Source organism: Myotis nattereri (genome assembly GCF_964212035.1).
Source record: "Myotis nattereri genome assembly, chromosome: 9".
NCBI lineage: Eukaryota > Metazoa > Chordata > Mammalia > Chiroptera > Vespertilionidae > Myotis > Myotis nattereri.
In genome coordinates this window covers 5,271,412-5,405,199 of record NC_138084.1, presented here as the reverse complement: position 1 = coordinate 5,405,199, position 133,788 = coordinate 5,271,412, and the positions used below count along the sequence as shown (strand labels likewise).

The window sequence follows — 133,788 nt, the reverse complement described above, 5'->3', positions numbered from 1 at the left end:
CCACTGAGCCATGCCAGCTGGCTCATTCCTTTTTTTAAAAAAAAAATATATATTTTTATTGATTTCAGAAAGGAAGGGAGATAGAAACATCAATGATGAGAATTATTGATCAGCTGCCTCCTGCACACCCAACTGAGGATGGAGCCTGTAACCCTATTACTTGACCAGGATGTTGAACATTTTTTCATGCGCTTATTTATTGCCCCTTTTATATCTTTTTTGGAGAAATGTCTACTCAAGTCCATTGCCGATTGTTTGAATTGGGTTATTTGGTTTTTGTTGTTAAGTTTCAGGAATTATTTATATATTCTGATTATTGATCCTTATCAGGTATGTGATTGTAAACATTTTCTACCATTCTGTGGATTGCTTTCTGTTTAAAGCTTCCTTGATACAAAAAAGTTTTAAATTTTGATAAAGTCAAATTTATTTTTTTAATCCTCATCTGAGGATATTTTTCCCATTGCTTTTCACAGAGAGTGGAAAGGAGGAAGGGAGGGGGAGATAGAGGCGAGAGAGAAACATTGATGGGAGAGAGACATATCAATTGGTTGCTTCCTGCAAGTACCTGTCAGGGGCCAGGGATGGGGATCAGGAATGGAACCTACAACCCAGGTATGTGCTCTTGATGGAAATGGAACCCAGGGCCCTTTGATGTGATGTCCCAGACTCTAACCACTGAGCAACGCTGGCCAAAGCCACAGGAACTCTCTCTCTTTAAAAATTAATCCTCACTCGAGGGTATTTTTCCATTGATTTTTAGAGAGAGTGGAAGAGAGAGGGAAAGAAATATTGATGTGAGAGAAACACAATTGGTTGGCCTCCTGCAAGCACCCCTAACAGGGCGGGGGCCCAGGAGGAGCCTGCAGCTGAGGTACATGCCCGTGACCGGAATCTAACCTGGGACTCTTTGGTCCGCAGGCCGCCGCTTTATCCACTGAGCCGAACCAGCTAGGGCCCACAGGATGTCTCTTACTCACACTGCTTGTAACAGCTAAAAACTAGAAACTGAAATGGCCATTCTCAGGATGAACAAATAATCAGTGGCTTGTTTGCACAACGGCATCGTCAACAGCCATACAAAGTGTATGAACTATGAAACTTAGTAATATGTTGAGTGAAAAAAACAAGTAACAAAGACCAAAAATAATATGAGGCTCTCTACATAAAAGTTCTAAACTAAACAAAATCAAACCGCCTATTGTGTAGGCACGTGTAGTGAGCACGGAACAGCAAACACGGAGTTCTGGGTGGGGGCGCCCTGGACGGGGACAAGGAGACGGTGGGTGGTAAGTCCTGGCGATAGTCTGGCCAGCCCCTTGGGTTTGGCAGCGGGTACAGTGGAATAATATTTGTTGATTTAAATGATAAATAGATGACTTTTTTAAAAGAGGACCATGCAGGGGTCGCTGATGATGGCGGCCGTTAACCAAAGGTGACGTGAGCCTGTTCTGCTCCTCGGCGGCCTCCCCAGGAAAGGAAACTGGCGGGACCAGTGCCCGGCCAGCGCGGACCCAAGGGTGGGCGGGCGGCGACCGTTTTCACTTTTCTCTTCCTGTTTTTCCAGGACCGGGGAAGCAGCTCAGAATGTCCAGTCTTTTCCAATTCCCACATGCTTCCCTAATTTAGAGCGAATTCATAGAAAATAAAGTCTTTTTCCATCTGGGAAGACGCTGGAGATCCTCCCTCCGGGGTGAGGCCCCGGCCCGGCGTGGGGGCCCGCGGCCGCCCCCACCCCGATCCGGCCCCGCGGACAATCAATCCGCGGAAGCGCTCCGGCCAACTCGTCCCTAACGGGAGGCCCCGGGGGGCGGCGGGGCGGCGGCACATGGTGGGTCAAGCGGCCCTTGGGGGTCCCGGCCCTCAGATGCCGGCGTCGGGCTGCAGGAACGAGGCCCCGAGATACCCCTCCTGGGCGCCTCCTGCTCACCCAGCGCCCGGGGCCCAAACCCGCGCTCGAAGGGCCGGGCCACGACCCCGGGGCCGGCGACGGACAGACACCCTGCAGCGGTGGGTAACGTTCGGGGTCCCGCGCTCGGCTCTGCGGGCGGAGCAGGCCGGAGCCTCTCCCTGCGGGGCGGGCGGCCGCAGCCCAGCAGCCTGGCGGGGCTCCAGGCCCGGCCCGGTGACATCACCAGCTCCTCCGAGCGGCGGGAGGGGGCCCCGAAATCCCCTAAAAACATTGTGAGTAATCGGCCCGCCCTCCAGGCGGGGCCCAGACCGAGGAGCCGGCCGAACCCGGCCGCCCGCCAGCCGCCCGCGGACCAGAAGCCCCCGTCCCCGGCGCAGCGCACTCGCCCCGGCCCCGGCCCCGGCGGCGCGCAGCCTCTCGGTGCCGGGCGCGCCGGTGGCCCCCCGCGCGGAGCGGCGGCGGCGGCGGACGCAGCGCGCAGGCGCGGCCAGTTCCCGGCAGTGACGCGGCGGCGGGCGCGCGCGGCGCATTTCCGCCTCTGGCGAATGGCTCCGCAGTAGCGCGCGCCGCGGGCCCAGCTGCGACCCCGGCCCCGCCCCCGGGATCCCGGGACCCCGGCCATGGACGGTGAGGGCGCGCCCGGTCCCCGGGGGGTGGCCGTGCGGAGGCGCGGGGACCGCGGCGGGAACCTGCGCGCCGCCTTCCGCCCCTTCCTGCGCGGAGGGGCCGTGGGGCGGGGCCGGGGCAGGGGGCTGACTCACCTTCCCTCCCGGGGGGACGGGACCTGGATCAGTAGGTGGCGGAGGGGGGCCTTTGACTCAGTTTCCCCCCAGGCTCCGGGGGCGGTTCTGAGTTCGTGTCCCTGTTCGGGGAGGAGGTGCCCGACTCAGTTTCCCCTTCGGATCCCGGTGGGAGGTGCCGCCTGCCGGTGTCCTTAGGAAAGTAGAAAGGCCCTGACTCAGTTTCCCCGAGTAGAGGGCGACCGCCATCCCCGTGTTCCCCGGGAGCAGGTGTCCTGGCTCCTCTCCCGCCCTGAGTTCCGCCCCGGCCCCCGGGAGCGGGCCCTGCCTCAGTTTCCCTGGGGGAGCTGGGAAGCGGCTTGTGCTGACCCTTTTCTCCCTCCCCTTTCAGACCTGTTCCCCCTCATCTTCCCCTCCGGTAAGTGGACCTCCCTCCCTCCCTAGAGCTGCCAGGGGTGGGGGCGGCGGGGCGCCGCCTGATGGGCTGTGTGTCCGCAGAGCCCGCCCAGGCCCCGGGCCCCTACGTGGAGATCATCGAGCAGCCCAAGCAGCGGGGCATGCGCTTCCGCTACAAGTGCGAGGGCCGCTCGGCGGGCAGTATCCCCGGCGAGAGGAGCACCGATACCACCAAGACCCACCCCACCATTAAGGTCAGCGGGGCCCGCGGGCCTGGCTCGGTGGGGAAGGTTTGCCTCCGGCCGTGCAGTCCGTCTGGGACTTGGGTCCGGACTTCCTGAGCCTCCAGCGTGCGCCCTGTGCTTTGGACAGATCATTGGCTACACGGGGCCGGGGACGGTTCGCATCTCTCTGGTCACCAAGGACCCCCCGCACCGGCCTCACCCCCACGAGCTGGTCGGGAAGGACTGCCGGGATGGCTTCTATGAGGCCGAGCTCTGCCCGGACCGCTGCATCCACAGGTGAGCTCCCCCAGGCCGCGGGGCCTCAGGGTGCGGTGGGAGCACAAGGGGAGGGCGTGTCACGTTACAGAGTCACTTCTTTCCGGACACGGGGCAGAATTCCTTACTGCTGCTGCGTCCCCAGCTCTGCAGGCAGATGTCTCCTCTCTCGAGCAGATCCACTTCATTGCAGCGCAGTGGGAAGCCATGTCAGATGGGGCTGGGGCCAATTACCTCTGACCCCAACCCTGTGGCTGCACCATCTCTTTCTAACGAGAAAGGAAACCTCAGAACCAACAGTCTCCCCTGGAGCTTACAAACCAGTTGACAGAGACAGGCTGTAAAGAAAAATGTAAATAATAAGCAAAATACTGTCCGAGAGAAATAATCTCATGGTGAAGATGAAACAGGAACAAGTCGGGAGAATAGCCCGGGGTGGGGACGCGAGGGAGCTGGCCTCATTGCTTTGAACTGGGAGGCTCAAGAAGGCCTCTTCCAGGGAAGATGAATGTGAGCTGGGGCAGGGAGGCACGGAGAGGACGTTCCGCACAGAATGCACATGCAGAGGCCTTGAAGGGGGACTGGGTTTAGCATGTTTGGAGAACAGAAAAGAAGCCGCTGGGACAGGGTAGGGAGCTGCAGGGGCTGTGGCTAGGGCCAGATCACAGACAGAGGGTCTTGTCAGCCAGAGTGAGGAGTGGGCTTCATTGCAGCGCAGTGGGAAGCCATTCCAGAGGGTTGAGCCTGGAGTGGTCTGGTGAGGGGAGAGTGGAGGAAGGGACAGACTGGGTGAGGCAGGAGGCCCAGGCGCTGCTGGAGGCAGTGCGACTGATGCCTGGGGGACTCAGCTTCCAGAACCTGGGGATCCAGTGTGTGAAGAAGCGGGACCTGGAGCAGGCCATCAGTCAGCGCATCCAGACCAACAACAACCCCTTCCAAGGTGAGGGCTGAGGGCTGAAGGCCTGGGCCTGTCTGGAGCACCCCCACCCTCTGTCACCCTTCCGCGGCCACTCCCTGCATCTCCCTCATTGGCCAAGACTCACAGTACAGATGGAATCTTGCTGGCCATTCCGTACACTCCCATTTTACCACGGGGGAAACAGACCCAGAGAGGGGACGTGACAGCCAGGGTCACACAGGTCAGTGATGGGTCTAGAGCCTTCTCTTCCTCTTCTAGGACGCCTACTGTTTCACATACCCTCAAACAGCCCTTCCTAGCCCCCAGCTCCCTGCCCCAGCCCCTGCCCCGGCTCTCCTGACCACCGGTTTTCCTGGCAGTTCCCATGGAAGAGCAGCGCGGAGACTACGACTTGAATGCTGTGCGGCTCTGCTTCCAGGTGACAGTGCGGGACCCATCCGGCAGGCCCCTCCGCCTGCCACCTGTCCTCTCTCATCCCATCTTTGACAACCGTGAGTGGCCAGGGAGTGCAGGAAGGGAGAGGAATGGGCCTGTGAGGAGGAACTGGTGGTTATGGCCTGCGAGGGCACTTTGGCTTCGTTCGGTCATCTGGCCTTTTCATCATCTCTGTGTCCTGTTCTGGCCCGGGAGGCAGGGCAGAGAAGACTCAGCTGCCCTGTGGAGTAGCGCCCAGGCCGGCAGGGAGTTAGACGAAAGGATGGCGTGCCCAAACTGTAGTCATGACTCCAGGAAATGACTCCCAGAAGCAAGACAATGTTAGAAAGTAATAATTCAATGATGAAAGCCGACAGGAAGTTCACAGATCAATTGCGCTGACATTAACTGCAGTCTTTAATTAAATAACCAAAAGGATGAATGAAAATAAAGGGCTCTTGCCCTGGCCGGTGTCTCTCAGTGGTTGGGCATTGTCCCATGCACCAAAAGGTTACCAGTTTGATGGCTGGTCAGGGCACATGCCTGGGTTGCTGGCTTGATCCCCGGTGGGGGGAGTGCAGGAGACAGCCTATTCATGTTATGTTCTCACATTGATGTTTCGCTCCCTCTCCATTCCTCTCTAAAAATCAATAGGAGTATTCTAAAAAAAATAAAAGGGCTCTAGGCCCTAAGGACAGGAAACTAGAATGAACAGGGGGTCAGGAGAGAAGGGTTCATTGCCAAAGTGGATGTAATAAACTGGGCCTTGAAGTCAGGTGGAGAAAGGAGGTGTGGCCAGACTGGTTCCCACTGGACTGTAAGCTCCATGAGGGCAGAAATGCTTAGGTTTGAGTCGTTGCATTCATGCCTGGAAGAGTGCTGTACACATGGTAGGGGCTGGTAAATAGTTGCTGACTTGGTTGGGGTGAGGAGCCAATGGGAATGGTTGAACCTTTGGCCGCAAAGGTGTGGTCCGCAAGCTCTGGATAGTCTGACTTTGGGGTGGACCAGGATGTTGCCTCTCCTGTAGGCCAGGCCTGGAGACCTCTGGTGGTTCAGGGCTTTCTTCCTTGTTCCCACCCTCCAGGCGCCCCCAACACAGCAGAGCTCAAGATCTGCCGAGTGAACCGGAACTCCGGGAGCTGCCTCGGGGGGGACGAGATCTTCCTGCTGTGTGACAAGGTGCAGAAAGGTACGTCCAGGAGGCAGGCAGGACTGGAGTGGGGTGAGGGCAAGGCTGAGCGGAGGTGGAGAGTCGGGACTGGCTCCAAACGCTCCCCCACCTCCTTGGGGAAGCCTGAGTATCTCGGGGAACAGGCATCGGCGATGGGCGGGCAGCGGGCTGTGGTGAGGCGAGCACACCAGCCACACTGCCGCTCCATCTCCTGCAGAGGACATCGAAGTGTATTTCACGGGACCAGGCTGGGAGGCCCGAGGCTCCTTTTCACAAGCCGATGTACACCGACAAGTGGCCATTGTGTTCCGGACACCTCCCTACGCAGACCCCAGCCTGCAGGCCCCCGTGCGCGTCTCCATGCAGCTGCGGCGGCCTTCAGATCGGGAGCTCAGCGAGCCCATGGAATTCCAGTACTTGCCAGACACAGGTACACAGCCGGGGAGGGTGACTCAGCCGAGGAGAGCGAGGCCAGGGCTGGGTGTATGGGGCTGTAGTTGAGTCTAAAGCTAGAGCTGGGTGGGATTAACACAGTAATCACATTCTCTCTTGCCTTGCTGAATAATAACAATATCCAAGACTGTTGAGCTCTTATGACACTCTTGCCTCTATTCCAAGCATATCAGCGCATTACCTGGTTTTATTCTCTCATGAACTTTTTGAGGCAGGAGATAGCATCTAATTGGCCTGAGGCCACACAGATAGTGAACCAGAGTCAGCAAGGGAACCCAGGCTTCTGGCTCCTTTTGCCACGCTGTGTCTTGTCACTGTCACACAGCCATGGTTTCGTCAAGGCCTTTGTGCATCTCACCACAGTAGGAACAGCCAGACTGATCCTCTATCCAGTGCCCCTCATCTAGCCTGTTTTCTGCCCTAGGAGCTTGGAAAGCAACCCCCAAACCAGCCATCAATTCATTCCACAAATAATTATTGAGTGCCCACTTGATGCCAGGGCCTGTGCCAGGTATTGTGAACACAAAGATGACTAAGACGTGGTCCCTGAGGTTCAGTCACATGAGGAAGACATGCAAAACAGAGGGACTTGTGAAACGGGGAGGTATGTGCTGGAGGCAGCGACATGGAGGAGGTGGCATTGAAATTGGAGAAAGATAGAGCACACTCCCCAGGCAGGTGGACCAGTGCCTGGAAGGGCAGGGTGCTGGAGCACGCACAGCGTGTTTGGGGCAGTTTTGTGGTGGGAGGTGACACTGGGCAGTGAGCAGGCCCAGGCAGGAGAGCCTTGAATGTTAGGCTTAAGACATTCATCTAGGGTTTCGTCCTGAAGGCAGTGGGCAGCCACCGAAGGTTTATAAGCAGAGAAGTGACGTGAGCAGATCTGGAAGCTCACCCTGGCAACAGTGAGTAGAGGATCTGAGAGGGAGAGACTGGAGGATGGGAGGCCATGCTGGACGGTGTCACAGAGTCCAGGAGGAGAAGACTCTGCCTGAGCCTTGCGGAGGGAATGGCAGAGACGCTACCATACGCTGCTGTCCTCCTCTGTTACCCAGCAGCCCCACAACCCTTTCTGAGTTTCACACACACCAAGCTCGTCCCGTCTCAGGACCTGTGTTCTCGCTATTGCCTCTGGAGTGCTTGGCCCCGGATCTCCATGTGATGGTCTTGCGCCAGCCTTTCCTGGCCATCTCTAAGCCAGACTCCCTGACGTCACCTTGGTACTGTTAACGCCACCGGTGTCTTAGTGCTTTTGTCACTGTATAGGTTGTCTCCCTGCCCCTCTGTCGCTGGGATGTCAACTCTTGGGAGCAGGAACCTTGTCTGGTTACTCAGGGCTATAGCCTCAGTGGCTAGGATGGAGCCTGGCACATAGTAGGTGGTTGGGAATCATATGTCAAGTTAGTGAATGGTGTGAGTGAGAGGAATATGTTGAGGATGATGCCAAGATTTCTAGATTTGGTGACAGGGCAGACAGGTGGGAGGGAACATGGGAGGAGAAAGAACCCGGTTTCTGAGGAGAGATGATGAGGCTGGCTCTGGACTGATGGTGTTGAGTACCTTGGAGTTACCCAATTGCTGCTGTAGTTAGGAAGACAGTTCGGAAAGCTCTGGACTGAACTCTCACGCCATCAGAGAAGAACAGAGCCTCTGCCATGCCTCAGCTGTCCCAGAGCACAAAGAGATCACCGCCAGGCCTGGATCGAGGTGGAGAGGACCTAGGATGTGAGCAGTGCAAGTAAGAGGATAAGCTGAGATTGGGGCCTCATGAGGACCCCTGCTCTCCCAGACCAGGGCCCTTTACTTGGAGGCACTCGTGTGCCCTTCAGAGGAGACAGATTCAGACAGCGGCGTCTCAGGAAGCTGTGGGATTCTTAGAATCATTGAGTGTCATGCAGCTCTTCTCACTGACTAGGAAGGTTTGGACAAAGGGTTGCAGGGAAGCTTGGCTCATCACCTTCCTCCCGAGGGCCCTTTGAGAGCTTGGGGGTCTAGCTGAAAAGAATAAGACTCATTTCTCCCCGTTACTTTCCCAGATGATCGTCACCGGATTGAGGAGAAGCGCAAAAGGACATACGAGACCTTCAAGAGCATCATGAAGAAGAGTCCTTTCAATGGTGAGGTGGGGAGTGGGGAGAGTTAGAAGGCATGGGTGGGGAGTGGAGACCCCAGGGGCCAAGAACTGACCCAGACTTGCTCCACAGGACCCACCGACCCCCGGCCTCCTCCCCGGCGCATTGCCGTGCCTTCCCGCAGCTCAACTTCCGTCCCTAAGCCAGGTAACGATTTCCTATTATCCCACTGGAATTATAGGCTCAAGTCTGTTCAGCCTGTGGCTCACACATCCGCTGGGAGAGAACAGAGCAGTCAGTCTCATCCGCAGGTGTCTGACGACTGCTGTGTGTTGGGCTCATGTTTCTCAGGGCGTGCAGCCTAATTATCTCTGCCAGAGCCACCTGGGAGTGGTAATGATGCAGATTCCCGGGCCCATTGCACATCTGGAATCAAGCTTTGGAAGTGTGGTCAGGAACCAGCTACTTCCTGGGGACACTAACGCACAGTGAGGTCTGAGAACCACTGTGCCAGTTAGAAACTCCATATTGGATACCTAGGGATCCAGAGTTAAAAAGCCCACCGTCTCTGCCTTCAGCTCTCAGTTGAATTGGGGAAACAAAGAAACACGTCTAAAGTAGCAAAATGTACGTCCTGGTGTGTGGCTCAGAAAAGAGTGATGTAGTGCCCCGCTGCAGACAACACTGGCTGGATACTCCTTGGGCCCATGCCCTCCTGGGACTTGGCTTTTCAGCTCTGAGATGACATTTTACCAGCCGACCTCTGAAAGCATCCCTTCCTCTAAAAGGCTGAGAGAGCTTTCTGGGCTGGAGTGAATAGAGCTCCACGGAGGTGGGGCTGGACCTGGACCCCCAGCCTGGTCAGACTGGGTAAAGGGTGCTGGCAGGGACTCCACAGGGAGGGGTTGGTCCTGTGCATACTGATGGGCTGGGATACAGAAGACGGGGTGGGTCTCAGGCTTCCTCTGACCCTTGTCTCTCTGTCTCTCTTCCAGCTCCCCAGCCCTATCCCTTCACGCCATCCCTCAGCACCATCAACTTTGAGGAGTTTTCCCCCATGGTCTTTTCTTCTGGGCAGATCCCAAACCAGCCCTCAGCCTTGGCACCAGCCCTTGTCTCAGCCATGGCACCAGCTCTGGTTCAGGGCCCAGCCCCAGCCCCAGCCCCTGTCCCAGTCATAGCCTCAGCCTCCAGCCTTGCTCAGGCTGTGGCCCCGCCTGCCCCCAAGCCCACCCAGGCAGGGGAAGGGACACTGACGGAGGCCCTGCTACATCTGCAGTTTGATGCTGATGAAGACCTGGGGGCCCTGCTGGGCAGTAATACTGACCCAGCCGTGTTCACGGACCTGGCCTCCGTCGACAACTCTGAGTTTCAGCAGATGCTGAGCCAGGGTGTCTCTATGGCTCCCCACACAGCGGAGCCCATGCTGATGGAGTACCCTGAGGCTATAACACGCCTGGTGACAGGGTCCCAGAATCCCCCTGACCCAGCTCCTGCTCCCCTGGGGGCCGCTGGCCTCGCCAACGGCCTCCTCTCAGGGGATGAAGACTTTTCCTCCATCGCAGACATGGACTTCTCAGCCCTGCTGAGTCAAATCAGCTCCTAAGTGGGTGACCCCTGCCTTGCCCAGAGCACTGGGTTGCAGGAGATTGAAGCCCTCCCAAAGCAAGCACTTATGGATTCTGGGGGGAGGGGTGCTCCAACTGCCCCCAACTTCTTTGGGTGATGATGTCTTTGTGGTGGTGGGGGGTTGCATTTTATTCTTTCATTGGCCATATCTATCTCTCATTTCGGAGGTGCTTAAGCAGAAGCATTAACTTCTCTGGAAATGGAGTTGGGAGGACTCAGACCCTTCCCTTGTCCTGATGTTCAGCTCCTCTGTAGGGAATTCTGGAGGCTCCACCCCACCTTCCAGCTTCTAGTACCTCCCAGAGAGGGACAGGCTGGAGCTATGGCCTTGGAGGCCACAAAGCCTTATTATCAAGTGTCTTACTCAAACCATGGGTTCATTTACACTTGAGCCAAAATGATGCCCCTGTGACCAGCTCTTCGGTGGTGCTGGCATTTCCCTTGTGCCTAACACCAGCATTTGAGAGGCTGGACTTCCTGCCCTGCCAAGGTCTCTGCCGGCTCTGGCTTTGCTCAGCTGTGGCTGAGGAGACTGGTGGGACAGCTCTGGCCCTCTCCTCTCCATATCCAGGGAGGTTAGGTCTGAGACTTTTCTGTTCCCCTTTTTCAAGTGCCTTAATAGAAGGGCGAGTTGTTTGCAGAGTGGGGAGAGGGCAGGCTGGCAGCTCTCCAGTCAACAGGCTCAATTTTTACTGAAGAATCAAAGCAGTTGGACTCTTGCTCTTACTCTGAACTAATAAATTTGTTGCCAAGGCTAACAGATTTGCCTTCTTTAATCGCACTCCTTGGCTGGTCATGTCAGACGGGCCTTGGTGATACAGACTTGGATGAATATTTAGTCATTGGGGAGCTCGCAGTCTGAGGACGCCCTTGGAAACCCTAGTCGCTGTCCAGTGGATGAGAGTAGACCGCCAAGGGGTGGGGTTCTCAGGGTAGTGAAAGCCTACAGCGCCTATTGGCTGTGGAGCTTCAGCTCGTAGATAAACAGGGAGGTGGATGTCAGAGAGGGGCCAGCCAGCGTTTGTAGGTGATCAGGGAAGAACGGGGTGGGCAGGTTCACTGGGGCCAGGCTGTGAAAGATCAAGAATGCTGACTGAGGTTTGGACTTCATCTTTTGGGTGGACAAGGGAGAGAGTGTATCTGTGGGGGAAGTAAGTGCCAGGTAAGGTCTGTGGTCTTAGGACCAAGGACCTAAGAAATCTCAACTCGGCAGCCCCAGAGGCCTTAAAAGCCAGGCCACCACCCGAAGGGCTGGAACAGAGGCATTTCCGGTTCGGCCTGATGCATGCGCAGTAGAGCAGGATTCCGGTGCACTAGGCCCGGCCTTAATGAGTGCGCATGCGCACATGTAGTATTGTGTGCCCGGAAACCAGGTAACGCGCTCGGGGAAAACCCCTGCCCTGTAGCAGATGACGTCTGTGTTCCGGGTTTTGCACTGTTGCAGGCGGGTGAAGGCAGGGGCAAGCGATTTATCAGTGGGACTTGCTGCAACAGCTAGCGAGGCCCGTGGGAGCACGGTAGACTGGGTGCAGGGGCGGCGGAATGTTGTGAAACCGGAAAACGTCTGTAGCGTGGACCTCGCTGCAGCCTCTTGGTCAGGGGGCGGGGTCAGCGGCGGGGCCTGAAACAGGGTGAGCTCCTCGGGGTCGGCACCAGCGGCACTTCCGTGCGAGGGGCGGAGCCTGACCGTGGTGGCCGGGTCTTGACCTGCCGGGCAGCCCTGGGGAGGCGGGGCTTGAGGGAGCCACGTCCTGGGCCGCCGGGGGAGGGGCCTTGTCTGGTGAGAAGCCTAACCCTGACCCTGACCCTGACCCGAGGAAGCGGATGGCGGGGCAGGAGCTCCCCGAAACGTGGCCAACCTGGGGCATAGAGGGGCACTCCTGCCACGCCTCGCTTCGCTCTTGGCATTCCCAGCGTCCGCGTCCGCGTCCGGCAGTGTCCTCCCGTGACCCCGGAAGCCCTCTAACGGCCCTTCCCACACTTCCTGAGTGACCTCATCCTGCTCAGGGAGCACCGGCCCCAAATTCTTATCTCCAGCCTAGACCTCTCTCTCCTGCATGCCAGTCCACTGGCCATCTCACACCGGCGTCCCCCTCCAAAGAGCCATTTCAAATGACCAGAGCCCTCCCCAGCCTACTCTCCCCATCTCAGCTCTGCCCCTGTCCTCCTCCTGGGGCTACCACTGTGGACGCTGCATTTTCTCCCCAAGCCAGGTCCTGGCAAGTCTGCCTCCTTCTCCCATCTCCACCCCTAGCACGCCTCGTTAGGCTTCCACTACCTCCCAGCAGGGCTGCTGCTACAGCCTCCTCCCTGGCTTTACTTTTCCTGCAGCCAAATCTCACTTCCTTAGTCTCATTTCGAACATCTATCAACGACATGACCAGATCTATTTTCTGCAGACACACACCCAGAGAGCGACCAGAGCCTTCCACACTGGCCGGTGAGGGCTGCTCAGCATAGCCCAGAGCAGGTAGAAGCTGGACGTGTTGGGAACTTAGTCCGGGACCCCTAGTGCACCCTTCACAGCCCTTTCTGAGTCAGCTCCAGCCTCTTGCCCTGATGCCGGTCCAGCAGTCCCCAGACTGGTGCTGCCCAGAATGCCTTCAACCCAACCTTCAAAACCCAGCCCTCACTACCTTCCGCATGAAGCCTGACACCCTGACGCTGTGACTCAAAGCCTAGTGCAGCCAGCCAGAGCCTGAGTTAATGGTGAGCCCAGCCAGCCTGCAGGAGCGGGGCAGGCATGTGACGCTGGGCAAGTCCGTGCCCTGTTGGGGCCTCAGATCCAAAAACGGGTTTAGATGCAATTCAGGTTTGGATCTGCTCATGGGAAAGGGCCCAGCCTGGTGAGTGGTCATAGGCTGGTGAGGAGAAAAGTAGGTCAAGGACTGATTTCCTCCAGGCAACTGAGGCACAGACACCGCCACTCTGGAACTGGGACTGGGCCCTGTGCCATCTGGCCCTTCGGGAGGGGGAGTAGGGAGTGCCAGGCTTGGGAGCTCGGTGACTAGAGAGGAAAGGAGGGGCTGCGCGGGGGCGGGGAGGGCCTTGCAAGGTGAAAAGGGGGTGGTCAGGGTCCTTGACCCCTAAACTCCATCTCTTCCCTGTCCTGCTGACCCACCCTCTGCCCCAGATCTCAGCCCCTCAGGTTTGGTTCCAGGGCAGGGACCTGGCTGGGCCTAGTTTGGACAACCAAGCAGAACAGGTGTGGGGTGTGGCCACCTGCTTCCCCACAGACCAAAAGAATGTTTGTGGAAGAGAAGCCAAAGGGCGGCCGAGCATCAGAGACCCTCAGTGAGTGCCAGCCCAGCCCTGGGCCCATGTCCCCTGGGCCTGCCTTTCTGACAGGTCCTGGGAGCTTGGCTGGGGTCTCTGAGGGCAAAACCCCTTCCCCTGTCATGAACATCAAACACAAACAGACACAAATTGCAGTGGCTTCTTTAATCCCTGAAGTCCCCTTTTCTCACAGAATATTTACACACAGGATGGGGCAGGGGAAACTTCGCCACCAGTAATGGGCTGGGGAGTGGGGGCAGTGCCAAGACGCGCCTCTGCGCAGGGAGAGTTCCTGAGGGGGCCCGGGCCCTGAAGGACCTGGGCAGTTCTGAGCAGGTCCACAGCCGGGCTAAGGCTGGACCAAGCGGCTCAGGCCAAGTCCGTGGCAGGTGAACCCAGATGCTGCGAGGCCAGGAGCAGGCGGTTGTTGTTCCGCAGGTTGCGAACCTCCTCCTCCAGGGCTGCTCGGTCTGCCTTCTCCTGGGGGTTGCGGGGGAGAGGGGCGAGGGAGCAGGAGTCAGAATGGTGGGTCCCTTCCCTGACGCAGCCCTGCGACTCCCCCACAAACCCCAGCCACCCTGTCACCTTCTGCAGGTCCTCCTGCAGCTTCCTGAGCAGGGACTCCAGGTGAGAGACCTTCTCTGACAAGCTCCTGGGTTCTGGCCTGAGGACATGGGGGTCAAGACTCAGTTGAACTGAGGCAGCAGTCAGTACCACAGCTGGCCCCAGACCCACCGGAGAGGGCCCCCCAGTCTTCTCAGACATATGTACGTGCTTAAGGCCACTGAATGGGCACAGATGGTGGTCGCACAGACACAGTGAAGGGAATAGACTGGGGGGGGGAGCCTTACTCAGCATCAGATTTTGGGGCTCCCCTGGTATCTCCACTCTCTGGGATGGGCTGTCCTGCGGGGAAAGAGGAACAGCAGATTGGTAAAGGAAGTAAGAGCCGCCTCCTGGCTCCTCCCCCCAGCACTCACCCTCCCGGGACAGCGACTCCAGGATGGTGTTGCAAGTGGAGGCGATTTCCGAGATGGACTGCCACTCGTCTTCCAGAGTCTCCATGCCCGCCTCCGACATGACTGGGCACAAAGAGGTGGGCTCAGCGAGGGAAGCCCCGGCAGCCTGCCCACGGCCCACGGCCCACCTCCGACCCTGTGCTCCACCTTGCGCCAGACTCACTTTTGCTGATGGAGTTTCGAAGAGACAAGGTTCGTGGCAGGAAGGAGGCCCTCATCTCTGGGGCCGGGTCGCCTCTGTCCTCACCGCCACTGGGGCTGGCTGGGCCCTCCTGAGGCGGGAACGGGTATGGGTGCCGTGATGCCCACCATCACCGCTGTGCCCACCCCTGCTGGTAGGGCTCCAGAGCCTGGTTTCTGCTCACCTGGGTGGGGGGTGTCTCCCTGCCAGCACCAGGAGGTGACGGCTTGGCCGTGGTTGCCAGGAGGAGGTCTGGGGTGGTGTTGGGCAGGACTGGGGCCTCATCGGACAGGGAGCTGGGGAGAGCAAGGAGAGCTCAGCACTGGAAGCTGCACCATGGCCCTTGCTTGCAGAGGCCGCCTGCGCAGTCTCACTGGGCTGCAGGAGAGCGAGGGCGAGAGGGTGCACCTGCAGGGCGATGGCGAGTTCTGGCTGCACAGGAACTCAGTCCGCTCCTCGGCTAGGTCCCCAGGCCCCGGAGGACCGCTGCCCTCGCTCAGGCACACGTGCAGCAGCTGCTTCGTGGAGGGCATCAGGGCCTCCTCAGGGGCCTCTTCCTGCACCGGCTCTGGGGCCCCACGCCGGCTGGGCTCCTGCAGGGACAGCCTGTACAGCTCCGAGAAGCTCCTGGGGGAGGAGGGGAGCTTCAGGTAGGAAGGCCCCGTCCCCAGCTTCCTGCACACCCCGCCCCACCCCCAGCTGTCGAGGCTCACTTCCAGGAGGAGAGCTCTCCACACTCCCTAACACTGAAAAAACGTTAGCCTGGCTACTGGCCGCTTTTCCAGACTTTAATCCAAATCGCAGTGCTGCCCTGTGTGTCCTAGGCACATCACTGTCCATTTCTCCGCCTGTGAAATGAGGCAACAGTCCTGACCTCATACCTTCCTGTAAGGGTTTAAATGACACAGGTACATGCCCGGCTGGTGTTGCTCAGTGGGTGAGCGTCGACCAATGAACCAGGAGGTCACGGTTCGACTTCCGTCAGGGCACATCTCTGATTACCGGCTCTATCCCCAGTGCGGGGCGTGCAGGAGGCAGCCGACCCATGATTCTCTCTCATCACTGATGTTTCTATCTCTCCCTCCCTCTCTGAAATCAATAAAAATATATTTTAAAAAGATGACACAGGTGAATCATTTAGCATAGAGATCCAAAAGCTACTGTTTGGGAACCAAATCCAGCCTTTGCCTTTTCTGCCCGTTTCTTAACTAACGCAAGCTGAGAAAAGCTGAAAGAAATCAGAACATTTCATGACACGAGAAACTCATACAACTCAAAGGTCAGTGTTGGTAAGGCTCCAGCAGAACTGGGCACACGCATGGCTTCACCGGGCCCAGGAGGACAGGGCTGCCCAGAGACGGGGCCTGGAGTTTCTCCCGAGGGGCGGGCCCTCAGCAGCTGCTGGCGACGCAGGAGGAGCCGCCCGGCCCTCCCGCTGCCCGCACCCACGCGGGCGCCCTGACCTGCGGGGCCGGCCGCTCTCATCCGGGGGCAGGACGGTGATGCAGACCTTGGGCGCGGAGCGCAGCCGCTGAGCCGCGGCCTCGGGGCCCAGGCTGGGCAGCGTCTGGCCGCACACGCGCAGCAGGCGCGCCCCGGGCCGCAGCCCCGCCGTCTCCGCGAACGTGAAGCGCTCCACGTGCGTGACGAAGCCCTCGGCATCCACTTCGAAGCCCAGGCGGCCCTGGCCGTCGCGGGGCAGCGCCAGCTCGCGGGTCTCGCAGCCGCGGCTCACCAGCTGGGGCGGAGCGAGGCATGAGCGGGTCGGGCGGAGGAGGGGTCGCCCCAGCGCCAGCCCCGGGAACCTCGCCCACGGCCGCACAGACCTCCCCCCATTGAGCCTGCAACCGAGGTATGTGCCCTTGACCAGAGTCAAACCCGGGACCCTTCCGCCCACAGGCTGATGCTCTACCCACTGAGCCCGGCCGATGAGGGCTCGGGCTCGGAGACCAGGGTCACCCGCCCCAGGGCCCGCAGTCCCGGCTCTGCCCAACTCGGGCGGGGCTGCCCCACGACCGCCCACCGCAGGCTCCGCCCCGGCGCCCCGCCCTCCTCCCGGCCTCACCTGCAGGCGCGCCACCACCTCGCCCACCGCCTGCTCCGGGGGGCCGTCGAACCGTAGGGTGATCGCCTCCCCGCGGCCGTGGTACAGGTCGAGCTGCTGCTCCGAGAAGGTCCAGGCCAGCACGTCGCGACAGGCGCAGTTAAAGACGACCCGGCCGTCGCGTGGCACCACCAGCACCAGCGCCTCGGCCGAGATGCCCAGCAGGCAGGGCACCTCGGGGTGGTCGGGGCCGCCTGCCTGGGCCCCGGCCGCGCCCCGCGCCCCGGGCGCCGCACGCACTCCCCACACCAGCGCGCCCGCCGCCTGCAGCTCGGCTCCCGCGCCCCGAGGGGACGCCCGCCGCCGCACGCCCAGGGAGGGCAGGCCGAAGCGTGAAGCCGAGTCCAGCGACGTGGTGGTCACCTCGTTGGTGGCCAGGTCCTGCAGGTACTGCTGGCGCGTGCGCGTGGCCATGGTGTGGAACTGGCGTGCGTGGCCCGCCGCCTGCTCGCCATTGAGCGCCTTGGCCAGCAGGAAGGCCCGGAAGTCGGCATTGGCCGGGAAAGGGCCTCCACCTAGGGGCAGAACCGGACCAAAGGCTGGGGTGTCCTGGGTGCGGCTCACGGCCACCCTACAGGGAGGAAGACGGTAGTCAGGGGCCACAGGAAGGACCCAGGGAGGCCTGTCCAGGGCAGAGCTGGGGCCGCCCCGGCACCCACCTGTAGGAGGTGTGCGCAGTGCAGGGCGCCTGTGCCCGCACCACCAGGAACACGTGCTGAAAGTGTGAGCGGATGGTGCTGGGGCAGAAGGGCTTGCTGCCTGGCTCCTGGAACACGATGGTCACGATGTTGTTGCCGATGTGGCGCTTCCGCAGGAGCTGGGGGGAGGACGGCGGGGGTGTGAGTGGGACCTGTCTGCCCCAAGTCCCTCCGTGCTCGAGCAGGGCAGAGCCTGGGCACCGGTGGATCCGCCACCTTTGAGGAGCGTTAGCCCCGGGGAGGGTTGTTGCAGGTCATCAGAGCTCAAGCCAAGGCTCCAAGATTGCCATCCCCAGAGCACCCCCCCTGGCTCCCCTGAAGCCCCGGACACCCCCACCCCAGCCCCTCACACCTGCTGCTGATTATTGGGGGTGTAAGGCAGCATCGTGGACACGTGGAACATGATCTCGTGGTCCTGGTACACGGTGTACAGCGAGTGCGTGCCCGTGGAATCCGCTGGGACACAGGGAGAAAGGGCCGTCTGGGGGACTTGCCGGCCATCTCTGCCCGGAGTCAGGAGCCTCGGTGCCCCCGCCCCGCAGGTGGACAGCCCCTTCAGGCCACCAGCCCGTGTCCAGGCCACGAGGCTTCCAGCCTTGGCGGCTCCCTTTCCCCTTCCCCCACAGGTTCCAGCCTCCAGCCTGGGGTCAGGTTGGGGTGTTGACAGAATGAAGACAGAAATAAGAAATGGCCTGCTAAGAGGGAGGCAGGACAGATGTCCTAGGGGAGGACAGATATTGGCCCAGGCACCAGCACGTGCGGAGCAATGAGAGTGGAAGGCAGGCAGGAGGTGCTCCATAAAACCCCCTCCTAGGGCCTGGGCCCGTCTGGCTAGGAGGCAGGCGCTCTCCGGAGTGGAATGTGCGTTTGATGGAGGGGGTGGTACCTCCAGACCATCTTGGATCCAGCTCAGTCCCAGCCCCTCCTCCAGCCCATGGGTTTGCCTGTGCATCCCCTGACCCATGTCCCCAGCCACCCAAGGAACTCTCCACTCCTGGCCCCACCCCTAGGACAATATGAGACAGAAAAGTGACAAGACAGTTGGTTCTCACCAAGGCATCCTGCCCCTCAGCACAGGGCTGCCCACCCCCCTCCAACCCCAGCTTCCTGGGTCTCAGAGGATATTTTTCCATTGACTTATTTTTTTTTTTTTTTTAGAGAGAGAGAGTGGAAGGGAGAGGGAGAGAGAGAGAGAGAGAGAGAGAGAGAGAGAAACATCGATGTGAGTCCCAACATCAATTGGTTGCCTCCCACACGCGCCCCAAACAGGGCTGGGGATTGAGCCTGCAACCGAGGTATGTGCCCTTGACCAGAGTCAACCCCAGGACCCTTCAGCCCACAGGCTGATGCTCTACCCACTGAGCCAAACTGGCCAGGGCTGGGTCTCACTTTTGGTGTCCAGCTGGGCCCGGTAGCTCTCAAAGCCTTTGAGCCGCACCACGTCGCCCAGCAGCGTGAGGAACTGCATGAAGGCGGGTCCTGCCTCCTGGTTGTTGTACATCTCCTCTTCCGAGCCCTGGCCCGCCCGGCAGTACAGGATGCCCACCTTGCGCTGGAAGCTCAGCTGGGGGCAGGGAAGGCACAGGCGGAAGACACGGGCCTCAGTCCCTCCCAGTCCCCGGCACCGGGTCTTGGGGAATGGATGGGACGCTGGCCTGGAGGCCGGGCTGCCCTGATGCCCAGCCCTGAGCGCCGGCCTCTCTAAGCCATCTGTGTCCTCGCCCATCAAGTGGGTTTGTTTGTCCGCTCCCAGTGCTCAGGAGGGTAGAAGAGGCCCCAGGTGGGACGGCGCTGGGAGGGGTTGGCTCTCCTGTGTCCACAGAGGAGATGATTCATGGAAAGGATCCTAAATACCATGCACTCATCTCGATATACATTCACATCGTCATCCTCCTCATCTCAAAGCTAGCCTATCCCCTGCTCCCTCAACCCCAGCACCCCCACCCCAGCCTCTGGCGACCTTGCATCCCATACCACCTCTGCTCCCTGTGTGCTCCCGGCTCCTTTCCATCTGGGGTTAACTCAAGGAAACTGTGGCTCCACACAAACAAGAAACATCTCCCTCCAGCTCTGGCCTCCCTTCTTCCTGCTAATCCTGTCTAACCATAGTCCTCACTTTAATTTCACCCCCTGCCCCGACTCCTGCAGCCCCACTTCCACCCCAGCTCCTAAACCCCGACTCCCTTCCAAATCCATCGGATCTTAAAGTACCTGCTCTCATGCAATAGGTCTGGGGCTGGGCCCAGTACCTGCATTTCTAACAAGCTCCCAGGTGATGTGGATGCTGCTCGTCTAGATCTTATTTATAGAGGCCAGGCTCCAGATGACCTCTGCTACCCTCTCTGAAAAGCCAGCTTCGCTGGGGTTCTATTCCTGTCCAGGATCAAGGTCAGGGCTAGGTGTACGAGAGCTGGGCAGGCTGGGTTCAGACCGGGTCTAGGGATAGGGCTGGGGGTACCCCGGCCACTCACCACTTGCTCGTCTAGCGTGAGCAGTGTGCGTGGCACCTTCGGTGAGGCTGAGCCCAGGCGCAGGCAGGTGGGACTCAGCCTGGGCGCCACGTGCTCCAGAAGCTTCCTCGGGGACAGGCCCCTCGGGGGCCCTGGAGGCAGCACCTCCTCTGAGATGGTGCCACGGAGGGTCCGGAGCTGAGGAGGAAATGGAGGGGCGCTCAGAATACATACGGGTTGTTGAGGATGACATCCGCGGTCTGACCCCATGACCCTGGCCCACCTGCGTGGTCCGCACGATGATACGGTAGCTGTGCAGAGTGCCCCCTCCGCTGCCCTCCTTCTCCTCCCGCCGCAGGCTCACTGCCACCGGGCCCAGCACCTCATCCAGTCCGAAGAAGTTCTGGTGTTCTGAGGGGCCCCAGACAGTGGGTGACTAGTCCTGCCGGCCCAGCAGTCCACCCTCGCTGGACCACACCCATCCCCAGATCCCTCTCTTAGGTCCCAACTCATCACCTAGTGCAGCCCCTACCAGTGGTTCTCGACCTTCCTGATGCCGCGACCCTTTCATACAGGTCCTCATGTTGTGGGGACCCCCAACCATAAAATTATTTTCGTTGCTACTTCGTCACTGTCATGTTGCTACTGTTATGAATCGTCATGTAAATATCCGATATGCAGGATGTATTTTCACTGCTCTCGACCCACAGGTTGAGAACCGCTGCCCTAGACTAAGGCCCACCCCTCCGAAGCCCGCCCACATTCTACCAAGCCCAGCACCTGCCCTAGACCCCAGGCCCTAAGCCCCTCCCCCCGCATCCCCGACCTATCACACCTTGTCTCGGATCCAGGGGGCCAATGCCTGCCTTCTCCTCGCCTAGACCCTGACAGGACCCTGCCCACCAGCTCACAGTCTCCAGGATGTGTGGGGCCCTCCCTTCTGGACACAGACAAGAATCAGGTTCTGGTTCGCGGGGTTTTCGGGCCTCAGCGTTCGCCTCACCGAGAGGCAGATAGGAAATCTCTCCCAGCCCAGAGGGGTCTGAGGCGGAACCAGATGGAAGCGGAGGGGCGTGCCTGGCTGTGGGTGGAGGCGGGGGTTGGCGTAGGGAGGTGGTGAACGCTGGGCCCAGCAGAGCAGCCCTGGCCCAGCGGCCCGGCCTAACCCTTGTCTGGCCAGGGACTTGACAGGGAAAGGCCAGCTCACGAGTCTTACTGTGTGCACCGCAGTGACGGGGACCGCCGCCCTGCCCGGGGCCTGCCCTCACCTTTGTTGTAAAAGTACTTGCGGTAGTAGCCGGCGCCCAGGTCGGCGTGCTCCAGGCTGTAGGCTGAGGTTCGGTTCTGTGGCTCCTCCAGGACCGACATGGCCGCGTTGGGCAGCGCGGGAGGCACGGGCGGGGACACCGGTCCGCCCAGGCCCAGCTCACCCTCACCCCCGAGCTCACTCACAAAGCCAGGCGCCTCCAGCAGCAGGTCTGAGCTGGCAGTCCGGTCCTCGGCCGAGGCCAGGGTCCCAGAGCCGGGCTCAGCGTGGCCCCCCGCCCCCCGAGGCCTCGGGGCCCAGTCAAAGAGCAGGCTCTGCACGTCATAGTGGGCGAACCAGCGGGGCTCAGGCACTGGTGGGAAGGAGGGCTCTGGCTCCTCGGCCGGCAGCCCCAGCAGGGCCAGCGGGTCAGTGAAGAGCCGCGTGGGGGCCGCGGCAGGGCGGCTGGCCTCCTCGTGGCTGTGGGCGCGGGCGCGGGGGCTGGCGGGCGTGGGGGGCCGGGCCTCGCCCGCGTCACTGCCGCTGCGCAGGAGCGGGCCCCGGGCCGGCCTCGGCTCGAAGGTGTGTGGTGTCAGCGGGGGCCGGGCCGGCTGGCGCAGCTTCCGGGCAAAGAGGTCGTCGGTGGGTGCCGGGGCCGTGCCCCGCCGAGGGCTCCCCACGCCGCCGGCCCACATGGGCATGCAGCGGGCCTGGCTCTCCCGGGGCCCGGCCGCATTGGCGGGCGCGGCGATGCTGGATGCCGGGTTCCCCGCCGGCGGGCCGGTTCCTGCCCTGAGGGAGGAGGGGGCTGCTCAGAGGGGCCTGGGGAGAAAACAGGAACCCAGGTTTCCAGCCTGGTCCTCCACCAGCGGGCTGGCTTCCGGCCCCTCTGAGACCATCAAAGCCGCTTCCGCTTTCCTGGCCACTTCCTCTGCCTTGGGCTAAGGTTTCCAGCCCCCTCCTCCGGCTTGGTGCTGGGCAGGGCCAGGGCGAGGCTGTCGGGCCTCGGCCCTGAGGATCTGGAGCCTGGGCTGCTGGTGCGTCCCAGTTCCCACTCACCCACCTCGGCTTTGGCCCGGGCCCAGACCGAGGTCCCCACCAGGCCTGGCCCAACTGGACAGATGATTTGTCCCGGCTGGGACGGGAAACCCATGGGGCCACTGGTGTCTGGATCCTGCCCACTTGACAAAGGGAGGACGTCCTGTCCCCAGAGACTTTCCTCCCTGCCCTTCCCACTTCCTCTGGGGTCCCCGAGGAGGTGAGCACCCAGACGCCAGGTCTCAATGCCCTCCCTCGCGGCCTCAAGGATACAGGGGTCCCCAGGGGCACTGCCAGGGCAGCAGGAACGACAAGAGGACTTCCTTTGGCACAGGAAGTGGCCCCAACTCTGGGCCCAGCCCCCTGCCCAGCCCCACATCCTGAGGAAGGTGGTGGGGTCACACCAGCTCAGTCATGGGACCCAAGTCACACTGGCCTGAAGGACAGGCCTGGGGCTGTGGCCATGCCTGGGCAGGGGAGTGAGTCACAATGACTGGGCCCCTTTTCTGGAACTGAGACCCTTGGGGATCTCTGCCTATCTGGCCTCACTGATGCACACAGGGAGGGCTGAGCCCATGTGGCAGACAGTCCAACTGAAGTCCAGATAAGGGGATGCTCCTGCCTGAAGCAATTTCATGTCAGAGCTGGGATGTGAGCCTGGGTCTGTCCACTTCCAGGGCCTCAACAGTGCTGCACCCGCCCACTCCTGTCCCTGTGTGTAGAGTGTGGGGCAGGTGGGGGGTTGGGCCGAGGCTCAAGATCTCACAGGATGTAAGACTGAAGCACCCCAGGCCCCAGGGACCTGCTAGGTGCGGAAATGTGTTGGGGGCAGGGGCAGGTGCAAAGTGTGGTATGAGAACATAAGGGGGAGCACCCCGAGTGAACCCAGGATGGAGTTGGCCACTAGGGGTGCAGGCAAGGGTCTGTATGCATCATCCAATAACACTGTGTGGGACTGGGCTAGGGGAGGGTTGGGGCAGAGGCTCTGTGCACCCAGCTCAAGTTCCAGAGCCAAGCAAGGGGAGGTCTCCAAGGCCGAGTGTCTCCCTCCTCGTTTCTCCTAGGACAAGCTCGGATGCCGACCCTGGGCCTCTGTTCTCTAATCCCTAAAATGGGGTTAACCAATCCCATCCCTTCTCAACACTCCGGGGAGCCTGGAGGGTGCAGGAAGTAAAGCTGGCCATGTGTTAGGTGTGGAGGCCGATGCAGGCCCTGCTCCCCGAGCCAAGCTCTTGGGCCTGGACTGTGTTGTGTGGTGAGTGAGGGGACAGAGGGGGGGTGGTCTGTGCTGTGTGAGCTGAGCTCCGTGCAGACCAGCTAATGGGCTGCTCTTGCTCGGGCCCAGTGCCAGGCTCTGGCCGTGCCTTGGGGGTGTTCTTGGGCTCTGCCCCCCACCCAGCAGCTTCACACAGGGTCCATTGAGGCCGGGACATTCCTCCCCGCCTGTGTCACTGGGGAAGGGGGGCTGGCCCCGCCCCCACAGATCCGGAAGGCCCGGCTGCCCCAGGAGAAGGCGCTGGATGCTTCCCAGCACATCTGGAGGTCACGACCCTATTTCTGCTGCCAGGGGGTGCGACAGATGTTTCCTCCCAGGCCTGGCCCTGGACTGGGGGCGGTGTGCAAAGGCTAGGGAGGAGGCCACCCAGGGAGAAGGGGAGCCCCAGAACAGGGGGAGCCCTGCGGTCAGCCAGCCAACTGCAGGGGCAGTCGCAAGTGCCACCGAGAGAAGCCAGGGGCGGCCGCATCCACTCGTTCGCAGACTCGCACACTGGCCCGGCGGGGCGGCCAAGCAGAGGTCAGAGCGGGGACCTGGGAGCCACAGGCAAGGAACCAGACACGCCGACTCGGGACCGGAGCCCGAAGGGAGGCTGGGAAGCTACGGGCAGCAAAGGCGGCGAGGGCCCCGTCCCACACGCACAGCACCGAGCCCACGCCAGTCCACGTTCTCCCCTCCAGCCCGACCGCGGTGACTCCACTCCCCCGCGCCCGCTGGTACCTCTGGGGCTCCCGCCCTGCGGCCGCCTCCCGCGCTGGGGTCCCACTGCCGGCTCTCAGCTGCCGCTCCGGCGCCGGCTCCGCCTGGGGGCGGGGCCCTAGGGGGCGGGGCCACCGCGGGGGCGGGGCCGGCCCAGGAGCGGGCTGGGAGGGAAGCGCTGGCCAGAGCTAGGCCCGGCCCAGCCCAGCAAGCTGTCCGGTCCTCCAGCGCCAGGCTAAGCCGCACAAACAAGCGGACCTGCCCCTCTGACCAACGGGGAGGCCAGAGCGGATACCCGGTGTCCACTCTACCAGGTGCGCAGGAACAGAGACCACTGCGGCCTGAGCCCTTGCTAAGCACTGGTCCTGCTCTACGCACACTCGTTTGTCCTTACAGCACCGCACACAGGTGTCACCTTCCTTACGGCTGGAGAAATTGGGCTCAGAGGAAGGTCTTGGCCAAATAAGGCCAGTTATCAGGGCTGATCATTGGAGGAGCCAGCCACGGTGGCTGGAAGGCTCCAAATGTTACACAGGTGAGAAGAAATGAAACAAAGGGGATTTTAGATCAAGGCTTGAACAGGGAATAGGCTTGTAAGGAAGGGGACCCAGGCCTACCTGAACCCCACCTTGGTCTTCTGAACTTCTCCCCCCATCCTTTATACTCCTCTCCATGCTCACTCACTCTGACCTGGCAACTCTACCTTCCACCCAAACATTCCCAGAGAGAAGCAGAAACCACCAACCAAAATCAAAAATAGTGTTATTAATTCTGGTGTCTCCGAAGCACGGAAGAAAAAAAAAAAAAAGAAAAAGAAAAAGAAACCACCCTTCCCACGTTTCAGCCCCAGGTCCGGGCCACGGGGCTGCCCCTGCAGGCAGTGCAGGCCCAGAGGCCGTCAGTCCTGCCACAGGCGTGAAGCGGGACCAGCCCATGGGTTTGGCTCTTCGGGCCTGGCTGGGAGGCTGCCGCCTCAGTTCGGGGAGTCCAGGCCCTGGACTAGGGATGAGAGATCAGGGGTCAAGGTAAGAGTTCCGGGCCACTTAGTTCTGGTGCTCTGGCTAAGGCAACCAGAGGTCAGGGTTCAGATGTGGACGGACGCCAAAACCATTCGGTCCTGTGGTCCAGCAGAGAGGGCCAGAGGCCATGGTCCAAGTCGCTGAATCCGGGCTGGGATCCAGAGAAGAGTGGGGCACTCAGTACTGATGGTCCAGCAGGGGCTGGGCGGCTGGGCTCTCACGCTCTTCAGAAGGGGCAGGCCAGCCACCCGGGGCCCCCGGGGGTGTGCCACTCTCCGGAGCACTGCTGTCCAAGCAAGGGATGTCCTGGGCTGCTCGGGGGGGTGAGGCATCGGTGCTGACATCCAGGCTGAAGCTGAGGTCTACGGGCGCCTGGGGGAGGGGAGACAGGTTGGTAGAAGAAGACCTGAGCTGCCCAGAACCCACCCCTCCCACTGGATCCTTACCTGAGATTTGGGGGTGCCTCCTTTGGGGCTCCCTGAGGCTGGCTCCCCCTCGGATCCCCCTAGCCCCTTTCGACCCCCCAAGCTCCACTTCCCACTGGGACCTTCGGAAGAGAGGAGACCAGTGCCAGGGGGCCTTGAGGGCCGGGGACCCTCCGTGGGGGCAGGTGAAGCGGGGGGCTGTCCAGGGAGCCGAGGGGGTGGCCAGTGCAGCAGAGAAGGGGGGCGGCCATCACCAGAACTGCTAAGGGAGGGCCTCGGGCCCCAGCCAGCACCTGGTGGGAGGAGTTGGTCGCCACTGCCTGTGGAAGACAGATAAGAGGGCAGACACTCAGCTAGGCTGTCCCCTCACCTACTGGTTCAGCCTGGCCTCGCTGGCTCACCTGCTGTGTTCTCAGGTGTGGGGTGTGCCAAGGGGGGGTTATTGCTGAGGGAGGTCAAGCCACCGCCTCCACCACAGTCTGAGTCGTCTACGTTTCCGCCACTATTGCAGCCGGCACCACAGCCCTTATGAAGCCTGGAGGGGGGGAGGTGAAGAAGTTGGTGGAAAGGCCAGAGACCTCACAAACGGAAGTTCTCAGTTCAGGACAAGTCTCTTAACATTCCTGAGCCCTGGGGTGCTGTCTCTAAGAGATTTTGCCATCTGCTTTACAGGATCTTTTCAGGAAGGCATTACCAATGGCTCTTAAGGCTAAAGGCCACCTTCAGCTGTGGGGTGGGGTGGAGCCGAGTCAGCTCTGGGAAGGAGTCAGCTCTCGGCTCCATCCTGGCTCCAGCACTTCCTCCCCGAGACCCTGGAGGAAGTGGCTTCATCTCCTTGAGCCTCAGCTTCCTGCCCCATGAACCAGCCTCCCAGGTTGGGTGGCGGTGAGGGCTCACCGTTCCCAGCTGTGCAGAAGCCAGCGGGCAATGGCGCCCAGGCTGATGGGGCCGCCCCACAGCGCCCGCAGCTGGGGGTGGCTGCCAGCCAGCGAGGTGGTGAGGGGCGACACGTAGATGGGGTAGCCGAGTGGTTGGTCGCAGGAAGAATTGATCATGTTGCGGAGCGCCTGCTTGGCGTTCTGGATGCTGCCGCGCTCCGGGTTGCGGTTGCGCAGGAACACCAGCTCCTGCTGCTGCCCGGCCCACAGGCCGCGCACACACTCTCGGTTCACCTGCGGGAGACCACATGCAAGGGTCAGGGGCTGCAGCAGGACGGGGGCCGGGTCGGGGGGGGGGGGGCTGGCCCCACCTTGATGACTCGGAAGCTGAGGTGGCGCCGGTTGAGCATGATGATCTTGTACTCGTCAGAGGCGTCATCCAGGACATGGCGCAGCGCCAGCAGCGAGGGCGTGTTGCTGAGGATGGCGCTGCGCCAGGCCGGGTCGCCCTCATGCGAGATGACCAGCCGCTCCTCATTGGCCGCGATGGCATCATACAGGGCAGCTGGCTCCTCATACTCATCTGGGGACGTGAAGTGGTCCTGTGGGAGGACCGGAGGGCTGGGGTCAGGGGCCCCTGCCCCGAGGGGCTTCACCCCCACCTGCCCACTCTGCCTGGGCACGCCTCTCCCCACCTGGTGAAGCTTGAGGGCCATGCGAACCCCGGGTGCCACCACGCGGTGAAGCAGGTCCATGTCGGCAAAGACCCACTCGTCTCTCGGGGAGGTGATGCGGAAGTCCCCCTTGAACAGGGCGTGCAGGCCGTAGAGGAAGGGCTCCAGGCTGGAAAAGGAGCCAGGAGGTGAGCGCCACGGTCTCTTAGCGCTGGCTCCACATGCAGCGGGCTAAGCCGAGGCCAGTCTTCCTGCTGCGCCTCCGTTTCCCCATCTGGACAAGGAGGTCAGTTTCTGCCCGGGTCCCTCACAGGGTGGTGAGGAACAGACAAGGTCACGGCTATGGGGTGCCTTGCCCACAGAGAGCCACACCGAAGGAAGACCAGAGGTGACTCCTGGTGGCCTCTGGCCTGGAGCTCTTCATGGAGGGGTGGAGGGGAGTGACCGGCCTGCCGGACGCGGGCACTCACCTGGCAGACATGCTGTGAGAGGCCGTCCCCAGGGCCCGGCGGCCCAGCACACACAGGCCAAAACATAGAGTGACCAGCGGCGAGTTCCAGTCCTGATCCACGGGCTGTGGCACAAGGACCCCCATCCCCAGAGCCCAGCTCAGACCTGGGACAGGGAACTTGGGTTGGGGTTGGGGCTGGGACCCAGGCCAAGGGAGGCTGAGGGTGAGAGGAGGCCACCCAGGGGAGGAGAAGGCAGTCCAGACCTGGCTGCGCCGGGAGGCACAGTACTGGATCCACTCCAGGTGCACGGCGCAGAAGGAGGGCAGCGAGAGGCCGGAGAGGCGCAGGTCGTAGTCCTCGTCCACGCTCAGGGAGAAGGTGGGGTCCGAGTCCGCATAGCCGGGCGCCCGCACAGGCCGCAGGGCGGCCGAGATGCCCTCATGGCCCAGCCACGCCTCCAGCTTTGGGGAGCGGCTCACATAGTAGATGATGCTCTGAGAGGAGACGGCAGGCGTCAGGGCTGGCCAGTGCGGGGGGCGGTACCTCAGCCCTGGCCGGGCACTGCTACAGGAGAGCGTGTCGGGTAAAGGGGCTTCTCCCGGACACTGAGCAGGCCTGCTTCCTCGGACGCCCATCCATGTCCCCCCTCGGCTTCCGGAAGCCACACAGGCAAATCTGCTCCTCTCCCTTGGGCCCTGGAGGAGCTCGAGGAGGCGGAAAGCAAGCACCCCTCCTTACAGAGCGTCCCTGGGGTCCTGCACTGTGGCAAATGCTTGCTTCGGAAGATGCCCCATTTGTGAGGGAAACTGAGGCTCGGACAAACCACAGGCCTGCCAAAATTTACACAGCAGGGCTGACGGAGGTGCGATGGGATCCCAGGACCTTTACTCTCATGATGCCATGGGGTCCAGTTCTCAGAAGCCTGGGGAAGTCAGGCTGGGTTAGTGGGGCTGCCTACAGGCCACTGGGGCCCGCGCACAGGTCTCTTCAGGCAGCTCAAGTGTGACTGTCACAGGACCTACCCTCAATAAAAAGCCATCCTGTGCCCAAAGTCAGGGAATTCCGGACCCCTTAGGAGACTGCTGGTGTCTAAGCAGGGTTTGGGCACATGGAGAGGAGCTTTTGGAAGCCACGCTGAGTGGGGCCTCATCAGCTCCCAGTACATGGCAGCCGGAACGGAGCAGCCCCGTATCACTCTGGCTGTGGGAAGGAGGTTGGACAGTCTGGAGAGGGCTGGGCTGCCCCCTTAACAAGAGGAAGGGGTACCAGGAGCCTAATGGGTGAGCAGGGCAGGATGGCTAGGGGGTCACTTTGGGCTCCAGGCAGACTGGTTCCTGACTGACCTTTTGCCTAGAGGGCATCTCCATAGTCTGGGCCCACCACAGCCTCCAAGAACCAAAAAAGAAAACCCTTGGGAATGCGGGGCGGGCTGGCCTGGCACAGTAAGTGCTGCCCACCTGCCCTCAATGCTACTGCCTTCTGAGGGAGGATGCTGAGACTGGCGTCCAGCCTGCACGCACTCCGGAGGCCTCTGCTCCCCTTGGGCAAAACAGGCTCCCACCAATCCAGAAGCTGGCAATCGGGGTGCTGCCGGCCAGCGAGCAGGACGCCGCTGTGCAGCCCCCGCTGCCGTACCTTGACATAGTAGGTGATGAGGATCTTGCGGAGGTCGAAGACCTGCAGCATGGAGGCTGCGTTGTTGTCGCTGATGCTGTAGCCCTCCAGCACGTACTTGCTGGCCGTCACCTCCCAGGCCAGCCAGCGCTGCCCGAAGGCGGCATTGAAGGACAGGACCCGCGGCAGGTGGCCAGGCTCGCAGCAGCAGCAGCCCTCGTCCTCCTCCACGCCCTCGGTGATGGCCTCCACCTCACGCTGCTGGCAGTATGTGCCTGTGGGGCGAGGTGCCCTTCAGAGGACCCCCCGGCGCCCTGCTTCCCTCCTCCCCGTGAGCGCGCACCCATCACCCTCCAAACGGGGATGCTAGGTGCGTAAGCTAACGAATGGGCTCCTTTCTCCTGACTCCAAGGGCCACAGCGGGGTGGGAGTGGAGGGCACAGGGCTCTGGTCCCTCGTTTAGAGGCAGCCTGCAGCTCAAAGAGAAGTGGCTTTCTCAGGTTCATGGCTGTGCTCAGAGCCCTGTGCGCCGCTAGGGGCCGCTCCTGAAGCAGGCATCCAGTGTGTACGTCCTCCTGTGGCTAAGAGGCTAGTTCACCCACAGGGGTTACGTGTGGCACCCAACCTGGGCCAAGCCCAAGGCCAGGGAGCAGGCCAGAAGGCACTGGCGGGAGAACTCAGAGCTCCAGGCCCAAGCCTTCACCACGCAGTCCGGTCAGTCACATCAGCCCCCAAGTCCAGGCAGGGACAGAGCTTGGCCAAAGGAGACCCTGCCACCCCACTGCTCAGACTGGCAACCCCAGGAAGGAAGAGTGCCTTGCTCAAGGTCACCTGGAAGACCAGGGCAGAGCTGGACCGGCCTCCAGCCTGCACACACCATGAACGAGCATCCTGCGTCAGGCCAGGCCAGCACTCACCCCGGAACTCAAGGCCACGCAGCTGGAAGGTGACGAGGCCGTTGCCGACCTCGATGAGGTGCACCAGGGCATTGAGGTAGTCGGAGGCCAGGACGAAGCAGTCGCCGGGGCCGTAGTTGCCCCAGCGGCCCAGCACCAGGTCCCCACACAGCGTGTGCTGTAGCGAGCGTGTCAAGTGCTCATAGAAGATGGAGTTGAGGTTGTTGTCATCAGCGCCTGGGACCAGGACAGACAGACAAGTGACAAGTAAGCGAGGCTCCCTCCTCAGGAGACCCCGCCTGAAAGCCCCCGAATGGCCGAGTACACACCGGGGTTCCGGTCCAGCTGTGTGGCCAGGCGGGTGTTGGAATGATCCACACGTTTAGTGCTGTTCAGAGAGAGCGACAGCACAGTGGGCGCAGAGCAAGCGGCTCAGATGGCGACCCCCCTCGGCCCACCCTCACGTCCCGCTGAGCCCACGCCCCTGCCTGGGCGGATGCCATGACAGCACCGTTACTGAGGAGGAGGCTGAGACTCAGGAGCGGGAGGGGACTCACCCAGGACCACACAGCCAAGAAGCCCAGGGTGAGCCCGAGGCCTTGGTGTGGCCTGGGTTTTGCCCTCATCAGACCAACCACCTGAGCCCACTATGCCCGGGACTCGGCCGCCGCAGGGCCCAGCTGGCCTCCCTCCCGGAACCTTCCCTGCCTCAGGCAGCAGCCCCTGCCCCCCAGGGTCCCTCCGAGCAGGCGCCTGTCTCCCTGGAGACTCACTTGTAGTCGCGCTCCCAGAACTTCAGGGGCCGCGCATAGGACATGATGAAGACAGCGCTGCCCAGCAGGGGGTTTAGGGGCGTGGAGAAGAGCGCTGAGAGCAGGGCCTGAACGAACAGCATGGCCGAGTCTGGGCACGAGTCAAGGAGGTGGCCAGGACATTGGACCCTTCCCCGCACCCCTCCCCACCCCTCAACCCCTGCCAATCCAAACCGTGCCCCCCCATCCTAAGCCATGGTCCTCTCCGCACACCCCCACCCAGGCAGCGGGCGGTAGGCCGGGTACGTGGCACGGCGAAGGGCTGGGCGAAAGCGTGGAACGCCGAGCCCCAGGTGATCTGCCAGGGCGCGATGTAGGTCAGCACGAAACGCAGCTTGTACAGCAGGTCCCACAGCTGGCAGGCCCGAGGGGAGGACGTCAGACAGGAGGTCACTCAGAGTGGGGTCTACCAAGTGCCCACTCAGAGCCTTGGGGTACCCCACTGGCTGCCCACATGAGAGTCAAGCTCAAGTCCACTCCCAGCCCTTTCTCTCTGGACGTGGCTCAAAGCACTTGTTCCCATTAGCCGCCACGCTGAGGGGGCATTTCATTCGTCCAGCCACTCGAGGAGCAGGCTCCCTTCACAGATGGGAGAGCCGAGGTTCAGAGGACGCAGGGCAGGGAGGACTAGCTCAGGCCATCTCTGTCAGTGATGAGGCTGGGCCTCGACTATGGTACCAAAAGTCTAGACACAGTCACAGGCCCTGCCTCAGAGGAGACAGTCTGGCTCTCCACTACCGTGGGCCAGGCCAGAAAACCAGGTCAGAATGCCCAGCGAGTGAGAAAGGGCTCGGGCCGACGCTGCGGCACACGTGCAGAGCCAGGACCAGTCCTTTGTTCACTGTGACCCCAACCCCCACTGGGGTGTCCTGCAGCCTGGCAGAGAAGTTTTTTTGTTTTGTTTTAATTCTTTTTAAAAATATATATTTTTATTGATTTCAGAGAGGAATAGAGAGATAGAAACATCAATGGTGAGAGAGAATCATTGATTAGCTGCCCCCTGCACACCCCCGACTGGGACTCGAGCCCGCAACCCAGGCATGTGCCCCTGGCCGGAATCGAACTCGGGACCCTTCAGTCTGAAAGCCAACGCTCCATCCACTGAGCAAACCGGCCAGGGCTAGAGAGAGAAGTTTATATACACCCAGGTCCTAGGGGCTTCTGCAACTCAGCTCTTAACTGGACTGTTGCTGGCAAAGGGGCAGAGCCCAGAGGTGGGTGTCCTGAGAACAAGGCCAAGACCTATCTCCTGCTCACAAGGAAGGTGGTCAAGTATCACAATTCAGAGAAAGACCGAGATTCAAACCCTGGCTGGTGCCCAACCAGCGTGGCTCACTGGCTGAGCATTGACCTATGAACCAAGAGGTCTTGGGTTCGATTTCCAGTCAGGGCACATGCCCAGTCTGCAGGCTCGATCCCTAGTGTGGGGTGTGCAGGAGGCAGCCAGTCGATGTTACTCTCTATCCCTCTCCCTTTCTCTCCAAAATCAATAAAAACATATATTTGTAAGTAAGAAACACAAATCCTAGTTGGTGACCAATTCTCTCGGGGACCTGAAGCAAGTCACTTAACCTCTTTAGACCACACCTTCCTTTCTGTCCCTCAAGAAGCTGCTGGGAAGGCCCACAGTGGGGCTGATGTGGGACAGCAGCTAGAGGGGCGCAGGCCCCTGGGAGTCACCCCCCCAACTCCCCACTGAGGCAGAAGAGCTCTGCTCCTGCTGCACAGCCCAGACCGCAATGCAGCCACCGGCTCACCTTGCTGCAGAGCAGGGACATGAGGAAGTAGTCGAGCAGAAAGCCCTGGGAGAGGCGCGGGTAGTCGAAGTGGAAGAGCAGGACTGTGAAGGCCAGGGTCAGGTACTGCTGGGGTGGACAGCAGAAGGCAGAGCGCAGCAACTTCAGCCCAGCCACGGTCATCAGCAGCGCCCGGCAGCTAGGGGTGAGGGGCAGGGACTGTATTAGTTGCCTGGCGGGGGCTCAGGGGACACGGCTGTGCTGCCTGGGCTCTGCTGGGCTGGCCCTGCTCTTTTGGGCCAATGACCCTTAGTCTCTGCCCTCGTAGGGTCACCCCCTTTAGACATATTTGGGAAACACACTGCTTTCCAAGAGGCAACTGCTCAACGGAAAGCGAGTTAGGAGCTGGGGTCCCCTTTAGCTTGCTGGGCACTGAGGCAGGTCTCATTCCTCTCTGGGCTTCGGTTTCCCCGTGGATCACACGGGAATGTAGGTGGTAGGAGGGGGGGGGGGTCCTCACTAGAGGCAGAACTTGTCCGGGTGGCTGACCACAGTGTGGGCATCCACCGTGAGGGCGTTGAGCACCACGGCGGGGTAGATGAGGTACTTCTCCACACACTGCAGACCGGCGTACAGCTTCTCAAACCACATCACCTGGGCAGCACCTGCAACACAAGGCACTGTTGTCAGCACCTCCCTCCCCCCTCCCCCCGCTGCAGAGCCAGGACAGGTGTGCCCCCGGAGGAAACCTGGAGGGAGGGCAGACCGTAGGACGTGGCGTTCCGGGTCCCTAGAGACTCTGATGGGGGAGGCGATGGTCTCTGCACTCAAATAGGGGTGAGGAGGCCTGGGCAGGGCACGTTCAGGGGCTTCGGGAAGGTGCTGTAAGGCCTGACCAGGGCTTCCCAGACGCCTGCTACAGCCAAGGCAGGTGGATGAGGCCCAACACAGTGACCCTGAGCTCCAGGGCCCTTCTGAAGGGGCCACTGCCACATGGAAATGCTGGCCCAGGGCTAGATCTTCCATCGTTTTATAAAAACAAGGCACGTGGGCCTCTGTATAACAAATCCAGACGTTAAATACAGGCTCCAGTGAGTTTGTTGCACCGCCCAAGTGAAAACGTGCACCAGGCAGACTTAGTCCACGCGTAACCAGTTGGTAACTCTGGACAAGAGATCTCTTTAAGGCCCTGGAATTCTTCCATCTCCTTGGAGAATGCAGGGTGAGAGCAAAGCAGGAGCCAAGCGGGGCCCAGCGGGCAGGAGAGGGCACAGAGAGCAGTGAAGCCGACGGGCAGCCCAGGAGGAGGCTGCCCCCTGCTGGCCCTCTAAGCCGAGAGGACCACACTGTGACCAGCCAGGAAGTCAGGGCAGGGGGGTGGGGTGGAGGGGTCCCAGCACAAAGGCAGGCACTCACCGCGCACTTCGTACTGGCTGTACTCCAGCGGCTTCAGCACAGGCTGCGACAGGCAGAACCAGGGCAGCTGCTTGCGGAGTTGTGGCAGCAGGTAATGTGTGAAGAAGCCCACGGCCCCGGCCAGTGCATACAACACGAACCCCAGCACTGACTGCAAGAGAGAGAGGCCAGAGGCTCAGGCAAGGGGAGTGAGGCGAGGGCCACAGGGGCCTGGGCACAGGCTGGGCAGGGGCCGAGGGGACGTGAGGCCCCAGCTGCTCAGGGCCCTCAGGTCAAGCAGGCTCCTGCAAGAACCAAGGGGGAAGGGGGGGGCCTCGCCACACAAACCTTCAGGGCAATGAAGACGGTGCTGGCGCTGATGGCAAAGGTGAGCACGGCGATCACCACACACATCACCAGGTCAGAGTGCAGGACCTCGCGCTGCAGGGCCAGGAAAACCAGCTTGGGTGCCCGCCACCCAGTGGCTGACAACACCCTCGCTCAGCCCCCACCCCAATACTAGAGCCCCACACGCGGGCCCCTCACCACGGACTGGCGCATCTTGTCTGGCAGTGGGTCTGGGGGCTCGGCCCGGGCTGTCTCCAAGCTCCGCTCCTCCAGCTCAGGGAAGAGCTTGCTTCGGATCAGAGACCTGCGGGGTGAGAAGAATCAGGTACCCAGGTCTGGAGAGAGCCCCCTCCTCCCACAGGCCCCAAGGTCAGTCGGTGACAGGCACATGCACAGACCCAGACCGCCCCCCCCAACCCTTGCCATGCAAAGACACACATACAAACACACGTGTGTGCACAGAGACTGGCACATGCAGGCACCCACCAGAGCACGGTGGGGTCACTGCTCTGTCGGCTCAGGTGGTAGGACAGTGCCACCAGGAGGCCACAGAAGACGGAGAAGAGGACTGGGACGTGCTGCTCTGGCCAAGGAGTCTGGGGAGAGAACGCATGCTGGTCAGGGGAGGGGAGAGGAGGGGAGGTGGGAGAAGGGGATGCCGCCCCCCATGGGAGAAGCCATTGCTGAGCTAAGCCCAATACACAGCCCTGTCCCGACCACACCCTGGGCCTCAGCGTGCCCTCCACCGCACAGTCATCGCTACCTTGATGGCCCCGAGGCAGAAGCCGTAGAGCAGGGCAGCCGCCAGCAGGCTGCGGGAGAGGCTGAAGACTGCAGTGAGTGGGCTGGTGGCGGCTGCGAGGTAAGAAACAGCAGCTAAAGCCCGACTCCTACCTGCTGGCACCCCACCTCACCCTCACCCCGCTGCCCCTCAACTCCCAGAGGCTACCCTCCCTGGAACCCCGTCTCTAGCCCCTTTTCTGTTCCCCCAGCCCTGAGAGGCCTCCAGAGCTTCTGGCATTTTTGGGTTTAAACCACTTGCCTGGGGAGGGGAGGGGAGGGGAGGGGACAGACAGGCTCTTCGAATCCATGGTACCCTCCTGGGCCCCACCCTGCCCCCCAACCTCCAAGCCACCTGTGGGCACCATACCTGTGCCCCCAAAGCCGTGCATGTCTATCTGTTCCAGCAGGTACATGAGGCAGGTGTTGACTTGGGGCAGGAGGCCCAGGAGAAAGACGAATGGGAAGCACAAGGTAAACACTGGTAGGAGGGGAAGTGAGGACCCAGTCAGCCTGTAGGCTGGCCCTAGGTCCACCCTTGAGGCCTTGCTCCCCTGGGCCATTGCAGCCTTGCCCAGTCTCACCAGTGGCCACATCACGGGCACAGAAGAAAAAGGAGGCGGAGAAGAGCGTGAGGCCGTAGAGGGAGACGGGCGGGAAGGGCTGAGCCGAGCCTAGGGCATCCAGCAGCCAGATGAGCAGACAGCAGATGCAGAAGTAGACAGGCCGGCTGTACGCGATCACCCAGTTGTGGCCCTGGGAAGTGGGCCTGTGAGGAGCTGGGCCTCCCCCACTGACCACCCTGCACGCATGTGCACACATCACACATGCACATGCACACTCAGGTGCCCCAGGCCTGGCCCTGGACCAAAGACAGAAAGCCTGGCAGGGGAGGGGCAGAAGGACGGAGGACCTGGGGCTAGCCGAACCCTCCCCACCTGGTCTCAGCCCCGCCCAGGGCCAGCCTCCTGGCACAGGGGCTGCTCCGCCAGGACTTACGTGCATGGGAGATGCCGCATCAGGCTGGACACTCTGGAAGAGATGGGAGCTACGTTGCATCGAGAGCCAGCACCCTCGGGGGGACAGGGGCCCCAGGAGCTGCTGAGTTCTACCACTGGGCTGTTATGAGTGACCAGGGAAGGACCCTAAACTGTACTGAGGCCCAGTTCTCCCATTTGTAAGATGGGGGCTGGCTACAGGGGATTTAGGCATCTTGCCTTCGAGCTAGCTCACCTCCCTCAAGACAGGTCATGGGAAGGAGGCGGGGAAAGGAGCCAGGCCTGACCTTCAGCAGGGAATACTGGCAGGAGGCGATGACCAGGCAGAACTGGAAGACCCAGATGTCGGTGAAGAAGCCTTTGAGCAGCAGCAGGTAGCCCAGGAAGGCGACCAGGCTGCTCAGGCCGATGCCCAGGATGTTCTCCAGCAGCCCCCGAGTCCTGGGGAGACAGCGGGTCAGGTCACACAACCTCCTCACCACTAATGGGGCAACAGGAGCGGGGGCAGACCCTGACCACAAAGGCCCCTGTCTGGGCCTGTGCCCATGCCAGTCTTCATCCTCTGACCTATGACCTCAGGGGCATGGCCAGGTTGCACCTGCTCCAGGAAGCCACCCTGTGGCCACCTTGTGTCCCAGTCTGTGCCTCCTCTAGAGACTGAGGACTCCAGGTGCCACCACTCGTGGGACCTGCCCATCTCCAGCTCAGGCATGCCACACGAGGCACACGGCAGCCCAACGCACACTGGTCACAGAGCCTTGGGAAACCCAGAACACAGGAAAACAGGACGTGGGTGCTAGGCCGAAACTGTCCACACGGACAACAAAAGGCATCTGACTGCTCCGACTTTCTGGGCCTCAGTTTCCCCTGAGAAATGGGGTGACAAATAGTCTGTCAGCTTTTTTAGGCAATAGGACTCAATTTACCCAAATAGACCACAAAAACAAATAGAATAATAGGCTAAACAGAAACAGTTTGTTTTGAGCAGAGCTTTGGGAGAGGGCATCACCCACTTGGCCATCCCTTTGTGCCCCAGAGGAACCTAGAGAAACCCCACTGCAGACTCGTCTTCGGGGCACCCTCAGTGACCCCAGCAGCCAGGTTCTCGGATGCCAGGAGAGCCTCCACACGTTCACAGGGTCTGGAAGGGACTGGGGCTAACACGGCGGCACTCACCGGTCCAGCAGGGCCAGCAGGGCGAGACGCTCGTAGCGCACAGACGTCCAGTGGCCGGGAAAAAGCCAGTACTTATAGCTGTGCTGGGCTCGGGGCGGTGCCTCCTCCATCAGTGTCTGCTCCTGGGATTCGTGCAGGGAGTCCTGGTCCAGCAGGTCAAACTGCAGTCCCCACAGCCGCGGCCATCAGCCCCTCGCCCTCTACATGGTCTCTCACCCCTCCACCCCCCACTGGGCACACTGTACTGGTCGACCATTTCCTCCAGCACAGAAAGTCCCCACCTTCCAGCAGCCCCGTGGCCTGCCCCGACTCTCCATTGCGAGGGCCTCCTCATTGCTCCAGGTTCCCTGGACGTGGCTCACTGCCTGCCCGGGACCAGCTCCTGTACCTGCCTGTCTTCTCCACTCGGGCAGCATCTCCTGCCTCTTCCTGGGCTCACCGACATTCACCTTGTCCTTCAGGACTCAGTGTAAATGCTGAGCCCTCGGGGTCACTCTGACTAGCCCACCGTGGCGCACACAGAACACTGGCCACGGACAGACCCGGTGCCAAGGTCACTGCTATAGCCTCTTTGACTTCTTGTGTTCTTCATTCAACAAGTACTGATAGGGCCCAACCTGGGCCTGGCTTTGTGCTGGGCCCGGGGATGTAACGGAGAAACAAAGACACGCAGCCGCCTTCGGAGCTGACTGTCAGCTGTGCAAGGACAACGCTGCTGCCACATATGAACGTTAAGGAGGCCGAAGCCGGTTTGGCTCAGTGGATAGAGCGTCGGCCTGCAGACTGAAGGGTCCCGGGTTCGATTCCGGTCAAGGGCATGTACCTGGGTTGCAGGCACATTCCCAGTGGGGGGTGTGCAGGAGGCAGCTGATCGATGTGTCTCTCTCATCGATGTTTCTAACTCTCTACCCCGCTCCCTTCCTCTCTGTGGAAAATTAATAAAAAATATATTTTAAAAAATGTTTAAAAAAAAAAAAAAGAAAGTTAAGGAGAATGTGTGCATCAGGTAGAGGCACCTGGGGCTTCTGCGCGATGCCCGTGGTCTACCTGTGCCCGGGCGCTAGATGCTCTTTTTATCACTACTCTTCACACTCTGAATCTGTTCCACGCGTGCTTAGCACTTCCAGTACTAGGCTGGCCCTGCAAATTATTGTCCAAATCAGGACACTTTCAGGAGTAGAAGAGAGCACTGTAACTGCCGAGATGACAAGCAGGAGCAGTGTCCCCGAGCTATCGCACATGGCAGGTGCCCAGGCAGGGAGCAGCAGTTATCGTCTAGTACAGTGGTCGGCAAACTGCGGCTCGCGAGCCACATGTGGCTCTTTGGCCCCTTGAGTGTGGCTCTTCCACAAAATACCACATGCGGGCGCGCATGTACAGTGCAATTGAAACTTCGTGGCCCATGCCCAGAAGTCAGTATTTAGTGGAAGAGCCACACTCAAGGGGCCAAAGAGCCGCATGTGGCTCGTGAGCTGCAGTTTGCCGACCACTGGCCTAGTAAGTAAGTTAACCTGCCCCTTCTGCAGGTATCACTGCTAACACCCGTCATCTCCACTGACTACGGGTCCCTCCAGGATTAAGAAGATACTCCATGCCCAGCCGGCGTGGCTCAGTGGTTGAGCATCAACCTATGAACCAGGAGGTCATGGTTCGATTCCCCGTCGGGCATATGCCTGGGTTGTGGGCTCAATCCCCAGTGTGGGGCGTGCAGGAGGTAGCCAATCAATGATTCTCTCTCATCATTGGTGTTTCTCTCTCTCTCCCTCTCTCCTTTCCTCTCTGAAATCAGTAAAAATATATTTAAAAAAAAAAAAAAAGAATAAGAAGATACTCCAGCTGCATTTGCTGAATAAGCAGCGCCCTAAACCATTCAGATCCAGGTACCCTGTGCCAGCCATCAAAGGCCAGAACAGACACCGTAAGGCCCCTGGAGCCCTCACTCAGCCGCCTGTCCCTCCTGGTAGCTGGGGGAGGGCTTGGTGTCTCCCCCACCCCGCTGCCCCCTCCTACAGGTCCTGGCCCAATCCCGACAGCGCCTCACCTCCGGGATCTCCAGGGGCACTCGGCGCACCTGCATGCCCTGCAGAACCACGGGCCTCGGCTGCAGCAGGTTCAGGCCAGCAGCCACCTCAGGGACATCAGCCGAGTGGAAGCTGGAGGAATGTGAGTGGCGGTCCCTGTGGAAACCATCGCCATGTGGGTCAGGGCCAGTGGCACAGGGCGGGGCTGAGGCCAATACCAGCCATAACTGGAGGGGCTGCTCAGATCAGAAACAGAACAGAATAGGGGGTTCCAGAGGGGGCAGGTGGCCCTGAGTTCCTGGAAGACCCTGGAAGCCTCCTGCATAGAAGTATCATGGAGTCAGGGACCCAAGAGATCCTTGTAGGCCTGCCCTTCACTGCCCCCACCTAGAGGTTCTGAACTGCCCCTTCCCCAACCCAGTAAACAGAGAAATGGGGAGACACGCAGAGCCACCTCCACCGCCCACCTGGGCCTCCAGTTCAGCCTTGGAGAGAAAACTTCCCAGAAAGGGCCACCCACCAGCTGCGGGCCCAGGAGAGCTCAGTGGGGAGACTCACCAGGTCCCATTGGCTGCCTGCTCCCCCTGCTGCCCTACGGGGTTTTCGTAGCCGCCTCCAGCCAGCCCGAAGGTGTAGGAACGCCGCACGCCTGGAGCAGGGGTGTGGGACATTTGGCAACATGTCACAGACAGGAGCATCAAGGCCCGACCCACGTGGGCACCAAGGCCTTCGAGAGAACTCTGTGCTATGTCCCTCCACCCAGCCCCCGAGGACAAGAGCAGAAGGGAGGGCCTCTGGTCAAGAGCCTGGGCCCTGCACTCAGGCACCGGGTGTGGATCCCGTTCTACCACTGACTTAGCCTCTGACTTCAGGCTGTGCCTCAGTTTCCTCATCAGCAGACCGGGTATAACGAGACCATCCACACCCCGGAGAGGCTGCAGGTGGCGATGCAGGTAAGGCGCTCACCAGAGGGCCAGAGGTGAGCGTGTGCCTGACGGCGAGCACTGCTGCTGGGCTGACGAAGACCCCCAGCAGAAGAGGGGGCACTGGGCTGGCTGGAGTCAGAGGCTGGGCCTACGGGGTTCTCAGGACTCAGGGAGGGGCTCACCGCTCTCATCGTAAAAGTAGTGCACAGCCCCCTCCGAGGTGTCATCAAAGGTGCAGGCCTCGTGCACGTTGGCGCCAGCACGAGTGAGCAGCAACGAGGAAGCGAAGTGCAGGGCAGAGGGCAGCGTCAGGGCCCGGGAGTGGGAGGAAGCCCGGCCCCGCTGAGCTTCGTGCAGGCTGCTGGAGAGAGTCAGCCGTGGGTCAGCACCACCTAGAGCCAGCTGGCCCCTGGCCCCACCGCCCTCCGACCGGTGGCAGGAGCTCACCTAGGGGGCGAGCCCATGACAGATGCTGGAGGAGTGGGGTTACTGCCTGCGTTGTGGCGCCTCCGGATGGCCTGGGTCCGCCTCACATTGCTCGAGTGGTCCCGCTTTCCCGTCTCCTCAGCTGCTGCCCAGAGAGAGAGCCCGAGTATAAGTGACAGTGGCTTGGACAGAGCTGGAGGGGGGTGTGGGGGGCAGGCCTAGTCCAACCATGCCCTGGCTGTAGAGCCCAGTGAGGTCACCAACCACTCATGCCAGTTCCCACATCTCAGAGTAAGGACAGTATGATCGGCCCTGCCCCACTGGTGACCCAGGATGACGGATGTGATGCTAAGAGTCCTCAGGGGCAGAGGTTTCAGGTACGAGCTGCAGCACCGAGGGCAAGGTGCCCGAGGTCTCTGCCTGTCTCCCCGTGGCTGCAGCCCTGCTTACCTGAGGGACTTGGCAGACAATGTCACTCAGGCGCTGAGTTCACGTCCATCTGCTGCCTGAGACAGGCTGAGCTGACTGACCAGGCCCACTCCAGCCTGCCCCTTGCCCGAACCCAAGCCTCTAGCCAGCTCACCAGCCACCCAGCCCTGGAGCTGGCGCTTACCTCCGCCCACAGCACCTTCCTCCTGCAGCTCCCCCCGCCAACCAGGCTGGTTGGCAGCAGGTCCCCGATGGGCCTCAGCAGACAGCACAGTGGGGTCCCCAGCAGCCAGCTCCACCCCTGCCTGGGCCTCCAGCTCAGCCTTGGAGCCAGCCAGGGGGGCCCTCAAGACATCACCCCCCGCCCCATCCATGCTCAGCACACGGGCATGTGTTTTGGCGCTGGCAGTACTAGGCGTCCGCTGGGTCCCATAGGGCCGCTTAGGGGGCACAGCAGTCCCTTCCTCAGCCCCATGAGGGGCCCGTCGCTTCCGAGGACCCCCTGCCGCGCCCCGGGAGCTCTCTGGGGAATAGCAGGACGAAGAGGAGCTGTCGGTACTATAGCGGCGCTGAGATCTGAGACTGGAGGCCGGGCTCAGTTCACTGCCCTCGCTGGTGTCTTCATCTTCGAAGAAGGCCCCACCTTCCAGCAGGGGCCTCCGAGGGGCATGGCCAGGTGGGGAGTGTCTTCGCACGGGCGGCCGCCGTTTGCTAGGCCGAAGCAGGGCCAAGTCCTTGGGCCGCACAACCAGGAGCGGCTCAGCTGGGCCTGGTGGTGTCCCTGCTCCTACGACTGTGTCAAAAGAACGCAGTGTGTCATCTGAGGGGACTCCAGCATCTGGTGAGGCTGGCAGCTCAGCTTCGGAGGGTGGGTCTGTGTCGCTGCCCTCAGGGGCCTGCCCCCCAGGGGGGCTGTCCAGGTGGGTTGAGTTGGTCTTCTCACTCTTGAAGCTGCTCAATGTCTCCCTGTCGGTGCCACTAAAGCAGGAATCTGAGGAGCCAGCTTTCTGGGGCAGGGGTTCCCCTGAGCCCCGCCGGTCCAGGGGCTGGTAGCCACCCACTCCCCGGCGTTGTTCCCGTCGACTGCTGGTCCTCACCAGGGCCCGGTCAGGCCGAGACAGGGTTAGGAAGCTCTTGCTCAGCTCCTGGCTGAGGCTCCCCTTCAGTAGGGGACTCATAGGAGTGTCAGCAAGACTGCTCCCACTCCAGGGGACTCCATCTCCAGCCAGGGGAGAGCGTTCCGAAGAGTCCGTGCTGGGGAGAGAGGGGTCTGGGGCAGCGCCCAGGGGCGTCTGGGGAAGGTCTCCAACTGTCAAAAGAAAGGAAGGCAGGTGAGTGAAGGACACAGTGCAGAAGGAACAGGTGGCTAAGGGGTCTATGGCCCGTGCTTTCTGAGAGCCCAGCTGGGGCAGGACCCTGAGACGGCCCCATCCAGAACACAGAAAGCACCAGGGAAGCAGAGGTGGGGTGACTCTAAGACAAGACAGTCTTCCCCCGAGCCCCTGCCACACTAAGCCCACTCACTCAGTTTCTCCTGTGAGCTTAACTTGAGCATCTCTCGATCGGCTGAGGTCACGATCACGTTGTTGCTGCCCTGCTCCCGCACCAGCTCCTTGATGTCTGCAACCGTGGCCCCAAAGGCATCAGCAGGACCCGAGGGCAGCTGCCCGCCACCCCGTTCCACACCACCACCTTCAGCCCTGAGCAGCAGCCACCTACCTCTGAGGGGCCCGGAGTCCTCCATCCGGGGAAGCAACTCCTGCGCAGATGGAGAAAGATGTGAAGGAGCAGACAGGACAGGAAGTAAGCCCAGGACCGACCCATGGTGGGGAGGGCTCCCAGGAGAGGAGTAGGAGAGGCTGAAGGCTGGGATCACTCACCGAGACCTGGTTGAAGCCAAACACGGAATGCTGGGAGCTACAACGTACTGGGGGGGTGGAACTCACTTTCCGAAACACTGTCATCTCCACTCCAGGGTCCCTGAAAGTGGGAAAGAGCATCAGCTGTGAGCTAACCTACCCTCTTTACACAGTACTTCCTCTGCCTTCCCCATCACTTCTCACTTCTCAAGCATTCCTTCACAATTCCAGGGCCAACCACAGAACCAGGACTGACCACTCATGGAGCCAGTGTTCCCTAGGCCCCTCCTCCGTCCTCCAATGCTCAGGCCCAGGCACCAAGAAGCCTTCAATCCCCAACAGAGCCCCGCCCGCCCCGCCCACCTGAGCAGATTGCTGTCCCCCTGGGCAGGCTCCTCCTCCGGCTCCCCCATGGTCGAGTTGCGCTTCTCCACAATCTCGCCCTGGTCGAACATGGCATGCAGCCGGTAGTTCACAGTCTTGATGGTAGTGAAGATGACAGCCACCACAAGGCAGTACACACCGGCCACCATCAAGCTGGGGGGCAGGACCTGGAGATGTCAGCAAGAGCAAGTCAACAGCCCTAGCACCGCCGGACCGCTCGGACTCACCCATTCGCAGGAGGCTTCGCCATCCCGCAGTGAAACTAGTGGAAATGCCTCGCCGGGGGCCCTGTCTCCTAACGCAGGAAATTACACGAGGTGCTCAAGGTCACCAGCCCAGCAAAGGGAGGCTGTGACTGCTGCTCCACACGCCCCAAACTCTGCGGAGATTCCCCTCTCCGCGCCCCGGCACCCAGGGCGCACTCCCGGATCCCTGCCGGGCTGCCAGCCCTCCGCCACATCCGCCTTCACTTCGCCGCGGGAGTTGCAGGTAGGCGGCGGCCGTGTCTCACCATGTACAGCAGGAAGGGGAAGGTGAGCAGGAAGATCCAGACGTAGAGGTGGAAGCAGTTGGAGAAGGTGCTCTGGTGCGGGTCGAAGAACCAACCGCCGGTGAGCGAGGCCCACACCCCCTGGCGCAGGATCTGTAACACCTGCGACCCCATGGCCCCGCCACTGCTGCGCGCGCCCCCGTCCCGGGACCCTCATGGGGGCGGCCCGCGGCCCATGCCCCGCCTGGCGCCCGAAGGCCCCGGGGCCGGCCGCGCTCACGCCATGGCCTCCCCCAGGGAAGAGGGGTCGGCGGGGCGAGGTTGCGGGCAGGGGGCGGGGCCGGCCGGGGCAGTCAGCGGAGCCAGACCAGGGCGCGGCGGTGGAGCCGCATCAGGGGCGGGGTCTGGGCCCCCACCCCCGACCCAGAACTGCTCCGAGGGGCCGAACCGGCGAGCGGGCGCGGGGCACGGGCCGGGCACCCGTCGGCGGCATCCAGAGGTGGGCGTGGGATGGGTGCTCCGGGGATGCAGACGACGGCTCCCCGGCTCCGGTCCGGGAGAGCCCCGGGACCCTGAGGTCCACTTCCGGGGTCACAGGTCACTCGCTTCGGGATCCACACTCGCCCCGCTCCAGCAGGCGCCGGCCCAAGGGGGAGGCCGGAAGAAGGTGCCGCGAGCCGCCAGCCTGCAGTGGCGCATGCGCCCGACAGGCCCAGTTGGGACCCGGAAAAGGAAAACCTGACGGCATGAATGCGCAAGCGCGAGAAGGCGTCGGGGCGCTGAGAAGCCGGGAGCCCTTTGGGCGTGCGCAGAGCCCAAGTCTAAGGGAAGAGAATCCAAAGGGTAGAAGCGCGTGGGCGCATGCGCACACTTAGGCGTTGCCAACCAAGCGAAAACCACCGCTGGGCGGAACTAAAGGTGCTTTGGTGCGGGTCAAAGAACCAATCACCGGCGAGACCCCTGCCCCCGGCGCAGGACCTGTTAATTGGCGCAAAGCTCTTCCAGTTCCTTAGCTGGTTTGGTTCAGTGGATAGAGCGTTGGCCTGCGGATTGAAGGGTCCCAGGTTCCATTCCCGCCAAGGGCACCTGCCTGGGTTGCAGGCTCGATCCCAGTAGGGGACGTGCTGGAGGCAGCCGGTCAATGATTCTCATCGTTGTTTCTCTCTTTCCCTCTCCCTTCCTCTCTGAAATCAATAAAGAAATATATATATTTAAAAGGCCTTCCTATGAAGGTGGTAGGGAAAAGGATGGAGGCGTGGACTCCCCAGGGCTACAGCGATATTTCAGCTCCACTGGAGCACCTCCCTCTAGGTCAGCCCCTTTTAGTGCTGGACCGCAAACGTCACGAACGTCTGTGGACTGGAGCTGCCTCTACTTCCGGGTCAGAGCTCAGATTTGGAGTGCAGAGAGCGACACTCCAGAACAGGCGGGAATAGTCGAAACAGGATAGCGTCGTTTTTCTTAAAGTGACAGGCTCAAGGCAATTGGGGTCAACACTGTGGCTGAGGGCGACTTCACTATTCTGACTCCAATCGCTGCCTAAGTTCAGGACAGGTCTCGGGTTTCTGCCTACTTGGGAAGAGGCATGAAGAAGCGAACTGCTTCGCTGGTGAGGGGAAGAGGAGCGCCTTAGACAACCCGCTGCAAGAATTTGAAGTGCAGCCAGTTCTGTCCTCCTCCAATTTCCCCCACCCCCGCCCCACTAGCTCTGCAAAGCTGGTCCCCATTTCAGATGCGAGAATGAGGCGCGGAGAGGATGGGTCACAACTTGGGAGCCGAGACCAGACTCGGGTTTACGCCACTTCCAAGCCAGGATCTTAGCTGACGCTGATGCAGAGGGCGGGGGTGGCCCATCCTCATCAGAGACAGCCTGGGCCGCGGCCGGGGCTGCCCTGCCCTCCTTCCGTCTTCTGCACCGCGGCCGGGAACTCGCCTGCTTGGTCTCCCGCAGCCTCCGGTTCGGGAGCGGTGCTACCCGCTCGCGTCATCTGATGCTGTTTCCTGCAGGAGGGAGAAGAGCGGAAAAAAGTGAAACTCCACCCTCCACCTCTGCCTCCCGCCCCCGGGGCCAAAGTACAAAGGGAGGAGGAAGAAGGGAACGGGGGTTGGAGCCATCGGGCCGAGGGAGCTGGGCCAGGAAGGGGCAGCTCGGCCCAACTAGGGACGCTCCAGCCACCCCGGCGCGAAAAGACCCAACCGGAGCCCGGGCGCTGCCCCTGGCCGGCGCCGCCTTACCCTTGGCGGGTGCTGGAGCCAGGCTCCCGGGACTGCGGAGGGACGCCAGGCCCTTCTGAGCTGGCAATGGTGAGACGCCGGAGACCCCGGGGTCCCACCCCCCGAGCCTGACCACATTGGCCTGGCTGGCCCTCCTCGGAAAGCCCGAGATGCGGCGGGCCAGGAGGCGACACTCCTGGCTCCCCAGAGAGGCGTGGGTCTGGGGCTGAGGGCCAGGGCCCGCATGCCCGGGTTCCGGGACTAGGGCCTCCGCAGCCAGCAGGGGTGGAGACCCGGGGCACCCAGGGAAGGTCCCCCACCGGCCCCAACGCCCGCTCCCAGCCATGGAGCCCTTGAAGAACCTCTTCCTCAAGAGCCCGCTGGGTTCATGGAACGGCGGTGGCAGTGGGGGCGGCGGTGGCAGCGGCGGAAGCTGGCCAGAGGGGTCCCCGAAAGCAGCGGCTTATGCCAACCCTGTGTGGACAGCCTTGTTTGACTACGAGCCCAATGGGCAGGACGAGCTGGCCCTGCGGAAGGGTGACCGTGTGGAGGTGCTGTCCCGGGATGCAGCCATCTCCGGCGACGAGGGCTGGTGGGCGGGCCAGGTAGGCGGCCAGGTAGGCATCTTTCCGTCCAACTATGTGTCTCGGGGCGGCCCGCCCCCCTGTGAGGTGGCCAGCTTCCAGGAGCTGCGGCTGGAGGAGGTGATCGGCATTGGTGGCTTCGGCAAGGTGTACCGTGGGAGCTGGCGAGGTGAGCTGGTGGCTGTGAAGGCAGCTCGGCAGGACCCCGACGAGGACATCAGTGTGACGGCTGAGAGTGTGCGCCAGGAGGCCCGGCTCTTCGCCATGCTGGCACACCCCAACATCATTGCCCTCAAGGCGGTGTGCCTGGAGGAGCCCAACCTGTGCCTGGTGATGGAGTACGCAGCTGGTGGTCCCCTCAGCCGTGCCCTGGCTGGGCGGCGTGTACCCCCCCACGTGCTGGTCAACTGGGCTGTGCAGATCGCCCGTGGGATGCACTACCTGCATTGTGAGGCCCTGGTGCCCGTCATCCACCGAGACCTCAAGTCCAACAACAGTGAGTTTTGGGGAGCAGGGTTGGAGGGTGGCATGGCCCAAGCGCACACATACTGCCAACTCGCAGCTGAACCTGCTGGGGCTACCTGGCCTCTGAAAGGTACTGGCTCCCATCCCTCTCCCAGGATGGCCTCTGTGGTACTAGAGGCAGGATCTCTTGCCCAAGGGGAGTTCCAGTTGACTGGGATGCCCACTGCCCCCAAAGCAGGAGTACCAGGCACCGGAGTCTTTCATGCCCCAGCCGCAGAAGTTCTTGGCCCCAGCTTACAGAAGCTAAAAAATTGGGATCGCTCAGGTGGGTCCTAAGGATCCTGCCTAAGGATGGCCACCTCAAGGTAGCAGGACACTGGATGCTGGCACTCACCTTCCTGTCCCCTAAAATTCACACCTGTGCTGTTGGCTCTCTCCTCTCCCCTCCTCTTGTGATGGGCAGGTACTCTAGAACAGAGTCTCCAAGGGGAAAGCCTGATGGTCGTGGGCTGGAATTCTGGTCCCCCATCCCCCTGGCTGCATGACCTCTAGGTGGTTATTTCAACTCAGAGCCTCAATTTCAGACTCTGTAAAAAGGGAGTAACGGGGCGGGGAAAATGGCTTAACAGTCTTGGCAAGCCCTGGTGTCTGATGCCAGCACACAGTAGGTCCTCAGTCGTGAGTGTGGATATTTGGAGATTGGCTCACCAACGGGGCCTCGCCTGGAACCAGCCCTTGGGGTGGGTGTGGTGGGACGAGGCCTCCATCCTCAGCCATTTGGGATTGCACACTGCTCAGCAGGGACCCAAAACAAGGAGGGACAAGTTCAGAGCGCTTCCTCCAGCAGACAAGCTTCGCACAGGCCAAAAGCAGTCAGCGTTCAGGGAGGCACCCAATTGGATGTCCGGCGGGGCCTGACAAGAGCAAAGGCCAGGAGGCAGTACCCAGCACAGTAGTGGGGGGACACAGGCTGGGCCTGGGGAGGCCGGGTGTAGGCTACAGAGCAAAAGGAAGTGCAGGAGGGGCCAGTGGGGTTACTGGAGAGGCATGGGCAGCTCTTGCAGGGGGAGCTGTATATTTTGAGCCTCCTGGGCTGGGCTGACCATGGACAAGGGACCTGGAGGGGGAACGCCAGGACCCGGTGATATCCAAGCCCTGGCCAGGGCCAGAAGGGGCCAGGGGATGTCTGCCAGCCACCCACCCCCTCCTGTCATCTGTAGCAGGGGGCAGTTTCCACCTCTCAGCCTCACTTCTGGGTTCTAGCCATCTAGGACCCCCCACTCCCTGCCCAGCCTGCGGGGGATTCCCCGAAGGCCCCAGGGGGAGGGGACTCCATCTTCTGTTTTTCCTCCAGTTTTCTTTCCAGAAAAAATGGAACAATAGCCCAGGCCCCTGCTCCCCACCCTCCCCACCGCTTCCTGCGTTTCCTGCTGCCCCTGAGCCAGCTTCCTGCCCCTGCTCCAGCCTCTGCTCCCTCCCCAGTCCAGCTGCCTACAGGGGAGGAAAGAGCTGGGGGTGGGGGGCTTGTGGGAGAGGAAGGAGCCAGGGATTGCACCCCCACTCCCCTCCAGTCCCCCTGCTTCTCTCCCAGAGTCTGGGTGGTGGTTAAGGGCAGGCGGGGTGCCCTCAGCCTCCGTAGCCTGGCCTCCCACCTTGCAGACCCCAGTCCTAGGCCTGAGGTACTGTCTGCGGGATTGGGGCGGGGGAGTCCCTGGACTGGGGGGGCGCAGGCAGGAAACAATGGCGTGATTTTCCTGGACAATGGGGGCCTTGTGAGGAAGCCTGGCGGGGAGTGGAGGGGGAATTCTCCAGGCCCACGAGTCACAGGACTGACCAGCCAGCCCGGCCTGGGGCTGACCTCCCCCAATTCTCCCCCGAAGGACCCTCCCCAGTTGGAGACCTGCGCCAGGCCCCCAGAAAGGAGAAGTAGAGACCATGGGAGGGAAGCGGAAGAGGTGTGAGCGGCCTAGGCGACTCCCGAGCCCCACAGAGGCCAGCCTGGGAGGGGGCTGGGGCCAGGGAGCCCTCAGGGGACACTGAAAGGGGGCTCTCTAGCTCTCTCTCTTCCAGATGGCCCCTGACCACCCCATTCCCAAGGTCTACACCAGACATCAGAAGAGCAACTTGGGTTGGGACAAATTCAAAGCACTTGGAGAAAAACAGGAGATGCAGGGGAGAGGACGAGACACTGAAGCTGTCAGGTCCAGCTGTGGGGGGGTTGGGGGGGGAGGTGGCAGAAAGGCCACCCATACAAAGAAGTCCTGAGACTTTGGGTGAGTTATCTGGGTCTCAGATTAGCTGGCTGAAAGGAGCGGCTGGCCTCCGGCCTGAGATACTGGTACAGCAAGTGCTTCGCTCGTCTGTGAGGTCTCACATGTGGCTAGAGACACAGCCAGGAAGCAGCCAGGGTTGGTCTGCGAGAGGATGGGTGGGTCCTGGCACCAGAGGAGATAGGAGTCCCTTCCCAACCCTGGCACACAGACCCCTTTGGCCGGTCCCACCCCAGCCACCTGCGCCCAGCCTGTTGCAGTTCTTGGGAATGAGCTCCTGTAGGGTTTCCTAAAAGGTCCAGTTCTGATCCTCCAGCAGCCAAGCCAGAGTAAGTTGTGATGGAGGATGGAGAAGAGAGAGTCTACAGAGAGATGTCAGCGAGTGGCACAGTCTTTAGCACAGCTGGCGTCCAGCATGCTCATGCCGGTGTCAGACCCGGTGCTGAGGCTTTAAAAAGTGGGATCTCATGCCCACCCTCTGAGGTGGCTTTTGTTATCACCCTCGGCTTTATTAACTGTTCAGGACTCAGCCCAGTCGGGCTCAGAGGAGAGGGGAGATTGTAGGACCATCCTCTGAATTAGGAGAATTGGCAAGAAGATTTGCCGGGCCTGGTGGATGATGCCGGTGGTTGTTGAGGGCCGGTGGACATCAGGTAGGCCAGCTGATGGGCAGCTGAATTGACTTCTGGCCTAGAGGTCCAAATACGGGAGATGCCAAGGGGTGGCTGGCACCCGGGAGAGCCAGAACAGTCTGGGAGCAGTGGGCAGAGGTTTAGGAGAGGCCGGGCTCTGAGGAACACCTGCATGGAAAGGGCTGAGGGCAGGGGAGGCCCTGAAGGAAACACAAGCAGTCAGAGGCCCCAGGAGTCAAGGACCTTGGGGAAGGGTTGGGGAGCAGTGCCAGATGCCCCCACAAGGCCCAGAGAGCTTGGCCAGAATCAGGATCAGTTGTGGCTTTAGGCCTGGAAAAGTGAGTACCCTGGTTCTGCCACCTCTTCTGAGAAGTCTTCTCTGACTCACTGGGCTGTGTTAGGTGCTGGGGCCCGCCCCTGACCGAGTGACACGCTGGTGCTCCACCCGCAGTACCCTGTGCTGCCCCCATTACGATGCTGTCACCTGGGCAGGAGAGCTGAGGTGTGCTCTGGAGTGACCCATATTCAGAAATGTCGTTTCTGAATGTCACTTCTCTGCAGTGCAGTTTCCTACAACCAGAAAGGGAGAGAGGCCCTTTCAGACCCTGGATGATTCTGTTGCTTTGTCCTCTCAAACTCCTCTCATTTGAGCCATGTTTTTCCTGATGAGAGGTTTGCAAGTTGCTGCTTCTCTCTGTGCAGATGCGGTGGCCCCATTTGGGTCAAAGCCATGAGCCCCTGCCAAGTCTAACCATCCACTCCAACATTTATCCCAAGCTCCTCCTTTCTGGGCAAGAACCATCATCTTCTCAGACCCCTCCCCTTCCCTCCACATCCAGCTGCGTTAGTCGTTATCTTTTGGAGTCTCGCTCCCGTGGGAGTGGCTGCACTGGCCACGCTGCGATATGGGCACCGGGGGTCTGTGGTGCCTGTTGGGCTTCCTTCCTCACCAAAGGGCTGCCTCCTGCTCCCCACCCCAAGGGAGGTTCTGATCCACACTCCTGCTTTTAGCAAAATGGCCAGACACGGGTTTCTCTTGAAATTAAGGCCATCAAGGCTAAGAGGCTGCTACATTGCTAGTTTCTATTCAATGCAGCATTAGGAGAAAGTTATAGGCCTGGCTTTGGAACCTCACAGACTAGATTGGAATCTCTGTTTAATTTGTTTATGACCTTAGCCAAGTCATGTCCTTGCTCAGTTTCTTCATCTGTAAAATGGGGATGATGTCTACCTCACAACATTTTTGTGTGTGACTGCTAGAACTGAGTGTAAAATGCCTGGCTTATAGTAGCCCCTCTGGAAACATGTCCCAGTATTGTTATTTTTGTCTGATTCCATCCCAGCCCCAGCAGCAAGCTCTCCTTCCTGGGCAAGATCACCTGCATGCCCCCAGCACCCAGCTACATGTGTGTCAGAGGAGTTAGCTCCCAGCTCCTCCCTGGTCCCTCCCACCTGAGCCTGCAGCAACCACAGTCCTGCCTCTCTCTCTCCCCCAGTTCTGCTGCTGCAGCCCATTGAGGGTGACGACATGGAGCACAAGACCCTGAAGATCACTGACTTCGGCCTGGCCCGCGAGTGGCACAAAACCACACAAATGAGTGCCGCCGGCACCTATGCCTGGATGGCGCCCGAGGTCATCAAGGCTTCCACCTTCTCCAAGGGCAGCGATGTCTGGAGGTGCGGCCTGGAGGGAGGCTGGACGGGGTAGATGTGGCTGCCAAAATCTAGGGCTGGGCAGACAGGTGGAGCTCAGGGGGAGGGGCCCAAGCCATTTAGTTCCTGGTTGCTTTGGGGTGAAATGGCAATGAGTAGAGGAGAGGACACGCCCTTCTCTCTCCCACAGCTTTGGGGTGCTGTTGTGGGAATTGCTGACTGGAGAGGTGCCCTACCGTGGCATCGACTGCCTTGCTGTAGCCTACGGAGTGGCTGTTAACAAGCTCACACTGCCCATCCCATCCACCTGCCCCGAGCCCTTCGCACAGCTCATGGCCGGTAAGGGGATGGTGCGGGAGGGTGAGGGACAGAGCTCCTCCACCCGCAGACCTCTTCTTACTCTGTCCCGTCTCCCGTCTCCATCCTGTGTCCCCAGATTGTTGGGCGCAGGACCCCCACCGCAGGCCCGACTTCGCCTCCATCCTGCAGCAGCTGGAGGCGCTGGAGGCCCAGGTCCTGCGGGAAATGCCGCGGGACTCCTTCCATTCCATGCAGGAAGGCTGGAAGCGTGAGATCCAAGGCCTTTTCGATGAGCTGCGGGCCAAGGAAAAGGTGGGAGGAGTCAGGGTCCCCGGGTTGGAAGGAGACACTCGGGCCTCCTCCGGGCAGAGAGTTGGGGCGGGCGCCAGGGCCCTTCGGGACTGACCCCACCGTCTCCACTGTCCCGGACACAGGAACTACTGAGCCGCGAGGAGGAGCTGACCCGCGCGGCGCGTGAGCAGCGCTCCCAGGCCGAGCAGCTGCGGCGGCGCGAACACCTGCTGGCTCAGTGGGAGCTGGAGGTGTTCGAGCGCGAGCTGACGCTGCTGCTGCAGCAGGTGGACCGCGAGCGCCCGCACGTGCGCCGCCGCCGCGGAACCTTCAAGCGCAGCAAGCTCCGCGCGCGCGACGGCGGCGAGCGCATCAGTATGCCACTCGGTAAGGGGCGGGCCCGCGCGCCGCCCGCCATTGGCTGCGCGGGCGGGGGGCGGGGCCAGGCCTTCGCGCTGATTGATTCGGGGAGTTAGTGGGTGGGCCCGCGAGCTGAAGGCTGGTCGGGGTTGGGACTCGGCGTGTTTGTGGGCGGGTTCTGGCGGGGACATTTGCATGTCGGCCTGAGAGTGGCTGCAACGGGGAAGGGGCGGGGACCCTGGAAGTTCCGGGAAGGCCGAGGGGCGGGGCGGGGCGGCGGCGGCCGCTGGGAATCGGGCTCCGGCGCTCTCCTCCGGATGCGGGGGTCCGGGCGGGCGGTCCGCTTTCCTTACCGAGAGCCCGGGCCCCGGAGGGCAGTAAGCTGGCCCCAGCCACATCCCCATCGTGCCAGGCCCGGTCCCCGCGCTGCCTACGAGCCGGCCCAGGGCCCCTGCAGGTTGGGATCTTGGCTCTCCTTCACCACGAACTGGCCCTGCTTCCTTCCCAAACCCAGACTTCAAACACCGAATCACTGTGCAGGCCTCGCCCGGCCTGGACCGGAGGAGAAACGTGTTCGAGGTCGGAGCTGGGGACTCGCCCACCTTTCCCCGGTTTCGGGCCATCCAGTGTAAGAAGCCTCACCTCCCTCTGCCCTTGCCCCACCTCTTACCTTTCTGTCCAACCTTCTCCTCGGCCCCAGCCTCCCTTCGCCATCAGTCTAGAGTCTAGACGGTACCTTCGCGTTCCCCCAGCAGCATTCATCTTACTACCTTGTAAAACGTCAAACAGTTGTAGGATACTAGTATTTTCTAATTTTATGAGTCCTCGTTTTTCTAAGTGTCTTGCTAATATTGACTTAATTCCTCACAATAACTTTGTGAGGGAGCTGTCCTTATTAAGTTTTATAAATAAGGAAAGTGAAAAAAGTAACTTGCCTAACATTACGCAGCTAATAGTGCAGAATTCAAACCCAGGTGGATTTCTGCTGTGTCTGTACTAACTACTAAACAGCAAATGCCCGCTGAAGGACTAGATGAGATGCCCCCCCCACCCCCCTGCTCCCCACCCCAGGACCCAAACCCACCTAGGAAGCCCCAATTCTGTTAAGTTCTCTGTGGCCCAAAGCCCACCCAGGGATGGATTGGAGCCCAGCCTGCTGCCATCCTCTAGAACAGCCGTGGGCAAACTACGGCCCACGGGCCGGATGCGGCCCGTTTGAAATGAATAAAACTAAAAAAAAATAAAGACCGTACCCTTTTATGTAATGATGTTTACTTTGAATTTATATTAGTTCATACAAACACTCCATCCATGCTTTTGTTCCGGCCCTCCGGTCCAGTTTAAGAACCCATTGTGGCCCTCGAGTCAAAAAAGTTTGCCCACCCCTGCTCTAGCATGTTACCTCTGGAGCCTGATTCTCGCGATGCCAGAGCACAAGGATCAAAGCTCTTGACCTCAGCTCAGACTCCACTGGTTTTCCCTCCACAGTGGAGCCTGCAGAACCAGGCCAGGCATGGGGCCGCCAGTCCCCCCGACGCCAGGAGGACTCAAGCAATGGAGAACGCCGAGCATGCTGGGCCTGGGGTCCCAGTTCCCCCAAGCCTGGGGAAGCCCAGAATGGGAGGTGAGTGCCTGAGTGCCCCCAACTCCAGTATTCTCTGCCTTCCAACAGTCCTAGACTCACAAAGCACAACTCCCTTCCCCTCCTGTAACCAGGAGAAGGTCCCGCATGGACGAAGCCACCTGGTACCTGGATTCAGATGACTCATCCCCCTTAGGATCTCCGTCCACACCCCCAACACTCAATGGTGAGTGGCCTTGTTGGCCCCCAGAAGACTTTTTGCTGCACTCTTTCTGCGGGTACTGTGGGGAGACGACCAGAAGCTAGCAGGCACAGCAAAGCCAGCCCTAGAACCCAGTTCTGAACTGTAGGCCCACAACTGAGCTGGATGAAGCCAACCTCAGAGAGCTCAGAGTCTGAGAGGGCTCTTTCCTGGCCCCAAGGCAGTCACTATGCCTTCAGCAGGCTCTAGGAGGGAAGGAAGATGGAATGGTTACCTGAAAGGACATCACCTGCCCCGCCCAGCTACGGGCTGAGCGCTGGGTTACCCTAGCGCAGTGGTCGGCAAACTGCGGCTCGCGAGCCACATGCAGCTCTTTGGCCCGAGTGTGGCTCTTCCACAAAATACCACATGCAGGCGCGCACATACAGTGCGATTGAAGCTTCGCGGCCCATGCGCAGAAGTCGGTATTTTGTGGAAGAGCCACAGTCAAGGGGCCAAAGAGCCGCATGTGGCTCGCGAGCCGCAGTTTGCCGACCACTGCCCTAGCGCAAGCCGCACTCCAGTCGCCCACAAGAGTACAGGACCTTAACCTCCCAGCCCCCTGCAAGAACTTCTTTCCACTCCAGTTCAGTTCATTTCCGACGCTGTTTGCCTGGAGTTAGTTACCTGGACCCCACTTCAGATGCCAGTGCGGGCTGTCACCTGTGTGTCGGACCTGCTGGCTATAAACTGGAGATCCCCACAAGCCCTCCTCAGGTTTGATCGTTTGCTAGAGCGTCTCACAGAACTCGGGAAAACTTTACTTACTAGGTTACCAGTTTATTAGAAAGGATACAGGTCAAGAACAACCAGATGAAAGATGCGGAGGGCAAGGGGTATGGGGAGGGGCGTGGGCACCAACACCCTCTCTGCATGCACCTTTCCCAGCATCCAGATGTGTTCGGGAAGTTCTCCAAGCCCCTCCCGCCGGGGTTTTTATAGAGGCTTCATTAAGTGGATATGATGGATTGATGAACTCATTGGTGATTGAACACAATCTCCAGCCCCTCCCCTCCCTGGAAAGTTCCAGCTCTAATGATGTGGCTGGTTCCTCTGGCGACCAGACCCCCTATCCCTAAGGGCTTTCCCAAAGTCACCCCGTTAATATGAACTCAGGTGTGGTCAACGGGGTTTGTTCTGAATTTTAAAAGGTGCTCCTTTTACCTTTGTCACTCTATCACTTAGAAAATTCCCAGGGTTTTAGGAGCTCTGTGCCTGGAATGAGAGGAAGACCAAGTATATATTTCTTATTACAAATCACAATACCAGCTTCCCAGAGGAGGCGACATCTGAGCTGGGTCTTGATGGGTGGGGAAGGTGTGCTGGGCAGAGGGAATGTGTGTGCGCAGACGTGGGCTCACCTGACCTGAGCAAAAGGAAGTCCGGCTGGACGCAGAGCAGAGTTGAGAGCCAGGCAGTGACAGGAGAGCACTAGGCCTGCACCTCCTGGGTCTGTGAAGCCCGGTGCAGCCCTGACAATGGAAGTTTGTCAGTAGAAGTTTGTCGAATGAATGAGTGAGCAAAGCTGGAAAAATAAGCAGGCGCCAGTGAAGGAAGAGCCTGAAAATGGTGGGGAGTGTTTATGCAGAGACATGTCTTCAGAGGCAGAGAGACTGGGTCAGGGTTGTGGCTGAGAACAGGGACCCCCACTCCCCAAAAAACAACAACAACAACAACAAAGAAACAAGTTCTGATTCAAAGTAGAAGCTCATTTTCTCCCCGTTTCAGTTCTTTCTCTCGATGCCCCGCCCAGTGCTCCGCTCCAGGCAGGCGCACTCTACGTTTGGCCAAGGAGACAGGGAAGGTGGAGGGGGAAGGCTGGGGAGGGCTTTGAAGGCCCAGCCAAGGAGCGTGGACTTTCTTCTCTTGGCAGTGGAGAGCCATGGCAGGTTCTAGAGCAGCCGTGGGCGAACTACGGCCCGCCGGATCCGGCCTGTTTGAAATGAATAAAACTAAAAAAAAAAGAAGACCGTACCCTTTTATGTAATGATGTTTACTTTGAATTTATATTAGTTCACACAAACACTCCATCCATGTTTTTGTAACGGCCCTCTGGTCCAGTTTAAGAACCCATTGTGGCCCTCGAGTCAAAAAGTTTGCCCACCCCTGGTCTAGGGCCAAGGAGGACCGGACAAGATTGGGGTTTGACAGGCCCCCTAGGCCCACAATAGGACCCAGATGTCCTGAAATCAGAGCAGAAAGGTTGGAAAGTGGTGGAGAGCAAAGGCTCCGTTGCCCCTGCCTAGAGTGAGGCCTGCTCCGCCCCCTCCTGGCTGTGCAACCTTAGACAAGCCCTTGACCTCTCTGATCCTGGGACTCTTGAGGAATGAGATCGGTCAGCGTCATTCCCTAAATCATTCAGCTGGGGGCTGGCACAAGCAGTAACCTCTCTGAGCCCGTTTCCTCGTTTCGGGAACAGGGACAATGATGTGTGCATTGGAGTTCACCTGCTGCCCCAGATAAGCTACCGCTGAAGGGGGACAGGCAGGCAGGAGGGCCAGGCTCTGCCCATCCAGGAAGAATGTGGGCACAGGGCTTAGGCCCTAATCCTGTCCTGGGGGCCCTGAAGGTGCTCCTGGCTGGCCTTTGAGGATCTGGCCAATGCTTGCCTCCTGGTGACCCCCTTCCTCCCCTCACCCCCCATCTCTGCTCCAGGGCATGGAGCTGCCTCCCAGGCTTTGCCCCTGCTGCTTCTTTGGCCTGCACTGCCTCCCCCCACCCCCACTTCTTGAAAGACCTGGATGTGTGCGAGGGGGGAGGCACGATGGGCGGGGTCAGGGAAGATGTTAACTTGGACCTCATACCAGGGCCGATGAGGGATACCAGAGCAGCCCACCTGAAGGTCCCCTAACCTCTGCCCCACCCTCACCACCAGGTAACCCCCCAAGGCCGAGCCCAGAGCCAGAGGAGCCCCGGCGGCCAGCCCCGACTGAACGCAGCAGCGGCTCTGGGACCCCCAAGCTGATCCAGCGTGCACTGCTGCGCGGCACTGCCCTGCTCGCCTCACTGGGCCTCGGCCGTGACCTGCAGCCGCCTGGGGGCCAGGGCCGAGAGCGTGGGGAGCCCCAGCCAACGCCCCCCACCCTGTCTCCCACCCAGCCCCCTTCCCCACTCCCCTCCCGGCTCATCCGCTCTTCCCCCAAGACGCCCCAAGCCCCCATTTCTCGGTTGAGCCCCGACGCCCCAGGCCCACCCACCCCCGCGCCCCTGCTGCTGGAGCTGGGTGTCCCTGCAGGTCAGCCGTCGGCCAAGAGTCCCAGACGCGAGGAAGGGAGGCGTGGTGAGTGGCCCAGTGCAGGCCTCCTGCCTGGTGATGGAGAGGGAAGGAAGGGCTGGTGGGGGCATGCAGGGCAGTAGGGCCAGGCCCAGTTCTCCGCTGGTCCCCACACCTGGGTGCTGGACCCCACACCTGAGCGCTGGTCCCCCCACCTGGGTGCTGGACCCCACATCTGAGCGCTGGTCCCCACACCTGGGCGCTGGTCCCCACACCTGGGCGCTGGGCACGCTTGAAAGGAACTGAATTCTGAGTTCAGCCACCAGTGGTCAGGAGTGGAGCAGGGCCCGCCAGGCTAGTTGAGAAATAATAGAAGGAATAATGACAACAGTGATGGCAGACGCCTGCTCGTTGCCTGCTTGTGCGGGCACTGTTTCTAGTGCTTTACAGAGATTGCTGCAATTATTGTAGGAACCCTGTGAACTAGCTACTCTTGTTAGACCCATTTTTATTTTATTTTTTTATTTTTTTTAAAGCAATAGCTTTCTTTTTTTCTTTTTTTAACATATATTTTATTGATTTTTTACAGAGAGGAAGGGAGAGAGAGAGTTAGAAACATCGATGAGAGAGAAACATCGATCAGCTGCCTCCTGCACATCCCCCACTGGGGAAGTGCCTGCAACCCAGGTACATGCCCTTGACCGGAACTGAACACCTTTCAGTCCGCAGGCTGACGCTCTACCCGCTGAGCCAAACCGGCTTTGGCTAGACCCATTTTTAAAAGAGGAAATTGAAGGCACAGGGAGAGCCAGGGACTTGCGGCTCCCACTGCCAAGCGGTGGAGCTGGGATCCAAGCCCAGGCCTGTCTGCTCTAGAGGCCCGGCTCCTACCCACCGCGTTATAGACAGATGCTCCGGGAGCAAAAGGGGCCATGACGTGAGGAGTCGAGTAGCTCGCTGTGCAGATGGGAAAACAGGCCCGGAGCAGGGCATGCCTCCTGGGACCCCCAAGAGTAGGTGCTGCCTGACCCCGTGCTCTTCTCCCACTCGTCACAGGAAGCACTGTTTCACCCCCGCCAGGGATATCCCGCTCTGCTCCTGGCACCCCGGGCACCCCACGCTCACCGCCCCTGGGCCTCATCAGCCGACCTCGGCCCTCACCCCTTCGCAGCCGCATTGACCCGTGGAGCTTCGTGTCAGCTGGACCACGGCCTTCGCCCCTGCCCTCGCCGCAGCCTGCGCCCCGCCGGGCGCCCTGGACCTTGTTCCCAGACTCAGACCCCTTCTGGGACTCTCCGCCTGCCAACCCCTTCCGGGGGCGGCCTCAGGACTGCAGGGCGCAGACCAAAGACATGGGTGCCCAGGCCCCGTGGATGCCGGAGGCAGGGCCGTGAGCGGGCCAGCTGCTCCCCACGCTCCAGCTGCCCCAGAGGAGCCACAGCAAACACTGGAACAGGAGCCGGGCCAGCCGCTGACGCTGCCCTGGCTTCCCCCAGGGACCCCGCCCCCTTTGGGGGTCAGGAACACTACACTGCACAGGAAGCCTTCACACTGGACGGGGGGCCTGCACCCCCCGCATACCTGCAACCTGTGGGCCCCCTGACTTACCTGCCCCACTGGGGCTGACACTGTACCCAGCTGGTTAGGAGGACCATAGCCTGTCTCAGGGAATTGCCCCCAGGGGGAGCGCAGGGAGGAGGGGAGGTGCGAGGGAGGGGGGCCGGCCTCAGCTGTCACCAGCACTTTTGACCAAGTCCTGCTACTGTGGCCCCTGCCCCAGGGCTTAGTGCCTGAACCCCCCTGCCCTGGGGGTCATCTAGGGCCAGGGTTCTCTAGGTGCCTTCCTGCTGCCCCGGCCAGGGTTGGGGCCTCGGCCTCAGGATCCAATGAAGCCAAATAAACTCCCCAAGCTATCTCTCCAAGCACAGCCTGTCACCTTTCTTGGAAGTAACCAGGGATCCATCCCATCACACGATGCTGGTGACTTCCTGGCCCCAGCAAACGGTCAGTCGGCCTGGGCCTGGGCTGGTGCCTTGCACCACACCCCTCTCCTGGGATCAAGTCCACCAGCTTCAGTCAGGCATTCAAGGCCCTTGTCAGCCACCCTGGCACCCACACAAACTGGCCTCACCCACCTCCTCACCCTTGCCAGGCTTTTCGCACCATTGCCGGTGACTTCACCTGCTGCCGGAAGGGCCCTGCTTAGCCTCTGGGGCCAGTTCGTGTTACCTCCCCTGGGACTCTTGGCCATGCTGCTCCCAACGGGCCAGCTCGCTGAACTCAGGAACACACAGCCCTCTGGGCAGCATTTTGGAGGTTTGTCCTGACTGCCTATCGCAGGGTCTGGACACAGGAGTGACCTACCCTGGCACCTGGCTCCACTCGCTTTCCTTGCTTCCATGGGGTTCTGAGGTTTATGCGAGTCCCAGTCTGGGCTCCCCTCCCCTTCATGGTCCATGGCAGCCAGGCTCACCGTCTGCAGTGTTCGGAGTTACCAGGAAGGACTTGGAACGGGCACCTAACAGCACCATCTCTCCCAAGCGCTCTGTGTCCTCAACACCTTGCCACCCTTGTCCCCAGCAGACCCACCCCAACCCCCTATGCCTCTCCCACTCAGCTGCCCAGCCACCACCTTCCATCCGGGATGCATACAGTAATGCCCCCGCAGGTCTCCTGGGCCACACTCGTCCTCAAGGCCCTGTGTCCTTACCTCTCAGCCCATCCCTCTCACACCCCAGCTCTTCCCCACGTGGACTAGCCTCTTCCATCCGCAGCTGAACTGTCACTCCTACAGGAACCTTCCCAGCCTGAGCTCTCGCCCATGGCCCAGGTTTCCTTCAGGGAGCCTATGACACCCTGAACCTCGCGCTTCCTTGCCAACAGGTTCCTGTGTGGACACCAGGAAGGAAGGGACGTGTGTCTGTCCGCTCCCGCTGTCCTTGGCATCCAAGCCGCCGCTGAGCGGATGGGGCGTGTGTGACTGAGTGGTCGTGCCCCCGAGTAAGCGCTGCAGTGTGATTCTGAGCCAGTCACTGACCTCTCTGCGCCTCGCCTTCCTCCCCCTGGTCCTCACCACCCCAGCTTTGGGGAATTGGGCAAATACTGGCCGTAGAACCTGGGAGGCGCCACCCAGCTCATCGCCAAGCCTGAGCTGCCTCCTCTGCCTCCATTCACACTCGCCCAGCTGCGTCCCAGGCTTCCCTCACGCTCAGCCACCCACGCAGCACCTCCTCCCGGCCCCACCTGCCAACGCTCCCAGTTGCCTGAGGTGGAGCAGCCAGCTTTCAGGACACCCCAGACTCCCAGGCGCACACCATGGGGGGGCTGAGGCCCTGGGCTCGATACGGGCTACTGATCATGGCTCACCTGCTGGCTCTGGGCCTTGGGGCTGCGGTGCTCCAGGCCCTGGAGGGGCCCCCAGCACGCCGGCTCCAGGCCCAGCTCAGGGCCGAGCTGGCCACTTTCCAGGCGGAGTACGGGGCATGCTTGCCAACCGGGGCACTGGAGGAGCTGCTGGGCACCGCCCTGGCAGCCCAGGCCCATGGGATCTCCAGCCTGGGCAATGTCTCAAAGGCTGGGAACTGGGATCTGCCCTCAGCCCTGCTCTTCACCGCCAGCATCCTCACCACCACGGGTAAGGCTGCCAGGTGGCTGGGCAGAGGGGGCCTCCTAATTCCAGCGCCCCCTGGGGTCCCTGGGGGTACAACCCTTCCCCCAGCTCCAAAGTGCCAGGCAGAGCCCAGGCTCTATTAGGCCTGACATCACAGCTGGGTCTCTCCACACCAACACACCCCAACTGGTGCCTCAACTTCAGCTGCCAGGAGGGGTGTGGCCTCCCCAGCCCCACCCCAAGGCACCCTTTGAGGCCCAGAAGAGGTGCCCAAGACCCCATGGGCCCGCAGCAAGGCAGGGAACACGTTATGGGATGGATGATTGGGTGGGGGGAAATGGAGTGAGCCTCGGGTGTACAGATGGGCAGCGCTGGCTCAGGAGGGAACGTGAGGGAAGGCTCCCAGGTGAGAAGTCTTGATGAGATGTTAGCCGGGGCAGAGATGAGGGGTGAAGGAATTCCTGGCAGAGGGAACAGCATGTGTGAAGGGCCGAAGAAATACAGCAATGGGACACACAGCCCTGGTTTTTTTGTCAGCAAAGTCTCTACATATTTTTTTATTTTTTTAAATATATTTTATTGATTTTTTACAGGGAGGAAGGGAGAGGGATAGAGAGTTAGAAACATCGATGAGAGAGAAACATCGATCAGCTGCCTCCTGCACACCCCCTACCGGGGATGTGCCTGCAACCAAGGTACATGCCCTTGGCCGGAATCAAACCTGGGACCATTCAGTCCGCAGGCCGACGCTCTATCCACTGAGCCAAACCGCTTAGGGTTCTACATATTTTTTTAAATTAACCTGTTTTCCAACCTCTGTTGGAAAAATCAGAAAACCTATTTGCATTGAGCCAGAATTCCTGCAAGGCAACGTTTGGCAGCAGTGGAACAGGGCCTGGCCTTTGAGGCAGAGCACAGGCTCTCAGTGCACCCCAGTCCCCACCACTCCTTTTTGTCTCCTGGTCCCCACCACTGCCTGGCTCCTCGAGGCGTTTGAGTTTACAAGCTCTGGACTAGCTGGGCCTGTTCTCCCGCTCTCTCACCTCTCCCTGCTTTCCAGAAGCTGTCCTGGCACTGAAGGCCCTTTCTCACGCATGCTGCCTCCCCTGCAGCTCTTCCTGTGGTGCCTTGACAGGTTTCCTGCCTGTCTCCCCCACCACATGGCAGGGCCTGAGCAGACTCAGATTCCAGCGCAAGGCCCAGCTCACAGGAGAACTCAAAACACCTTTGGGGGATGAGAGGGTGGGTGATGCCCTGCCCAGTGGGGGCAGAAGTATCTGTCAAAGGCAGAGCTGAGGATCTTAGAAAGCCAGGCTCCCTCTGGGGCAGGACAGCAATTCTCAGAATTGTCCCAGCCCCAAGAGGACTGAGGGCAGACTTTCTCTTTTAATTTTTCACTTTCCAGAAAATAAAAGAGTCGTCCAGAGAGGTTAAGGGACTTGCCCAAGGCTCTCCAGTTGATGAGAAGAGCCAGAGCATGGGCCCCAACGGTTCCAGCAGTTTCAGCCACTAGAGGGCAGCCTTCCACAGGCTTGTTGGGGGAAGTGGGGACCCTAGCAGGCATGCACACAAGGGCTCATTGCCCACTGTCCTTCTCCTGTCCAGGTTACGGCCACATGGCCCCACTCTCAGCAGGTGGAAAGGCCTTCTGTGTGGTCTACGCGGCCCTGGGGCTGCCAGCTTCCCTAGCACTTGTGGCCACCCTGCGCCACTGCCTGCTGCCTCTGCTCAGCTGCCCGGTCGCCTGGGTAGCTGTCCGCTGGCAGCTGACCCCAGCCAGGGCCGCGCTGCTGCAGGCACTTGGACTGGGCCTGCTAGTGGCCGGTATCTTCGTGCTGCTGCCAGCGCTGCTGCTGTGGGGTCTGCAGGGCGACGACAGCCTGCTGGAGGCCATCTACTTCTGCTTCGGCTCACTCAGCACCATCGGCCTGGGGGACCTGCTGCCTGGTCGTGGCCGTGACCTGAATCCAGTGCTTTACCACCTTGGCCAGATCGCACTTCTCGGTGAGTTCAGCTGCCCACGAGCACTGGGGGGGAGGAGAGGAGCCTGGACTACAACTCCCATACACCACTGGGGGAGGCTGAGCCTCACAAGTGTAGGGGATTTCAGTTGGAAGAACTTGACAGAGAATTGTGAGTGGCATCAGGTACCAGGGTGGGTCCCCAGGCGAGGGGGTGGGCAGAGAGCATCATCGGCTCCCCAAAAGCTGCCCTAGAACCTTTTCTCCCCAGGCTACTTGCTCCTGGGGCTCCTGGCCGTGCTGCTGGCAGTGGAGACGTTTTCGGAGCTGCCACAGGCCCGTGCCTTGGTGAAGTTCTTTGGGTCCAGTGGCCCTTTGACTGCTGAGGACCAAGGTGGCATCCTGGGTCAGGATGAACTGGCCCTCAGCACCCTGCCCCCCTCAACTGCAGCCCCAGAACAGGCCCCCGCCTGCTGACAGGTGTTCGGTGATGGAGTTAACTCCTTTCAGGTGAAGAAGCCCGAGGGGCATTCTCTAGAGACGAAGGGGAAGCGTGGATGTGAGAACCTCAGAGAATAAAATGTTAACAAAAAATAAAATGGTTGCCCTAGCTGGTTTGGCTCGGTGGATAGAGCGTCAGCCTTCGGACTGAAGGGTCTCAGGTTCGATTCCAGCCAAGGGCACATGCCCGGGTGGTGGGCCCGATCCGCAATGGGGCGTGCAGGAGGCGGCGGATTCTCTCTCATCGTTGATGTTTCTATCTCTCTCTCTCTCCCTCTCCTTTCTCTCTGAAATCAATAAAAACATTTTTTAAAAAGAGTGAATCTTAAAAAAATAAATAAATAAAATGGTCAACAACCCCAACTCTGGTTTTGTCTCTTCTTTGGAAATGGTTGCTCCCCACAGTGAACCCAAAGCCCCATCAACCTTGGGAGGTCCCGCCTCCATTGGCATCTGGAAACCTCAAAGCCCCACAGCCCCGTCGAGGATCGCAGACAACCTTATCGGCCTAAGCACCAACCCCTTCCGTCCATTGAAACCCCAGCTGCCCCGAGAAAGAGTCTGTGTGGCCTTGTCCAACTTTATTGCTCACAGGGAACAGGAAGCGAGGGGCGGGCGCGGCAGTTCACAGCCACCCTGCTCCCCTGGGGCTGGCCACCCGGGCCCTGCCGTCGAGGAGGGGTTCTGCGCGGCGCTCCGGGGACCCCCAGCCCCCGCGAACACGCACACACTCACACACAGACAAATAAATACGGCCCGAGGGCGCGGCACCCCGCCGCTCCGGTCCTACGGACCCCAGGGCCGCCCGACCCTCCCGGGGAAGGAGCGACAGCGACCCCTACAGGCCGCGCGCGGCAGCCGAGGGGCCGGGTCGTCGGGAGCGCACGCCAGGCGGCGACCGGAAAGCCGAGGACTCCGGCGGCGGCTCAGCTCAGCGCACAGCGTTCGCGCCGGCTCAGCTGCCGGCTCAGCTTGCGGCGCCGCTGCTCCAGGCCGCGCTCCAGGCGCTCGTCCTCCTCCAGGGCGCTGGGGCGGGGCGGGTGCGCGTCAGCCGCGGGGCCATGCCCGGCGCTCGGGGGTTCGCCCCCGGGCTCCCAGCTCCCAGCTCCCAGCTCCCAGCTCCCGGGCCCACCCAGCTCCCAGCTCCCGGGCCCTCCCAGCTCCCAGCTCCCAGCTCCCAGCTCCCAGCTCCCGGGCCTTCCCAGCTCCCAGCTCCCAGCTCCCGGGCCTTCCCAGCTCCCAGCTCCAGCTCCCAGCTCCCAGCTCCCAGCTCCCAGCTCCCAGCTCCCAGCTCCCAGCTCCCGGACCTTCCCAGCTCCCGGCTCCCAGCTCCCAGCTCCCGGACCTTCCCAGCTCCCAGCTCCCAGCTCCCAGCTCCCAGCTCCCAGCTCCCGGACCTTCCCAGCTCCCGGCTCCCAGCTCCCAGCTCCCGGACCTTCCCAGCTCCCAGCTCCCAGCTCCCAGCTCCCGGACCTTCCCAGCTCCCGGCTCCCAGCTCCCAGCTCCCAGCGCGCCCGGGCCCCACTCACATCCGCTCCTTGTGGTCCAAGTTCCGGACCAGCTCGTCGCGCTGGTTCACCAGCGACACCAACTCCTCCAGCAAGAGCTGCTCTCGGTGCTGCTGCGCTGCCGTTTTCAGCCAGTCTGAGGGCGGAAGGGGCGGAGGGTCAGGAGGCACCGGCGCGGCCCCGTCCTCCACCCAGGCCCCTCCGGCCGCATCTCCCACCTTCGATGGCCAGCATGGCCCGTAGCTCCCGGCTCAGCAGCTCGAACCTCCGCTCCAAGTCCTGCTCCTCGATGCTGGGAGGCGGAGGTGCGGGTCAGGGGAAGGGGACCCGGAGAGCCACTCCCGGCGCCCACGCACCTCACCCCCCGTTCTCCCGAGGGCCGGGCCGGCTGAGGGCACAGCTCTCTCCTGGAGTCAGCCAGCTCTTTTGTTCCAACTGGTCCCCAATTGTTGGAAGTGTATATTGTCTCCTCCCACCCCCACCCCTTTTTATTTTAATTATTGATTTGAGAGAGAGAGGCATTGATATTGTTGTCCCACTTACATATGCATTCTTTGGTTGCTTCTTGTATGTGCCCTGACCAGAGCAAACCTGCCACCCTGCCCTGTGGGCATGACTTTCTAACCAGCTGAGCTACCGGCCAGGGGGCCCGCCCCTTTAAAAATACAAAACAGCCCTGTGTGTTGCTCAGTGGGTTAGAGCATCGCTCCCTGCCTGAATGGTGGTGGGTTCAATCCCAGTTGGGGGACATATGGGAGGCAAACCAATGGATATATCTCCCTCTCTCCCTTCCTCTCTCTCTCTCTAGAATCAGTGAAAAAACAAACAAGCATATCCTCTGGTGAGGATTTAAAAAATAATAAAATGAAATAATAACTCAGTGGGATTATTTGCATGAACATTACTCATAAACAGCAAGTGTTAAATTAAAATTATTCTGAAAAATGATCCAAAATGCAGGACTGCAAAGGCGATTGTTGCCAGAGTGGCTTCCCTGATGCCACTGGGGGAACCAGCTCAGGTCTCTCTGGGCCTCGGTTTCCCTAACTGAAAAGGAACAGGGTCAAACTAGGGCACTCAGCCCCGACCTGTCTGCACCACGTTTTTCTCTCATTTGTAAAATTAGCACCAATTTAAGAGGTACACACTTTAAACAGGAAATTGGGGGGGGGGGATAAGATGGCTGAGCAATTTTTCAAAAAGATCTTCATAGAAGAAAGCAGTGAATCGCTCTCATCAAAGGAGCAAAGCTTCTCTGCTCTGTGGGCCGGGGTGGCCGGGTGGGGCCTGGACAGCGCGGGGCCAGCACTCACAGCAGCTGCAGCTGGTCCTGCCTCCGGATGAGAGCGTTCTTCTTGTTGACCAGTGTGAACCACTCCTGGATCAGCACCTCCTCCTGCAGCTTGTTGGCACCTGAGGCCGGCCTGACAGTCACCAGGCCTGCCCCTGAACCCGGGGTGGGGGGGGTGGGGGGGGTGGCGGGGCACTCCCTTATGGCATCCCAGAAGCCAGAGCTGTGTGTCTCCAGCAAGCTGCTTCCCCTGCTCAGGGCCTCAGCGTGCCCAGCTGTAAATGGGGACGATGAACCCAGCCTTGCCTCCCCCCAACTCCTCCCACAGTCAGGAAGGGCTGCGGGACTGGGTAGATTGGGTGGCATGTGTTGGGGAGTGGACTCTAGATGCCTGGCCCACCTGATGCCATAAGGCTCCTCAGCTGCGTCTCCACCTCAGCTGCCCGCCCATCTATCTGCCTCTGCTCCTGTTCCAGGGCCTGTAGCTCTGCACACACGTACTGACTTGTGTCCTGGAACCGTTGCTGGGGTAAAAAGGGAGGGGGAACAGGGTGGATTCAGCCCAGGTCCTGCCTAGGAAGTGCCCACTCATCAGCTCCTCCCACCTCAGCCCACCTTACCAGCCCAGCCTCTTCCCCTGGGTTTGGGGATGGCTCCTCCAATGGGGGACTGCCACCTGCAGACAGAGACCAGGCTAAGTCACCTCCAACTGACACCTGCCCCCAAGAGGTCCCCAGTGCAGGATCAATGAGCAGCTGGAGTTGAGCTGGGTTCACCCCTTCAAAACTACTCACCAGAGGGCTGCTGTGGGGCTGGGGCTGGGGGTGGGCTGGGGGCAGGGCTCAGGCCTTCCTGTGGAGGAAGGAGACAGTGACGGCTTGGAGGGGTTCCCCAACAATCCCACCCTGGACCCAGCCAGAGCCTTACACATGGAGGGAAGGACCCGTGATTCCATACCCTGCCCATACAGCTGTGTCTCCAGTCCTGCATGCACAGCACCCCAGCCCCTAGCTCCTCTAGGAAGAATTCTCCATCCCTAGCCCTGTGGTCCTGGCCAGTTGACTCCCACTCTCTGAGCCTCACCAACCTTGTTCCTGGGTCCTCACAGAGTACTGGTGAGAGTCAGGGGTGAAAGGCTGTGAAGCGGCCAACTGCGGCCTTTCTTTCCGTGGCGCTCCCTCTCTCTGGCCACCTCTGACTCCTGTCACCTGGTGCTGGCATCTCCATCATGGCCAGGGCCCCACACAGGGACAGAGCTGGCCTGATGTGGCCATCCTGAGCCAGCACCTCCACCCAGTGACCAGAAGGGGGTGCTCTCCTGCTACCAATTTCTATGCCAGCCCCACTTCACATATCACTCAGAACAGGAAAGTTGCCTCGAACTACCCATTTCATTTTATTTTATTTTCAAAAATATATATTTTATTGATTTCTTACATGGAGGAATAGAGAGTTAGAAACATCGATGAGAGAGAAACATCCATCAGCTGCCTCCTGCACACTCCCCACTGGGCATGTGCTCGCAACCAAGGTACACGCCCTTGACCAGAATCGAACCTGGGACCCTTGAGTCCGCAGGCCGATGCTCTGTCCATTGAGCCAAACCGGTTAGGGCTAAAACTACCCATTTTAGACTGGAAGGGCAGGACTGGCCCCTGATGTGCCTGCCCCTGGCGACTCCCGGGGATAGACCTGGGGGCCCCCAATTTTCAGCTCAGCTGACAGCCAGGCTCCATTGATGGCTCCTGCTCTACGTCACCCCACTGTCCACCCCACCCTGCGCCCCTCTGAGAGGGAGCCCTAGACACCCCTTGCTCAGGTGCCATCTCTCTGGCCTGAGTCAGCGGTGGCCTCCTCACCAGCCACTACCTATGCCCTTCCTGCTGACAACCCGAAGGCCACAACTGAAGGGTCTTCCTAAAACCGCCACCTCGCCAGCCCCCAGCCTCGTTGCCAAGGCCTACCGGCAGCTGCAGCCTCAACTCCCACTACCCTGAACCCCACCCAGTCGCCACCCTCCAGCTACAGTCATGGACTTCACTTCCCCAAGTAGCTTCCTCAGCCTGGAGTCAACTTGACCTTCATGACCCGGCTCAGCTCCACCTCCTCCAGAAGCCCCTTCGGGCTCCCAAACCGCTTTCTGCTTCCCTCTTTGACCTTCCTGCCTCCTGAAGCACCTCCCTGAGCCCCAGGCTGGGCAGATGGCCTCCTGGGCCTCCCCCATCATAGCCCTACCCCCCACCCCATCATGGCTGTTGGTTACCCATGTCTGCCAGAAGTAGCCCCTGCAGACAGGGTGGGGCCCAGAGAATGCACTCAGAGTACACTGATTAACCTAAAACATTATTATTATCATTAAAGAATATCTGAGATTGACTCAGCATTCATACGCTGGGCACTATGCATGTATTAGCTCATTTAATTCTCCCAACAACCCTGAGAGGCAGGGACGACTACTATCCCCACTTCACAGATGAGGAAATGGAGGTCAGCGATGAGGCTCATACAGAGCCTGGCCTGGGGCCCAGGGCTGTCTAATCCAAAGGTTTGTTCCCAGCTTGGCCACCGATTCGCTGCTTGCCTCTGGGCTGAACAAAACCAGGGGCCTCTGTTTGTGTTCTTGAATGTCAGAGGGAAGAAATCCCAGCCCTGTGTAACCTGGAGTTGCAGGCTCCCGAGAGGCACTGAGGGAAAACACAGGCCCCGTTTTAGAAAGATCCCCGAAGTGGGTTCAAGGCGACTCTGCAAAGAACTGCCAGCCTTTGCCTCTCATCGCCAGGAGGAGAGCAGTGGCTTTCCCAGGCCGCACAGTCACTAGTGCTGGGCCCAGAAGAAGGCACCACTTCGGAGTTCAGGCTCAGAAGCCGGGTTCACACCTGTATCAACTCCCTTCGCCTCTTTCATCCTCTCCCTGAGCCTCAATGTTCTCACCTGCAAAATGGGAGAGTCACTCCTCCCTGGAAGGAAGGGGCATTGTGAGGAGTCAGTGAGGGCTTGTGGAGGCAGGCCAGGCACACAGCAAGAGCTCAACCACCAGGCAGGCAGAGGCAGGACGGTGGAGAAACCCCAACCTCAGCAGCCACTGAGCTTACTCACACCAGCCCTGGTGGGAATTCCAACACTTCCTCACGTCTGGCCCAAATTCCCCTCCCTACGCCCTGATGTCTGGCCCCTGCTCCGGGAAGCCTTGCTGAACCGCGCCAGAGGCATCCTGCCCTCCTCATGCCATGGCTTCAGCCCCACCCCAGCTGCGAGGTGCCTGACTTCATCCTACTCCAGGGCATGGGGAGTGCCCAAGGGTGAGGCCAGGCCTGACATTCCCCCGCTGCACACAAGAAGCCTGGGGGATGGGAGAGGCCAATGAGGAGAAGGCCTCTCCAGCCCCACTGGTCAGATATCGCCTGTGGGACAGGAGCAGGAAGAGGCCTGGCTCTGAAGGACCAGGTACTGAACTTGGGCCCAGAAGACGGTAGGATGAAGCCTCCCTTTATTTTATTTTGTAATATTTTGATTAATTTCGGAGAGGAAGGGAGAGGGAGAGAGGATCGAAACATCCATGATGAGAGAGAATCATTGATTGGCTGCCTCCTGGTCCATAGGTAGAGAGATGCTCAACCACTGAGCTACGCCCCTGGGAGGCCACTGCCATTCACAAGGCTGTGTCCAGAGGCCAGCAGACTGGCTCGGCCGGGTGGCGGTGCCCTCTGACTCCTGTCCATCACATCTCCTATGAGGGCCCTTGGGCCTCCCTGTCTCTCATCACGGGCTCAGTGCTGTGCCTCTGACGCTGCCCTCGAGGCTTCTGCTCCCCAGGCTGCCTCACCCCCACCTGCGGACCTGACCCGAGAGGCCTGGCAGTTCCCTACGCGAGACCTCAGATGTCCTGCTGCCATGTTTTTGCTTGTGCGGGCCCCTCCACTTTAGAACCGCCCCTCCCATTCTCCCCCTGGGAAACCTGCCTGTCCTATGGGCCTGGCTCAACAAAGGCTTTCCCGTTTATTCCCTCCTTTCCTTAGAACTCAGGAGCCATCCCTGGGCGGCTGAGGGCTGGAGTGGCCTGACAGGCAGGATGATGTAGTGGGCAGTGGGCGGACCCCAGCTGGAAGCCCATGGCCTGGACTTCAGTGGCTCTGAGTCCTTGAGCAAACCCCTGCCCTCTCTGGGACCCTCTCCCCTTTAAGATCTGTAGTGACCACGTGACACCCCGGCAGACTCTGACCTGAGACCTGCAGGGGCTGAGAGTATAGGGGTGCCCAGCAGGGTCTCCAATCTCCAGCCCCCCTTATCACAGAAAAGAGGAAACTGGTCTCCAGCATCTGGAGTTAAAGACCCCAGTCAGAGAACGCTGGTGTTGGGAGGCCCTGCATGGCCCCCCTGGGTATGGAAACCTTGCTCCCACCTGCAAGGCAGCGACTGCTACTGGTTCCCCGGGGCCACCTGCAGGGGAAGAAAGGCCAGCCCTCTCTAAAGGCCACACAGAGTGCCGACAGCCTGGAGCCTTCTGGGCATTTCCTTCCAGAGCCCATGATTCCAGGAACGGGGTGCCAAGACCTAGAGACCACCGGCAGGTACCTAGGCTGGCGGCCGCGGCCAGGGCTCTTGCCCGCGGTCGCTTTGGGCCCGGTGAGCCTCGCTGACTCCTCCGCCGGCACCGAGGTCCCCCTGATCAGAGAGTGTCCCCCCAGCCCTGCTGGGTACCCCCCCCCTCACCCCCGCCAGCTCTGCCCTGAAGCCCCTCGGGACCCGCCCCTTGGCTCCCAGGCCCCACCCCGCGGGGCGGCACTCACCGCGGCCGTGGCTCCCGCGTCGGGGTCGTCCGCGGAGAAGGAGTTGCTGTTCCGCAGCCGCGAGCGCCTCTTCTTCAGCAGGTCGGCGTCCCGCACGTGGGAGAAGGAGCCGTGCGCGCGGGGCGGGGGCACCGGCCCGGCCTCCCCGTTCACCGAGGACCGCCGCAGCCGCACGCCGCCCCCCGCGCCCGGCGCCCCGGCCCCGTTCACCAGCGCCTCAGCCGCGGGCACCGACGCGCGGGCTCCGGGGCCCTCCGCCGGGGCCTCCGCAGAGCGCGCCTCCTGGGCGGCCTCGGCCCCTGGGTCCTTGGAAGCCTCCTCGGGGGCCGCCCCTTCCCCGCGGCTCGCAGCCTCCTTCGGCTCCTTGGGCTCCTCGGGCGACTCTGCCCGGTGCTCCCGCAGCCTCTGTGCCAGGCCACTGGCGTCCAGGTCGTCGGGCGGGCTGGACTGGGTGCTGGCTACGCGGTACGTGCCAGCCCGGCCGCCGCCCTCCAGCTGCACCAGCTGCAGCTCCTGCCCCGTGCAGAAGGCGCGGATCTGGCACAGGTAGGTCATGACTATCAGCTTGTCCGGCACCGACAGCAGCACCATGTCCGCGGGCTCCAGCAGCCGGGACACGCCCAGGGCCGCGAAGCCATCGAAGGCCTAGGGACAGGGACGGAGTGCTTGGCGTCAGCGTCAGCGGTGGCAGCCGGGGTTGGCGGTCGTTGCCCAGCTACGCGGTGGCCCCACCCTGGACCGCCCGGGGTCCCCCACGACCCGCATGCCAGGGTTTGCCTAGCAACGCCTTCACTCCCCTATTGCAGGACAAGTAGCAACAGGGCAACGCTCGTGTAACCCAGCAACTGCACACGAAGGAGCGGTTTTGGAAAAAGCAACTAGTGGAAATATGCTTTAAAAACCCACACAGCTAAAAAACAAAAACAAAAAACAAAAAAAACCCCACACACAACTAAACGATGGAAAATGAACAATTTAAATTTTAAAAGACCAAAAGGATAAAAGGTGGCAGAACTTCCAAAAGCCGCAGCTGGGGCCCACCAGCCCAGACTCCTCTCCCACAGACACTGGGACCGCAATCCTGGACCTTAGGCTCTAGTCTAGACCAGCCGTTCTCAACCTGTGGGTCGCCGCAATCCTGGACCTAGGGGGCTCTAGTCTAGACCAGCGGTTCTCAACCTGTGGGTCGCCGCAATCCTGGACCTAGGGGGCTCTAGTCTAGACCAGCGGTTCTCAACCTGTGGGTCGCCGCAATCCTGGACCTAGGGGGCTCTAGTCTAGATCAGCGGTTCTCAACCTGTGGGTCGCGACCCCTTTGGGGGTTGAACGACCCTTTCACAGGGGTCGCTTAAGACCATCGGAAAACACATATATAATCATATACTGTTTTTGTGATTCATCACTATGCTTTACTTATGTTCAATTTGTAACAATGAAAATACATCCTACATATCAGATATTTACATGACGATTCATAACAGTAGCAACATTACAGTTATGAAGTAGCAACGGAAATTATTTTATGGTTGGGGGTCACCACCACATGAGGAGCTGCATTAAAGGGTCATGGCATCAGGAAGGTTGAGAACCGCTGCCCTAGACCCTCCTTCCCGCCAGGCCCCGCCCCCTCCCAGCTCACCTGCTTGTTGTTTTGCTTGATGTTGAGTGGGTCAAGGGAGGCATAGTCGCTGTGGAGAGAGCTCTGGTCAGAGGCTGGTCCACACTGCCCTCCTGGCAGGCTCCCCACTTCATTCCCACCCCCTTTGGTGGCTCACATCTTGTCTGGGTGGAATCGGTGCAGGATGGCACAGAAAGCCAAACCGTTGCGCCAGGATGTAGTAAAGTTGGTGACTCGGACGCCACGGTAGCCAGCGGTGACCTCCTGGCACCACTCCAGTAGGGACTGGCTGGAGCTGACCAGGGCAGGCAGTGCCTGGGGACACAGGGATGGGCTTAGGGAATGTGAACATGTGCCCTCTGCCCCTTGGGCATAAAACAGCCCCAGCTCTGGGTTTGTCGGAGGCTCCAGAGACCACTGGCCAGAGCCTTGGAGCCAGGCAAGAGTTTCCAGCTCTGGCGTTCTCTACCAAAGTCACCTAAGAGATCAGTGGCCCCCAGGCAAGATCAGAGGTCACAGCAGCCACACCTCAAGGTCAGCTCAGAAAAATCAGCTTAAGGATGTCCCACTCCATGCAACCCAGGGAATACAGGGTGGGGGAGCCAGGGTATCCTGAGAGAGGAAGGGGTGAGGGGGCTCCTTGAAGCTGAGCCCGTCCCACCTCACCCCAGTCGACCAGGTGGGTCCATGCAGAGCCGCCGTTAGCTCAGCCCCAGGTTAGTGGAAAGCACAAGACTGGGCCCTCGGCAGCCCCCATTCCCTACCTGGCTGCTGGGCAGCCTCCTGTCCTCTTCAGGCTCCTCTGGGGAAGAGGCCCCTGAGGGCCTGGGCACCCCAGCCCCTGCCCCACTGGCCACCTGCGTCTCAATCAGGCTGGCCTCAGCTTCTCTCCCCTTCTCGGTTCCCAAGACCCCAGCCTCTGCTTCCTGGGCCTCAAAAACACCAGATTGGTTCTCTGGAGGACCTAAAACTTCCACCTCTGCTTCAGGGGCCCCCCACACCCCAGACTTGGCCTCTGAAATCCCCAAATCCCCAGCCTCCAACTCCTGGACCCTCAAAACTGCAGTCTCTGCCTCTGCTCCCTGGGACCTTAAAACTCTATGCTTAGTAACTGGGGCCTTTAACGCCTCATACATGAAGCTCCCGCAGAGCCCAGTCCCTGCCTCCAGCACCCCAGAGACCTTAGCGTTCTCAGCCTCCAAATCGGTCCTTTCTGTCTGTTGAGTCCCCAGTCCCTCAGCCTCTGCCATTCCAACCTCTGGCCCTGAGTCCCCTGAATCCCCCATCTCTGTCTCCTGGGCCCCTGCTGTCTCAATCCCCACCCCTGGGACCCCTGAACCCCCAGCTGCTACCTCCTGGGTCCCCAATATCTCAGCTTCTGCTGTCTCAGTCCCCACCCCTGGGAACCCTGAACCCCCAGCTGCTATCTCCTGAGTCCCCAACATCTCAGCTTCCTCTGTCTCAGTCCCCACCCCTGGGATCCCTGAACCCCCAGCTGCTATCTCCTGAGTCCCCAACATCTCAGCTTCCTCTGTCTCAGTCCCCACCCCTGGGACCCCTGGACCCCCAGATGCTACCTCCTGGGTCCCCAATATCTCAGCTTCTGCTGTCTCAGTCCCCACCCCTGGGACCCCTGAACCCTCTACCTCTGCTTCGTGGACTCTTGCTACCTCAGATTCTATCTCGGGGACCCTTGAACCCTCAGCTGTTTTCTCCTGGGTCCCCAGTACCTTTGCCTTTGCTGTCTCAGCCTCAAACCCTGGAACCTCAGAACCTCCTACTTCTGTTTCCTGGGTCCCCGATGCCTCAGATTTTACTGCTGAGACCTCTGACCCTCCCACCTCTGTCTCCTTGGCCCCCAATATTGCAGGCTCTGCTATCTCAGATTCTATTCTCAGTACCCCTGAGCCCCCTGTTATCACCTGGGCCCCCAATAGCTCAGTCTCTGCCACCCCCGTCTTTGTTCTCAGAACTCCTGCAGCCCCAGCCTCTGTTTCCTGGGTCTCCGGTTCCTCAGACTCTGCCATCCCAGCGGCTTCTGACTCAGGGACCCCTGATCTCACTGCCTCTGTCTCCTGGGCCTCCAACCTTTCAGCTTCTGCTGTCTCACTCTCTATCTTTGGGAACGCTGATCCCTCTGCTTCTGTCTCCTGGGTCCCCAAAACCTCTGATTCCGTCATCCCCATCTCTGTTCCCAGGACGCTCGAGACCCCAGTTTCTGCCTCCCAGACCCCCAGATCCCTAGACATTGCCCCCTGGTCAGCTGTGGGTGGGGCTTCCTGGGGCCTGCTCACCTGGGGCCTGGTGCTGGCTGCTCCAACAGAGGGGCCCTGCTCCAGGCCTGTCCCCCCAACACCAGAGGCCCCGCCCCTCACCTCTGCACCCTCTCTCTCCTGGCCTGCAGCAGCCCTGGACCCCTCGGAGTCACTGAGATGCCTGGAATGCCCTGCAGGCTCTGCTGGGGGTGAGCTCTGGACAGTAGGAGCCTCATCCCGGGTCCTGACCCCTGTCCTCCCCTGAGAGGCCCTCAGAGGAGCCTCAGGAGTTCCCTTGAACCTTGCCTCAGACATCACCCCTGTAGCCTCTGGTCCCTTAGTGTCCACATGTCTCACCTCTGACCTCTGCTCAGCATCCACTTGACTAACTTCTGAACTCTCTTCAGCCTCCCCAGGTCTGACCTCTGACCTCTTGGTGTTCACGCCTCTGGGTCCTGACCCCTGCTCAGTGTCCACCCCACTGGCCTCTGGCCTGACCCCAATGGTGCCTTCCTCAGCCTTGACTTTCTGCCCTCCCAAAGAGTTTCTGCAGCCTTCATCCTCAACGCCTGGGCTCGGCCTGGCTCCCTGGGCCTCTGTCCCTTCCTGAGGGCTTGCCTGGGCCTGGGTCTCCCCAGCAAAACCCACTCCTGCTGGGGGAGCCCCTGAGGCTTTGGGGGCCTCATCTTTCCCTTGGGGGACTGAGGGCCAGGGGGCATCAGAGCCTTTCCGGAGCCGAGGGGCCGGGATGGGGGCCAAATCCTGGTCTGGATGTCTTGAGGACCTGAGGAGAGAGCAGGAGGGGGCGTTGGAGGAGTCATTGGCCCCCCACTCTCAGCCCCAACTCCCCTTCCCCTCCGATTGCTGGGGTGCAGGAGAGGTAGGTTGGTAGAGGGAGTGCAGCTTCCTAACTGGTCAGGGCATGGGGGTGGGGCTGGTTCCAAAGCTCACCTTGTCTCCAGTGGGGTTCCGGGGGGCCTTGGGGCTTCAGGCCCCACCTGGCCCCCAACTACAGTAGCTGGTTCTGACCCCTGGCTCCGGGAGGCCCTGGCTGGGGGCGCAGGGACACTCACAGGGGCTGGGCTGGTATCCTCAGTACTAGACGGGCTGGCAGCTGGGGAAGAAGGAAGGAGAGCGGTGCTGAGGCCTGGGCCCCATGACCGGAGGTCCAGTCCCCATCCAACCCCGGTCTAGGCCTCACCTGCCTGCCGGGGCTGTGCTCGGCCCTCCTCCTCCTCACAGAGTGTCTTCAGCTCCCGAGGGGGATCTGGGGAAGGGTTTGGAGGGGCAGGTTTAGCTCAAGGCAGAGCCCTGAAGGTCTGACCCCCTCCCTCCAACTAGAGCTCTGGGCCTACCTGGGAGCCGCCCCGGCCTGAGGGCACCGCCCCGGCCTGCGAGAAGAGACAGGCCCGAGAATGCAGAGAAAAAGAGAGAGAACCAGGAGGACAGACAGAAAAAAAGCCTTAATAAGCTAACGGGAGGGATAAGGAAGCTGGCGACAAGCGTAAGCGTGGGTGGTGAGGGTGGTGAGCGGGGACTGCAGCCCCTCTCTATGCCTTGGGCACAGTTGTTATAGGACAAGTACAGGTGGGGGAGGCACCCACTCCGGGGTAGAGAGGGCCAGGGGCAGGGGGACCCTGGGAACACATCCTGCAGGACTCAGCCAAGGACCCAGGCCACCACAGGACCAGGGGCCAAGTCTGGACAACCAGGGTGGCAGGGCAGGTCAGAGCTGCCTGGGCTATAGTGAGCTCCTGTCACTGGGCGTGCACATGGCAAGTGGCTTATATATGGTCTTGGGGGCAGTCCACGTCCACGGCCGTGAGCCCACCTGGCTGGGGGGCATGAGCCCGAGCCTCAGGGGCCCCTGGACCATTAGCCTCCTCCTCGTCACTCTCAGCAAAGTCGTCCAAGTTGCCCACGTCACTAGGCTTCACGCTCATAAGGCTCGCCAGACTCTGCATGTCATCGTCCCTGGGGGTCAGAGGTCAGGAGTAAGGGCTGGGGTCGGAGATTGAAAGCTAGGGCCAAGGAGGGCGGGCAGACACTCACGTGGCACGGCCCTCTCGCAGCAGCACCCCCGAGAGGGTGAGGCTCAACTCCGCATGTACCACCTTCACCGACTTGGCCTTCAGCCGCAGCCGCAGCGGAACTTGGGCAGGCACGGGCCCCGCGTGGCGGGCCAGGTCCACCTCGGCCGAGGCCAGCACCTTCCGCTGCCCCTTGGACTCCTGTGGGCCAGGGGGAGGGGCTGGAGGAATGAGTACAGTGCTGCCCCAGAGTCCCCAGGACCCCGGCCCCCAGCCCACCACAGGCACTCACATTTTCAATAACAAACGTCCACTCTTTGGCCTCATACTGGTCCACGTGGGGGTCCTGGGAAAAGCAGGCACAGGTGAGCACAGGGGCTGCTGGGGGAGGGGCGGGGCCGGGAGAAGAGCCCAGAAGGTGTTGGTTGGGGCCTTCCCACGTGCTGGTCCATCCCACCTGGGCTGCCCCTAGCTTCTCCTGATCCCGGCTGTCTCTCCTAGAGCCGGTGGCAGGTAAATGTGACCTCCTCCAAGAAGACCTCCCGGCCACTCACGCTGAACAGGCAGGCCCTGCAGCAACTCTTGGTCTCAGCAGTCTTTCCTCTTTGGAGTGACAGCCCAGCAGGGGAGCCCTGTGGTTCCCTGGGGCTGTGATCGCCAGCCCAGTCCCTTCCACGTGGAGGGCGAGAGCCTCACCCTGTACAGGGTCACGGAGATGTCCACATTCTCAGGTACCATCCACACCACGGTGCCCCGGTAAGGGTTCTGGATGCCCGGCTGCCAGCTGTGGGCCTACAATGAGCAGTCTGAGTCCTCTCCCAATCTTAACCACCCCCCCCTTTGCCCTTGTCTTCAACCTTGACCGCATCTTTCTCTCCATTCTGTGGATTCTGATCTGAACCGGAGTCCACGACCCCATCAGCCCTCACCCACTTTACCCATACCCCACCTCACTGGCCCCACCCCTAACCTGTATCCCCAGCTAACATCTCCCCCACCTTGGAGCAGATGCGTCGGTTCCGCCGGGTCCACACCACCACCAACTTATCCGGTTGCCTGGGAGGGGTGGGGGAGAAGCGGGGGGCTGCTCAGTCAGGCTGCCCAGCTTCTCCATGTCCCCCAGGGTCTACCCTCTGCCCTCATTCCCCTCCCCCAGGAGAGGGCATGGACAGCCCTTATCTGAAGCCGCAGGGAGCAGGGTGGGGCTGCTGAGGCAGGGTGGGGCCCAGGGCAGAAGGGCAAAGGCCCCATGTAGGTCAGCGGGATCATAAAGACAGGGAGCAAGGGATCGGCACACAGCAAGGACCCTGCAAGAGGCACAGCCCAGGCTGAAAGAAGTCCCTTCACTCACAATATGTGTGAAGTGCTTCTTAGGGTCAGAGCAGAGCAAAGCAGAGGCAGGACCCTTCTGGGCTCAGAACAACAAAGGTGGGGGGAGAACGCTAACCAAGAAGAAAAAGGCATTAAGCTGACTTCGTGTCGTGGATGCACAGAGCCTCCTTAAGATTGGATGTGGGAGCAGAAGTACGAGTGGGGGAGGGATGGGCTGTGTGAGGGCTCCAGGTCAGTGCAAGGTCCAAGTTTGGGGGGAGGCCCTGAGTCAGAGTAGGGGGCAGGGGTGCGAGGTAGTCAGAGTCGGAGGGTCCACTGTTCTTAGACCCCCTCCCAGGCCCTTCTATGCCCAGTCCTTTGTCCTTTGCTGGGCCCGGGGACCCGGCCCTGCGTCCTACCTCTCAAACCCAGAGCCCTGGCCCCTAGCTCTGCAGGGCGCCTGGCTCCTGTGAGGGACCTCAGGTTCTACCTAAGCTGAGCAGCATAAGCAGGGCAGACGCCGAGGGCAGGCAGAGGTGTGAGGAGACAGAGACAGTCAAGAGGAGAGTGTGCAGGGCCCAGTCCCAGGCACGGAGCTAACACAAGGCTGGGCCGTGAAGGAAGAGGGCCCCTTTGGGTCAGAGGGCCCACTGCTGCCAGGAGGGCGGGGTGGTTGAGGGCCTGTATCCAGCCCCCTGCCAGGGCATTTGAGCTCACCCAGTTCACTGCCCTCTGGAGTCTGAGCCAAGATAAACGGCTCACTTGTCAAACCCTGAGGGTGCTGAGACCTGGAGAGCTTGGGGGGCCAGGAAAGGTCACCCAGCTGGCCCTAGAGGCCTCCAGCTCCTTTCCCCAAACCCAAACAGCAGGGGATGGCTGAGCAGGGGTATCCATGGGGCCTTCCCAGAAAGGGGAAGTGGGCAAGGGGTGCCTAGGGAGGGCGGGGCCTGGCCAAGCAGTCTGACTCAGGCTGGGCACGCCCTCCTGGGGAGCTTCGACCTGGACAGGGGCAGCTCCCTAACCTGGGCTCAGAAGCCCAGGAGACCCTGACTGCCCGCCCCCCGTGACTCACATGCGCTGACACTGCCCACACCCTTGGCCTGCTCTCCGGGACCATGTCCAGTATCCTCTGACCTTACCCAGGGTGCCAGGGTAGAAGGTAGAAGCCAGAGGCCCGAGTTCCCTCCCGTACCAGCCCTGTGCTGTGCCACCCCGTCCAGCCCGTCTGCTCCGGGCCTCGCTGAGAGGGCTGGCCCAGGCAAGACCAGGAATATGGCAGCTACCGAAGGACCCCAAGGTCTCTTCCTGCCCCAGCAGCCCTTCCTCCTGGGAGCCTAAATTTAGCCTGGCGGGTAAGATCCCCTCAGCTGTGCCCTAATCCAGCCAAGGGAAGCTGACACCAGTGAACACATATATTTAGGGTGTGACGCAGGGGCCTAGGCAGCTGTGGAGAAGGAGATACCCCTGGGTCCTCTGGCAGCCCAGGCCAGGTCCCGCACCCCCACATGTCTCCCCCACCCCACTACCTTGCCCTCTCCAGGCCTCCTCTTCCCGACCCACAACCTCCCAGGCCCCTTTAAGCCACTCCCGCCTCCCTCCTCATCCCTCCCAGCGCTCAGTTTCCCCTTTTAAGGACATTGTGGAGATGAATCCGGCCTCCCAGAGCCCAGTCCGGCTGGGGGGGGGGGGGGTTCTCTGGCTCCACCAGTGGGCAGCGGAGGAGGGGACAGCATCCTTGTTCTGAGCTGAGCTGAGGCCCATGAAGGCTTCTGCCCCAGCCTGGCTGCCGGCACCCCCAGACTGGCCACCTTGAACCACCCCTCCGCCCCGAACATGAGGCCTCCCTTCCCCCCAGCCCTGAGCGCAGCTGAGGGAAGTGTGGGCGCAGACAGTCTCAGGCCGGAAGTCCTGACTCCACTCCCTCAAGGCTCCCACACCCCCAACCCCAGGGGTCCCACAAGCGGCAAGGGCCCTTGTGAGCGTCTGTGCCTGGACAGCAGGGGCCAAGCCAGGGTGGGGGCCACTGTGGTCCTGGCGCCGGGGACGGGGTGGCCTCGGCTCCAAAGGCTGGATGGGGCCCCAGCCGGGGTCCCGGGCCTCCGCCCACTCACCATTTCTTGGTGCACTCCACCACCAGCTCGTGGTAACAGGCCACGAACTGGAACTTGGCGGCCCGTTTGCCCACGCGCTGCAGGCGCTTCCACACCGAGGTCATGGCCCCGCCGCCCCGCTCCTCAGAGCCCCGGCTCCCGCTGGCCCGCGACCGCTGGCCCCGCCCCGGTCCCCATGGCTCCCGGCTCCTGGCCGCGCCGCCCGCCCCGTCGGTGCGGAGGTGCCTGAGGCTCGGCCCGGGCCGCTGTCCGGGCTGCCGCCGGTGGGTCTGGCTGAGACGCCGGGGGCGGCCGGCCGGGGCGCGTCGGTCCCCGGAGCGCCGAGCGGAGAGCGCGCCGTTTCCTGGAGCCGCACCCCCGTCGGAAGGCGGGCGGGGCTCCGGCGGCCGCGGGCGCGGGGCGGGGCGGGGCGGCCGGGCTTCCGGGGCCTTTCACCCAGACCGAGGGGGGGAGGGCGGGCCTGCAGCGCCCGCTCGTTGCGCTCCGAGGCGGTGTGGACGCGCTGGCGGGGGAGAGGGTAGCCGCACCTCGGGGCGCCTCCCTGCCTGCCCCCGGCCCCGCGGGTCAGTACCGATGGTCCCATTTCACAGGCAGGGAAACAGAGGCCCAGGAGAGGGAGGAGACTTGCTCAGGGTCACAGTGCGAGCCGCACTCACACCGGGTGGCAGAAGGAGGAGCCAGGGACGGCCTGGTGGCTCTCCCTGCGGACGGCACCCATCGCACCCATCGGCCCGTCAGGAGGAAGCTAGTCCCAGCAGCCAGCGGAGCTGGGGGCTCAGACCGCGCACACGTGCGGACCCGGCAGAGCGCGCCACTGAGCCCGGCCCCACCTGCTACACCGGAGTCACTACAGTCCCGCCTTTCACAGTGGCGGGGAGGATGAAACCTTGGGAGGTTGTGTTTGTACTTGGAAACCTTACAGTTTGAGGTTTCATGGCGTAGAATCCGTTATCACTAACGGGACTGCGTGTTGACGCTCCCTCCCCCGGGGGAGTCCGCCTTGGGTGTCAGCCACTGTTCACACCTAGATTAGAGCCCTCGCGGACCCGCCCGCCCGGAATGGTAATGAGCCGCAGGTGTCAGGCCGAGTGAGAGAACCGGCCCCGCAGCACATCAGCCTGTTCCCTCCCCGCCAGCGCCCGAGCCCTGCAAGGTTGGTGAGCGGACAGAGAAGCTGGTGCTTGACAAACTCCATTTACACAGGATGCCTCATCTGCCAGGAGTACCGCCGAGTTGTCTCCAGGAGGCAAGAAACTGGGCGTGGGTCTGCGCAACCCCAAAGCCTAAGTGAGCGACTTCCTGGTCCTGTTCTCGCTTCTTGGTCCCAGTTGTGGGGTGATGCCCAGCCGGTGTGGCTCAGTGGTTGAGTGTCGACCTATGAACCAAGAGGTCATGGTTCAATTCCCCGCAGGGCACATGCCTGGGTTATGGGCTCGATTCCCAATGTGGGGCATGCAAGTGGCAACTGATCAATGTTTCTCATCATTGATGTTTCTCTCTCTCTCCTCCCTTCCTCTCTGAAACCAGTCATATACATATGAAGTTGGGGGGTGTTTGTGTGTGAATGAGGGAACGAGGACCCACCGTCCCCAAGTATGCAGGCTCCTCTGGTGGGTTTGGATCCCAGTCCCAGCAGAGTGGTCCTCCATTTCCTCTGTAAGACTTTTTAACTTACAACCCTCAAGGTCCCAAGTGCTGTGGGGCCAGGCCAGGCTGTCTGTATGAGACTGAGGAATGGGGGTGTCTGAGACCCTGTCTTATGCACCAAAGCCGGGGGCACTGACCCCCACCTCTCCTTCAGGGCTTGTTTGGCCTCTGGGAGACCTGGGATGGCGACTTCACCCCCTTCTACCTCTGCAGCTCTTTCCTCCCACCCACAGGGCGCTCACTAGCTCCCAGGCCCTTCCCAGAAGTGCCTTCCCCGCTCTCTCCCCCCTCCCCCTCCGAGGGGCCCCTTGGCCTGCGAGCTCTGGCCCACCCATTTCCTGTGCCGCCCCAATTCCGCCCGCCTCGACTCGCGGTGGAAAATTTCTCTCCTTCAGATGGGCGGCTCCTTCTCCTTCCTTCCAGGCCGCCAGGAAGGCCCCGAGTGAGTGGGAAGGAGGCTGGGCTCCAGGCCTCCGGCCAGAGAGGGGAAGTGAGTTGCCCGCAGACACACAACCGCGGGGCCAGGCTGGGCCAACTTGGAAAGCTCCCCGGTCCGTCCGGGGAGGATGCGCACCCCGCCGCCGCCGCCTTCTCTCACTCGGTTCCGGCGCCACCTGCCGGCGGAGCACGGGGCCGCACTTGCCAGAAACGCCGCTCTTCCCGCCCCAGAACCAAGCAGTCGGAACGCTGGGACGCTGAGAGGATTTATTGATCTATGCGCCCAGGAGGCTGGCCCCTCAACTTAAATATCCTGCGCAGAGTCTTGGCCCTCCCGGCTGTGGGCGGGTGCCAGACTGGGTCCTGGAGCCCTGGTCGAGGGCAGTGGAAGCCAGGGACCGGAGGTGGGATGCCCCTGAGCCAGCAGCTGCCAACAGCAGCACACGGTGAAGAGGAGATGGGAGTCAGATACGCATCCCAGGCCGAGATACCAAGGGAGCGAGGATGCGCTGGGCCCACGGACAGACTGAAGGCTGGCTAAGCCGAGGTGCACACACGGGGAAGAGGTGGAGGTCCAGCGCCAGGGGCAGCGGCTGTAGCCCAGGTGCCTGCCCAGAGCCAGCGAACCCGACGGGAGAGGAGGTTGGCAGCTGTGCCTCTGAGGGACCAGGCCTTCCCTCCAGTGGAGGGCGGTGGTGAGGGGGAAGCAGGCACTACAGCCTGAGTACTTGCTGAGGGGTGCGTTTCTGAGCCTTTTGCATGGGTACATGCCCCCCCTCCCCCCCAGCTCTTCAGAGGTTGATGTGGAAGGCATCTTGCAGCCACTGGTCACGGGCATTGTGTGTCTGGGGCACAGTGAGGGGAGGTGGGTCTGGGGGCAGGCTGGCGTCAGGAGGTTCGTCGTCATCGGATAGGCCAGCATCAGGTGGGTAGGAGCTGTCTGAATGCAGGGAAGATGACAGGTCCTGGCACAGGCTCAAGTCTTGGCACAGGTGCTTGTAGTCCTGGATTGACTCGTACAGGCCCCACAGCTGGCACAGCAGGGACATGTCCAACTGCCGCAACCCCACCTGCAAAAGACTGAGGGTGGGCTGGGGTTGGGGTCCAGGCCACCCTCAGCCCAGCCGCAGCCCTAGCCAACTTCCCACACTTTCTCAGTCAAATGTCTGTGGACACAGACGCCACCTGCAAGCTGTGCATCTTTGGCAAGTCACTAACCCTTATCTCTAAGGAGATAACCTTGCAGCGGTTCTCAACCTGTGGGTCGCGACCCCTTTGGCGGTCGAACGACCCTTTCAGAGGGGTCGCCTAAGACCATCCTGCATACCAGATATTTACATGACGATTCATCAGAGTAGCAACATCACAGTTATGAAGTAGCAACGAAAATAATTTTATGGTTGGGTCACTACATGAGGAACTGTACTTAAAGGGCCAGAAGGTTGAGAACCACTGAAGCAGGATGGAGTGAAATGCAACGAGGAAAGCGTTTAAAAACACACGGAATTACTGGTATAAATGGTAACTGAAATTACTGTTGCCATATCCCTTCTGACCCAACCGGCTCCGGTACGTCCTCGGAGACCCAGGCCGCGCTGGTTCCGCCCTCTGCGCTCCACCCCACCTCGGGGCTCTCCTATTCGGCACAGCACCCACCCCCTCTCCCACCCAAAGCCCTGCCCGGGACCCAGCTGCTCACCATCTCTTTGCGCAGCGCCGCTAGCGCCGAGTCGAGGTTGACAGGACGCCGCGGGCCGGGGGGACCGGCGGCAGGTCCGGCGTGGGCAGCGCCCGTGGCGCCGCGGGGCCCTTCCGGGACGCGGGACGCCCGGCTCAGCTCGTCGTGGATGCGGCTGCGCTGGCTGTAGACGCGCTCCAGCTCCCGCCACGAGCCCCCGCTGGCGTTCAGGAGCCCGCTGAGGCCGCGCGGCAGCGGCGGGAGTCCGGCCAGGGCGCAGCCCGTGCCGCCCGGCGCCTCGGCCGAAGGCAGCCCATTCATGGCCGGGCCGATGATGCCGACTCCTTCCCTCCAATGCTCCGCTCGGGCTGCCGCCCTCGGGGCCCGCACCCCGGGGCCCCACCGGCCGAGCCCAGCCGCCGCCCGCAGGCCGCGCTTTGTTCCTACCCGGACGCCTCCGACTCCGCCCCGTCCCGCCCCCTCCGCATGGGCGGGGCCTCTCTTAAAGGGGCAACGGCAGCGGGCCCAAGCGCCCCCCCGCCCGCGGAAAGCTGAGTAAGGGGAATAGGCGACAGAAAGGAGACAGAAAAAGTGGGAAGAGACCGAAAGCGGCGGGCACGGTCCATTCACGGTTCTTTACGCTCCCCCAGCACTGTGTTGAATTATCCTGTCCAATTATAACTCCCAAGGAAAAGGATCTAAAAGCGGGGTCAGGAGGCTGGGGTAAATCCATACTTGGTCCCTAACGGGCAACCTGATGCCTTGTCAGTGTCTGAGTACCCGGGCTGGGCAGGGAGGCAGCTACCAAGGGGACTGGACTCCCTAGCTCACCAAAGGGTGGAGAAGGAGCACTGGATGGCACAGGAGGCCAGAGGTGCTGCGAGGCACATCCCCCCTGTTCCTGACTTTGCGGAGGCAACTATCTCAGAGTCCTCTCCCTCCCCATCACCCTCGAGTGGGGAAATTGAGCAGAAACAAGCCCGACTCATGTCTCGGGACATCAAGGAGATTAGATAGTGGGAGGGTAAGAGACCAAAAGCAGGAAAAAGGCGAGTGCCGCTGGGGCTAGCATGCACACTCAGAACCACGGCAAGAACAAACCACACGAGAGGAGCAGCTGTTTTTCTAGCGGGTTTTTCTCAAGGGGGGGTCTCTCAGTGTTGCAGCTGCTGCAGGCTTTGCAGGGCTTCAGCACAAGCCCGGATAAGGCTACATAGCTGGATGCTAGTCTCCAGGGAGGTGCTAGAGCCCAATTCAGCTGAGGCCCAGGTCAGCTTCTGCAGGAGGGCCTCCTGTGTGCTGGCCATGACATCTGCATTGGGAGGCACAGCAGGAGGGGCCGGCCCCTGGGCTGCCTTGAGCCCTGCTGCAGCTCCCTCACAGTGCTCTGGGCGGGGTACTGGGGGCTGAGGGGCGGGCCGAGCGCCTGAGGGGGGTTCCAAGGCAGAGGCGAGCTGGTGCTCCCGAGCTTGGGAGAGGGCAGCCTGGGCATTCAGAGCTAAAAGAGGAGAAACCGAGTAGAATGGTCAGGATGCCTGGCCCACCTCGGCCCTGAGCCACCTCCTAACTCTCTACTGCTCTGCTCTTTATGTGCCTCAGATGTGTTCCCTGCCACTCTACAGGGCAATTCATTCATTTTCTTTTTGTATCATGTTTACTTACGTCCTTGGGTCATCGGTCTCAGCAGGACTATGCCTCATGGAGCCGGGACCCTTCCTTGTGTCTGGCACACAGGAAGTGCTCGGCGCTCTTACTGAATGAATGCTCCTTTATAGAGCTAACAGGAGAAAGCGCCTTACCGCCGTCCCACTCAAGGACGCCACTGCCACCTCCCAGCACTACTGCTCCCAGGGCTCTATCACCACGCTTCCCCACCAAGCACACTCAGCCCCTCACCCGGATTATCCTTATCCACGTCTGAATCGAGCTCCTGACAAGCCACGCAGTAGGTCTGCCGCTGTTTGTTCTGGAGGAGGATCGTCTAGGGGCCAGAAAGCACAGGGGCAGGGGTGAGGCGCCAGGCAATAGGGACCGGAGAGGAGAGGCTGGGGAAGGGCCGTGCGGCCTAGTAGTCTGTGTCCCATCCCTGCTCCCACATCCCGAGTCCCTCCTCACCCCACAGTCCGCGCACGTGTCGCCCAGCATGCGGTAACCACGCAGCAGGTAATCGCCCATGAGCGAGGAGATGCGATTCTGCCGCTCCCGCCGAGCTTGCAGCACCTTCGTCTCCGCTTCGGTCGGAGGCTCCCAGGAGAAATCGTCGACTTCTGAAGAAAGAAAGGCACAAAGGACCTGGTCCCCTCGCCGAAGCAGGTGGCCTCCCGGACCCCGCAGCCGCGGACCCCGCAGCTCAAGTCCTCACCTGCACCGTTCAGGGCCATGTTGCCCGTTGTCGCCGCTGGGCTCAATGGAAGTGACGCACAGGCAGAGCGCCTGTCTCCGGCTCCGCCCCCTCCGTGGTGGGCAAGGGACGAGAGCGGAAATGACGCACAGAGGCTTCCCGGACGTCGCGACGCCCCGAGTGAGGCGTGTCTGCTGTAGACCACCCAGCCCAGTTCGCGACCCCCCGGGAACCCAGTAGGAGGGGCTTTCCCGCGGCGACTCCACTCGGCTCGCAGCGCACGGGAGTGGCTGCGCAGGCGCTGTTCTGCCCGCCGGCTCCGCCTCCCCGGGGGTTTCCCTTTCCGCACTGGCCGGACCATTGACGGGCGGGGCAGTGGCGTCATCACCGCAACACCCTTGCTAATAGCGGACGGCCCCTTGCTCGCGCGTGGAGCCTTTTCAGGCTTCAGTACTTACCACTTCAACCTGCAAGGCGGGCCAGCAGAGACCGTTCTCACTTTCTATACCTTTCAGCCTATTTGCATGTTTGGTGCCCCAGTCTCTCCATCCCCTGCCCATCCTAAGACCTGGGACTGATAACGGAGTCAGCTCCTAACTTTTTTTGAAGTTAAGCCCTCAAAAAGCCTGGTGCTTAAAAACACTGTACTGGGCATGCGCAGTTCCGGGAGCGGCCACAGCTGAGGAATGCTTGCTGGAGAGGAAGGGTGAAGGGCTTGTTTCACATGTCGGTAACCATTATGCTTTCCTTGGGTGGGTTGCTATTAAAATTACTCGTGCTCCCTAACATTGGTCTTGGTGATTTTTTTCTATTTTCTCTGTTCTTTTCCATACACATCCTCTCCCTTTTTAGGTTTGGCCAAGCCAGATGGGGCAGGCAGTGAGCTCCAGAAGTGCAGCCTGCAGTGCCGCAAGGCTGTGCACCAGGGCAGTGGAGAAGGAGCTAGGACTTAGACGTCCCATAATCTCATCTGCAACCTCCTCCTTTGGTTAGGCAGCACATGCTTCTGCAATATAACCTGAAGACTGAGTGCCCTCCCAGCCCCATCTTCTTACATAGACACTTTGGAACTGCCATTTTGCCCCAGCCAGTTGCTCGGGGTCCCTGAAGGATCCCTGGTTCGATTCCTGTCAAGAGCACATACCTCAGTTGCAGGCTCCATCCTGGCCCCCACACCCTGCATGCGGGAGGCAAACAACTATTATGTTTCACTATTGTGTTTCATATTGATGTTTCTCTTTCTCCGTCTCTCTCCCTCCCTTCCACTCTCTCTAAGAATTAATGGGAAAATATCCTCAGGTGAGGATTAACAAAAATTAAAAGTGGAACTGCCATTTTCTGATCCTTGCTGCCTCTTGCTTACTTGGAGAGCCCCGAGCCCTCTTCGCTCTCTCCCTCTCCGGGCAGTGTCCCTGACTCGGGCCCTGGCCTCACGTCAGTTCTGCCAAGCTGACTAGAGGGATTCTCGGATTCTAACCTGTACGCGCAGACCTTCCTGGTCCTCGCTGTCTTCGGCTCCCAGCCTCACCCTGAATTCTTCAATGCACCTTCTGTGTCATCGTCATGGCCAATATCCATTCAACAGCCTAGTCTGCCTGGCACCAATGAAGACCCTTACACTCATCCTCCCATTTAGCTCCCTTCATTTCCTCATGACAACCTTATGCGGGAGGTACTGCAGTTATCCCCATTTTACAGAGCAGGAAACTGAGTGATTCTTTTAAAATATAAATCAGATCATGTCACTATTTTGCTTAAAACCCTCTGGCATCTCCCCATCACATTTAGATGAAAATCCAAAGTCCTTACTATGGTCTCCAAGGCCGTACAAATCTGGCCCTCGGCCTCTCGTCTCCTTCCACCCTCCCTGCCTTCTTCCTCTCCCACCACTCAAGGAGATTCCCATAACCTTTCTCCACTCAGGGCTCCTCCCTGCCTCAAGTTCTGCAGGAGGGTGGACAGGGCACAGGCCTGGAACCAGGCAGGCCCGGTTTGATCCTGCATCTGCTGCTCACTGGCTATGTCACCTGGAGTGGTTTACCTCACCTCTCTGGACTTCAATTCCTCATCTGCCAAACAGGCCTTATACCTGCTGAGCAGGGCAGCTCCAGCTGGAAGGCAGTGTGGCTGAGGTTGCTGAGTCAAGGAGTCCCAAACGTGAAACAGATACTGTCAGTAATAGCCCCGCTGCCCAATAGAGGGCTTAGCGCGGCAATGGTTTCCGCTAACGGGGGAAACAAATCACAGCTGATCAAACTATCTAGACTCGGGAGCACTCCGCAAATGTCCGGAATCAAGCTGTGGATCGACCTTGCACTGTCCAGACGGTCTCCATGGTTGTACCAGACATGGCAACATGCCAGCCATCACTGAGCGGGCACAAAGCAAAGGGCTCTGTACTCCTGAGTCCTTCCCAGTCCTCGACGGGGGTGGGCATGTCCAGAAGTGCTGGTGATAAAGCCAACGTACAGCGGTCACGGTCGGCAGACCAGCTGCCTGGGAGGCAGTGAACTTGGGCTCTTCCATACCCTTCCCTCACCAAAGAGTTTAGCACACTCTCTGTGAGCCAGCCCAACGCCTGAGGCACTGCTGGCATGGCGGTAGTGAGGCCCATTCCCGAGTGACAGCACACACAACGGTGGCATTTTCACACACTGCTCAATTACAGTCCCCCCTCGACTGCCTCACCGAGCAACGCGTGGCTTACACTGTGCAGCTGTGGCTCTGAAAAATCATAACGTACATTGTCGTATTTTCACACTAACAGTTTCTGAAAAGGGGTCAACTTTCCTTTTGTTTTTTCCTTTTGTTTTTTGCCACGTGAATTGATATGACATCTCTGTGAAACAGGCAAGGGCCAGATGATACTGCCGGGAGCCGGTCCATCCTTGCTGTTTCAAGGGACCTGGCATATATGGCATACTGTCCTTAATATGTTTGCTCCCCTTCTTGGCACTATGTGTTTTAACCAAGGTCACCTCTCTGAGAAAGGTTGTTTCCCCAGGTAGGGATTTTCCCCTGAAGTTAGGGAGGGAATAAAACCCCTTAACTAAGTGCCAGGCGGGTAATTAATCACTTTAACTACGAACAATCATGCTTAAGCTACATAATCTTTACTCCCTGGAATGGAGATAAGAAACGCCCTAACCTTTGGAATAGAGATTGACAGGATTGAATCAACTGGCATAAATACAGATGTAACAAGACAACAGGACACAGAACCTAGACACAGAACCTAGACACAGAATCTACAGACAGAAGAACTTCGCTGGAGAGAACATGGCAAAAGATCCTGGACAGAACTTAGAACACAGAACCTAGACACAGAAACTGGCCACAGAACCTAGAGACAGAACCTAGCGAGAGAACCTGGCTGAAGAACCTAGAGATAGAACCTGGCTACAGAACCTGGATAGAACATGGCAAGAGAACCTGACTAGAACCTGGTGACTGAACCTGACTGGAGAACCTAGACAGAACCTGGCTGAAGAACCCGGCTACAGAACCTGGCGACCAAACCTGGCTGGAGATCCTAAGCAGAACTTCGCTGGAGATCCTGAACAGAACTTGGCTGGAGATCCTGGCTAGAGATCCTGGCAAGGCTGCTGATCAACTGAACGCTGTCTCCGTGTCATTCCTTCTTCGCCGACTCCGTCCACACCTTTGGGGATCCCTGGACCTGCTGGGGTTGGACCCCATCATGATACAGCGATAAAAACAATAATACTCAACTCTTGGTATATGTTTTCTTTGGGCTGGGCACTGTGCTAAGAGCTTTGCATGAATTCTCTCATTTAATCCTTAGGACAGCGGTTCTCAACCTGTGGGTCACGACCCCTTTGGCGGTCAGTCAAACAACCCTTTCACAGGGGTCACCTAAAACCATCCTGCATATCAGATATTTACATTATGATTCATAACAGTAGCAACATCACAGTTATGAAGTAGCAACGAAAATAATTTTATGGTTGGGTCACAACATGAGGAACTGTATTTAAAGGGCCAGAGGGTTGAGAACCACTGCCTGAGGACAATGCTATGAGTTAGGTCTTATCATTATCCCCAATTTGCAGGTGGGGAAGCTGAGGCTGGGATGGGTTAAGCAGTTTATCCACGGCCACCCTGCTGGGATGTGGCAGGGCTGGGGCTCTACCCAAGCAGCACACGTCTGCAGCCTAATTCTCACCAGTGGACTTGACCTGCATTTGAAAGTAGAGACGAGTGGTGGGGCTGAAGATCCTCTCTGATTTATCAAGAGTGAAGATAGCCCGGCTGGCATGGCTCAGTGGTTGAGCGTCGACCTATGAACCAGGGGGTTGCAGGCTCCATCCCCAGTGTGGGGTGTGCAGGAGGCAGCCAACCAATGATTCTCTTTCCTCATTGATGCTTCTATCTCTCTCCTTCTCCCTTTGTCTCCAAAATCAGTAAACATGTATATTTTTAAAAAAGAGTGAAGATAGGCTCATTTCATTTTCCAAGCCCATCTCTCAGTGCCCTTCATCACAGTACACGGCTCATCAGAAGGGCTCAGCGACAGCCACTCTCAGTAAAGTGTCGTCTACGGCCATACCACCCTGAACGCGCCCGATCTCGTCAGTAAAGTGTCATTGGAGACACGTGCTTCAAGGGCAGAATGTCCCCTCCAGGCCTCTGAAATGTCCAGCCCTCATCTTTAGAGCTGAGGTGCAGTCCCCAGCTATCCACCCCAGTGCCTAGAAGCTTCCCCGAAACATTCAGAAATCAGAGACGCAGCACCGAGCCCGGCAACGGTCAGCTCTTTTAATGGTGCCTCCCCTCCCACCAGCCAGCCCATCGTGGCTCCCAGACCCAGAGAACAATGAAAAGAATGTGTGTGCCGAGCACTTATTATGTGGCCAGCATCTACCAAGGACTTCCTAAATGTAGGCTCATTTGATTCTCTGCTTAAAAATGAGGAAATGGAGGCATGGAGAAATTGAGGTATTTTCCCAATTCACATAGCTGGTACAGGATGCAGCCAGGAAAAATTCATGCCAGAAAACAACCGCTATGCTATGCCGCCTCCTGAAACATAACTTCCGTTATGCAGGCGGCGGCTGCCCTGTCCAGCCGATTCCCCTAACGTGGCATGGGGAGCCTGGGTTTGAGTCCTGGCTCTACAGTTGACCAACTGTATAACTTCAGCCAAGTCCCTTGCCTCTTCTGGGCTTCAAGAACCCCTCTGCACAAGGAACCCTCCCCTAACATTTAAGCAGTCTGACCTGTCCCTGGGCTCTTTGTCCCATTCTAGCAAAGCCCTTCATTGCCCTCGGGCCCACCCCCCGTCTTTAGGACATTGTGGGACCCCCTCACGCCTCCATTCCAGGAGCACTGCGTAGGCTTTGGGTCAGGAAGACCTGAGTTCAGGCCCCACATCTTATCACCCAATGACCTGAGTCTAATTCAGCGGTTCTCAACCTGTGGGTCGCGACCATCGGAAAACACATATAGCAGATCAGATATTTACATGACAATTCGTAACTAGCAAAATTACAGTTATGAAGTAGCAACGAAAATAATTTTATGGTTGGGGGTCCCCACCACATGAGAAACTGTACTAAAGGGTCGCGGCATTAGGAAGGTTGAGAACCGCTGGTAATTGTCTCATCTTGCAGAGCCTCGCTTTCCCCTTTGGAGCGGGCTGGGAGGATGAAATACTGTAACCGTGTAAAGTACACAGTAAACGCTGGGGGCTCTTGTGGCCTCGCTCCATTCAGTCAACAAACTTCAGCAGCCTGTGTGTGCAGCCCTGAGCTAAGATCTGGAGTTTGTGCCTTCATGGGAGGCCAGTGAGACAGACAATAAGCAAGTAGTCAAACTCACAATGTTTCAAGTGGTTTCCAGCAGGAAACAAACAGGTAATGTGACCCAGAGGGCCAGCATGGCTGTTTTAGAAAAAGCCATACAGAAATACCTCCCAGAGGCAGAAACCCAACAGCCATCACTCAGGCAAAGGACTGGCTGAGCTCAGCATCTTTTTTTTTTTTTTAATCCTCACCCGAGGATATTTTTCCAACGATTTTTAGAGAGTGGAAGAAAGAGGGAAAGACGGAGAGAAATATCGATGTAAGAGAAACAGGATTGGTTGCCTCCTGCAGGAGCCCCGAACAGGGCCCCAGGCCAGGGAGGAGCCTGCAACTGAGGTACGTGCCCTTGACCGGAATCGAACCCAGGACCCTTCAGTCCAAAGGCCGACACTCTATCCACGGAGCCAAACTTTGTAGGTACAGGTGAGCAATGAGAAGCCATTGGAGGTTTGTTTTTTTTTAAAAAAATATATATATATATATATATATATATATATATATATATATATATATATATATTTTATTGATTTCAGAGAGGAAGGGAGAGGAAGAGAGAGAGAGAAACATCAACGATGAGAGAGAATCATTGGTTGGCTGCCTCCTGCACTCCCCCCACTGGGGATCGAGCCTGCAACCCAGGCATGTGCCCTAACCAGGAATCAAACCATGGACCTCCTAGTTCATAGGTCGACGCTCAACCACTGAGCCATGCCAGACGGGGCATTGGAGGTCTTCAATAAGAGTAGTAGTATGGCTGGAATCAGGCAACTCCGGCACCAGGTGGAGGAGGGACCGACCAGAGCAGGTAGACATGGTGGTGGGGAGACCGGTGAGGCAGCAGAAAGGATCTGGGATGACCACAGAGGTCATGGTCTCCTTGGACTTACAGGAAAACATGCATCTTGGAGGCATGAAAACATGCCAGTAGCTTCTAGGAAGATGGGGTGGCTGGGGGGTGGCACAGAGATGAGGATAGAAAAGGTGGCCGAGCCACCGACAGCACGTGTGGGCTGTCGCCGTCTGCCTGCAGACCCACTGTGCGCCCTTGGTCTCCCTGCTCCGTGCCACCGGCTAATGTGTGCTGCATCCACCCAGGCTCTCCGGGCCAGGACCAGACTAGGTAGTGTCCTCTCCCTGGCTCCCTCCCCGCGGGCCGCAGGGCGACAGGCGCAGGTCCCCGCTGAGGGCTCTGCTGGTCCCCAGGAGGGGTGTGCAGGAGGCTCTCTCACCCGTGTTTCTCTCTCTCTGTCCCTCTCCCTTACTGTTTCTCTAAAATCAATAAAAACATAAAATCAATAAAAAAATGTTCAGTCGCCCACCTGGCAGGTGGTAAGCACTCAGAGTGTGTGACCTGAGCCCTGAGGGCAGGCGGCTGCCCCTCCCTCCCGCTCCTGGATCCCAGCTCCTGCCCCACCCTGCAACACCAGCCTGAGCAGTTCAGGCAGGGTCTCCACGAAAGGGTTTCCCTCAGTCCTCCCCAAACTACCCAAATAAATCTACCCTCAAAGTAAGCGCCATGAGCTCTTGGACAGGTGTGCCTGAAGGACCCATCCCGAACCCCCTTCCTCAGCCAGACTGCCATCCCCGCTGCCCAGCAGGGGAGGGTTTGGTGCCACCCTGACTGGGTCCTGTCTGCTCTGGATATACCCAGGTCACATCCACCCCCTGCTGAGTTCTGTGAGTCAGACACTGAATCCTGGGGTGTCCGGGCCAGGCCTTCCCCCTTATGGCCTGGGCCCCAGGACTCTGTAGCCTTCCAGGCCTCCCTTCCAGACCGGTGGACAGGCCTGGCTCCCCTCCAGCCTTGACCAAACTCAAGGCCTTGCCCCAGCCCCTGCCAACCCCTGCCCTGGGGCCCTGCTCTGCCCCTGCCCCGGGCCCCTGGGCCCTCAGGCAGCACCCCCCTCCTCCCGGCTGTTAGCCTGGGAAGGGGGCCAGACCCTGAGCTCAGACCTTGGCGATTCCAGAGTGTCTGAGGCCCAGAGCCAGCCCCGCCAGCCCGGCCAGACATGCAGAAGGGGGAGGGGGTACAGGGTGGGCACCAGGAAGCCATTTACAGGGGGGCTGGGCACTCTCCCTGCAGGAGCACACCCTCCCCCTCCCCCTCCCCTTCCTGTCCTCACCCCCAGTCCCGTTCCTCACCATTACCTTCCTCACTCCCTAGGTCCCAATAAATTAAAAAGGGGGGCGGGGGGGGGGCTGACGGGAAAGCTGGTTTCCAGCTCTGTCCTTCCGGCTCCTTTTCAGGGACCCCTCACTGAGCCCCTCCCGCCGACGGAGAGGGCACCAGTACCCCTGGGGAGTGGCTGGGGGATCGGACCCCCATGTGCAAGAGGGGCTGGGCTGAGGCCTGGGATCCAGCCGCACGGGACCCCCCTCCGCCGCCCCAGCCTCGGTTCCCCGCTTCGATGGGGCGGGCCGAGGTCTAGGCCGGCCCCCCGCCCCGCCCGGAGGAATCCGGGGGCCCGGCCGCGGCCCAGGTGAGGGCCCTCCGGACAGGGCCCAGCGCGCGGTTCCGGCGGGGCGGGCCTCGGGGTGGGGACCGCGCCGGCTCCACTCGCCCGCACCTCCTCGCTCCTCCCGGCGGGAGCGGCGACGCTTTAAGCAGAAAAAAACCGTCTCCCTGGCCGGGGGCCAGCGGCCCAGCCCCCTCGCCGCCGGCGGCAGCCAGCGAAAACAACTGCTCACTTCTCCCCGTCCCGCCGCGCTGCTTCCCGCCGCCGCGTCCCCGGCCCCGAGGCGCGGAGCGGCCGCCGTCGCTCCTCCTCCCCGCCGCCGCCGCCTCGCGCTGCCTCCGTCCGCGGCCTCCGCAGGCTCGGGCCCGGCTCGTGGCGGGGCAGCCGGCCGGGCGGTGGGAGTTCGGGGCTCCCCGCGTCCGGCCTCCGTCTCCGGGCCTCTCCGGGCCCCCGCCGCGCCTGCCGTCCGCTCCCCGCGCGCTTCCTCCCGACCCGCTCCCCGGGGCTCCGGGCTGGCCGCCCGCCTCGGGCGCCGGGACCTCGCCCCCGTCCAGGCGCGCCGCGCGGGTCCTGCGGCCCCGGATGCCCGGGCCCCGAGGGGCGGCTGGCGGCTCGGCCCCTGAGATGCGCGGGGCGGGGGCGGGGGCGGCGGGGCTGCTGGCGCTGCTGCTGCTGCTGGGCCCCGGCGGCGGGGCGGAGGGGGGGCCGGCGGGGGAGCGGGGCGCCGGCGGGGGCGGGGCGCTGGCCCGCGAGCGCTTCAAGGTGGTCTTCGCGCCGGTGATCTGCAAGCGGACCTGCCTCAAGGGCCAGTGCCGGGACAGCTGTCAGCAGGGCTCCAACATGACGCTCATCGGAGAGAACGGCCACAGCACCGACACGCTCACGGGCTCCGGCTTCCGCGTGGGTGAGGGCCCGGGGCATGGGCTGGGGGAGCGGGCCGGGCCGGCACCGGGACGAATGCGGGAGACGTGGCAGAGGAGGCCATCGCCGCTGAGAGCAGCTCTCTGGGGACCTGGGCCCCAGGGGGTCAGGGGGCTTGGGAGGCCGGGGCCAGAGCTGGGGGGGCTGCAGGATGCGGGGACCTCCTCGCAGCGCTGGGTTAGGGCTGAGGCCTGAGTGAGAAGTGGGGGGACGCGGGGGCCCTGGATGGCACAGACTCTAGGAAGGTGCTGGGTTCTGAGAGGAGTCAGGTGGGCACACAGGGGCGTTGAGGGATGTGAGCTGGGGCAGGAGACCTCAGAGAGGGGTACATACTCCCCCAAGAAGCGGATTTGCTGGAGGAAACAGGAAAAGTCATTAAAAATGTCTCAAGTCAGGCCTGCCAGGGGTAGACACCTGCGTTCTCGGGGGGGAGGAGCCAAGGTCAGGGCTCGCTGAGAGAAGTTCCTGGGAAGTCTGGGGGGGGGGGGGTGTTGGGCTGGTCCTCACCCCTCCTTTCCCTGGTGTCCCATCTGTGCCGTTATGGAGGACATGAGCTCTAACAGCCCTGCCTCGGCGGCTCTGCCAACCAGCCCTCATGACTCCCCAGTTCCGCCTCAGCCCACCCCTTCCCGGCATCTCTTTTCAAAGGCCAGGCCTGGGGCTCGGGGCTCAGCTCTCCTCCCCCGGGCCTGCGGGTGGAGGGAGGTGTCCCGGCAGTAATTACCTCCTGGACAGGGTAATTAGGCTGGGCCCAGGATGGCACTAGCAAAACGGCCCCTCTTACACATGCCTGTACTCAGTCAGTCCCACTCGCGGACATGGTTCACAGTTCCCATGAGGTGTGTGCATGCGTGTGTGTGCACATGGCAGACAGGCCCACACATGGCCTCCGGTGTGGCGCAGTGACTAAGTACATGTTTCTCTGTGCTGTCCTCCTGGGTGCGTGTCTCCAGTCCCCGTGGGAGTGTTGATGTGAACCTGTGTTGGTGTCAGAACGCGTCTGTGAGTGTGTAAGACAAGATGACTGTGCATGAGTGTATGTGGGCCAGACCTCCCAGGCCCCCTGGCCATCCTGCCCAAGCTGCTGTCTCCCTCCCTGCTGCCCACATCCCCCCGGCTTGGTGCCCAGGCCTCAGTGGGCGGGTGTCACTGGGAGGTCACCCTCACCGCTATGGGTGACTCACTGGGAGGCAGGAAGGAGAGGATCCTGCCTCCCCCGGCCCCAGACACACCCCTTCGGCCCTGAAAGTCCTGGCCCCAAGAGACCAGGCAGGATGGGCTGGGCTGGGATGCTCTTGGCCAGGCCCCGATGGCCATGGATGTGACCTGACCCTCTGAGGCCCTCCAGGCGTCCAGGAGAGCAGCACCCCACCTTCCCCTCTGGACAGTGAGGGCATCGTGGGGCAGGCAGGAGGGGGGCTGGGTCCGTGCGTGAGCTCAGGGCCCCAGGCTGGATGTCGGGTTGGGATGTGCGTGTGTGTGGTAGAGAGACCGAGGCCCCATCCTCTCACTCAGTCACTCCGTTCATGCCCCCTGCACCTCATCTGGAGCCCAGAGCTGAGGCAGACCTGGCCCTGCGCTTCAAAGCACCTTTATTGTGTGGGAGACAGACCTGACAGTAATAGCCAAGTCAAGTGCCAGGCAGAGCTGGAGCGGAGGGTGATAACTCAGGAGAGGGCACAGGGGTGGTCGGGATGTGAGGAGGAGAAACTGACACTGGAAGGATAAGATGGGAATATACAGAGATGGGGGACAGGCTCTGAAGTGGAGGGAATAGCTTGAATACATCCCTGGAGGCAGCGGATGTGGCTTCTTTGTAGTGGGAGTGAGTCCTGCGGAATGGGGTGGGTACACATGGAAAATGCAGAGGGGATGGGCTGAAGGAAAGTTCGTTCTGGGTCATGGAGAGCCTAAAACGTCCCAGCAAGGAAGCCAGCCTTGAGCAGGGGTGTGACAATGCAAGGGCTTTGCTAGAGGTGGGGGAGGAGGAGGGGGAGGAGAGGGGTGCTGGGATGTGAACAGGCAGGAGAGAAGCAGGGAGCCAAGGAGTCTGTGGCAAGGCTCAAAGCAAGGGAGGGGCAGAGGGCATGGGGAGGAGGGGAGATGGACTCTGAGGCAGTGCAGAGGCCAGAACTGCGTGGGGCGGGAGCAGGAGAGATGGGCCTCCAGGCTCAGCTGTGAGTGACCAGGGCGGGCAGGGAGTGCTGGGGTCTAAGGTCAGAGAGGTGGGCAGTCGGGATGAATTCCGACAGTGTCCCCTGGGTGGAGGGGCCCAGAGAGGTCCCAGGGGGCTGTAGCTACAGATGTGGGCATGGTTGGCAGTGGTGAAGTGCGGGCCCTGGGATGGCAAGGTGGAGGGAGGGAGAGGGACAGGGAGAGCCCAGAGAGGGCTGAGGCCTGCATCAAAGGGAGGCTGTAGAAGAGGAAGTGCAGGTACAGATTGCTTTCCAGGAAAGACAGAGCAAAGCCAGAAGAGGAAAAGGCTGTTCCATCGCCATTTGCTACTACTTACTAAGTACCCTGTGTCAGGCACTGTGTGAAGCATTAAAAAAAAAATATTTTTTTTATTGATTTCAGAGAGGAAGGGAGAGGGCGAGAGAGAAACATCAATGATGAGAATCATTGATTGGCTGCCTCCTACACGTCCCCTACTGGGGATTGAGCCCACAAACGGAGCAGGTGCCCTTGACCGCAATTGAACCTGGGACCCTTGGGTCCAAAGGCTGACGCTCTATCCACTGAGCCAGACCAGCTATGGCTGTGCTAAGCATTTGTACAGGCATCACCTAATGTCATAGACACACATCCTACAGATGAGGACACAGGCATAGGGAGACGAAGTAAGTTCTTAGGGCCATGCAGTGGTCCGGTGGCCTCCTAGCTAGGATTTAAGTCCAAGACTTAAGGCTCAGAAGCCAACATGGGTAGAAGGATGTCGGGGATCCTAGCGGGCAGTTTCCGTGTGTTTATGTTACAAAAACCATGGATGTGGGTTCTCCAGGAGGACAGAGCCAGTGGGTGGCAAGGAAGTAGGAATGAGGGGGGAGACAGGATGTGGGTGAGGGACTGGGCCTGGGTGCTGGGGTGGGGCCGCCTGAGCCCTGACCCATCTCCCTCCCCAGTGGTGTGCCCTCTGCCCTGCATGAATGGCGGCCAGTGCTCCTCCCGAAACCAGTGCCTGTGCCCTCCGGACTTCACGGGTCGCTTCTGCCAGGTGCCTGCCGGAGGAGCTGGCGGAGGCACGGGGGGCTCAGGCCCTGGGCTGGGCAGGGCCGGAGCCCTGTCCACAGGCGCGCTGCCGCCCCTGGCTCCAGAGAGCGAGTCTGTGGCCAGCAAGCACGCCATCTACGCAGTCCAGGTGATCGCTGATCCGCCCGGGCCCGGGGAGGGGCCCCCTGCCCAGCATGCGGCCTTCCTGGTGCCCCTGGGGCCGGGACAGATCTCTGCAGAAGGTACCGGGTGACAGACCGGCCTGAGCGGGCGGGCGCTAGGGTGGCGGGACCGGCAGAGGCTAGCCCTGGAGGAGCTCCTGGCTGCCCACCGAGGGGGGCGGGGCAGTCCTGAGGCCACCGTGCCCCGCCCCCAGTGCAGGCCCCGCCCCCCGTGGTGAACGTGCGTGTCCACCACCCGCCCGAGGCCTCCGTCCAAGTTCACCGCATCGAGGGGCTGAATGCCGAGGGCCCAGGCCCCTCCCAGCACCTGCTGCCGCACCCCAAGCCCCAGCACCCCCGGCCACCCACCCAGAAGCCCCTGGGCCGCTGCTTCCAGGACACGCTGCCCAAGCAGCCCGTGAGTCTCTACGTCTCAGGCTGCCCTGACCCAACCCAAGGGGATTGCTCAAAACTGGGGGTCTGCGGGGTGAGGAGGGAGGAGAAGAGCCTCAGGAGGGAGGCTGGGTGGGGGCTGGGCGCCCTGTGACCCGGTCCGTACTCCCCGCTAGTGCGGCAGCAATCCCCTGCCAGGCCTCACCAAGCAGGAGGACTGCTGCGGGAGCATCGGTACCGCCTGGGGCCAGAGCAAGTGCCACAAGTGCCCCCAGCTGCAGTGTGAGTGCCTGGCTCAGGCATGGGACCCACACACACTCCTCCTGCACCCCCCCCCCCCCCGCCCCAGCCACCGCCCATCCAACTCCTCTGCCCCTCCCCCTCCCCACCCAGCAGGCCCTCAGTGCCCTCCCCTGCCACTCTCTCCTCTCTCTGCAGACACAGGGGTGCAGAAGCCAGGGCCTGTGCGTGGGGAAGTGGGTGCTGACTGCCCCCAGGGCTACAAGAGACTCAACAGCACCCACTGCCAGGGTAGGGCCGGCCGGGAGATTCTGTGGGCTGGAGGGCGGGCCAGTTGTCCCTGGGGGAGGTCCCAAGGTGTTGGAGGGAGGAGGTGGGGCTGGGGCAGGACCTTGAGGTTCTTGGAGCAGCTTGCTGTCACCCTATGGCCCAGACTAGAGGGACCAAACTCCCACTCACCACAGACATCAATGAGTGTGCAATGCCGGGCATGTGTCGCCACGGGGACTGCCTCAACAACCCGGGCTCCTATCGCTGCGTCTGCCCACCGGGCCACAGCCTGGGCCCCTCCCGCACACAGTGCATTGGTGAGACTGCGGCTTGGGTTCCTGGGAGGTCACAAGGCAGGGGCTAGAGGGGTAAGGCTACAAGCAGCAGGGTCAGAGGTCAGAATGGAATCCAAAGTTGGAGAAACAAGATACAGAGGAGTGGCCAAGAGTCACTGGAGATCTGGGGTTAGAGGTCACATGGGGTCAGGGACTATATGGAGTCAGGGTCATATGAGATCATGGACTTGAGTAGGAGGGAGAAAGTCTAGAGCAGCTAGAATTGGGTCAGTGGGTTCAGTGGTCACAGAGGTTTCAGGAGTCGCATGAGGTCAGAGTAACAGGCCCAAGGGTCACGTATATTCAGGGTCAAATGGGGTCAGGAGCCACATGAGGATCAGGCTGGCCAGAGGCAAGTTCTGGAGCGGCTGGGAGGAGGGATGTGGGCAACGTTCAGGCCCAGATGCCCATGCCCATCACCCGCCCCTGCAGCAGACAAGCCAGAGGAGAAGAGCCTGTGTTTCCGCCTGGTGAGCCCCGAGCACCAGTGCCAGCACCCGCTGACCACGCGCCTCACCCGCCAGCTCTGCTGCTGCAGCGTCGGCAAGGCCTGGGGTGCGAGGTGCCAGCGCTGCCCCGCCGATGGCACGGGTGAGCCTGGGGCCTCTGGGGCTAGGGGGCTGTCTAGCTGTGTGCCTGTCCAGGAAATACTCACTTCTCTGCCCCTTGCTCTGGCCACAGCTGCCTTCAAGGAGATCTGTCCAGCTGGAAAGGGCTACCACATCCTCACTTCCCACCAGACACTCACCATTCAGGGCGAAAGTGACTTTTCCCTTTTCCTGCACCCCGACGGGCCACCCAAGCCCCAGCAGCTGCCTGAGAGCCCCAGCCGGGGGCCCCCGCCTGAGAACACGGAGGAAGAGAGAGGTCTGGCTTGACCCTTTCTATTCTCTGACGGACACTGAACCCCTAGACCTGACCCCTCGACTCCTGATCCAGGGACATGACCTCGGAGTGTAACTTCTAACACCAAATCCCCGTCCTAACCGCTGACCTCCAGAGCTGACTCTCCCACCCTAAGCAAGCTTGCAATCCCAGGACTTAACCCCCGATCGACAGGATCTGACCATCCATTGCCCTCCAGTTCTGTTCCTCTAACCCCACAACCCCTTTGACTTCCAGACCAGGGCCCTGATTCAGCCCAAATGCTGGCCCTAGATCTGACCTTCTGACCCTGACCTAGGATCTGACCCTAGCTGTAACCTCCTACACCTTATTCTATAACCCAAAGACCTTGACCAGCCAATCACTCTCCCTATCTGTTCCCCTGACGTGCGATGCAAGCACTCCATGACCCCAGGATCTGACCCTTGACACTTGACCCAGAGACATGACTGTTAAACTCTTAGAGCCGTAACTACAAATACCCGACGGCTGATCCCAGACTTGACTCCCTTCCCCCAGCCCAGCACTGAATGGCCCCTTCTTCTTCCCTTTTAGGGGTGAGCACAGACTCAGTGAGTATGAGAACCTAGGCGGGGGGGACAGGGAGGCACAGAAGACACAGTGGGCTCATGCTGCTGTCACCTGCAGCCAGGGCTCGAGGAGCAGTCAGCACAGCAGAGCCACCCGACCGCCACCACCTCTCCTGCCAGGCCCTACCCTGGTGAGATGGGCACTGCAGGGGCCAGTCCTCAAGGGCTGTCACTGCTGGGGGAAGGTCACAGCCTAGGCACTGGGGGTGGGGGGTGACGCTGGCTGTGAAGTTTCCAGCTGACGGCCTGTGGAGAGTGGGGCCGCTCTCCCACCCTCCTCCCTCTGATGGCTGTGTTGCTGCCCCCAGAGCTCATCTCCCGGCCCTCGCCCTCCACCGTTCGCTGGTTCCTGCCGGACTTGCCCCCGTTAGAGATCGCCCCTACTCAGGTCACAGGTAAGACCCGTCCACCTAGTCCATGCCCTGGGTAAGCCCTGCCCCTCGCTTAGTTTACCTCTGTCCCTCCCTCCCTCCAGTCAATCTGGAGCTAGAACACTTTTCTGGGGCGTCCTGTGCACCAGGCCATGGGGACCCCTCCGAGTGCAGCAGAGACCCCACTCTGCCATATAATGATACGGGTATTATGATCAGCCCCGTCTGAAGCATTTATTCCTTCATTCAACGGATATTTGTTAAGCACCTACTATGTGCCAGGCCCTGGTTTAAGTGCTGGGATGCAGCAGTAAACAAAGCAGACCAAAATTCCCTGTCCTTGCAGAGCAGGCAGACAACAAACAGATTAATGAATAAAAATCTAGTCTGTCTCATAAATGCTTGAAAAAAATAATAAACCAGAGAAGAAGAAAGGAATCTGGGGGTTGTGATAATAGGGAGCAGGCAATCAGAGAAGGCTTTCTGAGCAGGGCTTTAAAGATTGTTAGAAATTAAAGAGGAGAAGGTTGGTGAAAAAACATTCCAAGGGAAGTTAAGTTTGGGCAAAGCCAATGGAAACATGAAACTGGTGGAAGAGGGAGAAACCACACACAGATCAGTGTTTCTGAGCCAGAGCAGGGCCGGCACATGGAGCCTTGCTAAGAGGCTTGGGTTTGATCCCAAAGGCTGTGGGAAGTGTCTGCAGGGTTTTGGGCATCATAATTGCTAGCTGTAGCTGAGCAATCTCCCTGTGCCGGGCACTCACTGAAGAGATCTACATGCTAAGTATCATTTAGCCTCTCACACTCTATGAAGTGGGCATTGTTGGTCTCCTTTTCCAATAAGAAAGCTGAGGCTCAGAGAGGTTCAGTAACTTGCCCCAGGTCACACAGCTGAGCTAGATTCAAGCCCATGTGTTTGTGGATTCCAAAGCCACAAGGGAGCTGTCAGCCTGATTGAAACCTGGAGGCTAGATTTGCTCCTGGGTGAGGGCTTGGGTGGATGATGGATGCCCTGGAGGCCTGCACTGAGTAGGAAAACCCAATGACAGCCCTGGAGACTGTGGAGTGTGAGGAAGAGGCACCTGGGAGGGTTCTCAGAGGAGGGGATGTTAAGAACGCTTAGGAGAGGCGCTCAAGGCAGAGAACACCCCGCAAAAGCCCACTGGCCAGGTGTGTTTGGGGTAGGGCAGAGTTCAGCATCAAGGCCTGGGCTGCATGGAGATGGAGGAGGGGAAGCGAGTCAGGGGTAGGACCAAAAGGAGGAGGAGGAGGTAGGAGGCGGGAAGTCCTGGGACTGGTGACAAAGAGGGTGAGAGGGGGTCCTGGATCTGGCCACTTATGCACCACCATGAGGCAAGCCACAGCTCCCAGGAACCCCGCTCCCGCCTGCCTTGGGAGGGGGAGGAAATCAACCAGCGAGGGGCTGAGGTCCCTGAGGCAATGGGGGTGAGGGTCACAGGGCTGGAGGATATTGGTGACTGAGGCTGCAGGGTTTAAAATATTGAGGTAACGGGTCAGGGTACGGTGAGTGGAGGTTCTGAGCGGAGGAGGTAGGGATGTCAGGGCCTGGGGTGTGGTTTGGGGTTAACTGGGAAGGAGGTGTAGGAAAGTCTAAGACTTGGAGTGTGGGTGGGCAGGGACCCAAGGTCACGGTGTGACCAGGCTCAGGTTTCCCAATCATTAGGAATGGGGGGGGGGGGGTTCCGAGGTCCCTACCGGGGACGCGGCGGAAAGTGAGCGCCCCTCCCCCGCCCGCCCGCAGAGACCGAGGAGTGCCGGCTGAACCAGAACATCTGCGGCCACGGGGAGTGCGTCCAGGGCTCCTCCGGCTACTCCTGCCATTGCAACCCGGGCTACCGGTCGCACCCCCAGCACCACTACTGCGTGGGTGAGCGGGGCGGGTGGGTGGCCGCGGACGGCCCTGCCCCCCGACACCGCTTTGACGTCTCTGCCCTTCTCAGACGTGAACGAGTGCGAGTCGGAGCCGTGCGGCACCGGCCGGGGCATCTGCATGAACACCGGCGGCTCCTACAACTGCCACTGCAACCGCGGCTACCGCCTGCACGTGGGCGCCGGGGGGCGCTCGTGCGTGGGTGAGCAAGGCGGGCGGGGGCCGAGTGCCTGGGGGGCCGCCCTCCCGCCCCCCCCCCCCCCCGTGCACTCCGCTCGCGCCCCCTTCCTTCCGCGCAGACCTGAACGAGTGCGCCAAGCCCCACCTGTGCGGCGACGGCGGCTTCTGCATCAACTTCCCGGGTCACTACAAGTGCAACTGCTACCCCGGCTACCGCCTCAAAGCCTCCCGCCCGCCCGTGTGCGAAGGTGGGGAGACGCCATCAGACCGACCGGGGTCCTCGGCTGTCCCTCGACCTGGGGTGGGGACGGGGGACCGGAACTGTCTGCCCCGCGCAGAGCCTCTCTGAGGTTGGGGTCCGGGAGCCCCGTTGATCTGTGACGGACGGAGGCGGCCCTGCTGCAGCCCTGAGCGCCCAGCCGGCCAGCTGTTCCCAAACGGGCCCTCCTCTCTCCCGCGCAGACATCGACGAGTGCCGGGATCCCAGCTCCTGCCCCGACGGCAAATGCGAGAACAAACCCGGGAGCTTCAAGTGCATCGCCTGTCAGCCCGGCTACCGCAGCCAGGGGGGCGGGGCCTGCCGCGGTGAGGGCGGGGCCGGGGCCGCCCTTTAGGGTAGGGGGCGGGGCTTCCAGGGCAAGGGCGGGGGAGCCGTCTCGGAGTTGCTCCCACGAGGGTCCGCGTGGGCTCCTGATGGGGCGGGGGCGGGGCTCGTGGCGGTGAGCGCCCCCTCCGGGGCGGGGCCTCCCGGGATTGGACGGTCCCCGCCCCCACCGCCGGCGGAGGGGACCCCACGCCCGCACGAGGCATGGCGCTGCGGGGCGGGATCCGAGACGAGCCGAGCCTTCTTTGCCGCAGACGTGAACGAGTGCGCCGAGGGCAGCCCCTGCTCGCCCGGCTGGTGCGAGAACCTCCCGGGCTCCTTCCGCTGCACGTGCGCCCAGGGCTACGCGCCCGCCCCCGATGGCCGCAGCTGCCTGGGTGAGCCACAGCCCTGCCCGGCCACCCGCCTGCCACCCGCACAGCCCGAGGCGGGGACTGGGTCGCTGGGTCTCAGACCGGTGGGCAGGCGGTGACTAAGTCACCCCTCCGTTCACTGATCTGTTCACGCGTCTTCTCAGAGAACCTGGCCGTGGAAGGGCCGCCAGAATTTCCACCTAGGAAGGGTCTTAGGAGCTGCATTTGCAAAACACGTTACTTAAATTAGGAGAAAAAAGATAAAAGAATGGAGGGGGCCGGGTAATTAACAGCCCCCGTTGCACTAGTGTTTCTTATGCCCCAAGAAGCCGTCTGGGGACAGGAGACACAGACAGTAGAGCACAGGGCTGCGGGCCTGGAAGCCGCTGGGTGCTCTTGGGAAACAGCAGGGCGGGGGAGGCCTGAATTGTCTTAGAAGATCGATAGGAATTAGCCAAGTAACGGCGGGTGAGAGGGAGCAGCCCGCCAGGCAGAGGGACTCGGAGGTGAAAAACGGGGCAGAGTGTGCAGGGAGCTGTAAGGTACCAGCAGGAGAAGGGGGGGAGGCTGGCTGGTGAGGGGCAGGTCCCCATCCCTTGCACCCCCACCCCCCCTGAGGTTGAGTTTCATCCTGAGGGTAAGAGGCACCTGAAGCATTTTAAGGGGAAGAATGACAGGATTCTCTAGCTGCTTTAGACAGTTTCCTGATGCCAAGGTGGAGAGTGGCTGGTCTGTTGGGAAGACTCAGGACAGAGATGCTGGTGGGTGTGAGGAGCGTGGTGGCCTCGGGTGGTCGTGAGATGGTGTGATATTAGAGAGAGAGTTAACTGGAGTCCAGGTGAGGGAGAGAAGGGCGGGGGGGCCCTCTGGATTTCCAGTTTGGGTGACTCGGTGGGTGTGCTTCTCACTGGGAGAGGCTCCCCAGGACTGGGGCATGTCTGAGAAGGAAGACGCTAAGGTTCATGTTGGACAGGTTGAGTGGGTGGTCCCTGTCGGCCTCTCACCTGGAGATGCCAGCAAAGGGTGGGCCATATGGATTGGAAGCCTGGGCCAGCCACACCCACCCAGAACTGGGGGCTGTGGGACTTTAGGGTGTGCATGCTCAGCCAAGGGGGTGGGTCCCGTGAGGGGAGCTTGGCAGAGCCTTGGGGACACTGCCACATGACTGGCAGGCAGGGGAATAGGAGCGGGAAGTGGGGGAGAAGGCGTGGTGGGATGGCCCAGCTGAGAAGCTGGGTAGGAGAGGCTTCCAGGGAGAGGAGGAGGAGCTAAATGCAAGAGAGGTTCTTGTAAACTTACTTACTGGTGACCTAATCAGGTCCCTGGTGGCCTTGGCAGAAGGCTTCTGTGGCATGATGGGAGTCGGAGACGCAGGGAGCACCGAGGGAGAGCAGGAGCTGGGGTCGCTGGGTGGGTTTAGGGCTCTAGGTTGAAGAGGAGATGCCAGGAAGGTGGGCCACGGGACAGCAGGGGCAGCTGGGAGAGGAGCCATGGGTAGGAGGACCATCTCTTGCTCTACTCCAGTGGTTCTCAACCTTCTGGCCCTTTAAATACAGTTCCTCATGTTGTGACTCAACCATAAAATTATTTTCGTTGCTACTTCATAACTGTAATGTTGCTACTGTTATGAATTGTCATGTAAATATCTGATATGCAGGATGGTCTTAGGCGACCCCTGTGAAAGGGTCGTTCGACCCCCAGGTTGAGAACCGCTGCTCTAATGGGACCAAGAAGGAATGGATGGAGATAATGATTTTCAGGAGGTTAAAAATCACCCTTAATTCTCTCAAGTAAACGTGAGGGCCAGAGTTGAGTAGGGGACTGGGGAACAGTCAAGGTTTGGAACTGCCCTAGGGGCTTTCCAGAAGTCAAGGCTGGAGAGGAGGGGAGGGGGTGGCCATAGCCACACAGGACCTGGCCAGAGGGAGGGGCCGTGGTCCAGTGCACTCAGCTTGGTGGCTGGCCCGAGCCCTGCTCAGCACTCAGATCCGGAGGCGGAGAGGCGGGCCGTGGCTCTGTCTTTGCCAGACCAGTGGAGAGAGGAGAGGTTGTCATGGGCCCCTGGGAGAGGGTGTAGAGGAGACTGGAACAGCCGAGGCAGTGGGAGGAAGCAGCCTCTGGGACAGATGCCCCAGGTAGGGCAGATTCCAGCCCCTTGTCCCAAGAGAGAGCGGCTGCCTCTGAGGTGGTTACAAACCGAGGAATCAAGGTCAGAGGCTGGGCTGGCTGTCCACACGGATGCTGAAAGCTTCTAGGATGAGGGGAAGACAGAGGGAGAGGGACTAGGAAGGTGGGTGCTGAGAGCCATAGAATAGAGAATGGAGGCTGGCATAGGGCCAGGGGCACCTCCATGGCTTGGAAGGAGCCTGGGGTGTGGGCAACATCAGTCTTCTCCCAGAGGGGACTGTGGAGCAGCATTTCTCAGCGGGCAGCCAGGTTCCTTCCCTTCCTGTGAGAAGGACAGACATTCAGGAAGCATTACTGACACGGGAAGAAAGGGAGCCATGGCAGGTGGGGGAAGGATAAGAGCAGAAGTGAGAGGAAGCCCAGGGCAGTATGGGAAGAGGGGATGCAGAAAGATGCCTCTTGTTTGGTGAGGATGAGCAAAGGAGAGGAAGGCCCGCACTTTTGGAATCAGACAGGGCCAGGCTCCCTGGCAGCACCTGGCCTGGGCCCCGGGGCACCGTGTCCCACTTGGGAGTGGGGTGAGGGTCCCCTGCTTCTCCTGAGCTCTGCTGGCCTCAGCTCTTACCTCCAGGCCAAGGGCAGGAGTGGGGAAGGGTAGTAGAGGCCTGCGACACTGCCTCCACCCTGGCCCTCTGACCCCCACCCCCACCCCGTGCCCTGCAGATGTGGATGAGTGTGAGGCCGGGGATGTGTGTGACAATGGCATCTGTACCAACACGCCAGGCTCCTTCCAGTGTCAGTGTCTCTCTGGCTATCATCTGTCAAGGGACAGGAGTCGCTGTGAAGGTAAGAGGCGCCTACAGCTGGGGGGCTGGCCTATTCCTCCCTCCCCCAGAACCTCCACTGCCCAGCCCCAAGTCCAGGAGCTACGTGTAAACAAGCCAACCATTCCCTGGTCTGGCCCCCATCCTCATCCAAGATGGGACATGTCGTGTGGGCCACACCTGAGGCTCTGCGGGAAGCCGTGGCAGCCTCAGCTGTGTGCGGAGCAGCCCCTGAGATTCTCCACCTCTTGGATCCCCTACAGACATTGATGAGTGTGACTTCCCTGCAGCCTGCATTGGGGGTGATTGCATCAACACCAATGGCTCCTACCGATGTCTCTGTCCCCAGGGGCACCGGCTGGTAGGCGGCAGGAAGTGTCAAGGTATGGGGGGATTGGGTGTGAGCTCCTGAGCGGGAATGACAGGGAGCAGTCATCTCCTAGGCACACTGTTGATCTGTCTGTCTTTTCGTCTATCCAGCCACTCAGTCATCCTTCCACTCTTTTCCTTAGAATAACAGCAACGATGACAGTAATTACGCGGTGCCTACTATGTGTCAAATCACCTTGACATGTATTCATCCAACAATAGTTTACTGAGAACCTACTATTTATTGAGCAGTGACCCAGGGCTCCCAGCTCGGGGAGGCTGGTGTGTAAACTGATTCTTACCGCTCAGGGTGCTGGGTGCCAAAAGTGGTCTGAGCTAGTGATTAATTGCAAGGAGTGCCTACAGCTGAATCAGAACCTGAAGCATAAATAGGATTCCCTGAAGCAAAACATGTTCCCTCTCTCTTCTCGGCAGAGAGAGCAGCCTGGGATGGTATTCCAGACCCAAAGAACAGTATTTGCAAAGCACAGAGATCTGGAAGGAGCTAGTTGTGTGTTTAGGAGGGAGTGGACCCCTGTACCCTAAACACAGAGTAGAGGTGCTGGTGGTTTAAAGGGCGATGGGGCTTAAAGATACTGGGAGACCAAAGTGAAAACGTTCTCAAGTGCTGACCTGAGAGTTAGGACTTCATTCTGCTGTCAGTGGGACTGACCAGCTGCTCACAAGAGTTGCAGATTCACTTTAGGGTTCATAAAGTCTGCCTGTGTCCACACATCTCCGCACATGCAGACAGGAGAGGACTCCTGTTGTGTGCACTTCGAGATCAAAGTGGAAATTCAGGTTCTGAACTTGTGTGAGGCCCTTGAGGCGCACCCCCAGGGGAAGGGGCTGGTTTCCCCCTGAGCAGCTCTTCCTGTCCCCCTCACTCCCTGAAGACATAGATGAGTGCAGCCAGGACCCGGGCCTGTGCCTTCCCCACGGGGCCTGTGAGAACTTGCAGGGCTCCTATGTCTGCGTCTGTGATGAGGGCTTCACGCCCACCCAGGACCAGCACGGCTGTGAGGGTGAGTGCCTCCCAGCTCCCTCTTCTGACCAGATGACTCCTCTGAGCTGCAGCTGGGGTTCAGAGATGCATCCTGGTCCCAGCCTCCGGAATTCGGGGAACAGGGAGAAATTTCTTTTGCCTGGAAGAATCCAGTGGGGCCAGACCTGGCTGAGGATGGAGGGTGGCCATCACTGGGTGGCTCTGGGGAGGCAGGGAGTGTGGGGGCGCAGAGGGATGAGGTTGGCGGGCCGTGTGGACAGGAAAATACAGCATCAGCACCCTGAGCTGCCCTTCCCTCCCCTCAGAGGTGGAGCAGCCCCACCACAAGAAGGAGTGCTACCTGAACTTCGATGACACGGTGTTCTGCGACAGTGTGCTGGCCACCAACGTCACCCAGCAGGAGTGCTGCTGCTCGCTGGGGGCGGGCTGGGGAGACCACTGTGAGATCTACCCCTGCCCGGTCTACAGCTCAGGTCAGGAGCCAGCGGCCCTCCCCTTCCTAGAACCTGTTTCTTCATTAGGAAATGGATTGGGGGGAACGAAGCTGGGAGCTCCGAGGTGAAACGGCAGCCAGCACGCAGGCAGGCACGCACCTGCTGCTCAACCCTGGCCCTTCCTTCCGCTCTCATTCCGCAGCTGAGTTCCACAGCCTCTGCCCGGATGGGAAGGGCTACACCCAGGACAACAACATTGTCAACTACGGCATCCCGGCCCACCGAGGTAAGCGCCGCCCACACCGCCATCGCCGGCCCCGCCCCTCCAAGCCCCGCCCCCATCACTCACGGAGCGGCGGGAAAGCCTCTCCCACCGAGCTGCTCCGCTCCGGCGGTCAGCCTGGCTCACGGCCCGGGCTTGCCAGGCCTCCGTGGCCCCGCAGGTAGAGGCTGCTGTGCGCTCACGGCCTGTCACTCCGCAGACATCGACGAGTGCATATTGTTCGGGGCGGAGATCTGCAAGGAGGGCAAGTGCGTGAACACCCAGCCCGGCTACGAGTGCTACTGCAAGCAGGGCTTCTACTACGACGGGAACCTGCTGGAGTGCGTGGGTGAGTGCCGACGGCCCGGCGGCCAGGAGACACGCATGACGCCGGGCCGGCTGCTACCGCCTGGGTTTTCCTCCCTGCAGACGTGGACGAGTGCTTGGACGAGTCCAACTGCCGGAACGGAGTGTGTGAGAACACCCGGGGCGGCTACCGCTGCGCCTGCACGCCCCCCGCCGAGTACAGCCCTGCCCAGCGACAGTGCCTGAGCCCCGAGGAGATGGGTGAGGCCCGGCCTGCTGGCTGGGGAAACAGGAGGAAGGCGGTGGCCTGGGATGAGCTGTGACACCTCCCCCCATCCATACCCTCACTGTCCGTAGACGTGGACGAGTGTCAGGACCCCGCAGCCTGCCACCCTGGCCGCTGTGTCAACCTACCGGGTTCCTACCGCTGCGAGTGTCGCCCGCCCTGGGTGCCCGGGCCCTTTGGCCGAGACTGCCAGCTCCCCGAGAGCCCGGCTGGTGAGGGCGAGGGTCATCGCACGGACTCCAGGGCCCTCTGCTGTGTGACGCCTTGGGGCGCAGGTGGGGGGTCCTTGCTTTGGGCTTCTCCCTGACAGGTCCCCTTCCGCAGAGCGTGCCCCGGAGCAGCGGGACGTGTGCTGGGCCCAGCGCGGAGAGGACGGCATGTGTGCGGGCCCCCTGGCTGGGCCCACCCTCACCTTTGAGGACTGTTGCTGTCGCCAGGGCCGCGGTTGGGGTGCCCAATGCCGCCCGTGCCCGCCACGCGGAGCTGGTGAGCCGATCTGGGAAGGGTTGGCCCAGAGGGAACTGGGGGCAGGAGCTGAGTGCACTGACCGCGCTGACCGCTGCCTGCCCCTCCCAGGATCTCAGTGCCCCACATCGCAGAGTGAGAGCAATTCCTTCTGGGACGCGAGCCCCCTACTGCTGGGGAAGCCGCCGCGCGGTGAGTGTAGGGAGGGGCGCAGGCGGGAGTCAGGCCATCACCGGGCGGGCGGTGTTGACGTCTTGTTCTGCTGGCTGCGCAGAGGAGGACAGCTCCGAGGAGGATTCGGACGAGTGCCGCTGCGTGAGCGGCCGCTGCGTGCTGCGGCCCGGCGGCGCCGTGTGCGAGTGTCCGGGTGGCTTCCAGCTTGACGCCTCCCGAGCGCGCTGCGTGGGTGAGCTGGGCGGAGGGGGCGGGGCCAGAGGCTGGCGGCGGGGCGGGGCGGGGCGGGGCGGGGCCATGTGTCATCCTGCCTGGACCAGAAGCTCGGGCTGTGCAGTTCCGGTCCCCTCGCAAAGTCCACACCTGTCCCCACCTCCAGACATCGACGAGTGCCGAGAGTTGAACCAGCGCGGTCTGCTGTGCAAGAGCGAGCGCTGCGTAAACACGAGCGGTTCCTTCCGCTGTGTCTGCAAACCTGGCTACGCGCGCATCCGCCCGCACGGGGCCTGCGTGTCCCAGCGTCCCCAGCGTCGCCGCTGACACCACGTTCAACCGGGACCTCAGCGATCACCAAGCGGTTTCTGCCCGACACGGGGGCGAGCTCAGCCTCTACCTTCTGCCCAGATTCGGGTCGGACCCAGGGACCCGCCAGGCCTGTAGACCCCTTCCAGAGCCCCGTGTTCCGAGGGTGCCCATCTGGCTCCACCTGGTTTACAGGTGGATGCTGGGTCTCCCGGGCGCTGTCGGCCTTCCTCCCAGAGGGTGTTTCCTAGAAACTGATAAATCAGATCCTGTCTCTTTATTCTTGGCTTTTAAAGCAAATTGTATGTTCACCTCCGTAGTAGGCATGGACTCCGCAGGGCAGTGCCAGACCCCAGCCTCCTCGGAGGAGCAGATGGAGCCCAGCACAGGGGTGTGAAATAGAATTTATTGTGGCTCTGATTATGTACATGTGAGATGTGCCTGGCCGGGCTGGCCAGGCTGGCATGGTTTGTACAATAAATACATCCATGGGCTGTTCCCCGTGGCCGGAAAGCGCCCACACCAGCAGTTCAGTCCAGCTTCCGGGTCCCCAGCTTCATGGGGCCCTTGGCGGCCTTCTTCTCAGCACGTCTGGCTTCCATCTCCCGCCGACGTTCTTCCCGCTTCTTCCGGGCCAGCTCAGCCTTCGCCTGCCCTGCAACAGGAAGGGGAGGCAGGCTGAGGCCTCAGGACAAGTGGGTCTGACTCCCAGCCCAGGCCTGCTGGAGGGGGAGGCGAGGACTGCCCTGATGTGCCAGCCCTCCTCGGAGAAACACTTACGGCTCTCGGTCTCCAGGCCATCATCACCCCAGTTGTCATCACCCCACGAATCAGGTCTTGGCTGAAAAGGAAGCATGGCCTGAATTGGAGACCAGCTCCCTGTGGAGGTCCCTCCCAGGTCTGCACCCTCCCACTGGACTGGAGTTGAGTACCTGGGTGCCAACCTCCCGACGCGCCAACAGGTCAGCAAAGGGGTCGCCTTTGTCACTGGGCTCTGGTCCACCCCAGTTATACTCGCTGGTCAGCTGAGTGCCCTCAGGGGGTGGCTCCTGGGGACTTGGCTCCTGCCAACCCTGCTCCCACGAGCCCTCAGCTTCCCAGCTGCTCCAGTCCGACTCAGGAGATTTGTGGTCAGGGTTGCTGGTCTGCAGAAGAGAAGGGGGAGGTAGCACCAGACAGGGAGGGGCCAGGCGCAGCTTTCCATGCAGACACACACCTGTCCCATCCAGCTCACCTGCCCAGTGCGGCTGGCTTGGCCCCCAGTACTCCAGTTGTCCTGCTGAGCTAATACAGACTCGGCCTCCTGCTACAGTGTGGAAAGGAGAGAAAGACCATAGGACCACCCCCCACCTCCAACCCAAAAGGGCAGGAAGCCCTCCAGCCCCTTCCTAGCCATGGGTTCCACAGTTTTTTCTTTTGCCTTCACCTCATTTGCTCCTCAAGCCCTGCTTCACAGCTATAAGGTGCACACATTGAACCTGGCCTCCGTTACTCTTCTAGGCTGGGAATGAGGTCCAGAGTTCCACCCCTTCCCCAAAACTGCAGTCAGGCAGATGGGGAAATTGGGCCCAAAGCCCCACTCCATCCTCAGCCTGTCCTGAACCCCCCTCCCCCAGGGAGGACTGGTCTGGATCTAGGCCTGGGAGTGGCCTCTCCTTGCTGAGCACTGGGGCTAGCTGGGCTCTGAAGCAGGTGGAGGGACAGGGACAGGCGAGAGGGAGGCTCACTGGGCTGCTCCAACCCGTGCCCTCCAGCCTCTCACTGACCACTCTGCTCCCTAGAGGTGAGTGGGAGCTCATCTGCCAGCTCTGGCCACAGTGGCCGCTCCATGTCTACTCACCAGGGATGCAGGCGAGGACAGGCCTGAGACAAGCCAAGCCCACAGGAGCCCCTTGAATGGCAGCCTGTGGCCTTTAAGCTGGGGTCCCCCTGGGAGGCCCCCTCAGCCCCACTCACCTCCAAGCTGCCCCAGTCTTCGTCATCCCATCTGTCGGCAGCGCCGCTGTCCTCTGCTGTGTCCTTGCCCTCCTCTTGTGCCTCCCAGTGTCCTGAGGTAACGGGTGTGGGAGGGGCAGGGGTAGGAGCCGGGGCAGGAAGTCCTGGGAAGCAGAGACTCACTGAGTTCCCACACACTGGGGCCCAGAAAAGTCTCAGAACAGGGCAGAGGTTTCTGGGGGTGGGGGCAGAGTGTTGGGAGGGGAAGCTCTTAAGGGGACTAGATCCAACCCTGTCCCCTATGTCACTGCCTCAGGGGGAGTCAGACAAGAATAGCTCCTGGGTGCCAGCACCTCCAAACCCTCTGCCACTGATGCAGCCGGTCTGAGACACTCACCCTCAGGCGTGGGTCTCTGGGAGACATTGGGCTCCCCTGGGGCAACCGTGGGGTGTGCACGGATCAGCTTGGAGGTGAGCGAGGAGACCCCTGTCACAGCCCATCCTGCCCAGCTGGCTGCGGCTCCTCCCATTCCAGGGCTGGAGGCGGCATGGACATCCTTCTCTGGGCAGTGATAGGAGAGAGACAGGTGTAGGCGCCTCAGGGGTCCATGGGGAATGTGATAGGGCAACAGAAGGATCTAGAGTGGGCACCCCTTCTCCAGCCTGCCTTCCCTCATCTGCAAGATGGGGGTGGGGAGAGCAGTATCAAGTCTGCTCTCTAGGGTTCTTCCAGCTTTCAGATACTCCAACGAGGTGGAAGGGGCCAAAACACGTAGCAGTCAAGGATGTAGCAGGAGGGAACATGAGTGCAGGCCACTCACCCACTTCGGCCAGCTGGGTGGGGTCCTCTGACACCGACTCCAGTTTGGAAAGGAAACTTCGAATGGCCTTGAAGGCCTGTGGGGTAGCAAGGGGCAGAGCTGGGGCTTCCAGGGCTCCTGTGAGCCCAAGAGGCCAGCTAGGGCCCACATACCCCCCGAGCCCCAGCTCCAGGGCCAGGCCCCATTTATGCCTCACCTGGTCCCGCACAGATTTCTCGGGATCCACAGTGAGGCCACAGAGCACGGGCAGGATTTTGTGGGCGCAGTCATTCATCGAGTAGAGGTTGTGGGTGGCAGCAAAGCCCAGAACACCGGCAACCCGAGACGGTGCAAACGGGTCCTTAGTGGCCCGGCTGAAGGCGGAGGTGAGGACCCTGTGTCTGGTCTGGGGTGGAGCAGGAGAGAGGGCCCCCGAGCGCAGGGTCAGCCCTGGGGCCCAGAACTGCCAGGCCTCACTTCCCAGAGCAGAGGCCGGCCGTCCACAGGGCTCCCAGAGGCTAAGAAATGGGTTAGTCACTAACAAGTGGGGGAGAACTGACTTAAAACTCTGGATCTTGGCTTCTCCTCCCAGATCACTGGACTAACAAGGTGACAGGGGCCGGAGCAGCAGCTGCCCTGGGGTGGGGGTTGTGCCTCCTTCCCACCTGCCCCACTGACCCAATTCATTCATTCCTGTCCACTATCTGGGCACTGCAGTGTCTGCGTTTACGAAACCTGGCTGAGAGGGTGCACACAGCCTGTGGGGCCCAGCAGGCCTGGGTTCGGTTCCCAGATCCACCCCCTACTGGCTGTGTGACCTGGCACAACGCACTCCACCCTCAGACATCAGGGCTGGGAGGACCTGGGACCGAGGTCTCTGGGAGGAAGATGGTTCACAAACAAGGAGCCTGGCCCCGGAGGAGGCTGCGGTCCTGTGACAGTGAGCACTCCTGACCGCCGTGCAGGGCACTCACACTGGCGCTGAGGTAGGAGCCGATTTTTCCCAGGCAGACGGTGGTGTTGCAGCGGATGGGGCCCTGCTCGTCCTTGGCCTGCAGCCGAGCGAAGTGCTTCATCAGCTCCACATTGAGGTTGGCTTCGTTCAGCTTCGGGGCCAGGAGCAGCATGGACTGCAGGGCAGGGACAGTGGACATTGTGGGCCACATGAAGAAGGGCCTCCTGGGAGAGTGCAGAGGCCACCGGTGGCCCTGGGCACTGACCTGCCAAAGCCCCCCCAAACCTACCTCCCAACCTGGTCCTGTACCCACAGTGCTGAGGACGGGGACCCACTTCGCTCTCCCCTTTACAGCAAAACCTCCTAAGTTTGTCTGCACCCCTGTCTCCCACCTCTCATCTGCTCTCTGGCATGCGTGCAACCCTCCTCGGACTTGCACCCCACACTCTCTACCAGTCGGCTCAGGTGGAGGGCACCAGTGACTCCCATGTCGCTAAATCCAATGGCCAATCTCCATCCTCTCCGAACTCGACCCTCAGCAGCTCTGACACCCCTGAGCTCTCCCTCCTCTTTGAAACTTCGGTCTCTGGTCTCCCAGAGCACCACCCTGTCCTGGTTCCCCTCTGACCCCGCCAGCTGCTCCTCCTTGGCCTCCTTTTGCTGAGCTCTGACTGTTCAGACCCCAGAGCCACCCGTCAGGCCACGTCTTTTTCACGCCTCACCCGAGGCGATCTCACCCTCCCAGGGCTTTGAATGCCCGTTAGCCGACAATGCCCAGATGCGCGCCTCTAGCCCAGACTTGTTCCCTAAACTGCACACGTGCACAGCCAGAGGCCATCGCCACTGGCTAACAGACATGACCAAGACTCAGCCCAACTCCTCCCGCACACCCGTCCCTCCCGGGCTTCTCAGTAAATGGCAACTCAGCCTTCCAGCTGCTTCGGGCAGAAGCCCTGGACTTCCCTGACTCCATATCCACCCATCAGCAAATACCACAGATTCCACCTTCAATATGTGGCCCCTTCTCTCTCCTCCTGCCGCTACCACTCACATCTCAGCCTCCGTCCTCTCTCCCCTGGGCCACTGCAACAGGCCCTAACACTGCCTTAGCTTCTACCCTTGCTCTGAGGGTCAATTCTCCACGCAACACAGCGGTTCTTTTGACCAGGTCAGTGCTCGGCTCCTGTTCCATCGAATGCATCAGCTCCCTGCCACACCCTATGAAGCCCTGGCCCCCAACCCCACCAACCTCTCAGGGCCCACTCCCACACCCAGATCCCTTCAGCCACACTAAATCTCTTGCTGTTACTTCTATACTCCAGGCACTTGCCAGCCTCAGGACCTCTGCACATGCTATTCCTTCTGCAGAAGACACATTTCCTTCAGATCTCCATGTACCTCGATCCTTCACCTTTCCTTGAATGACACCTCCTTAGCAAGGTCTACCCTGACTACTGTTTGTAAAACCCTTCTCTTCACATTCTACTACTTCCTAATGTAATACATATTTTTAAATTCTGTTTATTGTCTGCCAAGCCCACACCCCATCCCCTCAAAAGAAGCTCCATGAGAGCAGGGCGTCCGGTCTGCCGGTGCTACCGTACCCCAGTGAGGTGCTCAGCCAGTGTCTACTGAACATAGGACTATAGGCTATGCCCACCTCTCCCCCCACAGCTGCTCAGCTGCACCCATGGCCTGGATCCACATGCAGGATGGTGCCTGCCCATCCCACAACCTTCTCAGACTCACAGGCCAAAATCAAGACCTGTGTCCTGGGGTAAGCCCCCCCCAACCCTTGGAAAGCCAGGGTGGCCACTCTGGGCCTGGCCGCACCCACCTTGACGGTCTGCTCCCGGATGGCAGGGTTGGTGTCCAGGAAGCCATGCACGACGTGGGGAAAGATCTGGGTGTTGACTGTTGGCTCATCAAGGTATTGGATGAACTGCTCCATCTGGCCAAGTGGGAAGTGGGAAAACTCAGTCAGTCCCTCCATCCCCCACCCCAGCCATGGGACCACTCTTGGCTTGGTTTCTCCACCTGGCAGGCACTGGCCAGCCAAGTGAGTCTCCTGAATCTCCATGTGGAATCTGGCCTCAAGCTAATGAGTGAGAAGAGGCCAGGAGGATGCTGGGAAGAGCTAGGGACTGGGAATGGGAGCGCTTGGACTCTGGTCCTCCTCAGCAAGCCAACTGTGTCACGCCCCCTCTCAGACTTCCCACTACTTCTTTCATAAAAGGGGGTATAATCCCCAACCAGACAAGGGATGTGAGGCGGGCTGGTACATTTCCTTTTACTGTTTTCATTGATTTTTAGAGAGAGAGGAAGGAAGAGATAGAAACATTGATGAGAGAGAAACATCATCAATTGGCTGCCTCCAGCACGCCCCCTACTGGGGATCGAGCCCGCAACCCAAGCATGTGCCCTGACTGGGAATCAAACCAGCAACCTCTTGGTTCATGGGTGGACGCTCAGCCTCTGAGCCACACTGGCTGGATGAGGGCTGGTACATTTGTCAGCTGGAGAGGGAATCCCTGAGAGCCACTGGTATGTCCTAGTTCACAGGGGCCCCCACCCTCCATCTCATCAATCTTGTCTGATGTTCCCAGCTGCCCTGGAGTTGGCAGGAGACATTATCCCTTCTCTAGAGGGCTAAAGTGCTACCGTATCCCAGTGAGGGCCTCAGCCAGTGTCTACTGAACAGAGGCTGGAGATGGGAGCGTTTGAGCCCTGCAGCCAGGGCCGGCTGGGCATTCCCAAAGCTGCCAATGAGCCCTGTGATGATCTCGACTCCAGAGAGCACAGCCTCACTGGTCCCTTGCCTGCATGTATGTTTGGGAAGGGGTTTCTAGAGTGCCAGGGCAGGGGCTCCAGTCACCTGCCTAGGGCTGGGCGTAAGGCAGGGGCCTCCCCAGCAACCAAGGTGGAGTCTGGGTGGAGTGGAAGGGGGCTGGCCGGGGCTACCTGCTGTAGGAGGCGGATGCGCATGGCCCGATCAGTGGATGAGAACATCTTGACCACGACAGGGATGATCTTCTGCTGATACTCCTCAGCACTGAGGAACTTGCCCACCTGAGGGAAGGAGCAGAAAGGGGCTCAGCTACGGCCACAGGATGGGAGATGTCAGTAGGCTTATTTAACTCCTGCTGATCCCCAGGGTGGGAATGGAGTGATGGTGGGGGGGGGGGAGTCACTTCCTCAGCAGCCACTCTGCCCAGATTCCATTTCAGTCAGCCCTGCCCTTGACCTTTCTGGGTCAGCCTCTCTTAGGAGGCTGATGGAAGTGCTGCGCCCCTCCCTAAACGCAGGTACCTACAAGCCAAAGGCACACACATCTCCGCCTACAATTTCTGGGGGTTCCCAGTGACACAGGACTTACTTGCTGTCTTCCCTACACCCTGCACACCAAGTCCCTTCAGGAGAAAGCGTTCTGGTGCCCAGTTAAGGGCAGACTGGGGTCTGAGGAAGGGGATAAAGACCTAGCCCACAGAAGGAGATCACGTGGTCACGAGGGAGGATGGAAAGTGAGGTGGTGAGCAGGTGATCCCCTGGGCCCTGGGAACCAGGATGGGATCACAGGTCCAACAGGAGAACTGTCTTGGTGACATGGAGGAAGGACTGAGGGCTCTGAAGAAGGTCTTTGGAGAAAGAATTTTGGAGGCACAGGTTTCCCCTCCCCAAAGACCAAAAGTCCCCTCAGCCTCCCTGACAACTGGCCGGCAGGAAGCAACTCCTCAAATGGGCTTGGGTCTGCCCTAACCAACTCCTCATATGGGCTTGGAGCCTGCCCGTCCCTAGAATGGCTCCGTGGGGCTGGTCCCCAAAATGGGGCCTTCTCTTTTGTGGTTCCGATCCCAGCCAGTCTCTGGCCCCACAGTTCCTGAGGCTTTTAGCCTTGCCGTCTCCCCTCACTGAGGCCCCTGGCCCCGCTCACCTTGAAGAGGGGGGTGAGGACCACAGCCCCCGCATTCCCAAACTCGAAGGCAGTCAGCAGCTGGGGCAGCACCTTGTGCCGGCAGAAATCCTCGGGGAACGAGTCTAGGCTCTTGCTCAGTTCTTGGAAGAACTTCTGCTTCTCAGCTGGCTCTTTGATCTGCAGGAGTGTGGACAGGACAGGATGCAGGAGGAGAAAGCAGCCTGGTCATGGCCCTCCCCAGCCACAGGCAAGGACAGGGAGTCACCACAGCCTGAAGAACTTAAGCTTGTGAGTCCAACTGCCTGGGTTCAAATCCCAGGTCTCCCATTTATCAGCCATGTGACCTTGGACAAGGTTCCTGCATCTGTAAAATGGGAGAATAACTATACCACCCCCCAGGGTTGTTCTGAGGACCCCCCAGAAAATGACACAATTGCCAGCACGGCGCCTGGCACATCACAGAATCAGTGTCATTCTCATCACTGCCACCTGACCTGTTGCTAGAAAAGCAGCCACTGTGGGGATCAGGCCCTTTATCAGCATTGCCTCTACTCACAACAACCCAAAATGTACCACTAACCCATCACACAGATGAGGAGACCGAGGCTCAGAGAGGGGAAGAGGCTTACCCCATTCCCTGACCCTGGCTGGGTTGGGCACAGCTGCAACCCCACGCTGGGTGGGGTTCACGTGGGAAGACAGGGCTTACTTTACCCCCAGACCTGGTCCTTCCACTCACTGAGCCCAAGGAGCCAGGCTGTCAAATCAGTTTCCTTTAGTCCTAACCCCTCAGAGGCCATAATATCCACAACTTGTATTTCTGGAGGACAGACTACATGCCAGGCAGGGTTATGTCCTAAAACCTTGACACAGATTACATAATCCTCCTCCCAGCTTTATAAAGGTGCCAACAGCATCCACATTCACTCCAACAAGGAAGCACCCTGTCCAGTGAGGCTCAGTTGGCTGAGTGTTGTTCCATGCACCAAAAGGTCAAGGTTCAATTCCTGATCAGGGCACATATCCAGGTTACAGGTTTGATCCCTGGTCGAGGTGCATATGGGAGGCAACTGATCAATGTCTCTCTCAAATCAATAAAAATATTTTTAAGTCAAAATTTTATTTATTCGTTTATTTATTTTTGTTATTCTTCACCTGAGGATATTTTTTTCATTGATTTTTTTAATATATATATATATATATATATATATATATATATATATATTTTTTTTTATTATTGATTTTTTTACAGAGAGGAAAGGAGAGAGATAAAGAGTCAGAAACATTGATGAGAGAGAAACATCGATCAGCTGCCTCCTGCACATCTCCTACTGGGGATGTGCCCGCAACCTAGGTACATGCCCTTGACCGGAATCGAACCCGGGACCTTTCAGTCCGCAGGCCGACGCTCTATTCACTGAGCCAAACCGGTTTCGGCTTCATTGATTTTTAGAGAGAGTGAAAGGGAAGGCGGGAGGGGGAGAGAAACATTGATGTGAGAGAGACACATCAATTGGTTACCTCCTGCACGTGCCCCGACCAGGCTGGGGATCAAACCTGCAACTCTTTGGTACATGAGTCAATATTCTACCACTGAGCACACTGGCCAAGGCATTAAAAAAACAACAAAAAAAAACCCCAACCATTTTTTTTTTAATCGAACAAGGAAGCTGAAGAACAGAGAGGGAAAGGAGCTTGTCCAAATTCACACGCTAAGAATCGGTCAGGCCCTGACCGGTTTGGCTCAGTGGATAGAGCGTCGGCCTGCGGACTCAAGGGTCCCAGGTTCGATTCCAGTCAAGGGCAGGTACCTTGGTTGCAGGCACATCCCCAGTAGGGAGTGTGCAGGAGGCAGCTGATCGATGTTTCTCTTTTATCAATGTTTCTAACTCTCTATCTCTCTCCGTTCCTCTCTGTAAAAAATCAATAAAATATATTTTTTTAAAAAAAGAAGCCAAAACCCATTTGGCTAGGTGGATAGAGCGTTGGCCTGTGGACTGAGGGGTCCTGGGTTCGATTCCGGTCAGGGGCATATGCCTTGGTTGCAGGCACATCCCCAGTGGGAGATGTGCAGGAGGCAGCTGGTCGATGTTTCTCTCTTATCAATGTTTCTAGCTCTCTATCCCTCTCCCTTCCTCTCTGTTAAAAATCAATAAAATATATATATTTTTAAAAAGAATCAGAGAGGAGAGGGTTTGACTCAACAGTCTGGGACCTCGGTTGTGCTGCACCCAGGTGCTGTCATTCTATTCACAAATGAGGAGGCTAAGGTTCAAGGTCAGCTCCTGAGACTGTAACCCAGTCCTACATGACTCCAAGGTTCCTGTGCTCCCTGCTGCACCCTCACCCCCCAGCTATGCCTCGCCCAGGAGCGGTGGTCTCCGGCTGGGGATGAAGAGGACCTGATTGGCTCTCCGGGGCTCTACCAGCATGGGCGGCAGGCTCGGCGCCCTGACAGCAGGGTGCCGGGGGAGCCAAGCCCAGAGAAAGGCCAAACCACATGCAAGTCTGCACATCCAGAGTCACAGCTGGGCTCTCTCCACCGCTCCGCCACCTGGCCACTGGCCACCCACTCCTACTGGCCAGAAACAGCCCTTTTGCTACGGAGAGCATTTCAAGGAGAAGGGCAGCCCGCAGACCCAGCCATGTGAGAAGAACTCCACGGAACAGAGGTTCTGCTGCCCCCACGCTGCCCAGGAGGCAGTAGGACTCGGGTGTTTCCAGCTCAGGTTCTCCATCCTCCAGCCAGGCCTATGGAAGTGCTTGCCACGCCTCCCCACTCCAGATTCTCAGGCACCTCTGTGTGCCCCCCACAGCCGGGTCGGAGCAGCTGTCCAGAGTAGAGCCTCTCTCCTGCACTCCTTACAACTCTATGGGCCAGCAGACAGTACTGTCACCCCCATCAGATAAAGAAACAGGCTCAAAGAGGGTAAGCCAAAGGCTCCCTGCTCACCATCTTTCCATTTGCTGTTCCCTCTGCCTGGAACACTCTTCCCAGTTACCATCCCGCCTACGTTCACACACTTCAGGTCTCCACTCAAATATCCAGAGAGAGCCCTTCCCTGAGCACCTGCCCTGCTATTTTCCTCCCTGGCGCTCATCCCCTCCCAGGGAACTCAGGCCTCCTCATGTATGTGTTTCCTGTCCCTCTTCTCCAACGAGAGTTCCCAAGGAGGGACCTGATCCCTGCTGGATCCTTGAGAGCAGGGATCTGACTCCTTCCTCCGCCCTCCTGCGCACACTGCAGCCCAGCACGGGCATGGCACACATCAGGGATACAGCCAGCATGTATGAGTGGAGTTCATGGCCAGGAGCAGTTGCTACACACCTACTACGTGCCAAGCACCATCCTATGCACGTTAAACTCACTGAACCCTCACCACACCCTTCTAGAAGCTACTGTTATTAGGACTGAGCTTTAGCCAAGGGAGATCACACATAAATGAGAGCAGGAGCCAGGGTTTGAACTCAGAGAGCCTCGCTCCACAGCCCACTGTGGTCTCCGAAGATCTAATTATGAGGGAGCCGGCAAAGTGGGGAGGGGACGGGGTGGGGAGTGCAGGCCCAAAGCCCAGGTGGGGTGGCTCACCTGAATCTCTTCCAGGAACAGGTTGGTCTCCACAAAGCGGTTGTTCATGAACCCACCGGGTGCCCGGCAGTTCTGCAGGAAGCGGGCTGGGTTGGGACGCATCTTGGGGTTGGCTCCAACCAGCTCGCAATAATGGGGCACCAGCGATTTGGGGATCTGTGGGAGAAGGGTCAGCGTCAGGGCAGGGCAGGGCTGGCTGGCTGGCTGGGAGGGGTTGGGGAGGACCACACTCACCTTCCCGGGGTTGCGCAGGGCAGTGGCCCGAGGTAGGGGCCCATTGAAGACTTCCCAGATGAGGCAGCCCAAGCGCCACATGTCGGCTGACCTGAGACAGTGACCAGAGCTGCTGAGGGCCCTGCCACCTGCCAGCAGAGGCCTCCAACCTGCCCTGGGCACCAGCACACACTGCATGGCAGACCCTGGGCTGTGTCCTTCAGCTGATCCTCCCCATTAGCCCCAATAAGCAGGTTGCATTAGCCCATTTGACAGATGTTAAAAAACGAGGCTCAGAGAAACAAGGGCATCTGTCTCAGGTCACACAACTTCCGAAATCAGAGCTGCCTAACCCCAAAGCCTGCGTTCATCCTGCCACACCCCCCTGAGGACAGCACGGGCCAGGGGAGTGCATGCCAGCCAGTCTAGGGGTCCTGAGGCTGCAGGACTTCCGGAACAGAGCAGCTTGGGGCACCCACCACGTCTCTCGGACGGCTCTGCCACCGCTATCAGCCAGCTCTGGAGGGTCATACTGCTCGAGCTCGGGGATCCCCTTGCAGGGGGGCGCCCCGCCATTGCCCTGGGCCGAGTACATGTAGTCCAGGCCCCCGAGCTTCCACTCGCCGGCGCGGTCCACAAACACAGCGGCCATGCAGACGTTGTTGTGGATGAGGCTGCAGTCGTTGACGAGGAAGCTGAGGGCTTTCTGGGGGCAGAGGCAGCCATTACAGCCCAGAACCCGCGGCCCCCACCCCCGCTCCCACGGCCATGCCCGCGCCTCACCACAATCTGGTGCAGCCCCCAGGACAGCTCCAGCTCCTTGGGGCCACCGGCCTCTGCTCGCGTCCTGAGGTGCACGCCCAGCGGAGTCACGGCCTCTGTCACTACGTGGACGCATTTGTCTGTCTGAGGGGGGACACGGGGGGCGGGAGACGGAAAAGGGGGATCGCATCCCGGCGCTGAGGCAGGAGGGGGGGGCACTGGGAGAAAGCGGGGGGCAGAGATGGGGCAGCAAGTACCTCCAGCCCGTCGATGAAGGCCAGAATGTTGGGGTGCCGGAGCGTTTTGAGGCGCTTGAAGGCAGCTTTGGCCGCCTGGGTCTGCTCCTCGGCGCCAGGCTTCACATCGTACACGAAGATGGACACCGGGCTGCCGGTGGCCTGGGGAGGGCACAGGGGCCTCAGGGTGTGGGGCCGGGCCGGGCCGGGCTGACCACTCGGCTCCCCGGCGGCCCCAGAGCGGCCCGACGGGAGCGCCGGCCGGGTCTCTCCCCAGGTCGGTCCTCAGGCACAGAGCCGGGCCCAAGTGACCCCGGTTCCGTCCGCCTGTCAGTCCTCGGTCCTTCCTCCCGCCACGTCGGCACTGCCCGTCCCCCTCCCGCGGCCCGTTGTCCCGGCGGCTCCGCAGCCACGTCAGGCGGGGCGCGACGCGGCGGGCCGGCGGCGCTGACTAGGCGAGACCGAGGTCCGCCGCGGCCTGCGGAGCGCGGGGCCGCGCTCACCTTCTTGCGGCCGCGGTGCAGCGCCCAGGGCCCCGGCGGGCTGCCCTCAGCAGGTTCCGGGCTGAGCTCGAACGGGAAATCCCGGACCGGGTCCCGGACAAAGAACCACATCGTCCCCGCCGCCGCGGGCTCGGGCGCCTCTACTCCAGGTCCTCGGCAGCCCGAGCCGGGGCGGGGCGGGGCCTGTGCTGGTGGGCGGGGCAGAGAGGCTGCAGGGGGCGGGGGCACGTGGGCGGAGCCCACCGCGGAGCAGCTGGGCGGGGCGGGGAAGTCGTGCGGGGCGGGGCCAGGGGCGAGCCGGAGGGGCCTAAAGGGGCGGGGCCAGGGGCGGAGCAGAGGGTGTGGAACGGGGGCGTGTCGGGGGCTTGACATGTGGGCGGGGCGAGGTCGGAGGGCGCCGGACACGGCCAGTCACTAGCTGCGAGGCGCTGGAGGTCACCCAGAGTCTCCAATCCTCTGCGTCCTGAGGTCTAAAACGTGGTGGTAATAGAGTCCACCCCCCAGCCTCATTACCAGGACGGGAGCTTGAGAAGGGACAGGATGGGGAAACCGAGGCGCAGAGGAGAGATGGGGAGACACACGAAGAGGAAGTCGACAGACCAGGAGGGAGGCAGAGATCAGTGATACTCCTCTCCTTTCATGAAAGAGAAACATTTTCACTTACTAAATTGATAAAAAGTTGTCAAATCCTTTAGTTTTGTGTATGCAAGTAGCGTTCTGCCCTCAACAGCACAAGAGTTGGATGAGGAGGAATTCGAACTGCAGGCGCTCTGGCAGAATTAACTAGCACCGCTGTAGTGAAGGACAAGGGTGCAATCCCTGTTTAACCCTTTGCTCTAGGAATTCCACTTCTAGAAATGTGTCCTGCACAAACCCTCATTTAATATGCAAAGATTCAGACAAAGTTGCATAGTTGTTAGAGCCTGGATTACAGAGCCAGACCAGGTATCCCAGCTCAGCTGTTTATGAATTGCTCAACCCTGGCCAAGTTACTTTCTCTCTTTGCACCTCAAGTTTTCTCACCTATAAAACGGGTGGAATAATCGTATCTGCACTGTAGGTGTGGTTGTCTGAATAATGTCCACTCAAAGATGTCCACCTCTTCATCCCTGGAAGCTGTGGATTATGTTACCTTACAGTCAAAGGGAAAAGGGACTTTGCTGTTCTGATTAAGTTAAGGGTCTAGAGAGGGGTCGATGACGCTGGATTATGCAGGTCATAGGCAGAAGGCTAGGCCACATACATGGGAACAAGAAGGTGAGGTGATGTGAGGAAGGGGTCATGAGCCAAGGAATGCCGGCGGCCTCTAGAAGCTGAAAAAAACAGCCCTCAGAAGGGACCCAGCCCTGGTGTCACTGGCATTTGGACTCTGACATCCAGAACTGTTTTAAGCCACTGAATTTGTGGTAATTTGTTACAGTCGCCATAGGAAACCAGTACAGGAGGCATGTTGTGAGGATGCCTGAGTTAACATGTGTAAGGGCTTCAGTGTCTAGCACATAGTGAGTGATCAATAAATGACAGCCCCCATGTGGATCACAGGACTGTTTGTAATAATGGGAAAGTGGAAAAATCCAAATGTCCATCGGCAGTGGAGTGGCTGGAAACTCGCTCCACACTCTGGAACCGCAGCAACAGTTAGCAAACGAGGCTGCCCTGCAGGCACTGAGGCGGAAGTGCTCACGATCGCCATGTCACAGCTGCCTTCCCAGTCTCCCTGCATCATCATTTCTGATCCTCCTGACAATATGCGGGTTCTGTTTCGATCTGAGAAACCACTAAGGAACTTGGACATGGAAAGTCTAATATAAAGAATTATTGCCCAACTGGTGTGGCTCAGTGGGTGAGCATCGAGCCATGAAACAAGAGTTCACTGGTACGATTCCCAGTCAGGGCACAGGCCCGGGTTGTGGGCTGGATGCCCAATAGGTTCAGGAGGCAACTGATTGATGTTTCTATCTCTCTATCCCTCTCCCTTCCTCTCTCTCTCTCAAATCAATAAAAACTTATTTTTTAAAAAAAATTTAAGGAATTATTAATGATAACAGGAGACTGGAGTAACAAGGGATTGGCTAGTAAGAAGTAAGAGAGCTCTAACCAGTTTGGCTCAGTGGATAGAGCGTCGGCCTGCAGACTGAAAGGTCCCAGGTTCGATTCCGGTCAAGGGCATATACCTGGGTTGCGGGCACATCCCCGGTGGGGGATGCGCAGGAGGCGGCTGATCGATGTTTCTCTCTCATCGATGTTTCTGACTCTCTATCTCTCTCCCTTCCTCTCTGTAAAAAATCAATAAAAATATATTAAAATAAATAAATAAATAAATAAATAAATAAATACAGTTCCTCATGTTGTGACCCAACCATAAAATTATTTTCGTTGCTGCTTCATAACTGTCATGTTGCTACTGTTATGAATCGTCATGTAAAGATCTGATATGCAGGATGGTCTTAGGCGACCCCTGTGAAAGGGTCGTTCGACCGCCAAAGGGGTCGCGACCCACAGGTTGAGAACCGCTGCAAGCCGGTTTGGCTCAGTAGATAGAGCATCGGGCTGGGGACTCAACGTTCTTCCTCAGGAAACGCTGTCTGCGCCCTCTAGTGGCAAAAAGTAACCGGTGCCGGAGGGCCGTTCTCACAGAGACGGCAAACGTGAACTCAGAGCTGAGACAGTACATGAGCGAACAGGCCCCAGGAGGGAAGCAGCGCGGCCAGGGTCGCAAAGCGTTTGGAAAGCTAGTGCGCCCCGCTCTGGTGGCTCAGCGGTTGAGCACCGAGCTGTGAACCAGGAGGTCACCGGCTCAATTCCTGGTCAGGGCACATGCCTGGGTTGCGGGCTCCATCCCATTGGCAATGCTTCTCTCTCATCATTGATGTTTTTATCTCTCCTCTCTCTTCCTCTCTGAAATCAATAAAAATATATATATTTTTAAAAGAAGACAGGTTGCAAAATAGCCCGTGTCCCATCCCCATGGTGATAACCCACTAGCCATAAACGCCCACGGGCATCCTCTCCGCCTGGAGGAAGACGCGCCGAACCCAGGGGTTCCCTCCGGAACCTGGGGTCGCGGGGAGCTCTCCGTGCTATCCCATTAGGTTGAACAGTATGAAATTGCTGTTTGGAGTTAAAAATAGTGAAATAACTGGAAATTTCATACAGTTCAGCATCATATTCATATCCGATGTAATGAGAGTAAATTACTTTTATAAACAACAAATGATATATATGTACATGTATACTAACACACATACATGTATGTATACGTATTTATTTATACACCCAATCAATGTGTGTAGCATGTATGTAGGTATGTTTTGGAAAGTCCTCCCTCCAGCTGTCTTTTGCCTGTGTTGGGACCTTTTCCTCCAAAACAATAGAAACTTTGAGCTGACGGGGTTCAAGCCTTCAGGGGAAATATGTGCTCAACACACTGCACGACTTGCTAATGGTCCACGCTCTGTTTCTGGACAACCCACCACCTGAAAACACTGTCATGTGTGTCCTTTTACTTATTTTAAGAGATTTAAGTCACGAAACAGAGAAACTGCTATTAAACAATGGTGGAGCTCAGGTGGCAGTTAACCAGATTCCATTTTAGAAAGTATTTGAATCGTGCTTCATCCGAAATCTAAATATTCAGAGTTAAAGAAAACATTTCAATGTCTGCAAAAACATATGAGAATGACTTTAAGGTAAAGTTACTTTGCCTTCATACAATTGCCTTTCAAAAAAACAAAAGGGTGACTCTGGCCTGTTGTGGTCGGCAGGATAATGAACCCCCAGTGTCCATATTCGAATTCTCAGCACCTGTGAATGTTACGTGACAAAGGGGTGGTTAAGGTGAGAGTAGCCAAGGTTATCCAGGTGGGCCCACTGGACCGCAATCAGTCCTTGAAAGCGAAAGAGATCCGACCGAGCGGAGCATACAGGGGAGGGCAGAAGCAGGTTAATAGTAATAATACAACAATTAATAATTAATAATACGAGAATAAACTGTTGTGCGTACTCACAACTTCCTCTCTCTAAAATCAACACATTTTAAAAAATAAAATTCACATGGAATTACAAGAAATTCAGCATAGCCAAAACAATCTTGAAAAAGAACAGAGTTGAAGGACTTACTCCAAAGCAGTAGTAATCAAGACAGTGTGGTGCCGGCATAAGGATAAACATATAGAGAAACAGACTAGAATTAGGGGTGCTGTACTATCTTGATTGTGGTGGAGGTTACACGGTACATACACGCATAAGAACTCATCAACCTGTACACTTACAAGACATAAATTGTATTGTATGTAAACAATAGGGAGGATTTTTTTTTTTAAAGAACATGCCTCCTGATTCAAAGAGTAAAGCCAAAACACAGCAGCCTTCGCAAAGCACAGGCTGCTCAGCACTGCACCCAGCCCCGAGGAGTTTCACACGTGCCCACAGCAGACTGTGGTGTAGGACAACGTGCCAATTTCTCTACTTTTGGCTTACCTGGCAACACTTGTTTGCAGATAAAAATCTTCCCCAACAGGTGATGCCTGTGGGGAGACTTGGAAGGAGCCCTTTGTTTGAGGGGCGAAAGAGAGAGCCAGGAGGTGGGCACGGCAGACCCTGGAAGGCCCCTTGGTCGGGTCATGGAGAAAACAGGCTATCGAGGAGGGTGGCACGATGAGAGCATCCATCAGGGGACAGCCTGAGGAGGGGGAGGAGGAGAGCGTCACTATTTTTAACTCCAAACAGCAATTTCATACTGTTCAACCTAATGGGATAGCGCGGAAAGTTCCCCGCGACCCCAGGTTCCGGAGGGAACCCCTGGGTTTGGCGTGTCTTCCTCCAGGCAAAGAGGATGCCTGCTCCAGGTGCTCCCCGCTGTCCTGCTGAGTTCAGTATGAGTGTCTTTTCTGCAACCATAATGTTGGAATGTCACATTGTAACAGTAAATCTATTTGGCGCGATTCCCAGTAAACGGAAGAATCATTATACATCCTGGGGTCTCGGCACCAAAAACAAAAGAAAAGAAATCATTATAACTTGTTGGACTATTTTTGCAACTTTTCTGTAAGTCTAAAAACATTATAAACTAAAGTTTATCAAAGTGAAAAAGCGAGCCTGGCTGAGTAGTCAGTTGGTTAGAGAGTCGCCCCATACGCTGGAGTTGCGGGTTTGATCCCAGGTCAGGGCACATACAGGCGTCAACCAACGAGCATAAATGTGTGGAGCCAGTCAATGTATCCCCCCCCCCTCTCTCTCGTTCACATCAATTAATCAATCAATGAAATGCTAATCATAAATAAATAGCCCTGGCTGGTGTGGCTCATGTGGTTGGGCATCCGTGCACCGAAAGGTTGCCCATTCAATGCCCAGTCAGGGCACGTGCCTGCGTTGCGGCTTGATCCCCGGTAGGGGGCGTGCACAAGGCGGTTGATAAATGATTCTCTCTCTCTCTCATCGATGCTTCTCTCTCTCCCCCTTTAAAAAATATTTTAAAAAATAATAAATAAGAAAGAAAGGGACGGGAGAAGGGGAGCAATTGTGGTGAAAAAGGAGTCTGTCCACCGGCGGCCTAACTTCGTAAGAGCCAGTCCTCCTGTGGCCAGAGTGCAGCAGCACAGGCGTCTGTGGCCAGGGCTGTCCCGTGCCCGCCGGGCTGGCGGGGGGTGGTTCTCCTGTTTTGGCTGCGTGAACAGGGCATGGCCTCCGGTTGCGGTCAGACGAGCCAGGCCTGGACAGGAAGCCAGAGCACAGGCTGGGAAAGCGTGTGCGAGGCAGAGCGGCGGCAGCGCCGGCAGGGGGCAGTCAGGCGTCAGGTTTCCCTGGGAAGCATCTGAGCTGGGCCTGGAAGGAGCGGGATTTCCGCTGGAGATGGGGGAGGGGGGAAGAATATTCCAGAAAGGGGGAATGAGCCAGTGGGGGGCTGTGGGTGGGGCGTTGGTAGTTCCTTCGCAGGGCTGGGAATCTTTCTGCCCAGGGCCATTTGGGTTTTATAACATCATCCCTGGGCCATACAAGTTTATTAACTTAAAAATTAGCCTGTGGCTGATGTGGCTCAGTGGTTGAGCGCTGGCCTATGAACCAGATCACCGGCCAGACATCTCCATTCAGACATCCCACAGGCCCCTCAAAACTCAACATCCCCACACTCCCCTCGTTGTTTTCATCTGCCTGCCGACCCCCAACCTCCCAACCCTCTCCTTCCTGCCCGCTGTGTCTTGGAGATGGCATATCCATCTCTGTGGCCCTGAAACCAGAATCCGGGGGGCCTTTTTCAAAGCCCTTCTCTCCCTCAGTCCTGGCCTAGGGATTTCACTCCCTCCACGCCCTGGTCCCCAGACCTTCAGTCCTGCCTGCTTTCCAAAAATTAATTAAAAAAAAAAAATTGCCCTAGCTGGTTTGGCTCAATGGATAGAGCATCAGCCTGCGGACTGAAGGGTCCCGGGTTCAATTCTGATCAAGGGCACATGCCCGGATTGCGGGCTTGATCCCCAGTGGGGTGTGTGCAGGAGGCAGCCAATCAATTATTATTTCTCATTATGTTTTTAAAAATATATTTATTGATTTCAGAGAGGAAGGAAGAGGGAGAGAGAGTTAGAAACATCAATGATGAGAGAGAATCATTGAGTGGCTGCCTCCTGCACGCCCCCCACTGGGGATCGAGCCTCTAACCCAGGCCTGTGCCCTTGACCAGAATCGTACCTGGGACCCTTCAGTTCGCAAGCTGATGCTCTATCCACCGAGCCAAACCGGCCAGGGCTATTCTTTCTCATTGTTTCTGTCCCTCTCTCTTTCTCCCTTCCTCTCTCTGAAATCAACAAAAACATTTTTTTAAATATATATATTTTTTTATTGATTTTTTACAGAGAGGAAGGGAGAGGGATAGAGAGCCAGAAACATCGATGAGAAACATCGATCAGCTGCCTCCTGCACGCCCCCCACTGGGGATGTGCTCGCAACCAAGATACATGCCCTTGACCGGAATCGAACCTGGGACCCTTCAGTTCGCAGGCCAACGCTCTATCCACTGAGCCAAACCGGTTCTGGCAAATAAAAACATTTAAAAAAAATTTTTTTTTATTGATTTCAGAGAGTAAGCGAGAGGGAGAGAGAGAAACATCAATATGAGAGAGAATCATCGTTCCTCCTGCACGTTCCCTACTTGGGACTGAGCCTGCAACCTGGGCATGTGCCCTAACTAGGAATGGAACCATGGCCTCCTGGTTCATAGGTCAATGCTCAACCACTGAGCTACGCCTGCCAGGAAATAAAAACTTTTTTTTTTTTTTTAAATGTTTGTTGAGCCCTGGCCGGTTTGGCTCAGTGGATAGAGCGTTGGCCTGTGGACTGAAGGGTCCCGGGTTCGATTCCGGCTAAGGGCATGTACCTTGGTTGCGGGCACATCCCCAGTGGGAGGTGTGCAGGAGGCGGCTGATCGATGTTTCTCTCTCATTGATGTTTCTAACTCTCTATCCCTCTCCCTTCCTCTCTGTAAAAAAATCAATAAAATATATTTAAAAAAAAAAAAATGTTTGTTGAATGTATTACAAAGTAGTCCAAGGACGGTGTATGCAGTATTCCATTTGCACACTAGATGGCGGCAAAGGCCAACTTATGTCCAGTTCCGTCAATCTGAGTCTGTGGCTCTTCCTTACCTGAGCAGGGAAGGCCGGCCATTACCCCAAATTTAACCTGAGAAAAAACTCAGACCTGGAGAAGGCAGGCGACACTCCAAGTTTGCCAACTTGTCAGAGCCAGGAGCCAAGATCTCACCCATGTCTCCTAGATGTTCTGGGCTTCCAAATCTCCCTTTCCCAGGGAGACACGCTCACAACTCACTTTCCACCCGCACCCTGTCGGAGGCCCACCCCATGTCCTCTCCCTCTCCTAGTCTTAATCCTTTACTGAAGTCACAAAGCTAGCCAGTTTGCTCAGTGGATAGAGCATCTTCCTGCAGAATGAAGGGTCCCAGGTTCGATTCCAGTCAAGAGCACATGCCCAGGTTGCTGGCTTGATCGCCCATGTGGGGTGTGCAGGAAGCAACCGATCAATGATTCTCTCTCATCATTGATGTTTCTCTTTCGCCCTCTCCCTTCCTTTCTGAAATCAATAAAAAAAAGGATATATATATTTTTAAAAACCTGCTGTCCAAGTCCATACCAACTAGCCCTGGGCCTGGGGGCTTGAGGGGAACCTTGGGAAGGCTGGGATATGGGGGAGCTACCACTTGGATTCAGGTTTGTTTACCCCTGTACTTCTGGGATTGCCGGGATGATGACATCCAAGGAAACGTGTATAGAAGACATACATGCTGGGGGTGTATGTTGTCAAGACCTATACTCTTGACTTGGACATAACTTTCAGGAACATTTTACATTGGCCTCCTCCATTCTTTGGTGCTCAGAGGGTGGAAGATGGCTTCCGGCCTACATTTCTGTCTCTGTGCCTTTACATTTCCAGTCCCAGCCGACTGTGAGCCTGTGCAACACAAGAAACAAAGTAGCCCCTGACAAGGCTCCACTCCTCTTACTTCTCTGCTAATAAGTCCACGGCCCACCATACCTTTTTATGTAATGATGTTTACTTTGAATTTATATTAGTTCACACAAACACT

General features: G+C 59.7%; 10 protein-coding genes across 16 annotated transcripts; 4 read left to right on the top strand and 6 right to left on the bottom strand.

The window, feature by feature from the left end:
* The first annotated feature begins 2,417 nt into the window (after positions 1–2,417).
* RELA (RELA proto-oncogene, NF-kB subunit) lies at positions 2,418–10,989 on the top strand. The gene is made up of 11 exons (XM_081099836.1): positions 2,418–2,539; positions 3,044–3,070; positions 3,151–3,302; positions 3,421–3,569; positions 4,397–4,488; positions 4,827–4,958; positions 5,969–6,073; positions 6,273–6,485; positions 8,545–8,625; positions 8,713–8,787; positions 9,576–10,989. The coding sequence occupies exons 1-11, from the start codon at positions 2,533–2,535 to the stop codon at positions 10,184–10,186; spliced, it is 1,644 nt and encodes a 547-aa protein (XP_080955962.1). The 5' UTR covers positions 2,418–2,532; the 3' UTR covers positions 10,187–10,989.
* Positions 10,990–13,631: 2,642 nt separating this feature from the next.
* SIPA1 (signal-induced proliferation-associated 1) lies at positions 13,632–23,281 on the bottom strand. 2 transcript variants are annotated; one of them, XM_081099835.1, is made up of 15 exons: positions 21,206–23,281; positions 20,221–20,348; positions 19,959–20,135; positions 18,877–19,051; positions 17,840–17,943; positions 17,449–17,606; positions 16,751–17,360; positions 16,149–16,423; positions 15,094–15,312; positions 14,870–14,981; positions 14,668–14,776; positions 14,466–14,567; positions 14,337–14,391; positions 14,071–14,149; positions 13,632–13,965 (listed from the first exon to the last, which is right to left on the bottom strand). In XM_081099835.1, exons 1-15 carry the CDS (start codon positions 21,882–21,884, stop codon positions 13,855–13,857), a joined length of 3,093 nt encoding a protein of 1,030 aa, XP_080955961.1. In that variant the 5' UTR covers positions 21,885–23,281; the 3' UTR covers positions 13,632–13,854. The 2 variants fall into 2 exon arrangements, with proteins under 2 accessions (XP_080955961.1, XP_080955960.1); XM_081099834.1 differs by having other exon boundaries at positions 14,337–14,567.
* Positions 23,282–24,941: 1,660 nt separating this feature from the next.
* PCNX3 (pecanex 3) lies at positions 24,942–44,108 on the bottom strand (the record flags this gene model as incomplete). The annotated part of the gene is made up of 35 exons (XM_081100414.1): positions 24,942–25,587; positions 25,662–25,960; positions 26,042–26,175; positions 26,538–26,812; positions 26,890–27,120; positions 27,214–27,361; positions 27,663–27,766; positions 27,908–28,138; positions 29,280–29,533; positions 30,176–30,391; positions 30,484–30,542; positions 30,928–31,057; positions 31,213–31,321; positions 32,724–32,901; positions 33,223–33,367; positions 34,119–34,269; positions 34,446–34,538; positions 34,644–34,749; positions 34,932–35,041; positions 35,209–35,300; positions 35,596–35,706; positions 35,810–35,981; positions 36,225–36,257; positions 36,511–36,664; positions 37,400–37,521; positions 39,441–39,576; positions 39,979–40,069; positions 40,529–40,707; positions 40,794–40,917; positions 41,386–42,510; positions 42,726–42,821; positions 42,921–42,960; positions 43,082–43,181; positions 43,424–43,611; positions 43,956–44,108. 35 exons carry the CDS (start codon positions 44,106–44,108, stop codon positions 25,393–25,395), a joined length of 6,084 nt encoding a protein of 2,027 aa, XP_080956540.1. The 3' UTR covers positions 24,942–25,392.
* Positions 44,109–46,476: 2,368 nt separating this feature from the next.
* Positions 46,477–59,664, top strand: MAP3K11 (mitogen-activated protein kinase kinase kinase 11). 2 transcript variants are annotated; one of them, XM_081099216.1, is made up of 10 exons: positions 46,477–47,228; positions 51,596–51,776; positions 51,943–52,091; positions 52,189–52,364; positions 52,487–52,730; positions 53,218–53,331; positions 54,192–54,327; positions 54,420–54,511; positions 57,402–57,806; positions 58,797–59,664. In XM_081099216.1, the coding sequence occupies exons 1-10, from the start codon at positions 46,493–46,495 to the stop codon at positions 59,132–59,134; spliced, it is 2,571 nt and encodes an 856-aa protein (XP_080955342.1). In that variant the 5' UTR covers positions 46,477–46,492; the 3' UTR covers positions 59,135–59,664. The 2 variants fall into 2 exon arrangements, with proteins under 2 accessions (XP_080955342.1, XP_080955343.1); XM_081099217.1 differs by having other exon boundaries at positions 58,821–59,654.
* A 1,052-nt stretch (positions 59,665–60,716) lies between these two features.
* KCNK7 (potassium two pore domain channel subfamily K member 7) lies at positions 60,717–64,173 on the top strand. Its single transcript, XM_081098926.1, has 3 exons — positions 60,717–61,374; positions 62,956–63,354; positions 63,583–64,173. The coding sequence occupies exons 1-3, from the start codon at positions 61,056–61,058 to the stop codon at positions 63,786–63,788; spliced, it is 924 nt and encodes a 307-aa protein (XP_080955052.1). The 5' UTR covers positions 60,717–61,055; the 3' UTR covers positions 63,789–64,173.
* A 205-nt stretch (positions 64,174–64,378) lies between these two features.
* On the bottom strand, positions 64,379–80,827 carry EHBP1L1 (EH domain binding protein 1 like 1; the record flags this gene model as incomplete). Its single annotated transcript, XM_081098375.1, has 19 exons — positions 64,379–64,838; positions 65,342–65,456; positions 65,539–65,612; positions 66,634–66,733; positions 67,012–67,135; positions 67,232–67,287; positions 67,406–67,463; positions 71,399–72,043; positions 73,038–73,086; positions 73,174–73,331; positions 76,345–76,385; positions 76,473–76,538; positions 76,627–76,662; positions 77,103–77,245; positions 77,324–77,502; positions 77,594–77,647; positions 77,998–78,093; positions 78,300–78,357; positions 80,724–80,827. The coding sequence occupies 19 exons, from the start codon at positions 80,825–80,827 to the stop codon at positions 64,739–64,741; spliced, it is 2,256 nt and encodes a 751-aa protein (XP_080954501.1). The 3' UTR covers positions 64,379–64,738.
* A 2,234-nt stretch (positions 80,828–83,061) lies between these two features.
* FAM89B (family with sequence similarity 89 member B) lies at positions 83,062–85,226 on the bottom strand. Its single transcript, XM_081099542.1, has 2 exons — positions 84,508–85,226; positions 83,062–83,878 (listed from the first exon to the last, which is right to left on the bottom strand). Exons 1-2 carry the CDS (start codon positions 84,805–84,807, stop codon positions 83,600–83,602), a joined length of 579 nt encoding a protein of 192 aa, XP_080955668.1. The 5' UTR covers positions 84,808–85,226; the 3' UTR covers positions 83,062–83,599.
* Positions 85,227–85,564: 338 nt separating this feature from the next.
* On the bottom strand, positions 85,565–91,228 carry ZNRD2 (zinc ribbon domain containing 2). Its single transcript, XM_081099541.1, has 4 exons — positions 86,849–91,228; positions 86,602–86,753; positions 86,383–86,467; positions 85,565–85,984 (listed from the first exon to the last, which is right to left on the bottom strand). The coding sequence occupies exons 1-4, from the start codon at positions 87,210–87,212 to the stop codon at positions 85,641–85,643; spliced, it is 945 nt and encodes a 314-aa protein (XP_080955667.1). The 5' UTR covers positions 87,213–91,228; the 3' UTR covers positions 85,565–85,640.
* Positions 91,229–95,494: 4,266 nt separating this feature from the next.
* On the top strand, positions 95,495–112,808 carry LTBP3 (latent transforming growth factor beta binding protein 3). Of its 4 annotated transcripts, XM_081099831.1 has the most exons (28): positions 95,495–96,012; positions 99,152–99,481; positions 99,616–99,818; positions 99,970–100,075; positions 100,232–100,324; positions 100,498–100,620; positions 101,071–101,229; positions 101,320–101,505; positions 102,079–102,095; positions 102,172–102,244; positions 102,422–102,508; positions 104,249–104,374; positions 104,448–104,579; positions 104,677–104,805; positions 105,020–105,142; positions 105,416–105,538; positions 108,365–108,487; positions 108,729–108,848; positions 109,731–109,859; positions 110,146–110,313; positions 110,477–110,560; positions 110,757–110,885; positions 110,966–111,103; positions 111,200–111,340; positions 111,453–111,614; positions 111,705–111,785; positions 111,868–111,999; positions 112,147–112,808. In XM_081099831.1, exons 1-28 carry the CDS (start codon positions 95,691–95,693, stop codon positions 112,305–112,307), a joined length of 3,900 nt encoding a protein of 1,299 aa, XP_080955957.1. In that variant the 5' UTR covers positions 95,495–95,690; the 3' UTR covers positions 112,308–112,808. The 4 variants fall into 4 exon arrangements, with proteins under 4 accessions (XP_080955957.1, XP_080955955.1, XP_080955956.1 ...); XM_081099829.1 differs by lacking the exon at positions 111,200–111,340 and having other exon boundaries at positions 95,601–96,012; XM_081099828.1 differs by lacking the exon at positions 108,729–108,848 and having other exon boundaries at positions 95,604–96,012.
* SCYL1 (SCY1 like pseudokinase 1) lies at positions 112,676–125,367 on the bottom strand. 2 transcript variants are annotated; one of them, XM_081099832.1, is made up of 18 exons: positions 125,196–125,367; positions 124,714–124,854; positions 124,478–124,600; positions 124,174–124,400; positions 123,716–123,806; positions 123,482–123,637; positions 119,911–120,069; positions 118,941–119,048; positions 117,817–117,930; positions 115,999–116,154; positions 115,242–115,430; positions 115,046–115,121; positions 114,622–114,786; positions 114,246–114,388; positions 113,524–113,595; positions 113,222–113,434; positions 113,070–113,130; positions 112,676–112,944 (listed from the first exon to the last, which is right to left on the bottom strand). In XM_081099832.1, exons 1-18 carry the CDS (start codon positions 125,304–125,306, stop codon positions 112,820–112,822), a joined length of 2,430 nt encoding a protein of 809 aa, XP_080955958.1. In that variant the 5' UTR covers positions 125,307–125,367; the 3' UTR covers positions 112,676–112,819. The 2 variants fall into 2 exon arrangements, with proteins under 2 accessions (XP_080955958.1, XP_080955959.1); XM_081099833.1 differs by lacking the exon at positions 114,622–114,786 and having other exon boundaries at positions 125,196–125,344.
* Positions 125,368–133,788: the final 8,421 nt, after the last annotated feature.

Bases quoted from the DNA above. Each gene is read 5' to 3' on its own strand.
- FAM89B (XM_081099542.1), bottom strand. From the start codon at position 84,807: ATGAATGGGCTGCCTTCGGCCGAGGCGCCGGGCGGCACGGGCTGCGCC. The intron at 83,879-84,507 runs GTGAGCAGCTGG...AGTCTTTTGCAG, and splicing joins CGGCGCTGCGCAAAGAGATG to GTGGGGTTGCGGCAGTTGGA.
- SCYL1 (XM_081099832.1), bottom strand. From the start codon at position 125,306: ATGTGGTTCTTTGTCCGGGACCCGGTCCGGGATTTCCCGTTCGAGCTC. The intron at 124,601-124,713 runs GTACTTGCTGCC...GTCCCCCCTCAG, and splicing joins CCTTCATCGACGGGCTGGAG to ACAGACAAATGCGTCCACGT. The intron at 114,389-114,621 runs GTGAGTGTCTCA...TCTGCTTCCCAG, and splicing joins CCAGAGACCCACGCCTGAGG to GACTTCCTGCCCCGGCTCCT.
- LTBP3 (XM_081099831.1), top strand. From the start codon at position 95,691: ATGCCCGGGCCCCGAGGGGCGGCTGGCGGCTCGGCCCCTGAGATGCGC. The intron at 109,860-110,145 runs GTGAGTGCCTCC...CCCTCCCCTCAG, and splicing joins GGACCAGCACGGCTGTGAGG to AGGTGGAGCAGCCCCACCAC. The intron at 110,886-110,965 runs GTGAGTGCCGAC...TCCTCCCTGCAG, and splicing joins GAACCTGCTGGAGTGCGTGG to ACGTGGACGAGTGCTTGGAC.
- SIPA1 (XM_081099834.1), bottom strand. From the start codon at position 21,884: ATGCCCATGTGGGCCGGCGGCGTGGGGAGCCCTCGGCGGGGCACGGCC. The intron at 20,349-21,205 runs GTGAGGGCAGGC...GGGGCCCCTCAG, and splicing joins CAAGTACTTTTACAACAAAG to AACACCAGAACTTCTTCGGA. The intron at 14,777-14,869 runs GTGAGCAGAAAC...TTCCCGCCTCAG, and splicing joins GGGAGACACCCCCCACCCAG to GAGGGCCCAGCCAGCCCCAG.
- RELA (XM_081099836.1), top strand. The intron at 4,959-5,968 runs GTGAGTGGCCAG...CCCACCCTCCAG, and splicing joins TCATCCCATCTTTGACAACC to GCGCCCCCAACACAGCAGAG. The intron at 8,788-9,575 runs GTAACGATTTCC...TCTCTCTTCCAG, and splicing joins AACTTCCGTCCCTAAGCCAG to CTCCCCAGCCCTATCCCTTC.
- MAP3K11 (XM_081099216.1), top strand. From the start codon at position 46,493: ATGGAGCCCTTGAAGAACCTCTTCCTCAAGAGCCCGCTGGGTTCATGG. The intron at 47,229-51,595 runs GTGAGTTTTGGG...TCTCTCCCCCAG, and splicing joins AGACCTCAAGTCCAACAACA to TTCTGCTGCTGCAGCCCATT. The intron at 54,512-57,401 runs GTGAGTGGCCTT...CCTCACCACCAG, and splicing joins CACACCCCCAACACTCAATG to GTAACCCCCCAAGGCCGAGC.
- KCNK7 (XM_081098926.1), top strand. From the start codon at position 61,056: ATGGGGGGGCTGAGGCCCTGGGCTCGATACGGGCTACTGATCATGGCT. The intron at 61,375-62,955 runs GTAAGGCTGCCA...TCTCCTGTCCAG, and splicing joins CAGCATCCTCACCACCACGG to GTTACGGCCACATGGCCCCA. The intron at 63,355-63,582 runs GTGAGTTCAGCT...TTTTCTCCCCAG, and splicing joins TGGCCAGATCGCACTTCTCG to GCTACTTGCTCCTGGGGCTC.
- ZNRD2 (XM_081099541.1), bottom strand. From the start codon at position 87,212: ATGACGCCACTGCCCCGCCCGTCAATGGTCCGGCCAGTGCGGAAAGGG. The intron at 86,468-86,601 runs GTGAGGAGGGAC...TCTGGCCCCTAG, and splicing joins ACACGTGCGCGGACTGTGGG to ACGATCCTCCTCCAGAACAA. The intron at 85,985-86,382 runs GTGAGGGGCTGA...CTCCTCTTTTAG, and splicing joins CGTGGATAAGGATAATCCGG to CTCTGAATGCCCAGGCTGCC.